Below are 104,864 nucleotides of genomic sequence, written 5' to 3' on the forward strand. Positions count from 1 at the left end.
AGATCTGAAACTCTTATTTTGAAACATTTTTTTGGTCCTTGGGACCTGATCAAGTAAATTTTACTAAAGATTTAAAAGTTACACCTGCAAACCTGATAAAATATAGGGTACTTATATTTGTTCACTGGAGATGTAGCTCTGACAATACAAAGTGTTGAGTACCTTTGCTTCTTGGGCATGTGATGTTACTATTTAACATGCCTAAGTTTTGTTTGAAGGCTGGTATCATCAAGTAGAAATAGATACATTTTCCCGTTTTATTAAAAAAAAAAAAAAAAAAATTATATATATATATATATATATATATATATATATATATATATATATATATATATATATATATATAATGAAAACGATAAGATAATCCAGTTGCCTCTGAAGATGTCTTGAATAAAGAGCGAAAGCTAAAAGGTATCCCGTTGTTCCCTTTTTCAGGTGTGATTTTATAAAGATTTATCTTATCCACGTTTCGTGTGATCTACATGAAATATATATATATATATATATATATATATATATATATATATATATATATATATATATATATATATATATATATATATATATATATATATATATATATATATATATATATATATAGAAACAATGGAGCACCTAGCTTTCGTCTTTTATTCAGTTGCCTCTGAAGATGTCTTGAAGAAGAAGGCTGAAAGCTAAGGTGCTCCATTGTTTCCCTTTTCCTGTGTGATTTTATCATTATTATATATATATATATATATATATATATATATATATATATATATATATATACATATATATATATATATACAGTATATATATATATATATATATATATATATATATATATATATATATATATATATATATATAATATAATATAATATATATAATATATATATATATATATATAATATATATATATATATATATATATATATATATATATATATATATATATATATATATATATATATATATATATATATATATACACACACATACAGTATATCTCCCTTGTAATCTTATCACTCAAGCGAAAATCCTGAGGCGAATTAGGAGCACAGGTATAGAACAGCAGTGAAGAATATCAATGTTCAAGAGAATGCAAATAACATTGGATCATAACAGATAGTTGAAAACATTTATGTTGAACATAACACAATTTACCCTCACTAATAAAAAATGAACAGGGTTTCTGTAGAATACCAGATACATCATATTATTATATAAAAAAAAATAAAAATTGCCAACTCAATAAACTTCTAGTTTGGTTTCTCATATCCATCCTCCCCACTGCATTTTTAAGTATGCATAAGTCATCAAACCTGCCCGCAGATACAATATCGTTGGGATTGGATACACGACTCCATTCCATGCTTTAGAGAAATAAATACTCGTATTCAAAATGAACTTGTATATACACAATCACATGGGTCAGGAGAATGCAACATTTGAATCTTACAACAAATTCATTCATTCAGTCTAAAACAACTGTGTAATTCTAATTGTTAGAGACTAGCACTGGGAATGAAATTCATTAAGCCAACCAAAGTAGCAAATATAATGCAATAATACAGCAAGCAATACATATTTACAAAAACGATCAGTAAAAATACTGAGGAAAGAAAAATATTCCCAACACTAATGATGTGCGATCCCCTGACAAGATCAATGCCAACACTTCCTAAAAACTCAAAAAGTTCTGTAACATAAGCATGCCAGCTTATCACAATGTTTCATTTCTTGTACACACAGAACGGAAGAGGTGGGGAAGATTTGACACATAGCGTTACCTTAAAACAGGACTGCAACTGACTAGGTATTCAAATCCTTGTCAGTGACAGCTTTAAATTGCACAAAGAAGGAGTCAAATTTAATCTGGAAAAGTTTTATTCAATCAGGGGGTGTTATAGCAACATAATGAACCAAATTTTCACTGTGAATATAAAAATGACTTCTTTAACTACCATCCCCTTCTCATGGCAAATTATCATGCTGCATGTTAATTTCTAATGCAATATTCATTTTTCATTCATTCAGATTCATGCATATGTTACAAACATACATTCTAAATGAGGGTGGGTTTAAATTGTCAGCAGTTTATCTACAAGACCATTGTTTGTTCTTTTATGTTAACTAGCCTTTTAGAACAGTTCTCCAGTCCACAAACTGCCATCACTGATGTTGAATTTAATAAAAAATGTTCATCAGTTAGCATTTTAAGCAGTGTACTCTTAAAAACTACAGTTTCTTAAGTATTTTATTTTGCATACTTTGAGGAATTTTACAAACATTTATTTATATTGTAAAAAGATAACTGGTATTTTCATAAATAATTACTGTTAATTGTTTCACTGATATGACTGCTGTTACAGAAAAAGCAAAGAGGCACTTCAAGGAGCAATACTGAAAAACTGAAACTGAAAACTTAAAAGGTACTGATTTTCTTTTGTATGCTGATGACACATCAGCAGCAACTTGTAACAAGATGAGGTTTCACACAACAAAAATGGGATGATATTAGCCACACGCACTTATGTAAAAGATTCATAAAATAACATAATATACAGTGTACAGCAGTTACCTTCATGCCAAAGCACATAATTACACACGCACACTGAAGACAACACTTACACCCTATTTATTTACCTTGTACTTTACTTGCCACTGATAGAAAATATTTTAAAAAATTACATACATGAAAGAGGTAAAGAACCTTTTTGTCTTGCCATTGATCCTAAAACACCATAATGCTAATAGGATCCCGAAAAGAATATCCTTCATGAGAAGTACGCATCTTCAAGCCTGCAAATTTACAAAGCTTCTCCTAGTAACGTGTCCTCCTGGCCTCCTGACTTGGACCAACTCCACCAGGAAGACCCTATGATATGGAACTTGAACAAACTGGAAACTAACGCATATTTACCGACTTCTACAAGCCTTGAAGATGCAAATTATCACAGATTTTCAACCGTGCTCCTGACTATAACAGAGCACAACCCCAAAATACTTTTTGCCCTGCTATGTTGCTTAGCTGGAATCATGAAAAATACCTAAAACATATTTGTTCTTCAAAGTTTAGGGCACAATGGGCATTCACTGCTTTGCAATAAAGATGTTGAGAATGTTAAACTACAATATTACACACTTGTCCCTATCAGTTTAGAAGTTGTATTTTGATATGGAAAGCATTACAAAATTTACACTGGAGGATTGCATTTCCACACACAGTACAGGTACTGTACTGTACGTTATTTGCCATTATCTAAAAGTTAATGTATTAAAGGCTTGGGAAGCACCACCACCACCTACTTTCTTGTGTTCTGTATGGATTAGGTCACTGTCAAAGAACCCTTGCTAGCCATCTACCATATGGGTATTAAATTTTTAAATAAGAAAGGGTAATTCCTTACAATTTATCTGATGACGTGGTTTGTATCACAACCCTAAAGAAATAAAGCAAAATGTTCTTACATGAAGACTTTTATTAAAAGGTCTACTTGGTAGGCCATATTCTAGGTTTACTTCCTGAAGATGCGCAGAATTAAGCTGCGCTCACTGGTACACTTGAAACCCTTGAAAGATGTGAAAGATCTCTGATAAGGGTACACTATAATAATTTTTAGGCTATGCCAACAGTCTGACACGTCCTGTTAAAGGTCTGAGAGGTAACCCTATGGACAGAGTGGGCAGCCACAACAGTGACTGGCCTGGACTGGTGGCACTCTACAGGCCAAACAAACTCGGTGTGTAAGTGGAGGTTGTGGCTGTGGCCTTGGGCGACTGTGAAAGATGGCTTGATGGCTGCACATACATGGTGGGGACGGTGTGATCACTGGGATCCCTTGGAGGATGGTCGCGGGGTGGCCGGGTTAGCCATGGGTGAGAGAGAACATCTTGGACGGCCAGGCGGCGGGCAGGGTCTCGTCGCAAGAGGTCAGTGATCAAGTGCCGGGCCCGGGAACTGACCCATTCTGGCACTTTGAATTCCCCGCATCTGATCTTCGCGAACAATGATGAGGTAACAGAGTCATGGAATGGGTACCTGAAAAAGAAATAAATAAGATCATAATTGTTCTACTTAACTGTCCTAATAAATACTAATACATGATCTGAAATCTTTGTTTTCAATCTTGTTAGTGTAAAAAATAAGTCCTGTAACTCTAGCATCTTTAAGTACAGTTCCTAGAAAATATACTTGTACTGTACCAGCTTAATACTGTACAGTACAGTACTCTCCAAATATCATAATTCATAATACTGTACTGTAGTGTTAAGACTTAATAAATTGTTTCATTTACAATGTGTGAGCCCAAATAAGTACGTAGTCTTACCTGCCGACTAGCATAGTGTAGAGCATCACGCCCAGGCCCCACATGTCGGCGGCACGGCCTGAGTAAGAGGAGAAGGTGAGGATCTCTGGTGCAACATAGGCAGGACATCCGTGCTTATCTTGCAGCCAATCCTCGTCTCCTACCAGCACACTGTCCTCTAGACTCTCCAGTTCCAGATGCTGTCTGTTGAAAGAATACACAAAGTTACACTCTGGTTTATGCATTGCAATTTCAAGAAGAAATTGAAAACAATTGTACTACTGTATATTAATTGCAACATTTACTGTAAATTTGTGGTAAATGCTCCTTTGATTATGTATCACTAAAAGGCAAAGCTAATAGGATAATAACCTAATCTACTAAGTACATGATTAAAATAAATGATATAATGGTCCTCTGAGCACTACAGTAGGGCAACTCAGGTACTGTACTACACAACATATTTCTTCTAATTCAATGATATCCCAAAATTAAACCAGACAGTCAATAGAAGAATATTTATTTAACAAGAAACTAGTCACCATAGAGAAGCTCCCACCCCAACATTCTCCAATCTAAAAGAAATAATCGAGATTTCTTTCCCAACACCCTGGATCCTTAATTCTCACACACACACACACCCCCGAGGACAGTCACTATACCATGTGAACACCACACCACCCGATATCTCCATGACCACATGAGGTCCTTCATATCAACACCGACGGACGAGTTACTGCACCACGTGATCACCACACCACCCGGTGTCTCCATGACCACGTGAGGTCTTTCTTATCAACACCTACGGACGAGTTACTGCATCAAGTGGCCTTCGTGACATCACACAGTATGGCAAGAGACCAGTCCGGGCCATCAACTGTAAACTATAATAATTTGTGTGTTCAAATCATGTTCCTTCTCCTTGAGTATAGAGACAGGTTAAAGCATCTTAATTTGCACTCCCTCGAGAGACGTAGCGCGAGGGGCGACCTGATAGAGGTGTATAAGTGAAAGGCAGGGCTAAACAAAGGGGACATTACACAGGTACTCAAATTATCCAACCAGGAGCGAACTCGTAACAATGGTTTAAAATTAGACAAATTTAGATTTAGGCGTGAAATAGGTAAACACTGGTTTGGAAACAGAGTAGTGGATGAATGGAACAAGTTACCAAATATCATCATTAACTCGAATACGCTGAATAGCTTCAAACATAGGTTGGATGCTTATATGAGCAATAGGGGTTGGGTGTAAACGGGACTGCCCAGTATGGGCCAATAGGTCCGCTGCAGTTTCCTCCATTCTTATGTTCTTATGAAAGCTTTTGTTAAACGACCCACCTACCCATGTCATTGCATGTAATAAGATAATTTTTGTCTAATAAACCGTTAATTATTATTATTACACACACGCGCTACGTACATTATATAATAGACAATACGTGAACACCCTACACTAAGTAAAGATTAGTCAAGATAATGAGGGGCAGTTTAAATAGAATTTCCACGGTCACAATCACAACAAAATGTTACCCTATGGGTTCAAAAGTTTACAGCAACGAGTGAATAATGCCAGCCGCATCCATGGCCAGAACAAGGAGCCCCCCCCCCTTCCCTTTTACGATGGAGATATTCATACCCGTAGCTTATTTGTAGATCAACATGTAACAATCTATACCATGGCCATATTAGTGTGGATAAAAAAAAAGGAACATTAAATGGTGCTGACAACAAAATTACACAAAAAATGATGCACACGATTTTTTTTTATGTTTTTTCCTGATTTTCCCCGTATTAGCGAACCGTTTTAACCCTTACCACTTTTAAGCTTAACCTCTGGCGTTGGATATCCGGCGCTACTCCAAGTTAATCGATGTAAATATGATACAAAGTTCTAGAGAGTGGGGGGGGGGGGGGTATAGTATAGCAGGTTACAAACAAAATTGTCAGTCCGCCTTAATGCATTTTCTAACCATCATTTTATAAGTGGTGATGGAAATAAGTTATTAATAATATACCCAGCGACCAACAGTTGAATAGAGTGCTTTTTCCAGTCAGCCACCCACTTCTGATGCCAATTTCTGTACGTGTAACTTCACCAAAGTTATTTTAATCCATTTTAGTGACGCCCGGAGTACAATTTATCCTTATGAATCTGGATCTAATTCTGATGCAACTTTATTTGGAGGAAGATAAGGTAGATGGGACTGTGAGTACCATTCATTTTTATGTTCTGTGTGTGTGTGTGTGTGTGTGTGTGTGTGTGTGTATCTCCCAGTCTTGTGACAGTGTGTGTGTGTGTGTGTGTCGTAGCAGTGTTGCAGTCATATGGTCTAATGGGCATTTCCTGGTCTCCTCACCAGCCTTGGTTACTTTGGCAATCAACAAACATCCATTCATGTAAGTTTTATTTCACTTTGTTTGGTTTTGTTAATTGCAAAATACGATTTTTTCTTCAAAATTACAAGTGATTACGCACCTCAAGTTTACTATTATCCTGTACTTACATGCACGTGAATTCCAATGAAAAATAAAAACTACCTAAATTACGATCAATTGGAAAACTGATGCAATTTACGTAAATATCTAATTATGAGATACACATTACGATACAACACTCTTTCTATTTAAAACATTCCAGTGGCAAGTATCACCTACGGCCTACGCTACAGGTGTGGTCAGGTTAGTCCCAACCTCCCCTGGCGACGCTGCACTCGGGAAACCTGCCAGTCGCGCAATCGTTCACATCCGCGTCGCCGAGTGTGTGACGCAACGTGACGTTACCTTGGCTACGTGGCCGTGACATCCATATTATGCGCAATGGTAATTATTGTGGCTGCCTTGCAAATTCTCTCCACCCCCTCCCTCGCCTCCTCCGTGGGAACGACAATGTCGACCTCCGGGCGAACTGTTGAGCTATGACAAGAAATATGAGTAACTAGTGGGTGCGGCGGCGTGAGTGAACTGTGATAAACACCGCAGGCTGTGGTCTGAGCTGGTAGCGTTGCTAAGTGTAAGGGTGTATGCTGTTATACAAGACACATTTCCCGCTATTTCTTACGGCAGCTAACTTAAGCATCACATACTTAAAAAAAAAAACACACACACAGGCGTTAGTGTAATATTTCACTAGTCACCAAAAATGATGTTGGTTCATGAATCATATTGGATGTTTCTTACGACTTACTACTTGAAGATATTGTTAATTCCTAGAGACTGCATTTGAACTCAAACTGACTTATTTAGTCAAGAATCTTGAGCTCTCTCAGCAAAAATACAAAATTGTGAAGTTCAAGATTACAGAGTGGAATCTCCTGCACAAGGATGTTCATGTTCGACTTCTGAAAACGTAGAGTTTTATCAAGTTCTTAACTGTGGAGCAGTTCAGTGCATTACTGCTGAGGTTTGATGGTCTCTTAGATGCACCAGATCATAAGGCTGATCCATCCGAGAAGTCTTTTTTATTGACAACTCCAAAACCAGTTTGAAAGCTGTTCTTTAAAATGGAAATCAGATACCTAGCATACCTAGGGCTCACCCAGTTCATCTAAATGGAGTCCACTTGAGAATATGGTAGTGGTGCTTAAATCTATCTAATAAGCTGAATTTCAATGACATGCGGATTTATAGGCCTACTCAAGGGTACACAAGATGGCTTTAAATATTTTTCGTTTCTTGTGTGGACCAACCGTGCTGAAAAAGCACAATTGTCAGAGCATTGACTAGGCTCGATGTGATAATTGTATTCACGGTAAGAAGAGGCTGCAACACGAAACACTTTAGATCTCGCAGTATGTGTACTTACCAACATGGTACACCAAGCAAGTGTTAATGAAAAACTTTATTAACGCAATTCTTAAAGATGGGGAATAGTTCAAGTACATTAGTCAGAAATTCCCAACACAAAAAACGCTAAATTGAAGAAAGATTTTCATGGGAGCGCAAATTCGTGAAGGGCTGCAGCGTTATACATCTGGTGAATACAAACGGAAATCCAAGACTTTCTTTTAGTATCGTCATTTAAGTCAGAATTGGTTATACTCGTCAAAGACCACTCAGAATGTCTATGTAATTTACACAAATACAAAACTTACTATGTAAGATAATATTTTTATTATTATTTTTTTATAAACAAAAACTTTAGATTCATACTCAATATACTTACATCTACTAAATACAAGTATTTTGTTTCTGAGTCAGATGAAAAGTTTAAATTTGTTGACCAGTGTTATCATTTTAGGTAACCAGTTCTTGAGGAGGCTCTAAGCACGACACAAACTCTACACTTGGATCTACAGTAACAATAGATGAACTGTAATCTAGCAATACCTACGAATGTTGACACGGCGCCTCGCCCACAATGTAAAGGGTTTGATAATGCATCATAAAGACCTCACATTAGCCAACCAAGGTCTTGGCTAATATCACGTCACAATAACACCGGGGTTGCGAACTCCCTCAATAGTGTACCCCTCCTCTCCCACCTTCCCCGTCCCCTCTCCTCCCCATGGTGTGACAGACACGCCCAACCAGCCAGCGCGACCTTCAAGTAGGAGAGGGCGGTCGGGTGGGCGGCGGGGAGGGTGGCGTGAACGGCGACCAGCGGGCCCTGGCTTGATCAATACCAGGTCTTGGCTACTTCACTGGTGTAAATACGAGGCTGGGCCTAGCCATTTTTACCACCTCTACTGTTATCAGAGACGCCGGTACCACAGCTCCTGCACTTTCTAATGCTCTTCTTTCAGTTTTAATTTTTTAAACTGAATTTTCAAATGTTCATTTTGCCAAGACACCTGTAAAAATATCCTATTACAACTGATAAAACGGAAGTGTGAAAAACAGTGACAAGACAATCCACTAAGCTAGGCTCAAAATTTCAACATTTGTTGCGCGGGATGACGGAACAAAATACCTCCAGACAATTTCCCACTGGAAAATCCCATTAAAATGGCAGGCAACAAAACCACACTAGTTCACATTTCTACAAGCATTAATGACTTGTTCGGTTACACGGGATTTTGACCTACAACCCTCACAGCCACCATCACCAACAAGCCTGACCCTGACCAAGCTCACGTAATATAAGTTTTACAACTCCTGAAGACTGTGTAACCAATTACAGTTGTTTTCAGTTGCTAATGACGTTAATTCCTAGTAGGCGAATTTAGGCGCAAACTTTTAAAAGAATGTCGTAAGAGCTGTTGTCGTAAGCTCAAGTTTCACCCCAGTTAGCGTTCACTCTGACACTGTTCCGAACCAATGCTTCAAGGTATCCTGAACTGGGAATGACTAATCCTTGGGGACTCAGATTTTCATGCTAAAATCCAGGCCCTTGTTCGGGTTTTAGTACGATATCCGGGCCGGGTCCAGTAGCCCGTTCTATACTGTAATGATTCTTGTCACATCTATGGCTAATGAACCAAAACTAAGCATTATAAACTGAAATTAATCAGGATACGTTTTGTTGGCTCTGATTATCTCACTTGAACCAAATAAACCTGACCTAAGTTACTCCAGGTTACAACTGATTTCACAATTACAGTTTATTTGGCGTGTAGAGGACTCAGCAGCTACAAGTGCCGCAGGGAATATACTCTGTTAAATGTAATCACGTTTATAGGTGGTATCACATGATCACACTGTCTTAATACTATCAAATACTTGGACGAAAGTGTTCCTACTTAAACATTTCACCGTGGAGTTTAGGGGATTCCCCGTCAAGAAGGAAAGTAATGTCACGGAAGACAAGTGACAGCAAAGGTTGACAAGTGACGTCATGGACTGGAAAAACAAGAGGCGCGTCCTGGAAAGGCATGTGACGTCAGGGGAAGAAAAAGTCCAGAAAATAACATAAGGAAAGTTATTCTAGGATAAGAAAACAAGCCGAAAAGAAGTGACGTCAGCGAAAGAAAACGGCATACCAAGAAAACAGTTTAATGAAAGAAAGGGAAAGAACACCATAACACGGGGATACAGGTAACGTATTGGGAAATGGGTTGAACTTGTGGAGCGATAACATTGGCATAGATTTTGGGCGGCACACAGGAGGGGAGTTAAGTAAGTGGAAGGGAGAGGGAGACAACACAGGTGGAAGAGGAAACAGGAAGAAGGATAATGATTGAGGGTGGTGAAAGGGAGAAAAGAATGATGATAAAATGGTGAAGGATACAAAAAGGAGGTGAGGATACGAGGGTGGAGGGGGGGGGGTGGGGGAGGGAGGACATTAGGAGAGAGGCGGAGACGCTGAACATTCGTGTTTTGGGGTGAAGGCTACCGCTCCACAGTGGAGGACCACCAGCTCGTCACTACAACATTCTACCCAACAATATCCCACCAATGTGACTCAAACTCAGCCATACCAACACCTTGTGGATGATTTGTAGTACTAACAAGCAAGGAGGGAGAGACCTAACTCCCTCTTGACCTTCCACTGCATAAACTGAAAGTCATGAGAGCAAAAACCGCCATTATCGCAGCTAGGTGGAGAGCGGTGTGTGACATTCCCAGGCAATGTAAAGCGACCTCCAGGTGGCGTCAACTCCACTACCTCCACCACCCAGCAAGTGGGTTGGGTGGAGGGGGTCTAGTGGTGGTAGGTGGCGGTCTCCTATGTAGGTGAAGGTTGGCGGGCCGACCACCGAGGCCAGCTTGCTACCCCTGCTCCACAACCCACAACATTTACTGCAACCATATTGTTTACATATTCAGATGCTCAGTTTATCAGTACTTCATAAGTGAGTCAATACAAATCCCGTATAATCAACAAATATAAAAATATCCACCCACGAAAATACCAACCTCAATTCAGAGGAAAATGAGGAAAATTAGTGTCACGATCATTCTGGCAGCAAGTCCAGTGACACACAATGCATCATAAACAAGATGACAAACTATGCTAAACACGTACATTAGCTACAGCTATTAATGATTAAAGAACACAAATATTATGAACTCTTACTTAGCCACAAGATCCGAAAACTGATTTGCGAGGCGGCCACTAACAGCAAGTCGCATCCCAAGAGAGTATTTACACTATATATTAACGGGTTAAGCTCAATTATCAAACTCAAACTTGAAGACATGGTGTAGCCACAATGCAGTCACAAGTACAGTGTCGAACAATGCTGTGTAATTATGTAATGTCTCAAAATACCATATTGAACATTATACTTAATTGTTAAGTACGTCGTATTGCATGGAGCAACCACATATATTTCACAGAATTATCACTTTAATTCCTTTAGTTTACATCTAAAAAAAAATAAAAAAATTGCATCTATTTATATCAGCAGAAATCGTCACTGTAGTTGTCATGTCTGCATATAACCTGCAGAGGAAATATCCCATTAGAGGTGAACTAATGTGAGCCTTCACGCTTTCACTGATTATTTTACACAAGGGACCCGATCCTTAGTGTTATCTGCGTCACATTTTTAGGTAGAATATTATAATGCTGAATCCTGTTTTCTTATATGAAGATAAATGGCAGTAGGGCAACTCATACAACACAACAATACTACACTTCTTATTGTTAACATACTGTATATATCTTCACTTTATGCTTTCAACACCTTTCCATTTTATTTTTTATTATTTTGTTTTAATCCCACTTTCGACGGTTTGTTTCTAATGAATGCGTGACAAGTTCAAAATTACATTCATTAATCCCAGTGATTAGATATCATGCATTCTAAATCATCTACGACAATACTGTGTTTGTATCTTCACTCCTCCAGACCGCAGGATTACAGACAGCTTTTGATTAAGCAAGACTCGGCAAATCTGGAAGGCCTTCAAGGGAACACCTGAGTAAGGTATGAATGTTCTACAAGACAGTCTACATGGCCACAAGTTTAACAAGTCGTATCTTGCACACAATAAATGGTGCTTACATATCTTACTGGCTTTATATATATATAACCAGTAGTGAGTAAACAAAGATATGTGATGTTTTCTATTTTGGTAGACTTAAGGCTACTGACGCAATATAACTTAACAAGTTGTACTATAAATACATGATGCAAAAACAGGACAAGTCGTGGCAACGCGCCGTCAGTTTTGTTGTTACCACGAATGACGAAATAAATGGAAGTTGCATAGGGTAATGTGAGGATGATTCCCACGGCGGCATAATCATAAACACAGTAAAACAGATCTCTGAAGTGTAACGATACATAAAAAAGCAGAAAAGTTACTTTTTAATTGTACACAAAAATAAATACATATTACATATTAGAATGACAGTATTACACGAGACTGTGATCGAGCCGTACATACCTGCATATAAGCATCAACACGCATGGATAACTAATGAACTTTAATGGTTATTCTTGCACTGTGAAGTAGTTTCTATTAAATGTCAGGTACTTGCAAAACAGTAATCGATACAACAGTGTGAGAACTCGTTGCGAGGGTTAAACTGGCACGGGTATTTTCAGCATATTGTGAGATAACTGAAAACGTAGCTACTGGTGAAGATGATTAATAAATATTAAGACTGTTGACTGATCTACTCTAGTAACTAGTTAGTGGAGTTGAGAATATACAGTATATTGATTGGTTGAGCTCATTAACAGTCTAACTGGTTTGGCTCATTGGTGGTGTTGACGAATAGCCTCGCTAGGTAACCCCACGAGAACGATATCCTATCCTGTCATTTGGTAAAGGAAAATAATCACACTGGAAAAATTATCTCTGCCTGATATTATTATTTTTTAAAGCCAATCACAATATTAAAGTCGACAGGATATGGTGCAATGCTGAAGCCACCGAACTCTAATTATAGCTCAAACTGTGTAGAAACTCTTGGCTTCAGGACTCATTGTCTTCTATCTTTATATATATATATATATATATATATATATATATATATATATATATATATATATATATATATATATATATATATATATATATATATATATATATACTGTATATCACAAGTGCGCAACGTCCTCCTCATTTTTTCTCTCCTCTACTGGTGGTGGTGTATCTGTGATCGATTTTTGTGAGGACCGTGATAAGAGCTATCGCGACACTACTGGTCAGTGACCAAATAAACATGTAAGGCTCGGTCGCCTGTTTCATACCTCCCAAGACGCGAGGAAGTACAGGGTTACAATACCAACTGCGTACTTACCACCACGCGGGAGTATAGTACACTACAAAGAAACATGAGCTTGTGGGATTTCGTTCATTTCATGGTGTGACTCTGCTAACTTTATTTACTAGTGGGATTTTCCCCAGTGGAAATAAAGTTTGATGGTATTTTATCCACGCATCAACGTCACAAGCGTCCAGGGTGTATTGTATATGATAACTGTGTTACCATCACACCACCCCAATATGTGTATTACGACACATCACCACCCGGCTGTAAGAGTCCACGACATACCCACATACCACCACCAAACTATCATAATCCGCCCACGTAGTTGCGTCAACCATGATATGCGTTATCTGGAATGTCAAAAACAGCTCTTCCATATCCAACCACAGTACCAACCACATACAAACGCAACACTGCAACACAACTGAATAATGTTTATTAAAATCTGACACTGGTTGTGACACTGGCATAGACCACCTGGCAGACACTGCAGGTTCTGTGTGACCCCTCCAATACTTTCTCGGTAACTTTCCCTTGGTTGCTGCCGCCGCTTCACGTGCCGTGCCTTTATCTCAGCACCACCTCACCTGTACAGCCTAGCAGCACAGCTTGTATCGGGTCACAGGGAACGTATTTTGGCAGCTCAGTAGTAATAGCACTGATAGTTCAAGAAAACTATTGACGGGACTGTGATACAATTTAACAAATTGAAGGCGAGGCCGTGGCAACCATAATTACAATTGCGACAACGACGGTAAGTGTGTGTTTCATCACCGACCTCTGCCACCATCGCCGCCAACCTCGCCACCGTGCAACTTTCACACTTGTGTACACGACATTTAACACTCAAATTCCCGCTTCCCCTGCACTATCCACACCTCATCACCTGGTAAGCAACTGTGGGTCTTCTGATACTACAACAGAGAGGCCAGATCTCCCGAAAAGGACTAGATATTGCAGCTCTCATATGAAATCGTTTGAGAAATAGGATTGGCACGATAAAAATGTAAAGATATTTTACAAATAAGTCGCTATTCAAAAAAGTCATAATATTTTAGTGTTTCCTTTTGTTTATTTAGCTGCAAGTTGAGGTTAAGCCTGGGAGAGTGTATAGGTGCAGCAGGGGGAGGTGAATATGTGAGATGATCTATGGAAGGGTCTCTAGTGGCTGGCTTGCTGGCGCTTTACTCACTCTGGCTTAATCCTTGGCTTAAGAGAGTGGAGGAAGCCCCAAGGACAAGGAGCCACTACTACCCACCATGATGACGCCCAACCCACGCTCGCCCAGGAACCACGGCGGTCACCGAGGTAACAGCTGCTACCCAACAAGGAAGGATTCGCGTGGGCAGCCCGTCTCCTCCGACAGTGCGACTTTTTGCTTACCTTGCTTCACCTCCCGCAGCACAGGCAATGTTGAGCAACCAACTCTGCCACCTCCGTACCCGGCGCTCCGCTACACTCACTCACTCACACTCACCAACAATCCACAAAAAACAGGCCAGCACTACATATACCGTAATTAATGGAGGTGAGAACATGGAGTCACACCGGCCAGGCACAGCGGGTATGGCCTCACTGAAGACACTCAATCACGTCATTGTAAATAAACACAAGACAACAAAAACAGCCTAATTTTTTCATGGGCATTCTTTGTTGATTTCCCTCAGGCCAATGGTCTCGTTAGCGTAACTAGCGAAGGCACGCCTTACATATGCCTGCAAATATACATATATAAACAATGTAAGTATTTGCCTGGGAAGGAGCTCCATTCACGAATTGACAACTGGTAGGCGACCCTGATATTTACACTGCTGCTAAATAAATCCGGGTCACCCGATTTCTTCATATGAATGGGTCAAGAGGCTTTACGTGTGACTTAAGAAACGCACACAAGAACTGCCCCTGGTTGATAAACGAACGATCATGATTATTTTCCAAATGTCAACAACGTAATGTCAGCGAATATTCCATATTAAGTGTTCTCATTCGAGTTTTTGTCGCACATCAAGTGGTTACGTGACGTGGTTTTAAACTACAAGTTGCACAAATATCCCACCCATGAAATAATACTACACAAAATACCCAATTAGGTCAGGTTATATCATCTGAACACCCATCATGTACAGTAAATGAATAATACAAGATCCCGTGTGTCAGTAAGCTTCCTAACATGGCTCCAAAGGCCAAGCTTATTCCCTCAGGTCTGTTACAAACGTATTGCCAACATTATTTTTCGTAACACAAGTTCTGACAACACTGACGACAACACAGGTACCACGCTGTTATTACGTCCTGGACACACCTGGCCCAAACCTCTTTCACATACTGTACCTGCTTCTTCGTTCGTGTGCGTACCTGGTTCCCTCCCGCCAAACTTTACAATGTAATTTACCAAACCACAGGAAATTATACACCAACACGTGGCTGGGTTTTGATAAATGTACTCTAATTTAAAGCTCATTTCTCTATTCTATTCAAACCTGACCTAATCTCTTCCGACATGAACTAACTTGGCTGCCTTCTGGTGTATCAAAACCGCGAATATTCCTCAGTTAACAATATTAAGACTCAATCAAGAACGTATTGTCACTCGGGGTATCTTTCTCGGCAACATCAGGCTTCACCATGACACTATAAATATCCCTCAGCAACACCAGGTTTCATCATGACACACTAAAACCATGAATATCCCTCAGCAACACCAGGCTTCATCATGACACACTAAAACTATAAATATCCCTCAGCAACACCAGGCTTCACCATGACACACTAAAACTATAAATATCCCTCAGCAACACCAGGCTTCACCATGACACACTAAAACTATAAATATCCCTCAGCAACACCAGGCTTCACCATGACACACTAAAACTATAAATATCCCTCAGCAACACCAGGCTTCATCATGACACACTAAAACCATGAATATCCCTCAGCAACACCAGGCTTCACCATGACACACTAAAACCATGAATATCCCTCAGCAACACCAGGCTTCACCATGACACACTAAAACCATGAATATCCCTCAGCAACACCAGGCTTCATCATGACACACTAAAACCATGAATATCCCTCAGCAACACCAGGCTTCACCATGACACACTAAAACCATGAATATCCCTCAGCAACACCAGGCTTCACCATGACACACTAAAACCATGAATATCCCTCAGCAACACCAGGCTTCACCATGACACACTAAAACTATAAATATCCCTCAGCAACACCAGGCTTCACCATGACACACTAAAACCATGAATATTCCTCAGCCAAACACCCACCCTAAGTCTCCACGACGCATTAAGAGCTGAGAATATATCCCTCAGATCCCGGTAAAAACCTTCATCCCAGGAGAGAAAAACAAGGGTTACCTTCCAGCAACTTCCTACCGCTAACGGCAACACCCAACCACTCGTCTCGCTCCTTACCTGCAAGAAAAGAAAGGAGAATTAGTTAATATTACTCAACTTGCTACACAAAGTTATTTTTAATTATAACAAACGTGGATGGTGGCGTAGTTAACAATATAACAGAAAACCACGAGTCTATGTCCACAAAAGCAAATAGATTAAGTTCACCTGGAATTAAAATATGCATACCTGACGAACCTCATTGTTATAGAAATACTGTACTGTGTCCAGTGTTTTCCGGCTACAGGTATACATAACCATGCAAAGAATTTTATGGTAAGTTTTTAATAGAACGTAAATTGGACAAGAGTAAACAGTATTGGAATTCCTTGGGGGCCGTTGGGGGGAGGAGGGGGGGGTAGAGAGGAGGGCAGAATAAAAAGCTGCTCGGGCAGTGTGACGCAAGACGCGGCACCAATCCCAGCAAAAAGCAGGGACACCTCCACTATCAGCAACACTGTTGCTCCTCCAATGTTATTTACTCTAGTGATTGGTGTTGCAACAGTGTTATCGTGAGGCAGCATACCGTACACACTTTGCAACCAAGGGTGAAATAATGCTCAACAACACTCATACTGGTTCTTGTCTTAAAACGCCGTAAAGGAGACCACGAAATGTTCTGGGAAAGTAGTACTTACTGTAAAAATTATTACTACATAATGAAACTTTGCGTTCATTCAGAGACAGCCTTCATTTGCCACACTCAACACACCTTTTCCACGCAAATGCACGTACGACTAACGGCAGCCTGTACACTTCTGTTGGGGATTTCACCTTTCACAACATACGAACACAATACGCCCGGCTATTATAACGGCATACCCCGCCTACCCCACCCTGGCGAGTACAGTATTTGGACCTGGAGATACTTAAGCCGGAGATAATTGTCAACTAAACTGTTTTGGTGGATTTTGTCCATGTTAAACTATTCGACCGATGGAATTTTTGGCCACAAATTCTGGTAAGGTATTTTCTCCGCAGGAATTTCCAATGGGCCATTGTGTGACTGTGTTGAAGTCTAAAGATAAATGAGTCACTGATCATGGCATAATCACAAACTGATCCAAGATATGACTACGTGTTGGATAAGAAAAATAAATCCATGCCACAATAATAATAAAAATAAAATCCCAGTTCAGGTTGGTGGGATGTTTACCTGCAACAGTCAAGCTCAGGATAACCTCACACTGTACTGTACAGCTACGGCAGCTCAGGAACACCATACATACTGGTTATGCAGCTACGGAAGCTCGGGATGACCTTACACTGATGGTGCAGCAGCCGCACAAGCCAAGTCTTGGGCGGGGCACCAACACAACACGGAAGTGACGCAACAACAATCAACTCTTCACCAGTGATCTCAGAACTGAAGGAAAAACACGAGGGTAGTGTGCAGAGCTCTTTCTATATCGGATTATTTTTACCAAGTGATAAAAATAAATCATAAAATGGCGATTGTGGGTTTTAAGTGAAGGGCAATAAGTGAACTATACTCCTGTGCTTTTAACTACTAATAAAATATATGTTTAAATGTATGGCGGATGTTCTTATGAGGGAATAATTTAGAAAGTGGCTAAACATGTCGGCCAAATCTTGTCAGTGTAGACGTAGATAGGGGAGGGGGGGGGGTCCCATGATGGTGGCCACAAGTAAAAATAACTTGCACTTTTCCATTCATGACAGCGCGCGCCGGTCATACGCCACTGTACACCCTCCATCCTATTACCCACCTCACTCATAAAAACCTGATTAGTCTGCACCTGTCGGCCATCCAACACACCTACTGTATGTTGGTGTATGAACTCTTCTCACAGCTCCTATCACCTACTCCTACTCAGCTACTACATCCACGACCTACACATATTGTACACATGTCCGTCACCCACACAGAAATACCACCCCAAAACGCACACAGACAGACAGACACCCTGCAGTTACCACTCACTATATTAAGAAGAAGAAGAAGAAGAAGAAGAAGAAGAAGAAGAAGAAATAGGCCGGTGGGGATGACGACACTCGAAGGTGCAGAAGAACTTGGCCCTTCGCCTTTCCCTCAACCCCTGACATTCTCCTCGTCGACCTACCCCGCCACCCATCAATTATGCAACGGTATACCTCACTCATCCCCTTACACACACACACCTCAATAACTTCCTCCAATGTTCACCACAAACATCCCGTCCTCCTCTTAAGACGCACTTGACCGAATTAGGTCGTTAATGGTCCACTGTTCTACAGGAGTTAATGGTCGTTAAATTCTACAGGAACAAAATAATATTACAGATTCGATGTATTAACAAAAAGCAGTTTCCTGTCCTTTACAAACTTCAATGAGACTGTTACTGGCCTAAACTTCATTAATATCTGTAACGTCAACTAACTACAGGCGTTATCTTTATACTGTACCTATACGATTACAGTCACCAAAAAGCCTGTAAGCTTTAGAGTAAACAAGAATTATATTGCGATAACTTAAGACAATTGTATGTATTCAGTGTTTATTTGTATATTCAGTGTATTTATCGGTGTATTCAGTGTATTTATCGGTGTATTCAGTGTATTTATCGGTGTATTCAGTGTATTTATCGGTGTATTCAGTGTATTTATCGGTGTATTCAGTGTATTTATCGGTGTATTCAGTGTATTTATCGGTATATTCAGTGTATTTATCGGTGTATTCAGTGTATTTATCGGTATATTCAGTGCATTTATCGGTGTATTCAGTGTATTTATCGGTATATTCAGTGTATTTATCGGTGTATTCCCCCATAATGACGTCATATACCATTACACCCCCCCCCTACATTATCAAACAGCATTGCTCATCTAAACCAAATAGAAACAACAAACATCAACACCACGCCTCAGAACGGGTCTCGCCCAGAGGAAATATTATCGTAAAGACGGAAATGCCGAGTGTGTTTACGCTTTTAAAAGACTTACCCCCTGACTATTTTGAAAATGTCCCATTGCTTAAGAGAAGAAGAGATAGTTTTGACACACCGCATGAGATGGGGGACTAACTAAGAGGAAAATTGACACCTCTTATGGTTACCTGCTGAAATGACCTCAAGGAACTAGGTTTTTGTCGTGATATAGCAAAGACCAACAACAAAGTGACTAACCAATATTTCTCTCACGGTACAAACAAGGGACAGAGGGACTAAGCATACACTTCTCCCGGTACACCAGCAGGAAATAGCGACTAGGGTACATTTGGTAAGATACAGAGAGAGAGAGAGAGAGAGAGAGAGAGGAAATAGCGACCAGGGTACACATAAACGGCACGTCGACACACATACAGTATACTCCCCAGGCTTCTCAGATGACGGACCACTTTTCTCACGGAAATGTCGTCACCGGTATTATGTTGCCGCTTGGTATGGCCGGGCACACAATGTTGCAATTTTTGTTTACCGGTCCATACCTCCGAAATTTCTACTAGTCACATATTTCCCAAGACACTAGGTGACCCCGTGCTGGCTATTTACGCACTTTTAACTAGCAAACAAAAGAAGGTTAATTTTAATGACCCTTAGCTATGTTTCTGTTCTTGCTGAAAAGTCACAACTAAGCAGAGAACAGATTCTGGGTCAAGGGATCTTTCTCCTTGTACTGGGACACTGTGGCTTTGTTAGATTTAGTGCAGTGGAGTTCCGTGTAAAATTGATTTGTGTCAGGCAGGGGGGCAGCCATGTCCACGGGCAGATTTCAAATTTCTACTGCTTTTGTTTGTTTTTTGTTTGTTTGTGTTGTGTGTGTGTGGGGGGGGGGAGAGGGGGTGATATACGACCACTGATAGAAGGTGAACCACGAGGCGATAATTATCTCCACCTAATGATATAAATACTAAAAAAACGAAATACCAGCAGTGCTTCCGTCAGGCTAATCTTTGACCATATTATATACTACATAAACTGACTATACACTTATACTACGTCCTATATGTATACGCCTCGAAATATAAACTCATACACGAAATAATACAGCTGACACACGACTGGAGAGGAGCGAGTGTTGACGAAACAATAAGAGTGTGACAACATATGGCAGGTGAGCCTCATGATTGCTCAACTCGTCGTCAAGCCTCGTCATCCACAACCTTGATCACCAATTTAAGATAACATTTATATCAACACTCCCAAGGTCATGATGATCCAAAAGTTACAGCAAAATTTACAACTAAACTTGAACTAAACACTTGTACCTGCAGGTTAGCACGCACGCATACTGTAGGAGGTCAGGAGAGCATGTTGAAGAGAATACAGGTTACAGGTACAGCAATCACAGGTGTTTTTATGCTTTTGTGTTTAAGGATACATGTTTATCTAACCTGTTGTGGTATTGCTTGTAAATTGGTGAGGGTCGAGTGGGGGAGGGGGTAGGGGTGAGGGAGGTAGGGGGGATAGAGCAACGCTGAGTGGTGGCGGTGATAGTGAGTGTCACCTTTCACCTGCTTCTTGACACCAACACCGACACTTGACCCTTAAACCTCTCTTCATAATAATAATCATGAGTGGGGGGAACTTAAACTGTGTGTGTGTGTCTACTGCTCTTTAAAGTATAACAACACCAAACGCTTGTCTCATCATTTCCAAAATTACTGGACATCTTTATTGTGACAGTACGGATGGTGTAGGTGTGTCTGAGTGTAGCCCTAGGTTAGCCTAATGTAAAGGGGATATGAAGACTTGACCTACACTGGAGTGAGCATTATTCCTTCTGTTGCGTTGGACTGCTGGTGATAGAACTGATCCACTTGAACGCTGTGTGAGGGGATTTACCTTGGTGGGGTATTATCCGATGAGACTTTTGACATCGGTCTGTATAGCTTTACAAAGGTCCTGTCGACAGTAGCTTTGTTGAGATCCACTGTGTGTGTGTGTGTGTGTGTGTGTGTGTGTGTGTGTGTGTGTGTGTGTGTGTGTGTGTCATCCCTGGCAGCATCAGCAGCATTAGAATGGACGACCAAAGATTGGTTTTTATACTGACGTGACGAGTGAGGAAACCCTGGCTCTTGTGTCACTGCCTTGTTCCCCCCACTCCCCATCCCTGCCTCACACACTGCCCCCAACAATGTCAGGAAACATTACTCACCAAGAAAAATACACCTGGAGGATACCTACATGGCTTCCAGCACAAAACAGCTTAGAGTTATGGTAACTATCCCTTGGTAATTATACCTCCACCGGTTAAACCCGAGGGGACCCAAGGATTAATTCCCGTTCATCCGTCCGGCAACAGTCACTGAGTAAAACTTACACTTTTGGCACAAGATGTTGTGGCAATGAGTCAATGATGCAAGTGGAGCAGTTTATTTTTCTGCTGGATAAGATCCACTAGTGGACATGTGACGCTTTCCAAAGATGTTTGTTCTGGGGTTTAGTTTCCTCAGATTCTGTGCAGTGGCAGAATATCACAGGATGATAACTCAGCCGACACAAGAGAGTTTTTGGGCGAATAGTTAATTAGAGAAGCGGCCTCACGGAGGGGGGATCTCTGGCGCTGGTCACCACAATGTTGGGTCCGCGTCTGCAACGCTTCAAGTTATTTCTTCGACCTAGTTGGTATTGTGAGAACAACTCTGCCCCACAAACTAAAACAACTTGGGTATTAAAAATGGAGTCGGAATTACACCGAAACTTTTATCTCTATTACAGATAAATTATTAAGGGATACCTTTTGCAGAATTAGGGAGACAACCGACATAGAGGGACAAGTCAAAGGCAGGTGACAGTAGGTGGTGGTGACGGGGACGTGACGTGGGGCCTCATTGTTCTTATGGCCGAGGGCATCGCGATTTCTCAATGTCCTGGATTGCCAAACTTTGCTGCCACGTTTATCGCCTCCCTACCTCCCTCTGCTGCACCACCCGCCGGGGACTAATAGCTTCTTATTGAGCAATCTGCATGCCTTTTATGGTGACAAATTCATGATGTATTTGTGTCGGAAGTGCTTGTGAAGATTATTATCACAAACAACAGGTGGCTGGGTCGAGTATGTTTTGGTTTTTCATCATATCCACGTTAAGGCAACCACCATGGATATTACTCGCACTCTGCGCTTAAAACCCGGGTATATACTATTTGTAAATGGTTATACCCTTAATCTTAACAATTCATTATACTTAAAAAAAATTACACCGTCATGCCATCTGCCTTTCCAACACGACATGAAGAAATCTAAACGTAAAGTCATGTCAGTTCCTTAAATAAAACTGCCTTCAAGTATGCACAACACAAGGTAACACCAATGGTCCTGGAACGGGTCTGTGATGAGTCAAACGGCAAGACACCCTTATACAAGACCGTGTTGGCAGCTGATTCATCGACACAGCGGGACCGGCTCTCATACAAGATCTTCAAAACCAAGCCTAAATTCTCAGCAAGGATGACGTCAGCTGTATATTCCTGTACCGAGGGGGGACCTTTTACCCGAGCTCTCCTCCGCCAGGGTCCGCCGCAGTCCCTCACAACAACCGACGGCAATAACATTTTTTTTTTTGGCTTTGATACAATGGTCCACTCGTGTGCCCAGTATAGAAGCTCCTAATAGAGTGGAGGCGGTGCACAAGGTTGGCAGAGACAGGAGGGAGCTATCAACTACGACAGAAACAGTGTACTTAAAATGAGTTACAAAAAGACAGGGTGCTACAAGAGACGGGGCCACTACAAGAGACGGGGCCACTACAAGAGACGGGGCCACTATAAGACACAGCAAGAAATACGACGGTACAGAGATAGGTATACTATATGATAACACAAGAGACAGCACAGTAAAAAAAATATATGAAACATTAACAAGTATGAACCTTGGTAAGTCGGGAACAAGAAAAAAAAGAACGAGGTAAAGGACTGAGTGTCTCACAGAACCCTCAAAGATCGTAAGAGAAATAAAACTCAAGTTTACGTAGACGATTGGCTGTCCATCCATACACACCTTACTTTATCCACACCTTAACTCAGAATGGGGCAGCCCGATACATGACAAAAGCTCCCCACCACGACAATGAGACGTGTATTTCCACCTCAGTTTCTTGTTGACCTGACAGTAACAGCAGGAGGAGCAGCAACAACGACGTTAACACCAGCAGGAAAATAGCAATATGTTGGCTGATTCTATTAACGTTTAATACCCATAAAGGTTACCAAACGTTGTAAAGAATAATTAGGAAACGTTTACTGTAAATTGGTGTTCATCAGAGCTCGTACACTCCAATTGTGTTCAGATGTGCTCATGGGTGTTCATGTAGGTTAAAATGTCCCAGTATACATGTGTGTGTGTGTGTGTGTGTGTGTGTGTGTGTGTGTGTGTGTGTGTGTGTGTGTGTGTGTGTGTAAGGGGTTATAAATTAGTAAAGTATGATTGCATGTTAAAAAAAAATCAAAATACATTCAATGAAGCAAGGACTAACTAGCGTGTACAGGTGAGGCAACACAGCGTCACGGGTTTTATTTCAGAACCAGCGCGTCAACTAAAGTAACCAACCAGTCCAGTAATGGTTGCCTAAGACAATCAGAAGCGATGAGGCCGCAAGACAAAGTATACACCCGAGATACCTTCAGTACGGGTAGGTTTATAAGGAGTCACTACAGGAGATAAGCAAGAGCCTTGAGGGACGCTGGGAAGGTCACAAGAGGCGGCGGCAGCAGAGCAGGGCGAGGCAGCGGGATAAAAGGTAATAGCCAAGTGACATGCAATACTCCAAGGTGAACAAGTGTTGCCAGGGCATTTTAGGTGGTAATTGGGTGGTATCCTGAGGCCACCTACCCCTTCTCTTGTCTCACCGTCACCAGGGATGTAACTACAGATGGCTTCCCCTCTGGCTTAATGAATGTCTTGGAGGGGGGGGGTGGTGAGTGAGTGAGTGAGTGAGTGAGTGAGCGAGCGAGGTGAGTGAGTGTGTGTGTGTGTCGAACTATTTCCAATAAAGAATATATGGAAATTTACCTCCATTATCGTAATCATATTTGTATCGATGTTTGTAGGTCAGAAAAAAAAACGCTCTTTAGATCTCGAGGAGTTAGAAAGAAAGAAAGAAAGAAAGAAAGAAAGAAAGAAAGAAAATTCATTGTGTGGGCTTTTGAGAATCTGTGTCAAGTGATTCACGTTCCGAAGGTTCTAGTGTCTGGGTGAACGCTACCTAGACAATATACTGTACCTCCTGTCACTGAGTTGGAACACAGGAGGTACAAGGACGGAGGGATTAAGTAAAGTGTGCATAGTGACGTGGTAGTAGGTAAGGAAAGGAAGGAGGTCAAAGCTGGGGGAAGGAAGGAAAGCGACTCGGGGCAAGGAAGGAGGCCGGGTCTGGGCAAGGAAGAAAGGGCGGAATAGGGATAAAGAGAGAGGGACGGAGTGGGACAAGGAGGGAGGGTGGAGAAGGGCGGGGCGGGGTAGAACACAGAAGCAGGCGAGGGATAAGGTTGCGACGCCCCACGTGACCAGAAGCTCAGGTGCACCAACAATCACGTGTCTGGGGGCATGGAAGGAGGGAGGGAGGAGGAATAGATGTGAAGAAGAGGAGGAAGAAAGAAAAAAGACGAAGAAAGAAAGAAAGAAAAAGAGAGAGAGAGAGAGAGAGAGTGTGTAAGGGTGACGGTCCACACAACAATATGGCACCTGGGTAGTGGTGCTGTCTAATATGTGCACCCATTGTTGCGGTGTGTTGAGGGGGGGTGACCTTGTAACACGAGTGACCTGCTGCTGCTCACACCTCTCCCAGAACAACAATTATGGAACACAGTGTTTTGGCTGCCACACAAACACGTGAAGGAGAACAGCACGAGTATAGACGATAAGTTCCATTCAGCAAGTCTTATCTTAACACGAAAAATGAAGAAAGAATAGGTAGATACACAGGGAAATAAATATCTATCCAACCTACGAAGCTTAATAGGTAGTTTGTTCCACTCATCCACAAATCTTATTTCCATACCAGTGTTTACCTATCTCACGCCTTAATCTAAATGTGTCCAATTTAAAACCACTGCTACGTGTTCGCTCCTGGTTGGATAGTTTAACCTAATCTACCAGAAATTTGTATTTTTTTTTCGACCAATTTTTGTCTGTCAGGAAATAGAAGGAAATTAATGCTGTCCCGTGTAACCATCCCGGGTTTATGGTGTGTTTGTCTTGTCGCAGTCCTCCCTACACTAGGCATACGGGCGCTAGGCCTAATACAGTACCAGCTCTCGTTAGGCCTAGTGCTCCAGCCGTCTTATCCATCCCGTCTTGACTACTTCATATATCATCACGGCGACCCCTACCAGGTCCACCACAGCAAACTACAGAGTATACCCCCACCAACACCCAGTGCCACGCCCTATTGTCTTCTTGTACGTGTGTTCCTCCTTCAGTAGAGCCACGCCCTATTGTCTTCTTGTACATGTGTTCCTCCTTCAGTAGAGCCACGCCCTATTGTCTTCTTGTACGTGTGTTCCTCCTTCAGTAGAGCCACGCCCTATTGTCTTCTTGTACGTGTGTTCCTCCTTCAGTAGAGCCACGCCCTATTGTCTTCTTGTACGTGTGTTCCTCCTTCAGTAGAGCCACGCCCTATTGTCTTCTTGTACGTGTGTTCCTCCCTCAGATCTTCACCGTTGTAAATAAAAAATAAAACAACACTTGGTCACATACATAATACCTGGTTTAATATACAGGTACAGTAATAACCGCAACGTAACTGTATCATCAAAGAATCTCAGGTGTTACAGGCGACCCAAGCGTCTGTATGATATGATCACCACATGGACACTTCCCGTACCTGTATTCTGACCGTAAAACTGTAAGGCCAATGTACGGAAGTTTCTGAATAAACTTCCTGATTCTGATCTAATCGCCCCTACTCAAGCCCTGATAGTGATAGACGCGGACTACTAAAAAAAATAGCATCGGGTTTTGGTATAAAGTATATAAGAACTGCCATGAGTGACGGTATCATAATGGCACTTAATACTTATACATAAACAATAATATCACTGTATTATAACATTCTCCTTCATCTCTCCTCCTTTAGCCCAGCCCAGTTCCATATTGCTGCAGAGCTCAACTTGAAAGCCAGAGTGTTATGCTAGCAGAGACACTAGGGAAGTAACAGCTGGGGACATCAGGAGCCGTTGACTGTCACCCTTCCTGTGTGTGGCGATAGAGGCGAGAGTTGCTGGACCACCCGTCGTCATGGTAACGCCTAAATAATGACGCATCGTTGTGTTGCGCCGCCACGTCGTCTTATCGCCTCCTTACCCCGGCCTCCAGCTGCTGTAGTTACCTTATACTGACTTATACTTTATATTTACTATTAACTGCTACACAACACCGTATTGCGAGAGCTCTATTGGCGTAAAAGAATGTAGTGTATTAATAATGTACACTAACCCTGAGAAGTGTGTGTGTGTGTGTGTGTAGTCATCTACACGCCCATCATGAAATTAAATTCTTAGTATCCCCCACCCTCCCAGAGTGTGTGTGTGTGTGTGTGTGATTATCAGACTCTGGTGATGACCGGGGCGACAAATGAGTGACAGAGGTTGCAGGTAACTACGGGAATGTTATATCTTATCCTGAATTATAGTAATTCAACTCAGTATCAGCGGGAAATGTGTCTACATATAATACATTGCGTGTATATATATATATGTATGGATGTATGTGTGTACTTGTGTAGTGTGTGCGTCTGCCTATGAGTATATGTATCCATGTAGTGGTAAACATAAGTGCGTGTAGGTATGCGTGCGTGTGGGAGGGAGGGAGGGAGGAGTGTGGCAGGGAGTGGTAGCGGCCATTACCACAACAAGACACCCAATGTCGCAACGCGGGGCACTCCACTGCCGCCGCAACACACCCGGTCACCGTACACCCCCACAGGGACATTTCGATGCCATTTTAGACACCCAACTAAACTTGCAGCTTGAGTAAACCCGTGAGAAATGTTTCCACAACACCAGGAAGATGAAAATTCACCGTACCATCTTTTGAGAATCGAGACCTTGAAGAGCAGGTGTTGAGTGCGGAGGGTGAGACGAGTGCAAGTGTCCTTAAGCAGGGGTGGGTGGGAGGGGGGAGAGAGGGCGCTCTACTGAAATATTGTGTACCGTGTCCCTAGACTACACAAGGTCTCCTCCTCCACAAACAATACCTTTCTACACGCCTTCATACTGACACACTTTTAACATAACTGTACGTTAGGGGAGGAGGCCAGCCACTAAGTCACTCACCAGCAGCAGCAGGAAGCACGAGGAGGTACACGAGTACATCTGTGAGGCCTCAAGTGTACACAACGGACGCCGAGAACCTGCTTAATAACCAGGGTCCCACGCCTGTGACCAGGGTCCCACGCCTGTCCCATGACCAAGTGAGACGAGTGCAAGTGTCCTTAAGCAGGGGTGGGTGGGAGGGGGGAGAGAGGGCGCTCTACTGAAATATTGTGTACCGTGTCCCTAGACTACACAAGGTCTCCTCCTCCACAAACAATACCTTTCTACACGCCTTCATACTGACACACTTTTAACATAACTGTACGTTAGGGGAGGAGGCCAGCCACTAAGTCACTCACCAGCAGCAGCAGGAAGCACGAGGAGGTACACGAGTACATCTGTGAGGCCTCAAGTGTACACAACGTTTCTCATGACGCCGACCTGAACCAGGGTCCCGCGCCTGTCCCATGACCAGGGTCCCGCGCCTGTCCCATGACCAGGGTCCCGCGGTCCACGCCTGTCCCATGACCAGGGTCCCAGGGTCCCGCGCCTGTCCCATGACCAGGGTCCCGCGCCTGTCCCACATGACCAGGGTCCCGCGCCTGTCCCATGACCAGGGTCCCCGCGCCATGACCAGGGTCCGCGCCTCCATGACCAGGGTCCGCGCCTGCATGACCAGGGTCCCGCGCCTGTCACATGACCAGGGTCCCCGCGCCTGTCCCGCGCCTGTCACATGACCAGGGTCCCGCGCCTGTCCATGACCAGGGTCCCGCGCCCGTCACATGACCAGGGTCCCGCGCCTGTCTGTCACATGACCAGGGTCCCGCGCCTGTCACATGACCAGGGTCCCGCGCCTGTCACATGACCAGGGTCCCGCGCCTGTCACATGACCAGGGTCCCGTCACATGACCTCCGCGCCACATGACCAGGGTCCCACGCCCGTCACATGACCAGGTCCCACGCCTGTCACATGACCAGGGTCCCACGCCTGTCCCATGACCAGGGTCCCACGCCTGTCCCATGACCAGGTCCCACGCCTGTCCCATGACCAGGGTCCCACGCCTGTCCCATGACCAGGGTCCCACGTGAAACAAAACAACAGGGCAGGTGGGGGTCGGGGAGCACTAGCAACACCAATATCTGCATTATGAGCCGACTAGCAACAGTAGAGGGGGGGGGCAACAGGGACGGAGTAGCAGCAACAGGGGCAACAGCAGCAGAGCCCCAGGGAGGAGGGGTGCGACGAGGGAGCGGAGTAGTATTGCGACACAACGAGTGGTCCGTCCTCTTACACAACCCCGACCCCGATACCTCGTACCCTTCCCACACACACTACTTTTCTCCCGTTTGTTTAACATACGCAGCTCCCCAACACTTTCAACCCGTCGCTTCCCTAACACGGTGACACACTCCTTCCTCCTCATCCCTGGAACGTCCGCCCCTCATCCCACAGGAGGAACCCCCAGGATGCAACAATAGGAGAGCCGCGCGTAGCCTGGCACCACCACCACCTCCCGTCCTTCACGACTCATGGTTAACACACAAGATGGATCTGGGGAAAGACCCAGTTGTGGTCATCAGGCCGGCGGAGGGATAATCCCATGACACCCATAACAAACACTTCTTTATAAACAATCCCACGCAACACAACACGTTTTTAGGACAAATCCCTTTCACTGTGACACGTAAACACACCCCTCAGTTCACCTTATGAGGGCATTACGTCTTAAAGAAAAACTTGAGCAGGTAGAGATTTTGTTCATTTCATTATTACGGTAAAATTTTGTCCTAGGGAAAAATTTTACGAGCGTTTTCGGGAAAATGTTGTGACGCGCCCCACCCTTCCCTTATAAAGTACTATGATAATTTCTAGTAGCTATGCAGAAGCCTATTAGAGAACTAGACAATTACGCTACATTTGTAACACAGCAGCAGCTCGACACACACACACACCAGCAGTAGTGTTACATGATGACGTCAAGGAGGAGAAAGAAGAAGAGTAGGAAGGAGGAGGAGGAGGTGCGTGTCTGTGAGGATAATGACCTCGACCTCCTCCGACTCGGGCTGAGCCAAGGGCACGACCGGTCACGGGAGGAGGAAGGGGAGGGCGTCTGCTGACCACCACATGACAAGTGATAGTGGCAGGGGGGGGGGGACCTTCCCTGTGGTCAGTGTACCAGACAGCTGGGCACGCACGCACGCACGCAAGGCCAATCTTCAGGGATATTTTATTTATTTATTTTAAGCTAGTCCTTGCTGCAGTAGAGCGCTTACTGTAGACAGGTTGGGCGAGGCGCCATTATGCATCACCTCACAACCTGCTGCTGGTGCTGCTTGCTAGAATTTCAACAGCGTTTCTTGGTGCCAGTGTAGGAATGTCGCCCAGACAGCTTCAGACCCGCCGCTCTGTGTGTGTGTGTGTGTGTGTGTGTGTTTTAAGGAAAATTGCTACATCTCTTATGTTTCTCATTTTTGTCACTTAAGAAAAATTACACTCAAGTCGTTGGATGGGGAGGGGGTACAAGAAAAAATTTCACTCAGAAACAAAAAAAATAGTTACAATTTATCGACTCTAGGAAAACAAAACATCGATGTAGTAATGTTAATAAAGTGCCTTAGTCTTTTTCATTATTCTTTTCCTGGTTTATTACGGCGAGGATATGGCGTTACATCTTTGCCAACAAATTTTCCCAAGTAATTATATTTCTCCAAAGATAATTCGACTGACTGAAAATTAAATATAATCTGACTAGAGGAACGTTTTATGTAATTGATAATAATTAATCCTTACTACGCGATACTGTTCCAGCAAGGTGTGTGTGTGGGGGGTGTTAAAGCTGGTTTACTTGACATTTAATTAATTTTAAAGCTTTCACCAGAACGATTGCATATTATACAGTATATTGCAATTTGGTGTAGACGACATAGTTACATTGAAGAAGATCAGAGAGAGAGAGAGAGAGAGAGAGAGAGAGGAGTAGGGAGGGTGGAGGAAGGGCCATATTAGGAGAGAAAGGAAGGTGAAGTAAAAGCCATAAAAGGAACGAAAGAGGGTTTATTGGGGGGTGGGGGGGCAACAGGAGTAAACAGTGATGAAGTTGATGACGCGACAGGTTTAGGACACGTACACACATGAAAATAATAATAACAATGATGATGACAATGATAATACTGAGTCATAATAACAATAAAAATAACAACAATAACAATACTAATAAAGAACTGTAATGGACAGATGTGTGTGTGTGTGGAGGAGACCGAGTGCTAAATGACCCCCAGAGCTATTAACACCGAATTATAATGACGCAATTATCAGTCACTGGTGATAAGGTTAACTGTCAGTATTGGTCATCTGGTTAAGTGTACTCCATAAACCTGTATTGAGTATAAGCGTGACATTGGTAGAGTGACTTAAAGAGATCCATAAGCCAGAGAGGAGACCTTCACCTCTCTAGTCTGCTAAGTCGTCGATAATTTCATGGTTTATTTACATTATTGATCGAGCCGTACAGTGTGTGTGTGTGTGTGTGTGTAAAGTGCTAAATATACGTTAGTCTCTTAATAAAAAAATATATATATGTTTCCTTTTATTTTAATTTAGTGTGATTAATTACTGTAGATACCCAGAATAACATACTAATAATAAATAGATAATTAAAATTAAAATAACGTCATCTCTTGCATAAGTGTTTAATGCAGAAAAGGAAATTATTCAGCTGTTTACGTTATCGATTAAGTCAAATATATATTAATTCATATAACTTGGTGTACTGAGTGTTAGCGATGACAATATGTATCTGATTATCTGTTCTCCTGATTCTTTCTTTCATCTGATACTCTTACTTACACCTTATCATCTTACTTACACTTGATTCTCTTACTTACACTTGATTCTCTTACTTACACTTGATTCTCTTTCTTATCTGATTCTATTTCTCAATGTCCTAGTCTCTGTCACGTTCATATATTTAGGAAGGTAATGGTGGTAATACTGACTAAACACCCCTTCCTCCCTCTCCCCCACCCACCCACCCACCCCACCAAGCCCCGCCCCGTCCCACCCCCTGTAACACTCACTCGTTATACTCAGAACTGACGACGCGGCGCCACCCACCCCACTGTACCTAGAATTGACTTGCCAGCAGCGAGAAGTGTTCATGACGTCAGACTGCCCCCAGATAAAGGCGTGTTTGGTATGTCATGGTCATGCACTTCCTCTCCTAATACAATCCATGTGCTTTTTTTTAAGATATTTTACCCATCTGTCATTCTATGCACACACACACACAAGGATGTAACTGGTGAATATGTGTGTATTGTTCTCTCTCTCTTTAAGGTATTTCAGGGAGCGTTTAACATTAAGGCTTAGTAACAGCCACTAGTGTCAGAAATTATATAACGCATCACAAAAACAAAAATTTCCTACTGTTGTTGCAAGATAATGAGTGACCTCCCTCATCATCACATCGAGAGAGAGAGAGAGAGAGAGAGAGAGAGAGAGAGAGAGAGAGAGAGAGAGAGAGAGAGAGAGAGAGAGAGACGCTGGAATTCCCGGAGTACGAAGACGGTTGTTCTAACTTTATGACCAAAACATCCCCTTGCGTCAGTATCCGTTTTATCTCACCAATCTCCACTACCACCTGGCCACCTCTCACTACACTCTTCTCGTTTTTTTTTTATAAATTACGTAACGACGAGAATCTAAAACGGTAACAAAATACGACAGTTAGGTAGTGAGTAAAATATTTTGTCCTAAAGTCAGCTTCGCGCCCTACCTCCTCCACCATCACCAAACCGTCTACATTGAGATCGATAGAGAGGGAATTCCTGGGGTTTATATATTCGTATTACTAACGTTCTCAAAGTTCCATGAATGTTATTGCTATACATCTCTTCACATCACCCACAGCTGTTGTTCTCTACTCAGGAATTAACGTTAAGCTGATCCAGTTCTTAAAAATAAAATAAAAACTCAACTCATATTCGTTTCCATGCATCTGAACCTTGACGCAGTGGTTTATACATTTCCTGTTCACTTGTCTATTTTTAAATGCGAAAGAATACCAGAAATACTGCCCGGGTGTTCATAGGATTGCTGCGTTAAATTTAGCACAGTATATTGATTGTTAAAATGTTGGCATCAGTCAAAGGCGGTTTTATAATATTACCCACAGGACCAAAGGCGTGTACAGTGTATGGAAGAAACAGCTGTTGTTGGTGGTGACAGTTGTTCTTGGGCAGATAATGTTAGTAATACCAATCCGCGTTCATATACTAGTGGTGTTGCTGTCAATGCTTGTTCATGTATACTTGTACAATTGGTGTTACAAACATCACCTACACGATTGAGGTTATCCAGAGCATAACAACAGGCAGGCAGTCAGTCAGTCAGTCAGTCACTTCTCTCACTGTAAACATGATACAAAAAAAAAAGGTTTGTACCGAGACGAAGATAGCCTAACTAGTCAATTTCAGGACACGTAGAGGCGCCAGGAATGAGGAACGAGTCACCACAAGATGTTTATATTTAAAAAAAAAAGGCTTGACAAAACACCCACAGACGGAAATAAACATGATGCTTATCGATAAACACTGAACATAAACAAACATCATGAATCGATAAATACTCCATAACACTACCTTGAAATAAAAAAATATATACGGCGAGAGGTTCGTATAATGCCAAACAACACTGTCAATAAAGCATAAAATCCCACAGGTATAGGCGGGGATATGAACCAGACAAACTACCACCTTTAAACAGACCTGGTGTTCGGGACAAGGACATCCGGTTCCACGTGTTGCACAACCAGAATGAAATTACACAGAACAAAAACAATTGACGGGACGAGAAACAAACACCCCATGCCATTTTTAAAGTAACAATATTAGCGTTGAGTCTTAAGAATGGAAACTGTCTTGAAATTTATAACCAAAGAAAAACAAAAAAGAGTAAAACAAAAGGAAACAATGCCATGGTTTTTGATGAGATTAAACTTAGTAAAGCATTTCAATGTATGAATCTTTGTTGTATATTCGGCAACCAGGACACAAGTTTGTGAATGAGGCTACAATTCATTGATGAGAATCTTTAACAGACTAAAAGAGACATTCTGCCTCTCTCACTTGAAGGTCGTGTTGTTGTGGCTGTTTCACATCACAATGTATCGATTACAACACTCGCCATTACTCGCATATAAAGCACCCACGTCTGCAACAGCGATGATGGCGTAATCCTATCACTTACATGGAATAAAAAATGAATGACGCCTGATCATTGTATTTTCCAAACAAAGCATTTTATTAGCTACAAGCAAGATTAATAATTATAACCATATTACAGAGAATCAATACGCCATATTGCCAAGACATCTTTCTTCACTTCGGATCTACGCTCTCAAGGCTAACCACCCCCACCTCTATCCTGGCATTAAAACTCTTCTCCAATAATATCAAACAACACACTTGTTTCTCTCACACTAAGAGACACACCAGCCTGGTCCATCTACAGTATAGTCTGGACTCTGGAGATACAGTATTAATATTAACTTCTGCCAACGTTCAGAAACCACTTCTATTGTCACCATAAAGGATGTAATACTGTATATGTATTTTATATCTGATTATGTTCTTGTACGTTTGAATAAAATGTCTATATATCAGGATATTTTTACACTATTCTTCATGTCGTCATAACGCTCATCCTACTGGTGGTATCCGTCGCAACCCCTGGCATTCTTGTCAACAGCTGTCATCACGTTTCCTCCCCCCACCCAGTGACAAACATCAGCCACATTCCCTTGAGCCTGAGCTGTAGCGCCTTCTAGTATCCTTATAGGTGCACGAGTTGTTACCTATATTAGTGTATTTCAGAGTTATTTACAATACCAATACTGTACGGGTAAACACTTTCGAAAGTTATTGGTACACAAATTTCCATGTAGTGACAGTATAACAATGGTCCGACCCAGATATTTTTAGCACTGTATCTAAACCCGACTAAACCCGATATATTAGATTTATTTTTGCCTAAAACCAACTTAACCTGTTCATATACAAACAGTAATGGTACTACAGTATAGTTATCTACACTAAAAATGGCATCGAGAGACGCAGTGTGAACACAAGCATTAAGCGAAGTAAACAAAGAGAACACAATAAGCTGGGGAGGTATGGCGTGCCCTAGGCTAGTCACTGTACTTCTCTGCTTCATGGTGTTGTCGACCTCTTGGGTATTTCCCGCCTAAGTTTCCCGCCCTCTTCATTTCGCGGCTTCTCACTACTGTCTTAATGACATTTTCTTTGTATTCACTCATGACTCACGAGACTATAGCACGAGCAACAATGATAATGGCCCCTCGCAAGCTGCGTGCCATTAGAGCTGAAAGGATAAATACAGTCCGTAAAATGGGTCCTCCTGGCGGGCTAAACTGGGATAACCTTGGGCCAGTAGCAAACACCCAGCGAAAACCAGTCCCTGCGTGGGGGAGAGGGAGGTGGGGGAGATAGGAGAGGGGAGGGGCTGATGAAGGATTTTACTGCAGCTGCGAAGGTCAACAGAGACTGACAGACTCTGTGGCTGGAGCTTGGCGGGTCGCCCCACTCAGTGACTGGCTCAACTTGCCAAGGTCTCGCTTGTCCCCTCAGGACTCGCACGCCACAACTCCCAGCCCTTGTGGTGGACGCCAGTGTGGGTTAGCTTATGTTTAGGAGACGGGATGGCAATGTTTGTGGTGAAAGGGTGTGGTGGGTGTATCAGGACCATGATGGCCCGAGTCTCCATATCCTATACTAGCGTTAACTGTTCCTGCCAAACCACCATGAATTAAGAGATCTATAAATGAAATACTCGAACATGTTGTACCTAATGAACGCTGCCATCATTGTACTTATCACAAATATAAAAACTCTAAAATAAAACACCACTATACGTTCATGGCAGTCAGATCTGTAAACTCAAAGCAAGAAACAAACTCAGTATCAATTAGTTAAGGGCAGAGGTGAGAGACGAGTGACCTCCAGTCTACAAAAAATAATAATAATGTAATATGCAGAACTACACTATTGGTGAGGGAGGGCGGAGTTTGAGGACAGACAGTGTGTGTGTGGCGGGGGGACCTGCACAGGCAATCACGGAAGGTCGCCAACCACCATAATGGAGACACCAGCTTTACTGCACTCCATCTCAGTTTATACCCCGCCGGCCCCCACCCACACACAGACTACCATAACTGAAAAAATTTAGTACAGATCCAATTGACTTCACATTATATGGTCTTGTAGCTTCAAACAGACCAGAACATAGTCGGTAGGTAAGAGAGAGAGGTGAATGAGTTATGTGTATCTGGCGGAGCGGGAGAATGTAGCCAAGCAGCTGGTGTACCGGGGCGTCTGGTGCACAGTCTAGCCCGCCGCCTCCCATACATACATCTCCCCCCCCCCTCCCCCACCAACGCCTCTGCCTGCGCGGGAACAAACCGACTCCCAGCCTCGCCACAGTACCCGCTATGTCAATGAATACAATGATACGCTTTTATTCTACAGGTAAGGTACAATAATCCGTAAATACAAAATTGGGATCACCTGTAGATAAGAACCGCAGCTTATTTTCACCCAAGATTAACCACCCTAACACTAACCAAAGCAAACCTTCACCTAACACTCCCAAGGTACCTACACACCAGCCAATACTGACGCTACGCAACTGTTTAACAACTCTATTTATACTTTCAACATCCAATAAATAAACCGACTTTCATTTGTTCTCCAGCGAATTTCATATAATTTCGCCTAAATATCAATACTATAAGCGTGAGTTTATTCAGTGCTTGTCCAGTCGTCTCATTAAGTATCGGTCGAAGCTTAGCCGGGAATAGAACCACGTCTTTACCTAGTGGAGTTTTAGTTTAACAAATTTATTGACAAAGCTTGGGGTACAGTTTGCCTATTCTGAGTAATTCAGTCAGGTCTTGACACTGAGGGAGGTATCACTTCTCACTGCAACGCAGGACAGAGGTTCATACACAAAGACATGTGGGTGAAGGAAACTGAGTAACTTATCCAAAACACAATATGGCGGGCGTCTTGGTGATACAAGGGCGACCTAGACAGGTTATTGGCTGCGTTAAGTCGCCCCTGGGGTAAACAAAAAAACACTCGCAGGAAAAAACATTCTCTCCGCCACATCAAGAAAGATGCAAACTGGATTAAATAAACGTAGCCTGAAGGGAAAATACCTGCTGGGTATATTGTATAGGGAATGTAGCTACTGACAATGGCCTCTGTAAAGTAGATCTAACGAGTCCAGCATTCCTAGAGAAGTATAGTCAGCAACAAGATAAATACGGAGAAAATAAGAGAAAAAGACGAAAACAAAAGACAAAATCAGGGCAGGATGGAAGAACGTCAAGAAAAATAATAAAATGACAAAAATAGAAGAGTAGAGACAAAACGCCAAGAGAAATAATAATGCAAAAATAAAAGGGTAGAGATAAAGAAAAACAACTAAAGCATTAACAAAATCTAGACAGATACGATGAATAAGAAACAAAAGAAGAAGAGGAGTAGGAGGGAGGAGGTACAAGGCAAAACACTCGAGGCTTAAAATACCAGACAGTGAAGGGTTGAGTAAGTCTCCCGGGACTCTGGCAACACTGGCGGACCGGATGCTCTGTCCTGGCGGCTAATCTTGGAGATGCAGGGAGGGAGAGGGAGGGTCAGAGGCAGGAGGGAGACAAGAGAAGGAGAGACGCAGGCGGGTAGTGAGGGAAAAGAGGGAGGAGATACAGGTGTAAAGAGATAAACAAGGTAGATGGAAGAGCAACAAAACAAGTAATCTGGCAACTTTACACATAGGGCGGTTTATTCACGTGCGTCTGGCAGCTACGACAGGATGTTTAAATCTACGAGAGAGTGAATAACATGCCAAATATAACAAAGGTGTAGGAGGTATGGGGAGGAGGAGGGGCCCGACATCCCTACACGGTAGTTATTTTCATCTCAGAAGTATCGTGACGTCACAGCAACAGCAACCAATCAGGGGCGTGGGATCGTGTTTATCTCATCTACCAGACGTCGCCAGCTGAGGAATCTCCCGGTCGCCGCCACACCCACCACCACCACCACCGCCTCCTACACCCTCCTGGTCTACTTGTATACATCTCTAAGCATCCAGTAATCACCTTAGGACAGTGATATAATTTTATTTCACATATTGTACACCACCGAGGTAACAAGTACAGAATGGCTTCCAAAGTACACCTGAGACCTCCACTCCCCCATTTTCATTAATGACATGTACAATACTCACATGAAACCAGCCCCGCCCACCACAAACTGAGGCTCACCTGCAAGAAAAAAACACAAAGTTAAGTTTTATAAACAAACAAAATAATCTACACGAGCCTGTATCACTCCCAAGGCACCAATAAACATACACATATATTAATGACTGTCTCCAAATGATGATGATAATAATTCTGTTCGAACATGGATTCTTGAAACACATACATCAGATCATAGCGTTTATAAATACACCAAACCTATTAATCACTGTATTCCCAATGTGCATTATATAATACGAGAATAATACAAGTTCTTCAATCGTTTACAAAGTTTGTTATCTTTATTGAAAGTTATGTGGACCTTAGTTTTAACAGCCCTCAATTACGCCATTTAGAGAGAGGTCCAGTTAAGACGAGTCACTTTACTGTACCATTACAAAAACCTCGGAATTCCAACGCCAGCGAAGTGAGGTGACAAAACGTATGTAAATTGAGGGCAAACCGTGACCAGAAGGGCTGAACAGGTGCGCCTTGACCCAAGTAATTACCTCTTTAAGGGATCATTATACGCGCGCGCGCGTGTGTGTGTGTATGTGTGTAAGATTTTTATTCTATAGTGTGGATGAACACTGTGACAACTAAAAAAATGAAAAGTGTAAAAATTCAGGCTTCACACACACACACACACACACACACACACACAGACACACACAATCACAAAAACAGTGTCGTGTCAACTCCGATATTGTGTCCCCTTAACCTTTAACATGTTCGAGTCACAGGATTGGCAATGTTAATTAACCTGAATGTGGATAAGAGCGCTATATGTGTGTGTATATGTGTGTGTGTGTGTGTGTGTGTGTGTGTGTGTGTGTGTGTGTGTGTATGTGTGATTAAAATATGCACTAGAGAGAGTGTGTGTGCAAGAAGAGTGAATGAGAATACAAAAATAAGAATGAACAGTGGATTTCAGGGCACGTTCAGGGATGGATCACTTCCACCCAGTGCAAGGTCAACTTGATGTGTCTTAACCTCCCAACACTCAGTAACTAAACAATCATTGCAAAAGTCTGACCTCGAAATAAAACAAACAAAGTCTCCCAGAACTACGATCTTAGCACAAGTATCAAAACATTCCCAGTTGCCGTAGATAATGAACCAGGGAAGAAGGTAGTGGTATAAACCTAACCTAACCTATTGATGGTCAGAGTTCAAGAAGCACGAAAGGGTACACGAAGCAAGTGAGAAAGGCCAATGGTTTAGCAGTAGTGGGTATTGCAAACGGATAAAAAAAATATGTTAATAATAATGACGGCCCCACCAATCCACTTATCACTGGCCAAACACAACTCTTAAGCAATCATCTTCATATAGGTCAAACTCGTCGCCCAAGACCTGTGATCGTATTAATTTGTGGCCATATTTAGGCACAACATTAGTATGTAGCTCGTCACATATATTAAATTTACATATAATGGGCTGGTGACTCACTCTTAAGACCAAAAACATCCTCGTGTCGCTAGCTAGATGAAGGAGGTCAACACTTTGCTGGTGTTTTGGGTTGTAGAAGAAAATCACAGCTCACCAGACCTGACAAGCCATAAGAAATATAAAAACTTGGGGTAATGAGGCTGTCCAATTTGGTATTTTGGTGGAGAAATGAAATATTTTGTGGCGGAGCAAAAGAAGTGGGTAAGGGTAGATAATAGCAGCAGCAGCCAGCCAGCCAGCCAGCCTCTCGTCGTTTAGCAACAAGACGACACTTCCTGCCCACCACACACTCCTGCTTCTCCCACGGCAACACAGCGTCCTTGCCCACTCATGATGCTTAACTCGACAAAGCCAAATATATCTCCACAAACTTAGTCACTCCACGTGAAATCAGAGCCAAGAGATCTTTTATATGTTAAGAATATATGTATAAAAGTGATTTCCATGGTGCCTTTGTCGGGGTTGTGGAGAGCTGCCCAGGGCCGCTCTCTAGGGTCTTGCCTCCTCATACGCCATTCATGAACCTCAACCAGGAACAACTAACCGAGACGTAGGCGACTAAACCGAGCCACCCACACGTTGGTACACTTCTGCTACTGCAATTACTGTACACATCTTTATACATACACACATTGTCTAGGGGCTAAACCAACCTTTGATAGTATATTATGAGAGAGGTTGAGGCGTGCAGCGAAACCATCACTCTACCAGCTGTTAAAAGCCAATGAGAGGCGAGCTGGGCACTTACTTAGTCTCAGATGCGGGACAGACACATTGTGCAGCTGGGAGGAGTGAGGGAGGAGGGGCAGGGGAGGGGGTAGAGGGTGGGAAGGACAGTCATTGGTGTGGACGTGGCCAAGTAGTGAGTACTGGTCTACCCATCAACACATCCCTGCTGTTGCTTCCTGGTCACCTCGGTACTCCTCTGCTCACCTACATTCTCAACAAGACACTAAAAACATTCACTCTGTCTTACATACACTGAAACGAACAGATGGCCATTCAACCCCACCCCCCCTCATCGCTATAGTGCCACTCCCACACCTTTTCTCCTGCCCCACGTGCGTCCTCCATACTCACTCCCTCCCTCCCTCAGCCTCTCCCATCACACTCCAGGAATGTGGGTGTGGTTCACAAAAACATCACCGCTCATATTACCAATGATAGTGCACGTGTACCCAGCCAGCAGCTACATCACCACCACCATCATCCACCATCATCATCATCAGTCATCTTAACCCCCCAGACACACACTAAAGGGCAAGCGTCCGTGAGAAAGGCACAACAAAAAACAGGTCTAAAACAAGCCTCGGCCGCACCAACACACTTTTTTGAAAGAACAAACCTTCAAACACAACACAGGGAGGGAGGGAGGGAGGGAGGGAGGGAGGGGAAAATAACACAATCCTCCACTTCCTTGTTGAGGGTATGTTCCGCGACGGCAGGAGGAGGAGAATAAGGAATAGAGAAGGAAGAAGGAAGATAGAGTGGAGGAAGAGAGGAGGGGAGGGGAGGAGATCCAGGAGGAAAGAAGTAGGAGGAAAAAGAAGGGGAGAAGGAGAGAAAGGAGAAAAGAAGAAGGAGGAGGAGGGAGAGGGTGGACCCAAGATATACAAACACAAGAGACCAAAACAAGCATCCCTCCATGTACGACTTTCACATACGTATACATAGCCAATGTATACATGTGTACTCAGCCCTCCCCCATGTATACGTTTTCCAGCCAGTGTAATTATCGTGTGTGGACTATATAATACATCTCTTTACCCTGACAGCTGCGTGCACATAAATAAGTCAACACACACACACACAGACAGAGGAAATTCCAATAAATATGAAAGCTGCTGCAGACATCATTCCTCGTTCGGAGTGACTCGCCCTGTCAGTGCCCCCCCCCCTTCCTGTTGCCCAGCCACTGTTGTTAAGTTTCTGTTCTTATGATACTGGCAGGACTCTTATACTGTTATTGTTGATCTTAGTGTCCTTCGCTGTTTTTCACATTCTTGTATGATTCTCTCTCTCTCTCTCTCTCTCTCTCTCTCTCTCTCTCTCTCTCTCTCTCTCTCTCTCTCTCTCCCCCAGTGTTCAGTTACTGCAATATCAAGTTGCCTCTTTCATTCACACAATGTAACTTAAGCGTCTTCCGGGGTATTACATTAGACAGACCCAGACAGACACAGCCCCCACACACACACGTACATTTATGCTATGTAAACGTTGTTATTGAGCAAACATACAAAACAGACACACATATACACACATTACTTACACACAGTTAAATACATAAACAAACACGACAATACATACACACACACACACACACACAACATAAGTCTAAATAACAGAACAAAACGTTTAACAAATTACTGTTCATAAGCACGGCAGATAATGCGCATTCTCACCAACATAGTCTCCCTCTGAAGAAAACGGGAAGAGAAGAGGCTGAGGAAGGAGAGGGAGGAGAGTGGAGGGGGGGAGAGGAGGGAGGGGGGAGGGAATGGGAGGAGAGGAAGGGAGGAGGGAAAGGTGGGTGGGGAAGTGAGAGGAGTGGGAGAAGGGGGAAGAGGGAGAAGGGGAGGGAGAAGGGGAAGAAGAAAGGGAGGAGGTGGAGGAAGAGGAAGATCACAACGGGAGGTGGAGGAGGATCACGAGGGAGAGGAAGAGGATCACGAGGGAGGAGGAGGATCAGGGAGAGAATGTCACGAACCTCTGGCAGGAAAGTTGATCACCTCTGACATTTACCCCCTCCTCCCCCCCATACCCCACACTGACCTATATTCCCCTCTCTTTCTCCCCTCACCCCACACCTTCCCCTCTTCCCTCACCTATAACACCACAGCCCTCACCTTCCCTCACCTATAACACCACAACCCTCACCTTCCCTCACCTGTAACATCACACCCTCACCTGTATCATCACACCCCTCACCTTCCCTCACCTGTAACATCACACCCCTCACCTGTAACATCACGCCCCTCACCTATAACATCACGCCCCTCACCTATAACATCACACCCCTCACCTATAACATCACACCCCTCACCTGTAACATCACACCCCTCACCTGTATCACCAAACCCCTCACCTTTCCTCACCTGAATAAAATGAAATAAATTTTCCAACATACCTCCACAAGAGACTACATTACATAACTCCACTCTGAACCCCGTGTGTTAAACCCGTGTTACAATCATGCTTCAGGGTACAGTTAATAACGAGAGCTGTATCACTGTATTACAAACTACAGCATACACACCCACTGTAACTCACACACCTGCTGTAACATACACACCCACTGTAACTCACACACCTGCTGTAACATACACACCTTCTGTAACTCTAAAACACTCATAAACTACAGTATATTCACACGTAACTCACGCACTCAAAAACTACAATATACACACCTTCTGTAACGCACACACTCATAAACTACAGCATACACATCACACTCACACACTCAAAACTACAGCATACACATCACACTCACACACTCAAAACTACAGCACACACATCACACTCACACACTCAAAAACTACAGCATATCCACACGTAACTCACAAACTACAGAACAACGTCAAATCACCCTCGTAACCACCTTTATATACTACAGACTACAGATAACCTCGTTCGTGTAATATGTATGTAGGTCAGGGTGTTACTCGTAGACGGTATAATCCTTTAAGATCTAGGACAGTGTAAACGAGAGAGAGAGAGAGAGAGAGAGAGAGAGAACGTGAAATAGTGTTATAGAGAAAGTGAAATAGTGTAATAGAGAGAGAACGTGAAGAGAGAGCGAGTGTGAGAGTATGGAAGATTTAGAGTGAAAGAGAAATAGAGAGAGAGAGCGAGTCAAGTAGCACGCACGCACGCACACACGCCAGGCACTACCACCACAATACACAGATCAACAACACTTGTACACAGCCCCAATAAGTACCAGGTTGGCGGGAGAGTCGTCGTCAGGAGGGGCGGAGCGGCGCGGTACATTATCTTACATCCTCCCCATCAGAAGCAGCCGGTCTCCATGGCAACGAGTGACGTCACTGAGGGCCACGTGCCTCCGGTGATCAATATATACAGTACATCTCATCTCTCTGCTCATTGAAGAACATCCTCAACGTTTGTGTCTTACCTTCCTCTCTCATCTCCCTTCTTCATTCCCTCACCCTCCTTCCTCATCTTCCCCCCTCTCTCCCTCCTCCCCTCACCTTCCTTCCTTCCTCCCTCTTTCCCTCACCTTCTCGTATAAGAGGGCAAGGCTAGGAATGCTACACTTAACATAAAACAAAACCTAAATGTTACATCAGTGTCTGTACGTCTGTCACCCCACTACCAGATGTAAATTATCACATATATTGAATCACCACCCCAGCTTATTTCACCTAAGGAGTAAACCACCCAAATGCTAAGCTAACCTAACCAAACCTGTACTGGGTGAACACAGTGCTCTCAGCAGATTATTGTGGTAGATAAAACAACAAGAGGGAGATGGTTTTATGAGGGCAAAAAAAGTGACATTCAACGCTTCACCGGACCACAAGACACACACACACACACTTGTAATAAACCAGTGTATTCACTCCCAGTAAATCCTACTTCTTGCGCTGTCTGTTAAAATGCCCTGTAGTTTGAGCTTCTCCCCATCTAGTTATTATATATCTTATTTGTATCACTTATGTTACTTGTATATTATTTGTAAATCGAAACCCATTCCCCAATTACGTAACTGTATATTTTCAGCCTTCTGGCTGCTATGCTCTTTCAATAAACCGTTAATTATTATTATTATTATTATTATTACACACACACACACACACACACACACCGGTCAGGGAGGCACCATTAAAAATGTCAACATACGGAATTCCACTAGATAGATAGGAACAGAGTGAGAGAGTAAAGGTGACACACACACACACACACACACACACACACAGCAAAGGTCGCGGCTGGTGGTGAATTTATATTTACTGAGAAAATAAAAATAAATCGTCAGCTCGTGGTGGGAAAAATGCTGCCACAGGTCGCCAGAAGCCACTGTGACACACTTAAGAGAGAATACATCTAAAGTGTGACATACTTAGTTCAAACACATTGTAAGTGTGATAGTACGCAGTGTAAGTGTGATAGTATGCATTGTAAGTGTGACGTGGTTAAAGAGAATATTCTGTTATCATACCTGAACAGAACAGACGTGTCAGTATGTGTCACACTTCAAGACCAATGTGCTGAGTATGACACACACACACACACACACGTACTTAAAACACAATCCATCAATTAGGTCAAGTGACATTGGACTGAGTAAACAAAACAAAAAGTACACATTACCTGAAGAGTCTCCACCCCAGCTTATCACCTAAAGATTAACCACCCTAACCTAACCACATCCCCCCCCCCATAATGGTGTTAGGTTAGGTTAGACTATAGATATCTTCGTAGACTGCACGGTATGGTCGCACCTGTTAAGTCATTAGGTGAATTAAGCTAGGGGTGGCGATTCTTCAGGTGATACTAAAATGATGATAATTTACTCTAAAACTCACTATTAGAGATTACGAGTAGCATACCTGTAATTACCTGGATGAGTTACCAAACCCTTTGATTAGCTATATCTTTAAGTTGCTGGTATGACTTTTAACCTCCACCACTACACCTAAAATAGACGCCAGGGTGACATTTCTACACCCGGGTATATCCAGACCTGGGCGGGTTGACCTTAGTTCCCATTCAAAATAACTCACGACACCTACACACACACACACACCCATACATACATACATACACACACCCATACATACATACATACACACACACACACACACATACATACATACTTTCATTTTTGGTACGAGGTTTGATTCACAATGCTGAGATGGATGGATGGCTGTAGATAGATACTAGTGTACACAAGGCAAACTAGACAGATATACGTAAATATATACTACAATGAAGATAGATAATAACGAATAGAATTAAATGTATGTATATGAGAAAGTTGAAAATACATATAAAACATACATAAACTTGATTAATACACACATACACACGAAGCGATAGGTAAATAAAGAACTTTACAATCAATAAAGTGTAGCCCCCCCCTCCCCCCCCCTCGTGACCTGGCATGACCTGGGTCGGGACAATGGCCGCCCGGGTCGAACTTCTGACACGAGGCGGACAATATTGATAAAGGTGAGAGGTGAGGCGAGGTGAGGGTCGTCCACATACACACACGTTATATATATAGCTTGGCGACCTTTCATGACCTCGTATCCTGCTCGCTGCAGTTATAGTTCCTCCCTCTTACCTAGTGATTCTCTCTCTATGTTCTGGTTATCTCTTGCTTTCCCCATCACCATGTTTCTTTGTGTGTGTGTGTGTGTAAACGAAACGAAACAAACACACACACACACACACACACACCTGGCTCCCTCTCCCTCACTCCCAGTAGGTAAAAAACGCCATTTATTGTGTAGTGTTGGCACAATATACAGAGTGCTGCGGGAGACACGGAACAGATGCCGCAGTGAGGGGTGGTGGTGGTAGTGGTGGTCATGTTTAGTGGTGATATTGGTGCTTGTGGTGGTATTGGTTCAGTGATGTCCAGCGTGGCAGTGAGAAGTGATACCACCCTCAGTGTCAAGACCTGACTGAATTACTCACAATAGGCAAACTTTACTACAAGCTTTGTCAATAAATTTGTTAAACTGAAAACTGCAACACAAGAACACACTAAGAAGCACCCCCCCCCCACCCCCAAATGCGTGTACAATAATACCAAGTACAAATTAACACACAGGTATGACGCAATACAGGTAAATGATTCACCTGAAAAAAGACGACCAATTAAATGCAGAGAAAAAACTGTGAGGGGAGGGAGGGGGAGGGAGGGAGGAGGGAGGGAGGGAGGGAGAGGAGAGAGGAGGAGAGAGGAGGAGAGGAGAGAGAGAGAGAGAGAGAGAGAGAGCAGCATCCTGGTAGGGGGTGAGTGAAGAGAAGGGAGGGGAGGATGGGAGGGGGGGGGTTGAGGGAAGGTAGGAGGAAGGGAGGGAGGATGGAAAGTGGATAAGGGAAAAACTGGAGAGACAACTAAACGACGGGAAGGGTCTTGTGTGTGTGTGTGTGTGTGTGTGCGTGTGTGTGCGTGTGTCTCTACCGTCCCCCCTTCGTGACCTTCCCTTCAAGGGGCTGCAGACGAGACGAGCCTGACAGATACACGGGTCATTTTTTTGTTTACATTACGGACTGAACAGCACCTCTGGACATTCCCTCCCCCCACCCACACACACTCGGACTATCAATCACGTCAACAGTAGGAGCATATGTGTGTGTGTGTGTGTGTATGTATGTATGTATGTATATGTGTGTGTATGTATGTATGTATGTATGTATGTATGTATGTATGTATGCATGTATGTATGTATGTATGTACAATATGTGTTTGTGTGTGTGACTGGGCAGGTAACTGAAACATGAGCCAACAGGAGAAGGAGTGAGAGTGTGGGAGATCAATGGTGGAGAGGAGAACTGGAGGAGAATGGAGGAGGGAGATGTTGAAGATGATAATAACAAACTCAATACAGCGGAGAACACAACTTGTCAATACCTTCCTTCACCCTCGTCGTCTACAAACAGTCATCAAGTCCGGATTCACCAAAAGTCCTAAGAGGTATAAATTTCCTCGTAACCTAAGACAAATAAGACCGTGTAGGTATAACACTTAAGCGAAATATCCTTAACTTGAACACACTTTATGGGAAACGATGGGGCGACTGTCGATGTAAATTAAAACTATATATTGTGGAAGATAAACAACTGGGAAAGATGAATGAATAAATAAATAAATAAGTAAAATCTTAAACAAGAGACATTATTTTTACCTATGGAGAGAAATGTGTCTACTGTGAGAGAACCTTAAGTCTTACGAGATAAGGCCGAAAGAGGTCACAATGCAGACCTTCCCCGGAGGAGCAGTGCGGTGTGTGTGTGTGTGTCAAGTGTGGGCGTTGGAGGTCCTTGTTGCGCCAGACTTTAGTGAAAAATGGACCATTATGCCGCCCCACAATACTGATATGGATCACAGGCGTCACCGGGAAGAGAGAGAGAGAGAGAGAGAGGGGGGCCGTTCCTCGTCCCTTGTCAGTTTTTGTACTGTACTGTCACCGCGTGAGACATACTGCAGCTGGTACAGCCATTTATGTGTAGTGGTCAACTTTCATCCTGTATGTGGGGAGAGTCGGTGTCAGTGATCGATCAAGCACATTTTCGGCACCTCTAGCGCCTTCATCAGCGACTAAGGGTACTGACATCACCAGGTGAGAGTTGATTACATTTGCCCGCCAGTACCTGATAACTATCCCGCTGTTGGCTGGTTGTCTCTGTCAGGTACCACCATGCTGGCGGGTCTTCCTGTTCCTGCTCCCGCACCACCACACCTCACCACATTCCCTGCCCTGGTACTTGGTGGCATTGCTAACGGGCCCACCATCACCTGCACTGTCCCCTAGGGGTTACACACGCAGCCAGCTTCCCGTCCTCCCCGCCACAACACCACCACACTAACACCCCTACACCCTCCCACAACACCATTAACACCTCCTGCCAACACCCCACACCCTCCCTGCCACAGTCAACACCACCACTAACACCTCCCCTGCCATAACACCACCACTAACACCCCTCCCCTGCCAAGCAACACTCACCACTAACACCTCCCTGTACAAGCAACACCACCACTAACACCTCCCGCCACAACACCACACCACTAACACCTCCTGCTACAACACCACCACTTCACACCTCCTGCCACAAATACCACCACCACCACCTCCTGCCACAACACCACCACTAACACCCTGCTACAACACTACCACTAACACCCTCCCCTGCCACAACACCACCACTAACACCCTCCTGCCACAACACCACCACTCAATAATCTCCCCAAGCAAGCAACACCACCACTAACACCTCCCTGCCAAGCAACACCACCACTAACACCCCTGCCACAACACCATCAATGAATTCTCCTGCCACAACACCACCACTAACACCCTAATCTCTCCTGCCACAACACCACACTAACACCCTCCCTGCCACAACACCACCACTAACACCCTCCCTGCCACAACACCACCACTAACACCCTCCCTGCCACAACACCACCACTAACACCCTCCCTGCCACAACACCACCACTAACACCCTCCCTGCCACAACACCACCACTAACACCCTACACCCTCCCTGCCACAACACCACCTTCCTCTCCTCTTATGCCCACTGCTTATCTAAAAAACAAAACAAGTCTTCCTCCTGAATTATGTACAGGTGTTGAGTAAGGCGCTTCCTTGGGGGCAGTTTTCCTTGTTATATTGACGTCAGACTATGATAAAATATACAAGAGGTTACTTAACAAGTCTTATTATGAAACACAAAAACACCACTTTGCTATTACCACAGTTATTACCGCAATAATAATCATCAGCAAGGAAAAATAACCAAGACGTTTCTTTGTATGTGTATGTATGTTAAAATAATAATTATAGTAAATAATAACAATAATAAACTACTACAAAGGTGAATCATTATGTGTAATACAGAAGACCCCGAGGCCCATAAAACACTTACAAGTTCTAATATACTGTTGGTGAGTGTGGCACCACCGCCACACTCACCATTACAGCAAACCGTCGCTGTATTTAGCAACCCGCCCTTGGACTCGTGTTGGAAACTGTTACTATTTCTCACCCGGGGAAACATTGTTGTGTATTAGATGGTGTGGTAAAGTGACGTTTATACTACTACTACTACTACTAACGATAACTGTAGTAGGAGTAGTAGTAAAAGTTTGTCTGCACCTGTAGTTTGTTTTGGGTGTAATAAAATGAAAGGAATGTTGTGCTGTGTTTGTATCTGCATGAGAACTACTCCAACACTGCCTCCTGCAACCCTGAAATACGACCATGGACTCTTAAGGTTGTGGCAAGTACGACCCTGAACATTATGACCGTGGAGTATTACGGTCGTGGCAAGTACGACCCTGAAAACCGGGAGCGTGGATACTGAGAGGGAGGAGGACCATGACACGGTAGCCTCGTTGTACACCACACGAGAGCCACCACCACCCTGACGCAGCACTCACGCCCTTCATGACTCACACCCACACATATTATCCACGTAACAGACAGAATATAACAAGAACAGCTGTGGCCGTGACATCATCCGTAACGTAAGAACTAACCTGTGTTGACATCCGTAACGTAAGAACTTACCTGTGTTGACATCCGTAACGTAAGATTTGCACCATCCAGTCAGCTACTAAAAATGTTCCCCCAAGATCTGTGGTGTGAGTGATTACAAGATCCTCGACCCCTAGCGTCCCTTATCCCTTACCCTCCCCTATCTATCAGCTTTCCCTTAACCCCTACCCTCCCCTATAAACCGGTCTTCCCTTCCCTCACCTCTTTCACCCCCTCCCCCTGGTATCGATCATGCCGTCTCAGCTGGCCACATGCACGAGTTTCATCATTAGCAGCAGCCGCCCCACCGTCCGTCCGTGAACTAACCCGCTGCCAGAGACACCCGACACTACTGCAACTCCTCCACCAAGGAGTATAATGTGACAGCGACAGCAGGAGTTACAAGACCTGCAGGAGTGAGGTGTGTGTGGCACTGCTCCCTCCTGTCACGGCTTAAGAAACTCACTGTATTGTTATTAGTGTCTAGGATTCTATTGTACTTATTCTTAGTTTATGAACAATAAAATTATACAGTATGGATATTAATCCGCCATAACGTAGTAGTGACTAAACTGCGCCATGACACACAATACAGTATAAGGCGAGGAAGGGGAAGTGTGAGGGGAGGGATTATCGGGCGTTAGGGGGGGGTGTAGATGGGGGGTGGGGGGAGAGGGGTGTCGTGTGCACGTGCCCTTGCGCAACGCTCACCATACTGCCACCTGAGCATACGCCAGGGGACCGGACCCCCGGAGCTGGCGATTACACAGAGGGTTAAGGTCCCCTCCCAGCCCGCCACTGTTACGTGTCCCCTCCCCTCCCCTGCTGGTGCAACCATTCAGTGGACCAACACTGGCTGGGGTCATGAATGGCGACGTGGTGTGGCAGGATATCCGGCTGGGTGAGTAAGGACATGGTTGAGGACATGTGTGGCTGGCAGTGGATGAAACACGTGAATCAACCTTCATGCACCACCTGCCGCCATGACAGACAAACGCCGCTATTACAGCCATTCATACAGCTTCCGTCCCTCGGTAAGTCGCGAACAGTGTGTGGAGGACGAGCCGCCGGGGACAAGAGGCGCAGCTGGCTGGCTGTGTGAGGCCTCCCCCGTCTCCTGCACCTTCACTAACATCACCATCAACAACTACTACCACTATCGCCCTGCTATCTCCTCTACCACCACTACTACCATCGAATCCAGGAAAAGTTACAAGAAAAAGGTCAGAAAAAAGGCATGGAAAAAACCTAACCTAACCTAAGTGCAATGCCATATATATATATATATATATATATATATATATATATATATATATATATATATATATATATATATATATATATATATATATACTGTAATATGTTGCCAATGTGTACAAGTCATGTGACCTTTTTTCCTGTGACTTTATTTCCGTTCACTCTACTATCGCCTCATCTACATTTATTGCTAATTACACTACCCTAAACCATGAAAGCTTTCTCCAACATAACAAGCCACACTGATGACGATACTAGTTAGGTTATCCCCACGAATAACACACACGGCTTTAGTCCCAATATATTACGCAGCAAGTAATGGCTCATATTGTGGTTAATTAATACAAAAAAGACGGGTTTTTTTAACTAGGCTTCCTACGTCAATGATAAGGAATCTCTCTATGTTGACGATAAGGTATCTCCCTCTCTCTCTCTCTCTCTGGTACGTGACTACAGGATGGTTTGGTTAGGTTAGGTTAAGCTTCTTCCTCTTGTCTGGCCTGGCTCTCACACCTTTCTCACCATTACCATATTCATCACACATACTTGTTCATTTACATACAGAAAACATGACTAGAACACTTATTCCACACATTCTCTCATTCCCTAAACATATATTTCATCAATATATATATATATATATATATATATATCCGTGTTACACTTTGAAGTATATTATACGTGCCGAACCTAACGTAATAAAACACCTCACTCCTATAAAAATAATTCCTACTTCCAAAACGGACATCACCCTCAGTATAATTTTTAGATTCATCATCATAATTACACACACACACAGTAGTAACAGCATGTCATTGTGTGTTGACTCAGGGAGAACAGCTAGCAATACACCTGGCCTTAAACTCACATACACATAACACGTATTTATGTTTTTCTACCTATCATGACCACTCGAGACGCCCCTCCTAACCTAACATCTCTCTAAGGATGAGTATGGACCCATCCTGACTTGCACACCCCCAGCAGCAGGAGGTCCGACCGTACGGGGTAGCCAGCCAGGGTTCTCATCCTGAGTGACAGTACATCCATTAATATTTTTTTTACCTCTCGTGTTGCAATACTGGCTTGACGGGACCAACTGACCCTGCCCACCCCAGGTATAAACAACAACTACGCACTTTATTCACCAATTTAATTATACTGTATATAGAGATTTTGGTAAAAGTTAAATATTTTATACCGAAGAAGGTGCCTTAATCTAGGCGGTATGTGTATTAGAAGGTCAATTTCCCTACAACTACTTTCGATACCAATATCACAGTCAAGTAGTACAAACAGTAAACAGTGTCATGTTATCGTCAGACTAGAGGCTCCTCATACTTAACCTGTTACACAATGTAGACAGTTAGGCGTGTCGAGGCCAGAGCACGGACAGAATCACATCATACATATTCTCACTCGATGCACTTTTATCCTCAATACAGTAAACACCACGTACTCAACCTCTCAATCCCACTACCATGTGTGTGTGTGTGTGTGGGGGTAGCATTAGAAACTCCCACAACTACAATGGCTGTTGGTTAGGTTAGGTTTATTATTTCACAGACGAGGTTAGTCTAGGTTTATTATTTCACAGACGAGGTTAATGTGAATATGTACACGAAAGCAGGGTTAATGTTTCGGGAATTATCCGTGTTAAGCCTGGCGACGCTCAGAAAACCGGTTTATTTTGTTAGGAAAGGTGATCGGGGTTAGTGTAGCAATGTTGAGACACACACATCCGTGTCACCAACACCCAGACACCACCGCCATGCCCCGGGCCCCACCAACTGCTCCTTCCCATCCCTAACCCAGAAGAGAAAGAGTATATAAAAAAAAGAAAGTTTCCCTCCAGTCTTCACAATCAACGCTTACAATAGAGAGACCTAACAAAACATAATAAGATATAAGAATCATAATCACACACAAAATCAATACCTGTAGTTTCAAGATAATGCCAAAAAACACCAATAATCTAATATCCAATAATAAACAATGATAATAATCCTAAAACATAGAAAAAAGACCCAACACCACCCCTCCCAGACAACACACATTTCCTGGAATATACTTAAGACACAGTAATGAAAAATCTTGTGAATGATGGCGACACAAATTAGACAAGAGTGAAAATAATATAATTTCATATTATAAAGAGGCCATGGCTAGTATACTTAACACTGTCGCATGAGATTAGAAAGCCATTGAGAGGGGGCGAATGTCAGCAGCAGCAACAACACCAGCAGCACTGAGGACTCTTGAGATTTGGCCTTTCAGTATAAGTGAGGTGAGTATAGCCACTATCACAAGGCCGCGTAAGCAATCTTCCCTCTGACTTATCATGCTGCTGTTGCTCCTGCTAACAAAAACTGGCCCTAGTGAGTGTGTAAAAGGCTTAAGAAATTGATTAAAGAGGAACTTCTCCTCTCTCTGAATGCTAACACGTCCCAATAGCTGTCTAGTTGAATTACAGTCCTATGTGTTTTTCTCTTCACCTTCCTAGTCACCCACCCCCCCCAAAATCAATTTAACATCATGAATAATTTAACAACACAGGAAAAAAAAACGATATACATCAGAACAAATCTAAATTCGGCACCACAAGGGAAAATATCAAAGTCGACACCACAAAAAATCTAGACGCCCGAAGAAAAAATTAGTTGTGTAATGTACGACTTTGATTTCATATTACTCCTGTCGACTAAATTTATAAGTCCTTGTAAAAACAATTTATTATGATTCATGGAACGGGATGAAGGCCGTGTGTTTTGGCAGATCATTTTCTCCACGTCACTCACCGGGCATTGGGTAGAGCTGTGTGTGTGTGTGTGTGTGTGTGTGTGTGTGTGTGCGTGCGTGTGTGTCCTACTCTTTCTTTGTCTTTTTTCCTGAATCTTATCACCAGTCAACTACTACAAACCAAAAGTACGACCAATAAATACCTGTCTTACTGATGGCCTTATTGCACTAAAGACTCGGAAATTAGTAATCAACAGTTCGTTTTAGACAAATAACAAAGAATGTATTTTGCATCACTTGAAGTCTACGTACCCTCGTGAGGCAAGACCATCATCATCCCCCCACCACACACTTTACCTGTCCTTCGCGTCAATAAGCATTATCGTATGAGGTGGACACGCTAACTTTCCACTGACTCTGTACTTCTTAAAATCTCATTCCCTCCACAAATATCACACCTGACTACTGAAATATCTCCCACTGTGACCAACCATGCAAAATATACAGCATTATTCAACCAGCGGGAGACAGTAGGCGTATTTTACAAGATGAACGATAGAGGAGGGGAGAGGAGAAGAACCAGGGGGGAGGAGGAGGAGAACCAAGCAAGAGTCATGGCCGAGGCATTTGTTACAGTGATACTGACCTGGCAAGTATCCCGCCCTGTGTGACTTCTCAGTATGGAACTTTTCTTGGCCTCGTCCTGAACACCTATATCTAGTACCAGACCGCACAGGAAGGACACTAATATCAGAATAAAAATAAAACACTGGTCCTAGGTATGACCGGCGTAGCTTTAACACCAAGTCCAGCCACAAACCCTTGCAACTTTCATCCACTGCCAGACTTGCATTAGGACATTTACAACTAGCGGCATTTTCTAAATATCATAACAAGGTCAACAGGCTCAGGCAGTAATCCAGTTCAACATTTTCATCTAGTCGAGTGGCTTTCCGGTGAGTAGCGAGCGTTCATGTTAACGCCAATGTTTATCAAGTTTATCAAGTGTACAAAACAAAAACAAGACTTAAGCACAGATCTTGCAGTTTATACATCCGGAACACTAAAAGAGCTCTGTGTGTGTGTGTGTGTGTGTGTGTGTGTGTGTGTGTGTGTGTGTGTGTGTGTGTGTGTGTGTGTGTGTGTGTGTGTGTGTGTGTGTGTGTGTGTGTGTGTGTGTGTGTGTGTGTGTGTGTGTGTGTGTGTGTGTGTGTGTGTGTGTGTGTGTGAGGGTGTGCAATAAATTGTGACGTCTGGCGCACCTAACAATACCGTATTGACAAACACAACATTCTTCTTTTCCACAATAGAATAAATCACCTCACTGACGCCATAATATTTCATACCCATAAATGTAATTCTTAACAGCTTTGTAAATAAATAAATAAAAACACAGCACCTGGTCGTTATCTATTGCAAAGTTTCCATGAATGAACGAAGGCAGGAGAGAGAGTGTGAGAGAGACGAGTTCACACGGAATGAATACCTTTCTGCAGCTAGCATCCAACGTTAATGCCTTCAGCCCTATACACCTCGCACTTACTATACTAAACTAAGCTAGGCTACCACACTCGGTATCATGATCTAGGCTATACTTTACCACACTCGGTATCATGATCTAGGCCATACTTTACCACACTCGGTATCATGATCTAGGCTATACTTTACCACACTCGGTATCATGATCTAGGCTATACTTTACCACACTCGGTATCATGATCTAGGCTATACTTTACCACACTCGGTATCATGATCTAGGCCATACTTTACCACACTCGGTATCATGATGATAAACTACAACAACAATGAGCCATATAAACACTTGGTAATGGGGTCAGCTTAAGACGATTACGGCCCGAAGGACAGATCCCCACCTAACCTTAAAGCAGTGAGGGGATACTGTCTACTTTTACTACTATGACCTGAGGGATTTTATCCAATGGGAAACTTGTATCAGGTATCATAATTACCCATGCAACGCCTATCATCATCATCATTCATCAATTAAGAGCGAGGATTCATTTAATAACCCCAATTTCTTCAGGAAGTCGGGGGTGAGGAGAGGTGGGGGAAGATTGATTGAAATTGAGAAGTTTCTTTGACGTCACAGCTTGTGGGGGGGGGGGTTGTTGTGTCATTAAGAGAGCAGATTTCAACACGGTGTTCCTGCAGCAACTTGGGCCGTTTCACCCCCGAGTTTCACAACAGTATCAGGCGCGGCAGTTTTACAAACCTGTTCAACCGAATCATTCAACACCTGTCAAGTGTTCCTGTAGTCTCTATCATCTGGTTGACGTGTTATCTTCAACAACAAACACAGGACACTTATTGTCGTCTTATCAAAGGATTTCAGGCCTTGTTTCATAAAACCGGCATTGCAACATAATCTATATAGAGCAACGCGTTCTTGGTAGTGATAACACGAGGATTTTCTTTAAAGGCGGCAGCTATTACACCACAACACTAACATGCGTCTGAGTACAACAAATAATTCCCTCCTATTTATTGCCCACACCTGATATCACCTTCGGTATAAAGTATATATGTAAATTACAAGTTTAAGGCTGACAACCCCGAGGCTTTAGTAGGTACTGTAATGTGTATAAATGTTAGTACAGGTGAGCGGTACCCAGTCAGTGCCTAGTGTGTCAGTAGGGCAGCCGTGGTCGTCATGGTGACGAGGTTAAGTTGGGATAGTGACGCAACCCGACTCAGGTAGCAACCCCATTGCCCCCCCCCCCTTTCACACACACACACGCGCGCGCACGCACACTCACACCCAATACATGCTTACGCAATTCACTCTAATTTTACGACACACAAGTGGCATGCGCCTGAGTCACCCACTTAATGGGAAGTCGAAGTGAAATCCTTAAAATATATTTACTAAACTTCAGTGCTAGACTGGCAGGCAGTATATTAAACAAACTAGTGCTGGAGCTTTTAACAGACAAGTCTTTTACAGCGAGCTTAAAACTAGTCAGGGATAATTAAAGATATTTTTAACAGCCGCGACGATCCTGCTCTAACCTTGGATAAATAAATTTTTTTAAGAGAACAAGATACCATTAATCTGATACAGAAGACTGGTTTGTTGACAGGTACAGAGCCAGGCACGCATACCAAAGCTTGCCTCTACATGGCAATGACCTGCACGTAAGGTTAAACCGTAAGGACGCGGACTTAGACAACAATGATTAGAGTAGTAGAACAACTCTCCCTTCTACGTCACAGGGGCACCTACCACTACAAGAACAGCCAGTCACCGCCCAAACCACAACCACCAACACACAGAAAGGGTGAGGGAAAGATTATCTAAAGAATGGGAGTCGTAGAAATGTTGAGGATTACCGTTGTGGAGGTCACACAGGCGGCGAAGAAAGGGGAAAGGAAGATGGGGGAAGAGAAAAGACGGTTGAGAGGCGGGGAACAAATAGGGAAAAAAGGTGAGAGAGAAGGGGGCAGGAAAGGGGTTGGGGCGCCCCATCGCTGCATCACCAACATGACCCTCATAAAAGCAGCATCAATACGACGATGGCGCAACGGAGGGTGACGGTGCAAGCCGCAAAGGTAAGCCCTGACAGGCCAGGGGAAAGGTGCCCTCCTCACCCTGCTCTCCAAGGCTCCCTCCTCTCCTTGCCCTCCATCATCCCTCCAAGACGCCCTCCACGGCTCCCTTCTCACCTCCCCATAAATACTGTACCTTTCCTCCTCTGAATCTCCGAAGCTACCACATCATCCTCGACCCTCCAAGAGTCCCTCCTCATCTAGGTCTCTGTAATCTCTACAATCCTCCCTCCCCACCCTGGCCTCCTCAAACCCTCCAAGGTTCCTCCCGCCTCTACACAAGAGCTACTGGTTGGGGTAATAAACACGAGACGTGACTAAAAGGGTCAAAATTTGGCCAAGAAACAAGAACTAACACCCACCAGTGCTTAGCAACAATAGGAGAATTCTTCACATTCTTGGATCTCTCTCTCTCTCTCTATAGGAAGAATGTGCACTGTGATAATGTGTAATAGATAATGAAGGGTGCAAGAGCAGGAGTCATTGGAAGATAAGTTGGCCTCACCATAACTAAACACGATCGACTTATGGAGGACTCAAAACACACTCGATATGTAATGGTAAAAAGATTTTTTCCTAATATTGCCAGTAAAATGTTCTCCAGTCTGATCGCTGCCTGCGCCTCCCCACACACACACACACCTGCCTGCGCCTCCCCCCAAACACACCTGCCTGCGCCTCCCCACACACACACACCTGCCTGCGCCTCCCCACACACACACACCTGCCTGCGCCTCCCCCCAAACACACCTGCCTGCGCCTCCCCACACACACACACCTGCCTGCCTGCGCCTCCACACACACACCTGCCTGCGCCTCCCCCACACACACACACCTGCCTGCGCCTCCCCAAACACACCTGCCTGCGCCTCCCCACACACACACACACACCTGCCTGCGCCTCCACACACACACACCTGCCACCTATCAACCACAGCACGGCGGGCGAACCTAAGATCTATCTAACCTTTTCCCGTCCTCTGCTCACGGCGAAACATCTCCATGATAAAACCACGTACATACTTAGTATCTCCACGCCAAGCTCCTGTACATATATGTGGATGATTGATGTACCAAGTGGGAAAGGCAGTGTGGGTTGATGGATGAACCTGAGGGGGGGGTTCCTGGGGAGCCAAGTGTGTAGGGGGATGAATCAATAAGAGCTGACAGAATCACCTGAGGCGCACCGGTTATCATGCCACACACACACTTCTCCAACATCCCCCGATCATATCTCTACCTTCGAGAGAAAGCAAATATGTCGATAATTCTCCCTAGCAATAGTGGCTGAATGTGGTAGAGGACCTGGCTGTAGTAGAGGACCTGACTGTGGTAGAGGACCAGTATTACAGGTCCTAGCTGCGGTAGCGGAACCGTGCCGAACATTCTGCGGGTCCCGTTAACAAACGCCACCCAGGCGAAAACTTGCCAGGAAAACTCATTCATGCCTGACGTCAGCGCTATGTGCCCCACTAACTGAGGTACGCTGACAGCACATAGTCTGACAGACAGCCAGCCATGTAGTGCAACATGAACCGTCACAACAAAATCGTAAACAAACACTCAAAATTAAATAAAAACAATGGTGTACACAGACGTCAGTAAGGACGTGACCCCTGGTGGAGGTCACCTCGGCCGCTCGAAATTCCGTTTATGAACCATGTTAAGGGCACAGGGTCTAACCGGGTGCTTCGTGGGCGTGGCGGAAGGGCGTGGTCGGCGTGGGGTCGAGATGGAGATGATAATGAAGGTGGGGGAGGCTACTGACCCCAGGTTTCTACTACCGGCAGTAGCGGCAGACTCACCCTAGCACCACCAAGCAACTGTGACGTAGTCTAGTAACAGCATCAACGGCAGCTATGAGAGACTCCTCTACAAGAGCAGCATCAATTATTTCAGCTGCAATAATAAAGCAGCAGCAGCACCCGATGTAGCAACCAGCATCACGATGCTAACAAAATATTGACCAAACTTCGCCTCCTTCAATCTAGCCAAAAACTTGCACTACCAGCGCTCCGATCATCTTGACACAGGCACATACTAGCACTATACGAGTACATTCACCAAGTCCCAATGGACGCTGACGAACGAGTGAAATTTACATTCGAGCGAGATGACGAAACCAGCCATGCTAATAGAACAAAGTGAAGAGGGACGTAGCACTAGATCTTGCAATGCGTCGAGTGCCACTTTCATTGTAGCGGCGGCACCCGGCGTGAGTCTCCCCAACCAGAGGTGGTCGACCTTCCGGGGAAAGTTGAACAGTTCGTTGAACCATCTTGCCGAGAGAGAGCCGAGCGCCCCCTCCTCAACTACACCCAAGTACTACTACACTACACCTAGAGGTTCACCTCACTACTTTAGGCTTCTCCACTGGAACTTGCCGAGTGTTTCAGGCGCTGGTGGGTCCCAACGACCTTGTGAGGCTAAGTGGTTCTCTGTTAATCATGATAATATAACCAACACTTTATAAGAGAAGCTCCTAATATGCTTCTTAATAACATCATCATAAAGTGTGGAGGCGCCAAAGGACGTGCGACACATGATACACACAAACAGGACCGGGCACTCCGTTACCAGCAACCCTGAGTGTAGTGTTTGTTGACGCGACCATGTAACTGATGGCAAGGTCCTCTAAGACACCCCTGCCTTAACACCCTCTGTTTACCTTCACTGTTGGGCAGCCAGAGATACATTAAGCAAGATTAACCTTGAAGGAGCAGATGATAAACACTTGACACACCCTAGAACAGAACTAGTACAGGCGCTGTATCTAATTTGAAGCTTTAATTTAGTTTTATGACGAAACAACCTGGACACCAATGCTGACTGTATGAGAAAATGAAGGCGAGAAGGAGGGAGTCTTGTGAAATTAAATGATTAACTCAAAACAACAATACAAGTCCATGTGGATTAACTAATTCTAATAACGTAAACCTGAGCAACATAAAGCTTTAGTTAAGAGACAACAGAAATAAAGGGAAGCATTATGCAACCTGTCAAGTGCAGAGCATCATGTACCGGTACCACCATAACAGTCCCTGGCCCAGTGGTACAGTAGGTGTGTACCCATAAACGATAATTCCACTGCACCCTTTCCCACCAACAACAAACACAGACTCCACCCCCCCCCCCCTAAAAGAGGACTCGTATACACCGTTTAGCGTGGCGTGTGAGGCGCAGGGATGAAAGTATTGTGTGATGAGAAAGCAGTGACAGTTCTCGGGTGATTGTGAAGGCCCAGAGCGGTTCACCTGACGAGGAAGTGCGCGCCACAACCTGAAGAGGGGTGGGGTGGGGTGGGGACACAGGCTTCACCTCTACCTGTAGTAAAGTCTACCTGGATTATGTCTGGAGCTGATTCCGGGGTCTATTTATATCACCTGCACCTGTCATAAGCACCACAAACTTACAATACAATACATACACACTACAAGGTAAATACAATACGTACACACTACAAGGTAAATACAATACGTACACACTACAAGGTAAATACAACACGTGCACAATACAACCATTTATGAAACAAAGTCACTTATAACAGTCTGAGATGTTGAAGAAGTCTTAGAAATGCAACAAAATCTAGACAAATAAATAAAATATATAATAGGAATACATCTAATTACTCTCTTATCTTATCCCCCCCCCCACCGTTACATTCATCGGATCACCTAAAGATAAACCATCCCAACTTAATTTCATCTAATTAATTAAACCTTAACGCTACCTGGGGAAGGAGGGGGAGTTAGGTTATATTTAATTGAAGTAAAATATAATTAACCATCAGGTGAAAAAACGAATAGGGTGTTTAATCTTCAAGTGGTGACATTTATTACCTTAAGAACATCTAAAAACATTAACAAAAGAATAGCTCATCCTACTATCTTATTTTCACGTCATAAGTACAGGTGTGGATGGAAGGGTTAGACGAGTAATGGCCGGGGTTACCCACACTACCAGGTATTAAATGGAAAACACTGAATCTCTCCAGGAAAACTCTGCTTGTTCCGGATCACCTGTACTTTCACCCATCAGCACCCACCCCACCCACCCACTCATCCCACGCCCTCACCCACCATTCGCTAGGTTTACTCCGTTGTTTTCTATTATTATTATTATCATTTATTACTTCAAGACATAAGAGCCGTCACATGTACATAAGACAATAGTTCATAAACAATAAACAGAAGCACTACAGGTCACTCGTCATAATGGGAAGGAAACACCACAATATATCTCGTCTGCAACACATCTACACAGGCATCATTGGCACACATCTTCCTATAAATCCGTTACAAATAATGCAACCCAAGAGTGTGTGTGTGTGTGTGTGTGTGTGCAGGAGTCGAGGCTGCCTCACACCAGTATATATAATTATGTCTTGTATAACACACCAAATATTCTCAGGTCACCACATCAAGGCACACTTCACTTGCCTCAAATACTTCGTTAATATAAATTGTGAGGAGAATAAACAAGTGTTGTCAGTACTGTATGAGTCCCATGTAGTGTTGTGTAAGGCTATTTACCGCCCACTCCCAGATTTCATCACCTGCTCCTCAGCCTCCTCACCACACCACTCCCGTCCGACTCTTTCTCCTCTCTACCTTTCGGTGCCCGGTTGCGGAGGGCAATTATTGTCCCGCCCGGGGGAAGGTGACGCAACCTGGCGGAGGTAGGAGCGGTGACCGTCTGGGCTGCCTCTTCCACTCCCCTCTACCCCGCTCCCTACACAACAAAGCTCAGGCGTATGTGGACATAGCGTTGGCTACTTGATAGACATTTACCGTGTCCTTCCTACTACCGGGTCGGAATGGATTTAGGTTAGTTTGAGCAGGATAAATCAGATTAAGGTTGGAGGTATACTGGTACTAACCCTCCTCTGGTCAGCTAAGTTTAGAGGTTAAGTAAAGGTGATTCAGCAAGTGTGGGAAGGGATGAGACTGTGGGAGACAAGGTGATGGGGGTGTACCAGGTTCACGGACACACTCACACCATCACACATTATAATCCACTTACCTTTAATTGCTCTAAGTCCTTCTACTCCGGAAAAATCGAGCGGTTCAGGTATGTAAGGAAAGGGTGTTGTCCTCACTACACAACCCGGCATTAAGGCAGCTGTGGACTGCCTCTTTTACCTCAACAACATGACCGTCACACCCACCCATTACCAACAACACCGTTACTAACACATCCTACTAACACCCCCCCGCACAGTTACTGAACCACACTGCCACACAATTAACTCGCTTAACAAAATCACGTGGCTAAACAAGTACTACTGATAAAAGATATTACCAGGATATGATGTAGGTTAGGTTGACTTAGGAGCAAGTTACGTCGTCTTAAATTAGGTTAGAGGATTAACTATATATGGTCGTCATAACAAACAAGTGTGCCAAAATATGTGATTTAATTTGAGTAAGTTTACCACTAACTGAACCATCACCACCTGCCCAACACACTGGTGCTCGCGTGTACATCACCTGCGGGAGTAAACACGACAGACAACCATAAACCATGACCATCCGCACCATTGTCACTCCCTCCCACCTACCATGACCACCCCAACAACACCACCACCAAGAGGAGGAGGAGAGGTCAGCAGGTGGCAGGGCGGCGACTGGTCCCGTCATCAACACGGGTCTGGCAGGCTGCAGGGGGAGGGGGGAGGGCAGACGACCCCAGGTCTTGCGACACCAAGAGAAAACCGCACATTTACCTGCTTGCAACATCCCTCTGCCTGCCAGCTTTAACTACCCACCTACACTCACTGCTGTATACCGTTGCCACATCGTAAATAATCGATCATAATACCGTGGACGATGAGATTATACAGTTTTTTTTCACACATCATGAAGAATGTGATATGGTGATGAATGACTAGGACAACGAGAGAGAGAGAGAGAGAGAGAGAGAGAGAGAGAGAGAGAGAGAGAGTTAACTACTGCGCTCATGTGAATCCCAACAGCCTCAGCATATAAGACTAATAGAGTCAGTAAAAGCATTGGGAACACAAATTATTATCACTAGAGAAAATATATAACAACTTCTGTGCTTCTACCTTCAACTCTTATCTTTAAAGAACATGAGTGATAATATAAAGTACATATTTAATCGCTATATTCGGCTCCATCCCAATCACTATCCACTTCCATGTCCATCCATACAGCACATGTGCCCAGCTACAACACTATACACACTATACTGCATCACACACAACGCCGATACACCCACAAGCGAAAGGAGGTGGAGGTTAATGAACGTGTGGCGAGGTGGTGGTGGTGTTTAATCACCATGTATAATAAACTGGGGTGACTAAACTCCAGGTGGGTGATCCGGTGGAATAGTTCCTGGCCCGTGACTTTGACCGTCTACCGCCCATCCGTGACACAGGTGGAAGGGTAACAGGTGTGGAGGTGAGGAGGGGTGGCTCTCTCCCTCCCCCCAACTTCACCCCATCACTAAAGCGGTCGTTTTCCACTAGCCTAACCTTTGACCTGTACTCATTACCTCAAGGTCACAACTGAGGGTGTGTGTCCCATCTCCAAGACGTGATAGATAAGACTGTGCTTGAATTCCTTCCTCTACTGCCTTAGGGCTTTGTTCATCCACGTACAGAATGTCACTGCTAATTTAAGATGACAAAAATCGCTCTTTCAATTATCTAAAAACACTCTGTAGGTTAGGTTAGGTTAGGTTACAGGCGCCACTGCTCCTGACTACCACGCCAACAAACACAACAATAACCCAACCACCGACCTGAGAAAGTCCACTAAGGTTTCCAGAATGGTCCGGTGGTTCTCTCAGAAGCCGCCCACTACCTCCCCATCACCTTGCCCTCGCTCCGTCACACCACAAACCACCATCCCTCCCTCCCACACACCCATCTTGCCTCCAGAACAACAAAAGCTCAGTGGGTCCAGATTGTCAACGATTCGAGCGGTAAATTCCCCCCGTTACCTGAGAACCCGTATTAGTGGTTCACTCTATTACTAACACCACAACAAAGATGGCGGCCTTAAATGGTGCTGAAAAGATTATTATTATTATCATTGTTACCATGTGTCAGGTGGATAATATATCACCCACCACAAGTAGACAATATCTTAATAAACTAAAATATAATAAAAAAGTCCATATTTGACCTATGAGAGATATTTTTGAGCCATGAAGCAGGTGTCGCTATTAAGAACATAAGAACATAAGAATGGAGGAAACTGCAGCGGGCCTATTGACCCATACTGGGCAGTCCCGTTTATACCCAACCCCCATTGCTCACATAAGCATCCAACCTATGTTTGAAGCTATTCAGCGTATTCGTGTTAATGATGATATTTGGTAACTTGTTCCACTCATCCACTACTCTGTTTCCAAACCAGTGTTTACCTATTTCACGCCGAAATCTAAATTTGTCTAATTTAAAACCATTGTTACAAGTTCGCTCCTGGTTGGATAGTTTGAGAACCTTTGTAATGTCCCCTTTGTTTAACCCTGACTTCCATTTATGCACCTCTATCATGTCGCCCCTCGCTCTACGTCTCTCGAGGGAGTGCAAATTAAGATGCTTTAACCTGTCTCTGTATTCAAGGTTCCTAATGCCCGGGATTAGTATTGTCATTTTCCTCTGGATTCTATATCCATTCTGTAATACGGTGACCAGAACTGAACTGCGTAATCTAGGTGAGGTCTCACAAGCGCTAGATATAATCTTAAGATGACCTCGCTAGTCTTGTAACTAACACTCCTTTGTATGAACCCAAGTACTTTATTAGCCTTGTTACGAGCAAAAACACATTGTTTACTTGGTTTAAGATTCCTACTTATCATTACTCCTAAATCTCTCTCGCAGTCGGATTGACCAACACAGAAAAAAACTTCAACTGGAGTATTTTTAGGACTCCTTTGGTGGTGGTGATGATCCTCTCGTCTCCCCCCTCTCTCCCCCCACCTTACATTATCATAATTCCATCACTAACTACAATACCACTACTATTATACACCACCAGGACGATCAAGAGGAAGCCATGTACCAACACACACAAAATTACTTTGGTATTATTTAACTATTGTAAATATCAAATAAGATGGAGTCAAGGATGTTCTCTCGTCATCAGGCAAGACATTAATCCCCTGAATCCTTGCCAGACTTAACCTCCCCGCCTCTAAAACGACTCACCGCTTGACGTCATAAGGTTTCGGCAGCAACTCTGTATAAAGAAAAGTCAGACCAGCTCCCGCCTCGCTAAACCTCTTACGCCTCACCTCCATCTTCACCAATACGAGGATGTGTTCCTATTCATACTCTAATGACACCAGTGGTGATTAATCCCTCGTATATGAAATGGTATATGAAACACAAAATTCCCTAAAGAGTAAAAAAGGGTCGTAAAACACCACAGGTTCCCTTCATCGGGGTTAAGTGACGTAGCGTATCGCCAATGACGTCATGGCTCTTCCCTGATGATGTCATGGTGCGAGAAATATCACGTCAATATTACCAAGTTTGGACCAAAGCCCTGAAGCCCTACAGTCTGCTAATGTCACAGACCCCCTCCCCACCCTACCTTGGATCATGTTGTCAGCTAATAAGACTGATATAAATATGATAAGTCTATGAGTATTATAAGACCCGGAGTGAATTAATCAGCGAGCAGCGTTTTAAACTCTCGTGTAAGTGGCAACAGTACAGAAGACACGCGGGCATTTCCCTCAGCGAGCCAGGTGAAAGCCCAGGAATTTTACCTCATCCGGAGTGAAGAATTATCTCCCTCCTCGACACATTCCGAGAGTTTGTGTTCCAGGAAAACGAGAGGAAACACTCAAATTATTACCGTCCCTACGTACATCCGCTTCCATTAGTGGTAAGAAAGGTGATGGCGCCTCCTATCCCCGCGCCAGCCTACGTGTGTCTCAGATTAATGAAGCCTTCAGTGTACTAGTCCCCAAATACCACCACTTTCATTAAACAACACGGAGATGAATGCACTTAATTCTCGTATAAGATAATCAACGAACACAGGAGCTATACTAACCCAACCATAATGTTTGTCAGTAGTCCTTAATTATAGCAAATTTACTGCTCAGGCATCATTTTAAACATATAATTTACTCAACAAAAGGGGAGGACACTCGTAAAACCTGTAGCCTAGCACCTCACTGGTACGTTCGAGTTTAGACCAAGATTTTTTTCCACCCATTGTTGACAAGTTTAATTCGTGTATGACATCATGTTTTAACTCGTGTGACACCATGATATAATTCGTGTGACATGATATAATTCGCGTGACATCAGGGTTAAATTCACGTGACATCAGGGTTAAATTCGCATATGACATCTACCGGACGTGACGTAATTTACCGTTAAGAGACAAAATAAAAACATTACTTCCGAACACTTCTCCATAACCTAATTAACAGAGATAAGGCCACTACGACGTTCTCGCTTAACCTGTGGACAAATCCTCCACGTCACGTCCGTCCCCCCACCCCGCCCCTCTTCTTGGTGCTCACTTTAGGTTTCCGTCGGGTCCCTTCTCCCTCCCCGGATCTTAAGGGTTTACGGGGAACACCACGAGAGGGAGGAAATAACTGTCACGTGCCAGCCAGCCAGTTCCGCGTCGGATACCCTCTCATCTAAGTTGTTTATCTTCGTTCCCTCCCTCACACTTCACACTGGTGTAACCTGTAAGTGTGTGTAGTGTCTATATACTTTGAGAGAGAGAGAGAGATAAAAGTGTGTGTGTGTCAAGATACCCTCACGCCACAAGGAAGCCAGACACTACTAGTAAAGCTTAAGCTGCTTTACGTGACCGATGGCCCCCCCCCCTCCCAACCCCCTGAACCACAACTACACTGCGTTATTCATTACCGCATGAATCCTTATAATCAATATAGGTTTTGTGTAATTATAATATACCCCTTATACCCATTATGTATCAATTATATCATCTGAACCATAAATGACAACATCCTTAACAACTGTACTACTGTGAACGGCCTTGTGTTTTTTTTTTTGAGTGGTATTGGTTGCGTGCAGCGTGCAGCGTGGAGCAGTGTTGGCCGTCAGGGAGCCTCCGTCCCTCACGTGAGCTCCACCACCACTGACATGCACCTCAAGGTCTGTCTCTCGCCGCACTAAAGTCACCAGGGTCGTGCGGCGGCCTCACCAGCACCTCACCCACCGCAGGCTAGCCCAACCCTGCGGCACGCCCCACCAATTCTACCGCCTACACGCCAACGGTAACGTATAACGAGGCTAAGGTGAAGCGGTACACCAGCGGTCATGATGTTGACGTGCTTTAAGTGTGTGGCGGGAGATATACCTTAAGGTGTGTTTGTGTGTGTGTGTCAGTGTACGTGTTGAAATGTAAATGCGTACAAGACAAAGAACCACACACACACACACGGGAAGCATTGCAACACCGCCACAACGATAAGCAGAGGCCGGTCGGTATACTGTAGATAACGCAGATTCGTGTGGTGTTTTTTGTTAACATTATCTCCACAAAAAAAAACACAGCCAAGGTCGCCAGGCAACCAAATTATAACGCAAAAGGAAGTAGCACCAACATTAAACAAATTGACCCATTTAAACTACACCCAAAAATCCAACCCTGGATTATATACAACTTCCATCCCCGTTAAGAACTTTACATATAAGGTTAATTACCCCCAGAGAGAGTAGATTCCCTCCTCCCCCTTCCTGAGATACTGACACAAAAATAAACGAGTAGTGTGTGTGGGCAGTGGCAGGTGATGATGGTTGCGACACGTGATAAACCCCCTGGCTGGTGAGTTGATTGTGTGGCTCTCTGCTCCAGTCCTGCCGGTGTTCCGATAAAACTCCCCAAAAATGAATATAATAAAGAACATTAACGGACAGTATCCCCATTAACTCAAATATTTTTCGATGCCATAAAACTGTTGTGTGGGTGTTTTTCGATGCCTCTCAACAGTTGTATTGGTGTCTTTCAGCGACATAAAACCTTGTTGTATTAGTAGGATTATGCCCTAAAACTGGAATGTGGCCACCGACGCCCAGGCACCACCTTGTACAGATATTAATCGTAAAAACATTGTGTATCTTCGTCTTACAACACACACCCACCACCTGGCAAGCAACTGGGGATGGCTGTCTGCAACGAGATAATAAAGGACAAGGCAAATGTGTGAAGTAGTGTTGTAAACATGGGGGCCCGAGGGGATGTCTGTGGAAGCATTAAAAATATACCCAGTAAATTACTAAACGATGTAGATAACTGTCAATAACAAACCAAAACAATTACGCCAGTGCCTTAAAAATACTGCATTCTTAAAACTTTAATGTGTAAATAAAATAAAATATTAAACGTTCTAGATTCGATAATCAAGATTTGAATTCCGAGTTTCTGAATACATATTCCTCTCATGGCAGTATCACCAGCTTATTCTACATGTAGTGTATACCTCACTCAAAACTCAGAAGTAATATCAGACTGAGTTCTCAACCCAACATCCCTAAGAAGGCCTCTAAGGCAGCTAAACATGTTTTTAGCCCTCATAAAAAAGTGTTTAACTAAAATATCATAGACTAGTGGTGCAAGTGCTCGTCTCACTTCCCTAAAAGTTTGCACAAGACCGCCATCAATTAAAGCAGCGTAAGCAGATGACCCCCTGGCTAGTCCAACCTGTTTTAATCTCATTACAAAAAAATAACGTCATCAAACAGAGCACAACTTGTGGTGCAGGTGCTCGTTGTTCATTACCCTTCCAAGTTTGCAAAACATCATCCATCAGCTTCCAGCAGCATTCAACTGAAGGGGCCTGAGGGTAACCTAGCTGGCTGCTCCAACATTCCTGGGCCGCCTGTCCTGAAGCACCTCCTCCCGCCAACTGGCATGAAGCCGATTCTGTTTTTAAGTCAATATTTCCCCGGTTTCTAATCTTCTCCATCTTCAATAACCTTTAAGTCGCTTTGGATAAGCTGTATACGTGAAAAGGTAAAGTAAATGCAGCCAGAAGACTAAGTATTTGCTTATGTACACCAGTCGAAAGTGCTCCTCAGCACACCTGCAGAGAAGGGGGTTAGTCATCCCTTTAGGTGGTCCTGAAATAACCCAGCATGATGAAACACCTGTTTCAACATCTGCTGTGTCAATTATAATTCCAACACAACATTAACATGCTTAAGTTATATACAAACACAAATTGCTCGTGTTGTGCGCGGGTACAAATCAAACTAATCAAGTTTTGTGCGAATGCTTATCAGTTTAATACTGAAGTCATTACTTGATTAATTTATAAATAGAGAATAATCTATAAATACCCATGACAACATTAACAGCAATATGTAATAATATAAAGTAAAAACACGACTGACCAACACACTTCCATTCAAGTCGTGTACTGTCAAACTCACACCTATTTCTAAGAGACAACTTCCACTATAAACATAACAAAAAGGGCAAATTCCACCAGTTATAGAACCAGAGCAAGTATATGAGCAAGACATATACTATGTCCTGTTCATATTCAACGCTACTCTTAAAACACACACGCACACACACTGCACTCGCAACCTTTATAAACATCCACAATGTAAATAAACGCTCACAATAACAGGAAAATAACGAGTGCCCGGTGCTGAAGAGTGAGCCAGCAGCAGAAACGGGGCAGCACAACACACACACCGGCAACCCATTGCGCAAGGTCCAATGCTCTTATCATGACTGCTATATTTATGTTGGGTGGGGAGGGAGGGGGGGGAACGGGACCACCCACCCTCCCCCTCCCTCTTTCCTAATAATGTCCTTGGTCTGGAATTTCGAGTTTTTTTTAAATTATGTAAACCAGAGTGAAATTCTTGCTGGACAACCAATAATTATGAGTTCAGGCATGCTCTTCCTTTGTGAATTTTACATCTCATTGCATGGTAGGTGTAGTGGGATACCGTCAACCATTCTATATATTTTTGTTCATTATTTCCTCCCCCTTGGTCATTTATTTTTCAGGCACGAGTGCTGTGTGTGGCTGGCCTATCTGTTATTTGTAGCAATAAAAAAAAACCTTAAAATTTAACTTCAGGCTCAATGGTCTCCCCTGTGTGCACTTCAGCCATGTTGGAGGTCAAGACTGTGAGTGTAAAGTATGGGTGAAGGACCACTCTATACCCTAGCTCCCCTGATGACCTCTAAACGCCCTACTCACTGGGAGGTCACTGTTGCTCGCTGGTGTTGTTGCGTAGCTAAACCAGTTCTTCTGGGGGGCAGACCAAGCCAGCAGGAGGAGTTAGGGAGTGGAGAAGGGTCAGCAGCGGTCAGGCAGGGAGCATGATGATCAGCCACCGGCACACAACACACCCTACTGCCTATGTCGCAACCCTGGGCTCACAGTCACCCCCTCCCGCCCCTCACATCCACCCACCCCAAATCCCCAGGTTGTCGACCTTTCACCCTAAGTGTTTATTATGTTACCTTCAAAACAGTAGGTGAATAAGATCATACCCGGTAACTTCACACGTGACAAAACACCAACAGCTTGAGTTAGATTAGCTTAGACTTGGTTAGGTTAGGTTAAGTAGAATTAGGATTAAGGTGGGGTGTGTTAGGTTTGGAGTAAGGATTTGGGTTCGGATTGTCCTCAAATTCCTAACAACATACACTCAATATCCAGGCTACCCTCAGCGGTCCTGGGTTTACCGAGGTTGTGTTGAGGGGTAGCACAGTGAAGGCAAAAACTAAGGGTGGAATTTAGTAAATCAAGCTGTCAAGAGTGGTCAGTAAACCAAGCTTAGAGTGGTCAGTAAAAAAAGCTGCTAGGAGTGACCGGTAAACCAAGCTATCAGGAGTGGCCAGTAAACCAAGCTGTCAGAGTAGTCCGTAAACCAAGCTGTCAGGAGTGGCCGGTAAACAAAGCCTTGGGGGAGGGGGGGCGAGTAAAAAGGGGGGAGAGGAAGGAGGGAGGGGGAGGGTAGCATGTTTAAAATTGTAAGGCAACAAGCTTACCGAAGAGCACCATGCACCCCCCCCCCCCATAACACTTGAAAAAGAAAGAAACCCCACTGAACCCCCCGAGGCACAGCTGCTACAATATCGACTCACGCTCACTCCCCTCACTCAACCGTCCAGTCGAGTCCGCTACTCGGCTACCCACCCGTTTTTTCTTGTTTACGACTGTTTTCTGTTTTGGGGGATTATCTAACAACTATCCGACTAAAGAAAATAAAAACAATGATTTTTATGTTATGAAAGGAAATGAGATTCTAACTTAAACACAAACGACAACAAACTGTCCAGTGTAGATAGTGTAATGTTCTCGCTCCCCTTCCGGTTTGTTTATTTAAGCGTGGTACAGGGAGTGATACGCTGGTTACTGCAGCAGCGGTTTTACTTTTTTATCTTTTTTTTTAATATAAATACAATTTAACTATGAGACATCGTAGTTTCTTTTTTTAAACGTAAAATGAAACATTATATAAACATCAACCGCTCACTGTAACGGTCGATCCCCACCGTATCAATTTATCCACCACCCGCGTGATTTTTACCACACACCTCAAGCAGGTGGGTGAAGGAGAAGAGGGGTGGAACTGGAAGGACGGCCATTTTCGGTCAGTCTGCTATTTTCAGCCCGTGGGGATATTTTAGAGGGGCGCGTAGGTGGTGGTGTTAAGGTCGACGAGCAGCAGGCCAGACGAGGACCAGGCCAGGGAGAGGACCCATTGTCCTTGTACGGTCACACCAATACTTATGCGCAGACACCCAAGAAATAAATAACCGAGAATGATAGCGTCGTACACTCACATACATATACCCAGTACACAGAAATTTATAATAAAGAATTTTGGGGGGTAAATATTCATCCCCAACCCGTGAGAAAGAAACAAGCGCATTCTTCAGTGAGGTAGCGACGGTGGTCAAGGAACACAAGGAATCAACGCTGCTGTAACCCCACCCTGGAGATTATTTATGTGACCAGTGATGGTGAGCGAAGAATGTGGTAATGGTGGTGGTGTAGAGGCCCTGGCTGGGGAGGACTACGTGGCGCCACACCTGTGACCCTCCATCCCAGGCCTACCAAGGGTCATGACAGCTGTGGTCACATCTAGCCAGCACCTGACCACCGGTTCCTCCTTGCCTACCTCACCTTACATAAGTCATCATTTCTGCGGCGACCTTGGTGACCAGCGGCGGGTGTCCGTCCAGCCAACCACAAGGGTCCTCCACACCTGCTAACACTGGCAGGTAGCACAGATAAAGAAAGCAACTCACCTGTCTGGGTCTGTGAAGACAAATTTGCGTAACTTTAAGTCCCTGAGCACGAGGCCAGCCTCGTGACAAGCGGCCACTGTCTCGGCAACCTTGGTGAACAGCCTCTGAGCCTCCACCTCCCGCAGCCGCCGCCGTACCCGAACATATGAGTGTAGGTCACCACAATGGGCGGGGAACACCACCCACGCCCTCCGCCTGCACGCAGACACCACCATCTCTAGCGGTGAGCGCACGCCCTCACACCCGCCCATGAGTGCATGGTGCGCCACAAGGTCGTGTGCTGCTCGACCCTCCAGAGTCTGCAAACAAAGAAAACACCTGGTGAGTAAGTGACGCATGCGGGGCCGCACCTGGTAACACTCATAACACACCTGCACACACACCTGGATCAGTGTATTCCACTAGAAAGTGTTAAACTACATCTCCCTCTCGTCATAATTCTGAAAACTATTAATGAAGCACCAGGATGATCAAACTAAAATCAAATTAATTTTAAAATCCTGTCTGAAGAAAGCAGTGTACAATACTCCACGGGTGTTCTTATAGTTCTTATATCAGAGCAGGATAGGACTCGTAGCAACGGATTTAAGTAGGTTTAGGATGGAGATGGGAAGGAACTGGTTCACAAATAGGGTGGTGGACGAGTGGAACAAGCTTAGCAACTTAGTAGTAAGTGCTGGAACGCTGGAAAGTTTCAAAAGGAGGCTAGATAGATTCATGGATGATAGAGTGGTAGTAACTCTCGACAGGAGCTGCCATGCACAGGCCAACCGGCATATTGCAGACTCCTTATTTTCTTGTTTCTTATGTTAAGGGGTCGCTTCAGGGATTTAAAGTTCGCACCATACTGCTTTCGTGTACAAACAGCACCGTGGTTGTACTGAACCCCCGAAACAACACCTTAATCACGAACAACAAGTCTTTGCTGAAATTTGTAAAGTGGATAAGTGATGACTAAGTAATAAATCTTAAATGTTGAGTACTGTGTCGAAAGTGATGGCGACGAGTGAAGATGGTCTGCTGTGCCACTAACAACGCGGTAGTGATGATGTCAAGTTTCATGGACGATTATCCAGAACTAAATGTGAGGACAATGTGACGGGATGTACAGTATGTTCATGGAGGTGAGTGTCCAGCAGTGTTCAGGCAGAGGCACGCCTGCATCAACACTATCAGCTGGCAATTACCTGAAACCTCACCACTGGCATGTTTAAGTTACATGCCAATGATTTTATTTTAATAATGCATATATTACCGACACATCGTGTAACTTTAAACAAATTTCACTTGAAAACTTTTTTCTCTAACAGAGTATCAGGACTTGATATTTAAATTGGAGGGAGTTTTGGTCCCTGCGCCACTAGCATAACAGTGAGATGAAGAAGGGGCAAGCCTGCGTACGGTGGGCTAGGCTTAACAGCCAATAGCCGTCAGGTGCTGGCCATAAGAACGACGCTCATTGGCTGAGGGATTAAAATTCCCCCGGGGCCTTCCCACTTCCACAACACCTCCCTAGTGCTTGTAATCACCCCCCCCCCCCATACTTTCATTACCCTCCTCCTGTTCTCTGGCCACGTGATAACCCGGCTATCACTTGTTGGCCTCCTTATCGTTATCGCCATGATGAAACTTCTAGATGGCGGGTCAGAGGCCTTAGCAACTAGAACTTACTAACCTCCCCCCCACTTTGGTGGCCAACCTTAGCACAAACCATTCATGTCGACAGCGTGTCAGTGAACTTGGTTACTGGAGGTCAATAGTGAAGGGGAGGCAGGAGCCCTCAGCACCTTCACATTGTTTACCCCATCGAGACCATGTGGATGTAAGCTTAGGGCCCAGGCAGGATGACAGACCTTAAAAAATCAAAAGGGGAGCAAGGCTATCAACAGTGTCAGCATGAGACGCAACATTCCCTTATAATGCTGATTGTCACCTTAAATGAGCTAAACTGACAATGCTTTTAGTGGACATAGTTTATTAAAGGGTCTTTTGCTTTATAACTCAAAAACTACTTCCCCACGTTTTATAAACATTCTTCATAAATTCTATCCGGTACATTATCTAAGCATTTACATTTTCAAGGATTTTATGGTCGTATGTGTCAGAATACCGCTTCAGTTCTACACAAAAAGGTATACTGTAAGGGCCAAAGTCGTTTTTAACTGGTATTTACCAGTTCAGTTTAGTGGTTAAAACTGGTTGCTCCTAACCATGTTCCCGCACCGGCGGTCCTGACCATGGCGGTAGCCAGAGTCTCGACACCGGAGCACAGCTAGCCCGTGTTATCTACTTTTTATCGTTATCACCCCCATCGCATGAAGCAACACACCGTTACGGAGAGTAAAACTATGAAAAACAACAACGTGGGAGACGTTAGCGAGTGCACTTCTGCAACGATGATCCCACCCCGTGCACACAATATCCCACAGTATAAACCTTTACCATCGAATTAATGCTGGGACATGATCCATCCAGTTTAAGTACCTTCAAGTCCTAATACTGAGTTAGGTTAGAGTTCACCGTACAATTCAGTCTATGTACTGTACCTGAGGGTTAACTGTGGTGTTGGTACCGTAATATAAAGGCGAGATATAACTTCTTATAGTTGATAAGGTTGAATGTTTGACACTAAATGTCGCGAAAAAAATATTGCAAAGAAAATTCAGTATACGGTAAAACTGGTGATTAAGGCAACCGCAGTACAACACAGTTCTAAGTAACGTTAGACAATATCCACTTTGTTAGAATCCCAGGACGTCTATTGTATTATTAACTGTTACCAACACCTGAAATGTTAAGTCAAAATGAATATTTGTTTAGACCAGATACACATTTATTCAGAACAATATAAGTTTACATCACTGGGGTTTTTGTAACTCGGTTAATCCACCATCACATGTTTAAATGTCTCTCCCACCACTGAGTTAGGCGAGACATGGTCACATGAGTAAAACTTGGGTCATCACGTGTGGAGGGCCAGTACGCCATACCTGAAAACACATACATGGTCTGGGGTAACCTGACAGACAAAAGGTGTGCAGCTTATGAGACATAAATGTGATGGGCGGCTACAACAATGAGTGCTGAAGTCTCACCTTGACAAGTAGGCTCTGGTGAGTGTGAATGTTTGTGGCATGACAGGCGGAGTGATCGAGAGGGCGTGTAAGCAGGTACTTGCCCCCCACCAGTGTGGGCACTGCGGGGAAGGTGGGCGCCGCCCCTGGGGCGGCCGTGGGTGACAATGCCCCTCCTGAGGTGGTGCCTGATCCGCCCCGTACTACCACGGGTGGCACGGGCGGCCCCACCTCCTCCTTGTGCGCGGTGTGGGCGGTGTTAGTCTCGGCCGCAGGACAGAGGTCGGGCAGCGCCTTGTGTCTAGCGAGCAACAGCGGCAAACGGGGTCCTTGACGCGCATATTCCTGTACTTCACTCATCATCACTGATCACTGTACACTAACACTCAACACTACACTACACTTGTGTCGCACTACAACTCAAGACGCTCTTGCAGCTGCACCTGTAAATGAGAAAAACACAATGTTAGTATAGTTTTCCGGCTGGCTTAACCTGATCAGATCTTCATTTTTAAAATACCACTACTACAACGTCCGCCATGGTACAACAATTATTGTACAAGTGTCAACAACGCAACATTAGACATTCGCAAGTATTTATTATTTGATTCCCTTTGAACAGTATAACATAGAAAATTGCAATTTTACTTTTTTTATTACAATGGCTGTAGAACATGGACCTAGAAGCATCTGATAAGGAAGTATGCTCTTATATTCCCTGACACCGTAAAATATTCTTCAGGAAATATGTTTTTCGTCTGCACCGGCAAAATAATTTAACCTATGCTCCCTACGTCAGCGAATACCGTTACCACCGCCAAGGATTCTACAAGTTCCTGGTAACGATGATTCGGCGCACCTTAATATAGCACTACATGGATAAGGCAAATTAAGTGGGTAGAGAAGGCGGCGTCATGTGCAGGAGACACCCGGGGGCTACAGGACGACTTCTCAGTATTTATTTTCTAACTCAGTTTATCGAGTTTCAACTACTATGTAAAATGCTGTTTTTGTGGATCATTAAAAAGTACGAAAAACTCCCTAGGTAATACACTGATTTACGTATACGCCCTCGTAATGTTTAGGTGATGCCCATAATGTACCTTTCAAACATTTTACAACATTTTTGAACAAAGGGGTACACCAGAATCCCAGACGAATAAAAAATAGATCAAAAGTAGAGAAGTAGCTTGCTCAATAAAGCTTACTGCTAAAGTTAGTACTACTTCCATATTACTAGGAAATTATTCAGGAATGGCTCAACTCTACAACAGCCATTCACGTTTACTAGTACACTGAATTGATTTGAATGACAGTATTAATTTAATGAAATTCTTTGCAAATAAGAATCATCATACATCCTCATACAAAAGATGTGCTCATTCATTAGGCAACACAAAGCCAGTTGCCACCTAGTGTATTAAATTTCCTTTATAAGAAGAAAATGCCAAAACATTATATTAGTTTGTTAATAGTTTTATATGAAATGCTCTTAAACGAAAACTATAACTCTCTTATTCATAACATAATCACATATAATAATTTTTTTTAAATATATATATATTTTGTCAACTGTCACTGACTCAATGTCGTATTTACGGCGTTGCATTGAAATGTTGCATCCTAAACACAGTTTACACAATGAATATATTATGATACACAAAACAGATTTAAATTCCCAATACAACTGAAAGATATGAAGAACCTATAAAGGCCAATATTTATCATTATAATGCGCCAGTGTTCCCACATGGCGTTCACAACATTCAGTAACTTTGCGACACTCGTGGATGGGCTTACAGACTTGTGAAACACAAATATAAATTTCACACATTCCTTTCATCCTTCTACATTTTGTTTACATATGTAACAGTGTAATCACTACATGAACAGCTCTGTATAAAGAGCTCAGCCAGTCTCCTCTGGATACTGTAAGTAGTTTGAAGACATTGGTGCCACAAATAGCACATGACCTTGTCAAGTATTTCACGACTACCCGATTTCAACAACGTGGTCAGAGCTTTCAAAATACTTGTCCATAAACTTAATATATTTATATTTAATTCTCCAAAACTATAATGCAAGATGTAACCGATTTGGGGATATTTCAGTTAACACCTTAACTCACCTTCTAACGTCATCACAATTATTAACAGGCTACAAGAACACAACTGCTTACTAAAATGTTTCAAATATGATGGTTTTATCCCATCATATTGAGTGTTTAATAGCCAGTGTGTTCATGTAATAAATAAAAATACAAGATTTCCCTAAAATACCGAAACTAAATCCTAACCCGGAAAAGGGATAACTATTTGCCCCCTAACCTTCAGTACAAACAAAAACTATGATGATAAAGATGTTTACCTTCAGCACTTCATATAGTCACTAGTAATTCCCGCCACAAATGAGGAAACAATCTTGAATTTTAGTAAATGCTCAAGCACTTATTTTTCCTTTGGCGATTTAACACTTTATCTCCGTTAACTGGTGTATCTTGTAATGTGGAGTCACTTATTCACACTTGTTCCTTACTGATCTTCGTAGACGAATTGTTCAGAAATTACCCATAGAGAATTAACACTCTCTCGAGACGAATGAATGTGCCCTCACAGCCATCGCTCACAGGAGACTGAAGTGGGGAGGACTACGAGCCGCCATTATATGAAAGTCCGGCAGTGACAGACGATACGCTTGCGTTGCTCTTCACATTTCACTAGTATATTTTTCCATCATATATAACATAATGTATATTTTTTTAAACTTAATTAATAATAAATTTTCTATAAGCCAGGCATAAATGTGTTCGCTACACTGAGAAAACATATATTCAAGAGGGGACTACTTTCTTCTGCGCACTGTCTTTTGGGAAAAACTATCGTACAGTAGAATCTGAATTGACGTATTCTGCTAAAGTCTTACCTGCAGCTTCTGTGATCTCACTGATTAGGAATGTCTTGTCTTTTATATATATATATATATATATATATATATATATATATATATATATATATATATATATATATATATATATATATATATATATATATGTGTGTGTGTGTGTGTAACAAAACGTCGATGCTCGAAAGTTTACCAGATGATCAAAAATAACATAAAAACACTTAAGTAAATATATATAATTCATTGATGGATGATTTTCTAAAAGTTTAGAAGATAACCTTCAGTTGATAATTATCGTGTGGCAGGATTAGCAATACTCGCTCTCTATTACAGTCTGCCAAACAACATATTCCCAGCTTATATGTTACCTTGCTGCAACGGTGTATTTTAACAAAATAAAAGGCACCTGTTCTACTACTGTACACCTGTGATTAGCACTTACCCAGGGAGAAAAGTCACATCTTTTTCCTCCGCGGTATTGTGCATCCAATACCATATACAGGTGCGAATACTCTCTTCCGCTCTTATAACATTAGTGCTTTAATAGTTGTATTCTTATATAGTATAAATTTCATTGATGCATTTGTACAGTGAATATTTGGTTCGTACATGTGTGATAATAATCGTACATCTGGCAACGGCATTGCCCCTCGTTCAATATGAAGCATCAACTAGAATAAGAAAATGCTCTTGCTGCTTATTAACTTAATCTTTCAACGTATTATGAAGCCATTAGATTTTATAAATTATATATATATATATATGTCTATGCATATATTTAAAGTGGAAATTAGTTTTGTTAGTTACATGTATAACTACTTTAGTATTGTTGTCTAAGTAGCAGCTTGTGCAATATTTCGAAATGACTCTATACTACAGTATGTTGCGTGTGAAGCAATATTGTCGTTTCAGTGGTATGTGATTACAGAGTGAACCGTTTTGTGGAATTTTGGTAATATTGGAAAAGAGGATTGATGTAATGAATTGTTATTACTCTACAAACGGATGACACCAATCATTAAACTGGAAACGGTACTAGTACGTTTATAATTGTAGATGAAGACATAATTCTAAAGAAGAAAAAAATATCACACACGCACGCACACCTCACGTATAAAAGCCCTGACATCTACGCCTTTTAAGAGATGAACTGTTCGTCTCTCCACGCTCAGGATTAGCAGCCTATCCACCAAAGTATTTAAAGATATAAAATAAAATAAAATTATAATCACCATCACCTTAGCGTCTGCCATCGCCACCTCCCCCACACACACCTCCCGCGGTTCAGTAATTCACCCCCCAAGTCTTCGGCTGTACTAAGTGGTCCTGCCTGAAGCACATTGTGATAAGCTGTTGATTACTTCTTGTCTGTGTGTGCGACACTGTCAAAGACTTTAGGTCACCTGGCTTATTGTATCATGAACTTTGTATGTACTACATTAAATCGGGGGGTGCATGAGGACATTCTTGCTGTTTATCCCAAATTTGCTAACCCACACTGATTAGTCTTCACTTAGAATATGACGTCCAATGTATATGAACCACTATCTTGCATGGCAGCGAACAGTGACATCACCCACATGACTCTGACTTATATATACTGCTAATGAATATGATGTATTTCTTTGTGTACGAACCTCTGTCCTGCATGGCAGTGAACAGTGACATCGCCCACATGAATCTGACCTGTATATACTGTTAATGAATACGGTGTAGTTCTTTGTGTATGAACCTCTGTCCTGCGTGGCAGTGAGTAGTGATACCAACCTCAGTGTCAAGACCTGACTGAATTACTCAGAATAGGCAAACTGTACTCCAAGCTTTGTCAATATTTTTTTTAAACTAAAAAAAAATGTGTGTGTGTGTGGTTTAGTCTTACATTTTTGTGTAATCCTCAGAGTTCATAATCATATTGCATTTTATTGTACCTGCGAAGAATTTCCATTAAAAAAAATAAGCGTACGGACAAACTTCGCCACGTTATCTCTGGTTCGAGGTTAGGTTAAGTCAGGTCAAGTTAGGTCAATTTGGGTTAAGAACATAAGAATGGAGGACACTGCAGCGGGCCTATTGGCCCAGACTGGGCAGTTCCGTTTACACCCAACCCCTATTGCTCATAATATATCCATCCACCTATGTTTGAAACTATCAAGCGTATTCGAGTTAATGATGATGTTTGGTATCTTGTTCCATTCATCCACTACTCTATTTCCAAACCAATGTATACCTATTTCGCGGCTAAATCTAAAATTTTCAATTTTAAAACATTGTTACGAGTTCGCTCCTAGTTGGATAGTTTGAGTACCTTTGTAATGTCCCCTTTGTTTAGCCCTGACTTCCATTTATACACCTCTATCAGGTCGCCCCTCACTCTACGTCTCTCGAGGGAGTGCAAATTAAGATGCTATAACCTGTTTCTGTACTCAAGGTTCCTAATGCCCGGGATTAGTATTGTCCATCTCCTCTGAATTCTTTCTAAGGATTCTATATCCATTCTGTAATACAGTGGCCAGAATTGAACTGCGTAATCCAGGTGAGGTCTCACGAGCGCAAGATATAGTTTTAGGATAACCTCTCTAGTCTTGTAACTAACACTCCTTTTTATGAACCCAAGTACTTAATTAGCCTTGTTTCAAGCAAATACGCATTGTTTACTTGGCTTAAGATTCTTACTTATCATTACTCCCGAATCTTTCTCACAGTCGGATTTCTCTATAACATCGTTGTTCATCTGGTATCTAGTTTCTCTGTTTAATACAGTTTACATCTCCTAGAGTCTAGGACCTAGACTAAGTACTTTACATATGTCACATTGAATTTCATCTGCCACTTTTCAGACCATTCGAAAAATGTTTAAATCTTCCTGTAGTTTTGCGGAGGTCTCGTCAGATTTAATTACACGCCCTATTTTAGTGTCATAAGCGTCACGAGATTTTGTCTACACAATTAGCCTCGGCCTAATCTTAAATCATATTACTGTTATATAAAGTTCTTATATAAATATTAATCATGAGTAGGTACTTAGTTGTTGAAGCAGAATAATACATTATTGTTGTTGAAGCGGAGTAATACATAATTATAACATCAACACATCCTTGAGCTGTGACTCTGACACACCCACCCTGCCAGGCGAGTAAACGTTACATGACACACACACACGCCGAATACTATGTGCTTTGACAGGAAGAGCCATGAATATTTATTATCAAAAGCTACCCCGTAGTGAGTCGGGTATAAATACATCAACATCAGCAGCTCACAAGCACATTCTGTTCGTCTCGTTTTTAATACCGAAATCCGGATTTATTTAGGAATTTCTTCATCGCAAATTCAAGTTAAAAAATTCCTTCTTTATTAATTATAGACTTTAGTATTTATTTATCTATTTTTTTTCATACTGTTCTTGTAAATATCAAAACAAACAGACAAACTCTCCATAATAATAATAAAGACCCGTTAAGAATATTACCTAATGACTTTTTAAAGTAAACTTGACAGGAGGAGGATTTAGTACTGACTGTTAATTAATTTATACAGGAAAGTTCTTCGACTCTTTACTGTTTGACTCTAATGTTAATATTCTTTTTTAATTAGGAATTTGACTCTATTGTAACTGGCATGAAATACAATTAATATCAGAAATGTCAAGGTCATTTATTATTTTATTAACTAACAAGAGGCGTAATAATAATAGTAATAATAATAATAATGGTAATAATAATAATAATAATAATAATAATAATAATAATAACTATAATAATAATAATAATAATAATAATAATAATAATATAAATGATACTACTACTTCTACCACTATTACTGCTACTACTACTACTACTAATAATAATAATAAAAATAGTAATAACGTAACAGTAATAATAATAAGAATAAATACATAAATATATTATTATTAATATTATTATTAGTAGTAGTAGTAGTAGTAGTAGTAGTAGCTCACGGCAGCCCTCACGGACCACATAATAGCCCAGAATGCAACAGGGGAAGTGGATACCAGTGAAGTAAATAAGATTCGTAGGTCCATTACGACAGATCGACAGCACTGCCAAAATGATAAGTTACAGCAACTGTTGCTGCAGGTACCAGAAAATTTGAAAAAAAAGTAGCTATAGCGCAGGAGGTGGGCGCCTCGAACTGGTTAACTACGTTACCGATAAGGGCAAATGGTTTCAGTCATAATAAACAAGAATTTGCAGATGCCATTGCTCTAAGGTACGGTCGGCCAGTAGAAGGTTTGCCCTCCCAATGCGTGTGTGGCTCTTCCTATGATGGCGATCACGCATGAGGCATGACGAGGTAAGGGACCTCACAGCAAATATGTTGAAGGAAATCTGCCGGGATGTCATGGTAGAACCGACCCTCCTTCCATTGGATGGTGAGATCTTCCAACACAGGACTTCAAACACATCTAACGAAGCCCGTGTGGACGTCAGTGCTCGAGGATTCTGGACACGGGGACAGCGAGCTTTCTTCGACATCAGGATTTTTTATCCCATGGCCGCATGTCACCGTAACCTAGCTCTCGATGCTGCACATAGGAGGAACGAGAACGACAAGAGAAGGGCTATATATGGGGAGAGAATTCAAAACGTTGATCAAGGCAGCTTCACTCCTCTAGTGTTCACAACCTCGGGTGGGATGGGACCAAGTGCAAGATGTTTCTACGCCAGACTCGCGGAGGTGATCTCCGAACAGAAGCAGCAGCCCAGAAGTTATGTTGCAGCCTGGATGAGATGTCGACTGTCTTTCTCTCTCCTTCGGTCGGCTTTGCTCTGCCTCAGGGGAACGAGAGCTTCTGCCCCAACTCCGACAACTGCTGCAGATATTGACTATGAGGCTACAGTCACTGAATGCAGCATAGATCTGCGGCTCAACTAATTTAACACAGATAGGATAGCTACTTATGTATTAGGATATTTAATATTAAGGTAATTAAATGGTGACGAAGGTGTGGCTATTGGGGGAGGCTGAAGGCCACGTTTTCCAAAAAAAAAAAAAAAAAAGTAGTAGTAGTAGTAGTAGTAGTTCACTCCAGTTTATACGAGCCTAGTCATCGTCTTCGTCATCTCTTTCTACATTGAATGCGTCCTAGATACGTCATCGTCTAATTCATCGTATACGTATGGGCGGACGGAAGTATGAGTAAGGCTACGAGTTTATGGGCGTGGCGAGGTGTCTATAGGCGTGGTTAAGTGTAAATGGGTGTGACTGTTGTAAGGGTGTGGCTATGTGTGTGAGGGCGTGGTTAAAGTGTATAAATATATGGGTGTGGCTCCGTGTATAGGGCGTGGCTAAGTGTCTATGGGTGTGGTTAACGGTATAAGGGTATGACTAAGTGTATATGGGCGTGGCTATGTGTATATGGGCGTGGCTTAGTGCATATGGGAGTGGCTAAGTGTATATGAGCGTGGCTATGTATAAGGGCGTGGCTCTGTGTATATGGGCGTGACTGCGTGTATGGGCGTGGCTGTGCATATGGGCGTGGCTGAGTGTATATGGGCGTGACTGCGAATATGGGCGTGGCTGAGTGTATATGGGCGTGACTGCGTATATGGGCGTGGCTATGTGTATATGGGCGTGGCTATGTGTATATGGGCGTGGCTAAGTGTAATATGGGCGTTGCTACGTATATATGAGCCTCCGTATGTACTGTATATTTGGGCATTGTTTCATGTATAGAAGCATAGCCACGAGTGTATGGGTGTGGCCAATTGTGTATGAGTGTAATTGCATATGTATGGTCGTGCCGACGTGGATATGGGCGTGGCTACGTTGATATGGGCGTCGCTTCGTGTGTATACGGGGCCTAGCTGTGTGGACGGATGTATCTTACAGGGCGCAACACAACCGAGCGGAGTTAAGCAGCTGTCATCACGGTACACACACACACACACATACACACACACGGAACAATGACGCAATGTCCATCTAACGACGCGGACGGAGAGCGACTACCGTGTACAGTGCTTCAGGTTACCGTTTTTTCCTTTGTCCACTACACGTATTGTCCTCGTTATACACAAGTACAATGTGTGTTGATGATGAAATGTATTGCGAGTCAAATATTTGTGTTTCCGGTGTATGTGTTTGTATTATATTGGGTCTTCCCCCCTCCTCCCTCTCCCCTACCCCTCCTCTTCCTGATGATATTGATCCTCCAACATGCACTCCACCCCCCTTCCCTCCCTCTCTCCTCTTGCCACTACATACTGGTGGTGGTGATAGTAGTGGTGGTGGTGGTGGTAATAGTGATTGTGTTAGTAGTGGTGGTGGTAATGATTGTGGTAGTGATTGTCTTAGTGTTGGTGATGTAAGTAGTAGTAGTAGTGGTGGTTGCGTTAGTCATTACTCACAGTTCATTACACAGGATAATTAAACACCTTAACTTTATTTGGAGGGTCATGTAAGGTTTGGTTAGATTAGGTCAGGTAAGGTTATTTTAGGTTAAGTTAGGTTAGGATGGTTAGTCTTAAGGTGAAATAAGCTAGGGGTGCTAATCATCATGTTATCCGCAGAAAGTTGTAAAGAAATGAACACAGTTTTACACAACAATTAGTAAGCATAATATAGAGCGTAATTGAATATATTTATTACACTCAAGTATTCATATTGCTTTAATTGAAAGAGTTATTATAAGCCAATAATATTGTTATTATTATTATTATATTGTATATTGTATTGTTTGTATTAATGTTGTGTATCATTGTTGTTGTTATCTGTAGTATACGGAAAATTATTTTATGTGATTTATATAAAAAAAGAGGAAGGGGAGGAAAGGAGGAGGAGGAAGAGGGAGGAGGAGGAGGGGGAAGTAGGAAGAGGAGGAGGAAGAGTAGGAAGAGGAGTAGGAAGATGAGGAGGAAGAGTAAGAAGATGGGGGAGGAGAGGAAGAGGCGGAAGAGTGGGGAAATGAGGAGGAAGAGAGGGAAGATGAGGAGGGAAGAGGGGAAGATGGGGAGGAAGAGGAAGATGAGGAGGAAGAGTGGGAAGATGAGGAGGAAGAGAGGTGGGGGGAGAGATGAGATGGGGAGGAAGAGTAGGGAAGATGGGGAGGAAGAGAGGAAGATGAGGAGGAAGAGAGAGGGGAAGATGAGGAGGGAGATGAGGAGGAAGATGAGGGGGAAGATGGGGAGGAGGGGAAGAGTGGGAGATGAGGAGGGAAGATAGGGAGGGAAGGAGTGGGAGATGAGGAGGAGAGAGGGAGGATGAGGAGGGAGAGAGTGGGGAAGATGAGAGGGAGAGAAGAGGAGATGAGGAGGAAGAGTGGGAAGATGAGAGGAAGAGGGAAGATGAGGAGGGAAGAGTGGGAAGAGGGAGGAGGGAAGATGAGGGGAAGAGTGGGAGATGAGGGGAGTGGGAAGATGAGGAGGAAGAGTGGGAGAAGATGAGGAGGAAGAGTGGGAAGATGGGGAGGAAGGAGGGAAGTGAGGAGGAAGAGGGGAAGATGGGAGGAAGAGGGAAGATGAGGAGGGAAGAGAAGAGGAGGAGGGAAGAGTGGGAAGAGGAGGAAGATGAGGGAGGAAGAGTGGGAGAAGGAGGAAGGGAGAGAGGAGGAATGGTAGGAGGAGGAAGATGGGGGGAAGATGGGGAGAGGATGAGGGAGGGAGAAATGGTGGGGAGGAGGGAAGAGTGGGAGAGATGAGGGAGGAAGAGAGGGAGGGAGAAGGAGGAGATGAGGGAGGGAAGAGTGGGAGAGAGAAGGAGGAGAGGATGGTGGGAAGAGTAGGAAGATGAGGAGGAAGGAGGGAGGAAGGGAAGAGGGAAGATGGGGAGGGGCGGGAAGAGTGGGGAAGAGTAGGAGGAGAAGGAGGAGGGGAATGGTGGGAGGAGGAATGGTAGAGGAGGGAAGGAAGAAATGCAGAAGAGGAGGAGGAAGGAGTAGGAAGAGTAGGAGGAGGGAAAGAGGAATGGTGAGAGGAGGAAGAGTAGGAAGAGGAGTAGGGAAGAGGGGAAGATGAGGAGGAAGAGGAGGAAAGAGTAGAGAGGAGGAGAGAGGAAGGAGGAGAAGAGGGAGGGGGAGAGGGAAGAGTGGGAAGAAGGAGGAGGGAAGGAATGGTGGGAGGAGGAAGAGAGGAGGGAGGAAGTAGGAAGATGAGGAGGAAGGAAGTAGAAGAGGGAGGAAGAGTAGGAGGGAGGAGAAGGAGGGGGAAGAGAGGGAATGGTGGGAGGAGGAAGGAAGATGAGGAGGAAGAGGAAGATGAGTAGGAAGAGTAGGAGGAGAAGGAGGAGGGGGAAAAGAAGAGGAGGAATGGTGGGAGGAGGAAGAGGAAGAGTAGGGAAGATGAGGAGGAAGGAAGAGGGAAGATGAGGAGTGGAAAGAGTAGGAAGAGGAAGGTAGGGAGGAAGAGGGAAGAGGAGTAGGAGGAAGAGTAGGGGAAGATGAGGAGGAGGAAGAGTAGGAGGAGGAAGGGGGAAGAGGAATGGTAGGGAGGAGGAGGAAGTAGAGGAGGGAGGAGGAAGAGGAGGAGGAAGAGTAGGAGGGGAGAAGGAGGGAGGGGATGAGGAGGGAAGAGTAGAGGAAGGAGGAGGGAAGAGTAGGAGGGAGAAGGAGGAGGGAGAAAGAGGAATGATGGGAGGAGGAAGAGTAGGAAGATGAGGAGGAAGAGTAGGAAGATGAGTAGGAAGAGTAGGGAGGAGAAGGAGGAGGGGGGAGGGAGGAATGGTGGGAGGAGAAGAGTAGGAAGATGAGGAGGAAGATGAGGGAGGAGAAGGAGGAGGGGAAGAGGGAGGAATGGTGGGAGGAGGAAGAGTAGGAAGATGAGTAGGAAGAGTAGGAGGAGGAGAAAGGAGGAGGAGGGGGAAGAGGAGGAATGGTAGGAGGAGGAAGAGTAGGAAGATGAGGAGGAAGAGTAGGAGGAGAAGGAGGAGGGGGAAGAGGAGGAATGGTAGCCGCGTATAACACCTGCAGCTAAAATTACCACCAGTCTTGACCCTTGACATTATCTGTTCATCCGACCTCCTTCACTGACTCCCACCCGACAGTACTGCCACTACCAGGTGAGGACAGTACTCTATCACTGCAGCCGTGTAGTGTAGTTCAGGTAGGGTGTGTCAGGTCTTCAGTGTGTTTATACTCTCTTCTGGGTCTCGTGATGAGTATTTCACCTTATGGGTTAATATCCGAACTCTAAATAGGGGGGGGGGTTAGGTTAGTATTAGGGTGTTTAATCATCAGGTGATATAAGCGGTGGTTCCTAATCTTCACGAGATCCGTTCTTTTTACTCTTTATTTCGTGGTATTTTCCTCGTTTTCTGATAGAATATTAAAAAATAAAATATTAATAGAAAGGAAAAAGGAAGAGTTTCATTGTATTTCATTAAATTCAAATACAATGAATGAAAAAGGATGAAATCATTCTGTAAGAAATAACACAAAATAATGGACGCCAGGATGTGTATCCTGCAGTCCTGACTCTCTCGCCCCAACATGGGGTTGCTAAGGATAAAAGGAAATGGCCATATAACCACCTTTGCGCCCGAGTTTCCTGATAAACTAACCGATAAACATTTTCCGAGAAAAAGTTGGCCTCTAATTTTCCCCCTGCCAACAGACATGACTCGACGCACTACAGGATATTAGGTTTGTAATCCCTGTGTGCTGCTGCCCTCCTGTGCTGGCGTAGTTTTCTTCCCACTCTGACCAGACAATGTCGAATGATGATACGTCTTGCTCACCACAGAACACAACCTTAGATCAGCGTGTGTGAGTCAGCTGGTTGTGAGGCTACACTTCACGTCCGTGTTATGAACCTCACTACTAACGAGTTTGTTCGTCCTTGTCCAGCGATACGACGGAAGGAAACTGAAATAACACTGAAAAAAACCCTGCTATATTTTAAGTATTTCACAAGATAACACTCTTACGTCCGCTACGGAGATTGAACACGTGACGCAAAAGTGAGAGACCAACCCGCAACCCCTGTTACAATCCTAGGGCGTGTACCTTCTTCATGGTAAACTACACGTAAGGGAGGGGAAGGCACGGAAGAAAGACTAACCTCTTCTGAACCAATGTCTGAAACCTGTAACAATATCCACATTGACACGAATCACTGCAAGTGGACTAGACACCAAGAGGTCAAGGCCAGACAGACGGCATCGATAAACACGAGAAAGTTAGGAAAGATTACACAGGTCTTCCCTCGCCAGGAAATGACGGAGGGAGTAGGAAAAGGTGTTCTTCTGCCTGAAGATGATAACTGGGGCACATTAGATGATTCTTTTACTGTTTTAACGAGAGAATATTATTATTATTATCGCCATCTTCCCGCCCAGGTGAGTCATTCAGGTAGTCACATTACCAGACTTAATGTACCTGGAGGTCAGACACTAACCTAACCTAATCAAACCTAACCTCACCAAACTTATACTTAAATCTATACTTATAACTTATTTATATTTTCAACCTGACTGCATAAACGACGTTAACAGTGTGTGTACACCATCACACACACACACACACACACCGAGTGGTTCCCTGCTGCGACAACACAGTAGGGGAACCAGGTGGATTTTACGTCATGCGTCTTTTGTATTATAGTCCACCAGTTAAAAACTAGTTAGGTTAGGTTAGGTTAGACAAAAAAAATCCCCTGGCATAAATCCCACCACAGAAATAACAAACCGGAAAATCCCATCAGCTCGAGTTTCTGTAAGTCTTACGACCTTGAGATTTTAGCCTACGTAAAAAGTTGTTAGTTAAAATTAGAATTAGTCCCTTAAACTCGACTCGCATGTTTACAGGTCGTCACATAATTGCGATATTTTATTCATGGGGGAGACAGTTGCCGCCTTCACTATTCTGTGTGTGTGTGATGTTGTTGCGTCAGTAGCTCCGGAATGTTTGGTGACATGAGTAAAGACAAGCCACCACCACCTCCTCCTCGGGTTAGTTGTACCCAGGCAGTGGATTAGTCATGGATGGTGATGCTACGCCGCCCGCTACGCTGAACCCCTCACGTAGTCTACCTAAACCACGCCACCACACGCCTCCCTCCAAGTTCGTACACGGTACAAGATTAGATTACAAACACGTGTACACAGACCACACACATATTCAACCCGACACGTGTACACAGACCACACACATATCCAACCCGACACGTGTACACTAACCACACACATATCCAACCCGACACGTGTACACTAACCACACACAAATCCAACCCGACACGTGTACACAAACCACACATATCCAACCCGACACACGCACACTCAACAAACACAACACGCCCTTAGTACCACCACACCTCCCACTAAGACAAGTTAACCAATACACAGCAGCGTTTAAGTGTCAGCATAACCACCCACATACTTCTCTTATTACGAATACAACACGATCAAGGGACAGCCAGCCAGCCTTCTACGCAGACGTTCGAGTGTGAAAGACAGACAAGAACCAAGAAAGCTGGGATAACACTTACTAGTTGATAGGAGATGAATAATGAGTATCTTGGTGTGTTGAGAGTTTGTTAGTGATGTGAGGGAGATAGGAAGGAACTGGTTCACAAATAGGGTGGTGGACGAGTGGAACAAGCTTAGCAACTTTGTAGTAAGTGCTGGAACTCTGGAAAGTTTCAAAAGGAGGCTAGATAGATTCATGGATGATAGAGAGTGGTTGTAACTCTCGACAGGAGCTGCCATGCACAGGCCAACCGGCCTATTGCAGACTCCTTATTTTCTTATGTTCTTATGTGACCTCCCCCCCCCAGGAAGTGAGTGACTGATGGACGGATGGCAGAAGTTAGAGAACCTTTGTCCTATGTCTTGTGTTACGAATTTATGTATTGTATTATACTGGTGAGTTGTGGTTGCCCTTGTGGTGGATCAACTGTTCACCACAACACCTGCACGTGCATCAACTGTCCACCACAACACCTACACGTGCACCAACTGTCCACCACAACACCTACACGTGCACCAACTGTCCACCACAACACCTACACGTGCATCAACTGTCCACCACAACACCTACACGTGCACCAACTGTCCACCACAACACCTACACGTGCACCAACTGTCCACCACAACACCTACACGTGCACCAACTGTCCACCACAACACCTACACGTGCACCAACTGTCCACCACAACACCTACACGTGCACCAACTGTCACCCACAACACCCACACGTGCACCAACTGTCAACCACAACACCCACACGTGCACCAACTGTCCACCACAACACCTACACGTGCACCAACTGTCCACCACAACACCTACACGCACCACCGCCCACCACAACACCCAGCACCAACTGTCCACCACAACACCCACACGCACCAACCGTCCACCACAACACCTACACGTACCAACTGTCCACCACAACACCCACACGTGCACCAACCGTCCACCACAACACCTACACGTGCACCAACCGTCCACCACAACACCCACACCAACTGTCCACCACCCACACGCACCAACCGTCCACCACAACACCTCAACGTGCACCAACTGTCACCACAACACCTAACGTGCACAACCGTCCACCACAACACCCACACGTGCACCAACTGTCAACCACAACACCCACACGCACCAACTGTCCACAACACCTCATCGCACCAACCGTCCACCACAACACCCACACGTGCACCAACTGTCCATCACAACACCTACACGTGCACCAACGTCAACCACAACACCTACACGTGCACCAACCGTCAACCTGACACCGTCACGTGCACCAACTGTCCACCACAACACCCACACGTGCACCAACTGTCAACCACAACACCTCACGTGCACCAACCGTTCAACCACAACACCTACACGCACCAACTGTCAACCACAACACCGTCACGTGCACCAACTGTCAAACCACAACACCTGCACGAGCACCAACTGTCAACCACAACACCTGCACGTAGAATAAGTTAGCAACACCCGCACGTGAGTCACCTGATCACACATATACCTGCATATGAAACACTGCCGTCCGCACATGTGACGAGTTGTGTGTGTGTGTGTGTGTGTGTAAGGAGGATAGGTGGGGGTGGGGGATGGGGTGGTAGGTGGGGTGGGGTGTGGTGGTGGGGTGGGGTGGGGTGGTGGGGGTGGGTGGGTTTGGTGTGGTGGGTGTGGGTGGGGTGGGTTTGGGTGGGGTAGGGGTGGGGGGTGTGGGGTGGGGTGGGGGGTGGGGTAGGGTGGGGTGGGTGGGGAAGAGCCTTGCGTGAGCCCAACAACACTGGCAAGGTTGAGGGAAATATACAAAGGCAATAATACGTGTCCCAACTGTCCCATGTCAGCACACCCATGTCAGCACACAACGTCATTTCAAAGTCAAGATCTAACCTCAAGTGTCTTACGTCAGCAGTCAGTTCAACGTCAGTACTCAAATCAACACGTCAGCATCCATTTCAACAAGCCAGCATCCATCTCAACACGTCAGCATCCATTTCAACACGTCAGAATCCATCTCAACACGTCAGCATCCATCTCAACACGTCAGAATCCATTTCAACACGCCAGCATCCATCTCAACACTACAGAATCCATCTCAACACGTCAGCATCCACCTCAACACGTCAGCATCCATTTCAACACGCCAGCATCCATCTCAACACTACAGAATCCATCTCAACACGTCAGCATCCACCTCAACACGTCAACATCCATCTCAATACATCAACACCCACCTAAACTTCCGTCTCAACACGTCACGTCATCATCTCTCGAGACACTCCACCGTCGTTCCACAAGGCGTCATTCGCGTCCTCCCACACTCCACAAAGGTCAATAATCTCTCTCTCTCTCGACTGGAAAATCACTAAGTTCCGGATTCTTTTAGCGCCGTACCGTACATTCAACCCCCACATACTTCCCCAACACCACCAACCCTGCACTTTGGAGAGAGAGAGAGAGAGGAGAGGTAGTGGAAGAAGGTTCGGAAATTGAAGAAATTTAGGAGGCGGACTGACTGCCTTGCTGTGGGTGTGCCAAGCAAATAGTGCGGTTGTTATAGTTTAGTTATTGTCCATCGGCACAGGCACTAGACAGCCTACCCTATCCCATATATGGGTGTTTTAAGTGCCTTATTTCACATTCTGCCGACCCTACTGGCGGATGCTGGTCTAGGGAGGTTGACTATTGCCTGGCCGTATAGATCGGGGGTGGTAATGGACCTTTTGGGATTTGGTAACTTTTTGGGAACCATGTATGGTTGTTGTCGTTGTCTGGTGGGAGTCTTTGAAGGAGTTCTTGCTCTGAACCTATTCTCCCCACACCACCCACCTACTTCCTCACCCACCTACCACCTACTCACTTCCCTTCTCCATCCTCACCTCACTAGCTGGAGGTACAAGAGGCTATCTTACTATCTTACTGAACCTATGGATGTGGTAGTAACTCTCGACAGGAGCTGCCATGCACAGGCCAACCGGCCTATTGCAAACTCCTTAATTTCTTATGTTCTTATGTTCTTATGTCTAATAGACTAATCTTGCTGACTCAAACGGAATCTTGTAAGCTAGTATAAATTTTGTCTCAACTCCAAGTGAAAAAAAAAATTATTCGTCTCACTTAATATCTTAACTCAACTTAACTTAACCTAACCAAACCTAATCTAACATACTAAGTCAAGTTATCAAAAATGTACTGTGGAAATTTATACTGAAATTTGTATTACCTGGAGATCTGCCCCATCCCAGTTTGTCACCTGAAGGTTAATCACCCTTATGCTACCTGCTGGGTAAAGGGGATAGGAAGAAGGAGGTTTGGTTAGGTTGGGTTAGGTTAGGTTAGTTGCCTTGTTAGGTTAGGTTAAGTTAAGTTAGGTTAGTTTAAATTTTATTAGGTTAAGGTATGTTAAGATAGATTAGAGTTGGTTAGGTTAAGTTAGGTTAAATTAGATTAAGTGACCTTTAGAATAGTTAATAATCAGGTGAAATAAGCTCTGGCGGAGAGAGAGAGAGAGAGAGAGAGAGAGAGTATCTTCGACTGCTCCAAATACTCTTTTAAACAGTTGACTAGACGGCGCCTTCTCCAGCTATACGGCGGGGAGAGAGTATAACACCAGAGTCTATCCGTAGTGAGACTCTGGACCGCTGCTGGATGACGCCTCACCTCACCACCGGAATTTCCCTGAGTCACGAAAACCTAAAAACAGTATAGCCAACACTCACGACCTCCGAGATCTTAAAGCAGTATAGCCAACACCCCATTACCTCATAAGATACAAAATACATATCGAATTGTGTATTTTTTTTCAATGTAGTGATATTTTTGTGTATTTGTGTATTATTAATGGTATTTTATGGTGTATTTGGTAGTGTAAGGAGTGAGAAGGAGGAGGTAGGGAGGAGGCGTGTCTGTGTCGAGGGAAGACATTGACCAGCTTCCCCGTGACCGTGAAGATGGTGGTGGTGGTGGTGGTGGTCACGGCCGTCTGCCTCCACCCACTCACTCACCCATCCCTCCCTCTCCCTCCACCCACCCATCCCTCCGTCCACCCACCCACCCATCTACTCACCTAACCATCCATCCACCCGTCTAGTCATCCATCCCTCCACCCACCCACCCACCCACCTCCCACAACCACGACCTACCACCACCACCATCACCACTACCACAATCTGCCTCCAACACTACCTTCACCTCCAATATACTCTTACTAATAAATATTATCTCACCCATAACTACCACAACTACCACTACTGCCACCACCATAACTGCCAACATCACCACCACCACCACCGCCGCCCCCACACCAAAGGCTACTGACACCACCAACAGGAAGAGAGTGAGAGCGAGCTTATGACTTCACAAAGGGGTGGTGATGGTGGTAATGGTGGTAATGGTGTGAGTGATAGAGGTGGTAAAGATAGTGGTGATGGTAGTAATAATGGTGATGATATGTGATACAGGCGATATATGGTACATCTGTCTCACACACACACACACACACACACACACACACACATCACTGCTGTGTGTGTGTGTGTGTGTATTGATATTAAACACACATTAATATAACCGGAACTGGAGTCTTGCCAGGGCTGTGACTCCTGTGAGGTTAGCCTCCCTTCCTCCTTTCCTTCTTGTGTGTGAGCTGACGACACTCAACCTGCCCCTCCCAGAGCACACACCCCCTCTCCCAGTGTTGTGAGCTGACGACACTACAACCCGCCCCTCGTTCTCCCAGTGTTGTGAGCTGACGACACTACAACCCGCCCCCTGTCTCCCAGTGTTGGACACACACAACCCCTCTCCCAGTGTTGTGAGCTGACGACACTACAACCCGCCCCCTCCAGTGTTGTGAGCTGACGACACTACAACCCGCCCCCGTCTCCCAGGTTGTGAGCTGACGACACACAACCCGCCCCCGTCTCTCCCAGTGCTGTGAGCTGACGACACTACAACCCGCCCCCGTCTCCCAGTGTTGTGAGCTGACGACACTACAACCCGCCCCTCCCTCTCCCAGTGTTGTGAGCTGACGACACTACAACCCCCTCCCAGTGTGTGACCACACCGCCCCCATGCCCTCTCCCAGTGTTGTGAGCTGACGACACCGCCCCCCTCCCAGTGTTGTGGCTGACGACACTACAACCCGCCTCTCTCCGTGTTGTGAGCTGACGACATTAGTGAAACGCGCTACCACCCCCTCCAGTGTTGTGAGCTGACGATAGGTGAGTCGATGTAAGCTGACGACACTACAATCCGCCCCATCCCAATATCGATCACATTTAAGACTTGACCAACGCTGCCACGTATTACCCACGACCCATTATGTACGCTATGTTAGTTTTTCAAATAAAAGGTAATGGATGTTTGATATAAATATGATCCTACTTTAAAACATCACATGACTTCCCATACTTTAAAACATCACATGACTCCCCATACTTTAAAACATCACATGACTTCCCATACTTTAAAACATCACATGACTCCCCATACTTTAAAACATCACATGACTCCCATACTTAAAAACATCACATGACTCCCCATACTTTAAAACATCACATGACTTCCCATACTTTAAAACATCACATGACTCCCATACTTAAAAACATCACATGACTCCCCATACTTTAAAACATCACATGACTTCCCATACTTTAAAACATCACATGACTCCCATACTTTAAAACATCACATGACTCCCATACTTTAAAACATCACATGACTTCCCATACTTTAAAACATCACATGACTCCCATACTTTAAAACATCACATGACTCCCATACTTAAACCAGAACACACATGTAACACTTACTATTACGGTTCCTGAAATAATTACTCACCTAGATGACGCCATGGATTTTTATCATGATGTTTTAAACTTGGACCAAATTGAGTGATGTTCACCTTGAAATGGAATACAAAGATGTTTTTTTTATGATGTTATTACCACGCTTCAACAACCAAGGTCTTTAAGCGTGTAAACAAGGTCCCCCCCAAAAAATATTTACACTAGTCCAACATTATGACATAGAACTCTGTGTAAGGTCTGTCTTTATACCTTGAGGGAGACATAGATTCTAATGGTGACTGAGATGAGGTTAAAATTTTATAAAAAATTCCAAGAAAAATTTATTTATTTATTTATTTATTTTTTGCCTATGAATATCTGAGAATCCGTGGATGGATGAGTTTGGGGTAAGAGTCGAATTTTTAACCAACACATTTCAAAGAATCTGAATCCTTGAGATATAAATAGATTCGGATTCATGTGGCGAACCCTTGACGTAACACGAACGTCAACACATCCGGCTAAACACATAACACCGTGACAAGACAAGGTAGGTTGGGGATGACTGCTGAATCTGATTGGATCTGGCGCTAGTCTCTCTCTCTCTCTCTCTCTCTCTCTCTCTCTCTCTCTCTCTCTCTCTTATTTTTTCTCTTTTTTCTCCTTTTTTCGTTTTACTTTATTTTTTCTCCTTTTACTCTCTCTCTCTCTCTCGTATTGCATCTGACACACCTCAAGGTAAAGCTTTTCAATTTACAACACTTCACCCCATATCTTGTCAAGCTTTAACAATTAAGCTTCCTCACCTGTCTGGCCGTCATCTCGTATTTCACAACCTTTCACAACCTCTCTCTCAGAATTATTTCACTATATACCCAAGGGTTTTTAATACAGACACTACATAGATTGCTTGGTTACACAGGTACACAAGGTGGAAATTACCTGAGCAGAGTAAATTGGTTATCCAGGTATTTGCCAAACACATTATCCCTTCAAAGCGGAATTGACAGCATTAAAAAAATAGCTTCAATAGATAAAGAGCTTCAAAGGTAAAAAATAGCTTCAAAAGATAAAAAGCTTCAATAGATAAAAAAAGCTTCAAAAGACATCTAAATAAACTATAGTATTTAATTATGCTTCTGTTCTTCTGTCTTGTTATTTTTGGGATCATACTTAACCTGATGATTAAATATCCTTACGCTAACCTAACTTAACCTAACCTAACCTGATCTAACCCAGCCTAAAGTAACCTGATCTAATCTAACCTAACCTATGTTCTTATGTTCTAACCTTAGCTCGTGTCATATCGTGTAAATAAACAACAAGACAACAATAACAACACAACATGAACAACAAAACAACAACAACATATACAACAATAACACAACAAACACAACACAACTAAACAACAATAACATCAACACAAAAACACAGCAAAATAACAACAGCGACTAAGATGAACACAGTGAGGGAGAGAACAGACGCTTGAGGTAACAGGAGAGTCTCAAAATCACCCACAGAGAGACAACGGAGATATGAAGAGAAGGAAAATACTCGTATAAGATATTGGTATGAGAGGAACAGCATCACACGCCCCTGGCAGGAGATGGGTGAAGTTCTCCTGAAGGTCGTGGTATGGGGTGACGCCAGGGTAGGGAGGGGAAGGGAGGGAATGAGGTTAAGGGATGGAGGTAAGGAGGGTAAGAGGGTAAGGTAGGTAGGTAGGTAAGCAATGACCCCCCCGTGTTTGTTCTCTCACTTACTCGTCAGGATATGTAATGATATAAAGTGTTAACAGTTAATTCTCCCTCAGCGCCACACTAGAACAACGTGTTGAACCCTCACGCGAGTCTCCTTTAGCACGGTAATTTCAGCTGGGAGTAACAAGACATTTCTCAGTAATCTCTCGGTGATATCTTTCGTTTAACATTTTCGTGAAGTGGAATAAAACTTGCTGAGAGGAAATAACCAGAAGACCTTAAGGTGTTCCGTGTTGCCTGGGGTATTGGTGTTCCGTGAAAATTATACACAGGTGAGGGTAGGGGAAGGTGGTGGTGTGGGGGCAGGTGAGGGTGGGGGGAAGGTGGGGTAGGGGCAGGTGAGGGTGGGGTGTGGGAAGGTGTGAGGGTGGGGTATGTGGGGTAGGGGGTAGGTGAGGGTGGGGGCAGGTTGTGGGTGGGGGGCAGGTGGTGGGTGGGGGGCAGGTGAGGGTGGGGGGCAGGTGTACAGTAATCACCAGGCCTCCCTCCACCACCTCATCTCATGTTAGGCTTCCTGGATTCACCTCACCTGTCACCTGTATTATCTATCACCTATGTTATGGTTAGGTCACCTCGCTGGCTCCTCCAAGGACTCCTCAAGGACTCTCCAAGGACTCTTTATAATGTTCCTTCGAGGGCCATATCACATCCTTCGTATCTAAGAACTTCAAGGGTCAGGGAGTCCTACAACAGGTTCTCTGAGCCTCGTCTAATATCATTCCAAGGATCTGTTTTATGTCCTTCCTACACGGTTGGTCAGAAATTCCCTCAAAGAACTGTATGTGTGTGTGTGTGTGTGTGTGTGTGTGTGTGTGTGTGTGTGTGTGTGTGGTTGACAGAGGGTACTAGAGCAGCCTGGTGACCTGACACTGTAGGACTTAAGTGTTTGTGGTCAGGGAAAGGATGATATTTAAGGGAAAGGAAGAAGAGAAATTAAAGAATATCACTATCAGAAAAGAGGATGTTCTTAAGAAGATAAGTTGAGTAATCCATTAGCAGTTTTATTTAATAAGTCATTAGAATCGGGCCTAGTGCCAGAAACTTGGAAACTTGCAAATGTAGTTCCGATTTTCAAAAAAGGTGATAAATCAATTGCATCAAATTACCGTCCCATTAGTCTCACGTCAATCATAGGCAAGTTGCTAGAGTCAATTATTGCTACAAAAATCAGAAGCCACCTTGAAACATTCAACTTAATTCATTCTTCTCAGCACGGGTTCACCCAGGGACGTTCTTGTCTCACAAATTTGCTTAGCTTTTTCTCAGAAGTATATGAAGCGGTAGATAATGATAAGTCATATGATATAATTTATTTAGATTTCAGTAAAGCATTCGATAGAGTCCCTCATGAGAGATTGATAAGGAAGGTAGAAGCACATGGAATAGGTGGATCATTATTAAAATGGATTAGGTCATGGTTAACTGGTAGGAAACAAAGAGTCAGCATAAATGGATTAAGTCAGACTGGGGTGCGGTCAAAAGTGGAGTTCCCCAGGGATCTGTATTAGGCCCTCTGCTGTTTGTTATATTCATTAATGATCTTGATTTAGGTATAACTAGTAGGATTAGTAAATTTGCAGATGATACCAAAATGGGGAGAGTGATAAATTCAGACAGTGACTTTGAACACCTTCAAAGAGATCTAGATACCTTACATGAGTGGTCAGTAGACTGGCAAATGAATTTTAATACTGATAAATGCAAGGTACTACAGATAGGGAAGACGAATACAAACGTTAAGTATAAACTAGGTAACACGGAAATAGAAAACTCAGATTGTGAAAAAGATCTAGGTGTATTTGTTAGCAACGACTTGAAACCTAGAAAACAATGTATTAGCGTTCGCAACAAGGCAAACAGGATTCTTGGGTTCATATCTAGGTCTGAGTAACAGAACTGCTGACGTTATCTTTGAAACTTTACCTAGCATTAGTGAGGCCACACATGGATTATGTGCTCAATCATGTCCTTATTATAGAATGGACATAGACTTTTGGAGAGAGTTACAAAGAAGAAATGACAAACAGATCCATATTATTAGAAACCTTCCATATGAAGAAAGACTGAAAAGCTTATTTCATTCATTAGAGAGGCGTAGAGTTAGGGGAGATAAGGATAGAGAAATTTAAGTGGGTAAGTGGGATTAATTATAAAATGAAGAAAGTTCTGAACCTCAGTAATAACGAAATAACTAGAACAAATGGCTTTAAATTAGATAAATTCCGATTCAGAAGGGATATAGGCAAGCACTGGTTTGGTAATAGAGTTGTGGATATGTGGAATAGGCTACCGAGTGCTATAGTAGGATCGGGGACGCTAGGGAGCTTCAAGACGAAGTTGGATAGGCACATGGAAGTGCTGGGATGGGTGTGAAAGGGATCTGCCCTGTATGGGCCAGTCGGCCTCCTGCAGTATCCCACTTTCTTATGTTCTTATGTTCTTATAAATAAACAAAAGAAAACAAAATCCCCAGGGCCGGATGAAATTTTCCCTCGAGTCTTGAAAGAGTGTAGGGAACAGATTAGCGGAATCTCTGTAAACTTATTATTTACAAAATCATTAGACACTGGAGTTTGTGCCAGACTTGTGGAAACAGGCAAATGTAGTACCCATATTCAAAAAGGGAGATAGAGCATCAGCGTCAAATTACCGGCCATCTAGTTTGACGTCAGTAGTGGGGAAATTCTTTGAATCAATTATAGCAGATAGCATCCATATACTCCAGAGAAAAGAAAATTAATCTAATGACTCTCAACATGGGTTTAAAAAGGGAAAATCTTGTCTAACAAATCTGCTGACGTTTTTTAGGAAAGTCTTCGAGGTAGTAGATAATGACGAAAATTACGATGTTATTTACTAAGACTTTAGCAAAGAGTTTGACAGAGTACCGCATCAGAGGCTTCTGAGGAAAGTTAAGGCTCATGGTATCGAGGGAAAAGTTTTAAATTGGATAAAATCATGGCTCACTGATAGAACGCAGAGGGTCAGCGTAGATGGTGTTAAATCTGAGTGGGGCCGTGTAACCAGTGGGGTTCCCCAGGGGTCAGTACTAGGCCCACTCTTGTTCATAATCTACATAAACGATCTAGATACTGGGATCAGCAGTGACATAAGCAAGTTTGTGGATGACACCAAAATAGGGCGGCAGATTAATTCAGGGCAGGATGCAAATGCATTACAGGAGGATCTAAATAAACTGCAGGGGTGGTCTGAAATGGCAAATGAAATTCAACACCAGCAAGTGCAGCGTACTTAATATTGGAAGAACAAATACTTATAATGTATACAGCCTTAACAACATCAACTCCAGAGAAGTCGACTTGTGAAAGAGACCTAGGGGTACTTGTAAGCCCGGACCTACGGCCTAGAAAACAGTGCGTTAATGTTCGAAATAAGGCAAACAGAGTACTGGGTTTTATATCTAGAAGTGTAAGTAACAAGTAGAGGTCTTATTGCAACCATATCTTGCGCTAGTCAGGCCGCACCCGATTATGCAGTTCAGTTCTGGTGCCCCTATTTAGAATGGATATAAATTCACTAGAGTCGGTGCAGCGAAGAATGACAAAAATGATTCCGGGACTTAGAAACCTTCCATATCAGGATAGGTTACAAAAACTTAACTTGCATTCCCTAGAAAGACGAAGAGTGCGAGGAGATATGATAGAAGTATTTAAGTGGGTGAAAGGAATCAATAAAGGGGATATAGATAAAGTTCTTATAATATCAGAGCAGGATAGGACTCGGAGCAACGGATTTGTTGGATAATTTAGGTTTAGGAGGGAGATAGGAAGGAACTGGTTCACAAATAGGTTTGTGGACGAGTGGAACAATCTTAGCAACTTTGTAGTAAGTGCGGGAACGCTGGAAAGTTTTAAAAGGAGGCTAGATAGATTCATGGATGATAGAGAGTGGTAGTAACTCTCGACAGGAGCTGCCATGCACAGGCCAACCGGCCTATTGCAGACTCCTTATTGTCTTATGTTATTATAAGTTATGTCTTTTCTATTAGTATGACTGTCTATCTCTATACTATATCAATTCACTAATATGTAATTTATCATAAAGACACTGATAAATAAATAAACAAACTCCTCCAATAAGTAAAGAAAACTAAAGTAACCATTGTAAAATATTCCCCGAGAGAGAGAGAGAGAGAGAGAGAGAGAGAGAGGCTTAATCTTGGCTATAATTCACTCTCATTGGGTCGTTTATGTCTTATTCTGGGCGGAAGAAAGCTTAAAGCCCTCCCACTTAACATCATAGGAAGGGAAGCTTAATATTATGGGGAGAAAAGCTTACTGTTATGGAGAGAAAAGCTTATTATGGTGAGGAAAGCTTAGTAGTATGAGGAGGGAGGCTGAGTATTATGGGGAAAAGCTTAGTTATGGGGAGGGAAGCTTAGTTATGGGGAGGAAAGCTTAGTATTATGGGGAGGAGGAGTGCATAGGAAACAATCATAAACACACACACACACACACACACACACATGTCCACAAAAAGACACAAAACACAAACATACACAGACATACGTACACACACAAAAAACCCACACATCCACCTACAAACACAACCATTAACACACACACACACACACACACACACACACACACACACACACACACTAAAGGCTTTCCAGAAACATGTCGATAACCTCTAAACAGACCATTTGACCCCGAGCGTTAACAATCTTCAATAAAAAAATAAATTGACTGAAGGTGACACAATATCTACAGTAGAGAAACACACACACGACGTTAGGTTAGCTTAGCTTAGGCTTAGGTTAGGTTAGGCTAGGCTTCCACCCCTTATGTTCTTGTTTTCCAATCATCATCATCATAATAATAATAATAATAATAATAATAATAATAATAATAATAATAATAGTAATAATAATAATAATAGTAATAGTAATAATAATAATAATAATAATAATAATAATAATGGTAATAATAATAATAATGGAAATTATAAAAAAATACTACCATCACTAATAATAATAACAACAACAACAACGGCACAAACAAATTTAAAAAAAAACATGAAAATTATAACACTACAATCACACTTCTCACTCCCAAACTAAACTAGACTACGTGTGTTTACATTCACTGAAGTCGAACACGCGATATAACCCCGAACATGGTCTTAATGGGGGTAATACACTATACAGTATTCCGAGTCTAGTTAAAGAAAAATCAATCCACCCATTTCAGAGTTATCGAATTGACGTGATGAAAGTGACTAAAAATAACTTGTTTAGATCGGAAAAAATAATAATAATATGAAGGTGTGGAAAAAACTATATATTTAAGTCATTTTCGATTTAGAAATAAGTTGGGTTAAATTGTGAGAGTTTGATATCAATTTGATGAAGAAATAATAGTAATAACAATAATACTACAGTTAATGGTGGAAATAAGATCAATAAATAAAAAAATGAGCTTCACTCTGGTACTTTTATCGCCAAATTAAGCGCACTCACTCAAACGTCACAAGAGCACGTCACTATGTGGTAATAGTAGAAACAACGCAAGGATAGAATAAATAATGACAATGATCTGTAAAACAAGTAGAAGCCACAAGACCAGGAAGGCCACAAAAACATTAACGTTCCACACGCAGTTCTCAAATGAAGGTTATAATGCTTTAGGCAAGGAGTCTTATAGGGAGCAATGATGTAAAAATATTTCTGTGGGGCGCCGCAGGGGAGGATTTTACCCACCTCTTGAACTTGACGCAGATAAGAACGAAAAAAGTTGATGTGTTAATAAACAAATGGATAAATAGATTAATACACAATAAATTACTTTAGTTATTTTCTTAAATAAGGAGACCATATATATAGGACTATTTGTTTAGGGTTCTACACAGACACAGACACACACACACACACACACACGCTCACTATGTTGCATTTTACATGTTATTTTAAGATATTTACAGTGAACCCTCTACAAAACGGATCCACGATATAACGGACTTTCTATTTAGTTCGTTAGATAAAAGTTCCCATATAACGGCTCCTCTATACAAAGGATTTCCCTCTCCGTATAGTCCACTAAATAGAGGTTTCACTGTATTTATTCGATAACTTAATTATCAGAGACGAATCTACACTCCGTTGTGGCTTCTATATGATGTGACGTACATTATAATAGCGCGTATTTTCCGTTCAGTATAATGACGCCATCGTGTGTGTGTGTGTGTGTGTGTGTGTGTGTGTGTGTGTGTGTGGTTGTATTACTAATACCCGTATAGACTTAGGAGAGAGACAGTTGTGGTGCGTATATCAAACTGCGTATAATGTGTTAACTTACTTGATCTCCACACAATAACACCACCCAGTAACACATAGCAACACAGCAGAGTAACCCAACACAATAACAGCACAGTAACGCAAAACACAGTAACACAACACGCAGTAACGCAAAACACAGTAACAAAACAACACATAGTAACGCAACACACAATAACACAACACGCAGTAACGCAACGCACAGTAACACAACACGCAGTAACGTAACTCACAGTAACGCAATAGTTACACAACACAGCACGCAGCAACACCGAAGGTCGAACAGTTATATGCGTCTTTTCTTGTCTATCTCGTCCATGCAATACTTTTCCTAAAATGTACAGTCAGCCAAAGATGCACCGACTCCACCCTGGGTCTCGTGCTCGCAATTTTATCTGGCAATACTTGGTAAAGGAAGACTGTATGTAAAGGTGATTGTGATTGGTGGATTTATTTTCGACTATATCACTGTCAGGATAAATATTAAACAGACCAAAGGAAACATATTTGTAATAATAAACTATTCATTGTTATTTAAGGTCATGAGAAGTTTCCAAATTGTCGTAATTTGCTTAAATAATGAAGAAAATTATATTCATGAAGTGGCAACTCAAATACAACCACAGCTGCCACAAAATTCTCACATCAAATTTCTTCATTATTTAAACAAATATAAGAACATTTGGAAACTTCTCACTATCTCTAATAATGATGAATATTTTATTATTATAAAAATGTTTCCTTTGGTTTGTTTAATATTATCTTAACAGCGATACAGCC

At 43.4% G+C, this 104,864-nt stretch overlaps 1 protein-coding gene across 1 annotated transcript; it reads right to left on the reverse strand.

Moving 5' to 3' along the window:
• Positions 1-979: 979 nt before the first annotated feature.
• On the reverse strand, positions 980-78,562 carry LOC121859615 (tribbles homolog 2-like). Its single transcript, XM_042356554.1, has 5 exons — positions 78,283-78,562; positions 75,937-76,358; positions 72,842-73,140; positions 4,317-4,499; positions 980-4,027 (listed from the first exon to the last, which is right to left on the reverse strand). Exons 2-5 carry the CDS (start codon positions 76,276-76,278, stop codon positions 3,709-3,711), a joined length of 1,143 nt encoding a protein of 380 aa, XP_042212488.1. The 5' UTR covers positions 76,279-76,358; positions 78,283-78,562; the 3' UTR covers positions 980-3,708.
• Positions 78,563-104,864: the final 26,302 nt, after the last annotated feature.

This window comes from Homarus americanus, unplaced genomic scaffold, assembly GCF_018991925.1.
Source record: "Homarus americanus isolate GMGI-L3 unplaced genomic scaffold, GMGI_Hamer_2.0 scaffold2224, whole genome shotgun sequence".
NCBI lineage: Eukaryota > Metazoa > Arthropoda > Malacostraca > Decapoda > Nephropidae > Homarus > Homarus americanus.

Excerpts from the sequence above, each read along its gene's own strand:
- LOC121859615 (XM_042356554.1), bottom strand. The coding sequence starts at position 76,278 with ATGATGAGTGAAGTACAGGAATATGCGCGTCAAGGACCCCGTTTGCCG. Across the intron at positions 73,141-75,936 it reads ACCAGAGCCTACTTGTCAAG|ACTCTGGAGGGTCGAGCAGC; the intron begins GTGAGACTTCAG and ends CTTTGTTTGCAG. Across the intron at positions 4,500-72,841 it reads GTCTTCACAGACCCAGACAG|ACAGCATCTGGAACTGGAGA; the intron begins GTGAGTTGCTTT and ends TTCTTTCAACAG.